The sequence below is a fragment of the Vulpes lagopus genome, chromosome 6 (genome assembly GCF_018345385.1).
Source record: "Vulpes lagopus strain Blue_001 chromosome 6, ASM1834538v1, whole genome shotgun sequence".
Taxonomy (NCBI): domain Eukaryota; kingdom Metazoa; phylum Chordata; class Mammalia; order Carnivora; family Canidae; genus Vulpes; species Vulpes lagopus.
Genome location: NC_054829.1, coordinates 121,080,508 through 121,199,581, shown reverse-complemented (window position 1 = coordinate 121,199,581; position 119,074 = coordinate 121,080,508). Strand labels below are relative to the sequence as shown.

Sequence of the window (119,074 nt, the reverse complement as noted above, 5' to 3'; positions counted from 1 at the left end):
TTTAAGTAAAAAGTAACTTTTTTTTTTTCCAAAACAAAAAAAAATGAGAATAGCCTTGTTTTGTATGTTTGAAAATCTTTAGTGCCTGGCTTAATAAAAGACAGCTGGATTTACATGGCTGCTTTTGTCCCTGCTGTGCTGTGCCACACCACGTGTAGCTGCTGGAAAACTCCACTTGCACTGAGAGAATGAGTGGAACATATCGCTTCTTAGTATTAAGTTTTTATCTCCCGGTGTCTCAGAAGAGGTCTTGGTGACCTCTCTACTTGACATCTATACCCATATAGCACTTTGGGAATTCATTTGGAGGCTTACCAGACCCGGGTCTGACTCTGGGCAAGAATAGGCGGTAGGGGTACATCTGTCCTGCGCATAATGTCTTGCTCTATTTTCTTTCACCTTGCTTTTTTTTTCACTTTGTACATCCTGGGGATACTTCGGTGGTAGCATTTAAAATATTCCTGATTTCTTTTTATAGCTCGTTTGATAGTTGCTAATATTGTTTTATCATAACTCTGTAGGACCAGCAGTCTTGAAACTATAAAACATGAGATGAGTTACTTTTCTGAACTTGAGGTTCTATTTTTTCATTTCTTTCTTTTCCTAAGATTTTATTTATTTACTCATGAGAGACACAGAGAGAGAGAGGCAGAGACACAGGCAGAGGGAGAAGCAGGCTCCATGCAGGGAGCCCGATGTGGGACTCATCCTGGGACCCCAGGATCAGGCCCTGGGCCAAAGGTAGACGCTCAACCACTGAGCCACCCAGATGTCCCTCTAGTGTTTTTATACTTTTATTACTACTTGTCACTAGTACAAAACCATATATTTAGACCAGGATTCCAGAGAAGGAATTTTGTTTATATTTTGATTACCTCATGTAAAACCAGCTGGTAAGTCCTACTGGTACCATGTTTGGTGCTACCTTCCTTTCTATAGCAGCTTATTCCACTCTTAACTGGCTTTTCAGCCAAATCTCTCTCCATTTTACATGCTGCTGCCAGATTAATCTTTCTGAAACAATTGCATTAATCATTATTCCTAGGCTTAAAAGATTTAAAGTTGTCTCATTGCATGAACTTCAAAATCCTTTGTGAAATCCATTGCAAATTCAAGAAGTGACTGATGTTTTATCCGCAAAAATACGAATAATTAAAGGCTTTAGTCTCCTTTAAGGGAATTTGAAATATTAACAAGCACACAGGGAAAAATTTAAGGAGGGGGAGGGGAATACTTGAGTCACACTCCAGGCAAGATTTTTTAAGGTGCCAAGAGAGGTCAAAGGAACATCTCTGGTTACAGGGAGCATACACATCTCAGAAAGAAAAAGCAAGTGTTCTCCTCTCCGGGGAGATTTTCTCTTCCTTCCTTTCTTGCCTCCCTTTCCCCTCCAATCCCACTTTTGACTCTATAGTTGACAATGTTTATAGCATATTGCTTTATGATATGCTCAAGCGTATTTCTGACATATATTCATTCATAGAAGACAGCAAAAGTGAAAGTACTTAGAAATGTAGCTTTTCCCCCCCTAAACCTTAAGAGCTATGAATCAGCTCTTTTCAATACACTGAGCTAAAAACGTTTAGCTGCATTGCATTTTATTTACTGATTTAGGGAATAAAAAAAGTTCTGGTGATTTGTATGTTGATATTGAAAGTATAGAGTCTCAGGGCCTTTGAGTTATTCACTCAGATTTCCTTAGAAATCAGCATGGTTAGTTATCTCTTAGTTCAGGTCTAGGGTCATCTCAGCAATCCTTTTCCTGGCCACTCTATTTCTCACACTTCATATCCCATTTTCTTCCTTCACTTTTTTTTTCCTCTCAGCTTTTATCAATATATTTTCTTTATTTCTTATTTGTTGCCTGCCCTTCCCATGGGAACATCAGGTCCCTGAAGGCAGGAATTTTTAGCTGTTTTGTTCACTGTTTTATCCCTGGCATCGAGAACAGTACGTGGCACAGAGTAGAAAGTCTATATTTGCTGGATGAGTGCATGAAAAGACAACACAACTGCAAATAAGCCTCCAAACCATCTTTATTAAAGACTATCAATATAAAAATAGCTTCAGTTATATAGAATATAGAAATACAACTCTACAAAATTAAATTATATTCACACAGTTTAGGTAATAGATAAAAGTTTTAGTAACATTTAATAATATATTTTAAAATATCCAAAGAATACATCCTTGTTCTCAAAAGTGTTTAGTACTGAATAACTTTTCTCTGCTTTTTTTCCCAACATTTTGTACAGTAGCAGGTATGATTTAGCTGACTCCTTGGTTTTTAACCAATGGATATCATCTAATAATAATAAGTGGTGGTGGTGGTGGTAGTAGCTAGCACTTTTATAGCACGTGACATGTGCCAGGCACTATTTAGAAGGAACTTACACAGACAACAAATAATTATTCACAATATTATTTTCAAGAATGTTCAAAGCAGACAAATCTAGTAAATTGGTTTCATAACTTTTACCATTTGTATCAGAAATATAAAAAAGTAGGCACCACAAATTTACTATCTTGTGATGTGCATCATCATTAACAGTTCCTTGGCACAAATAAGAAACTATCCCTTGCTAAATAAAGTTCTCTAATCTAACAAAGAAACAAAAGAATGCTAAAGAAAGGGGAAGGAGGGAGAAGGAAGGAAGGTGTAGAATCTAAAATGTAGTTTTGGGGGGCTAAAAGATATATGATGGTGATTAAACAGTACTTGGTATTTCCAAAAATGATAGTTCTACAATCTTTTGCATTAATAATCTGGTAGAAGGGAACATCTGCAGAATGTTAATAATGTTTCTATATCAGCTAAAGCATACTCTCTGGGGTATCTGCACCATCACTTTGTCCCCTTTTATTTAATAAAGTAGCAGATAGGCACTCTTTGGCCAATAACCAGATTGATCTTTCAGATGTGTATCTGAATATATTTGGAAAAATGGGCAGCTAGGTTTAGTTTAGTTACAGTGCTTACTTTGGTATCCATTTAGAGATGACAACCACGATATTTGGTTTTATTTGTTAGAAAATGCAATGTTTCAAAAAAATGCAATGTCTCTGCAACAGGGTATATATATCTATAATATAGCAAATGATTTTTCTCTTATTAAGTAGTCTATTTTGTCTTTTTATTTTAGTTATTGATCGGTGATCTCAAGATGCTTTGACACCAGGAAAGCAGTTCAAAAGACCAAAATTTCATTAAACAAAACAGAAAAGCCCTTATAATGAAACCCCAGGTTTTAGTTCAGTCTTTTGAAACTCTGAGATGATTAACAGCTACATTTATTAATAAGTCTTTGTATTGAAAATAGCTCCTGGTGTTTTGGGGGACACATTAAGAAATTTTAGGTATTTAATAAATACTTTTAAACAAACTGCCTTATTACCCACCTATGTACACAGAGCTAAGGCAGTGGTTGAGTCTATCTACCATCCTGACCAATACTGTGATCTTAAGGGGAGGATATTTCCAGCCATTTTGTACATTTCAAGAACCCAAGTTTCTTGCCCTGAATTAAATGCTAAAGTTAAGGCCCACAAGCCACTAATAGGACAAAAGATCTGGATGAAAATCTCTTAAGCTGATTATACAGAGAGAACAGTGTTTCTTCTAAGCCACCCACTGTGTTTTACACTTGGTTCTAACACGGAGGCCCATGTTCCAGGTGTTCAAGGAAGGGGCAATAGAGACTGACTTTAGACGTGTTGGCAGAATTTCCCTTCCAGAGCTTAAGTCCTGAAGAAGAAAAAAACCCAATATTGTAGTCTTGGGGGCATATGAGACTTCAGGAGGATCCACTGGGTAAAGTGTTAATTAACAATGCAGTATTTGTTAGGTTTTTCCTTGTTTTCTCAATCCACCAAATTCCCACTGCCAAAGAAAATTCTTATCTCATTAGTTTTCTTTCTCTACTAAAGGTCGGTCAAGTAAACTATTGTTCATTAAGGTACCTCGCTTTGGGAAAACCCAACATATAACTAACTATATTTATAAGGCAGACATTAGTATTTAACAGAAGAAGTCATCATAGGATTTCTTTAATCCAACTTTTTCAGTGTTTTTAACATGATTAGATTTTTTAAAAAGATTACATATAGCTGTCCTGAAATTCACAAACTGTATAAAATGTGTGTGCATACCTGAAAAAAACTAAGTTTATGTACAAATAGTTCAAAAACTATATTCTAGTCAAAATAGAGCTGACTGGAAAGAGTAAAGAAAATCAAATAAATAGAAAAATAAGTTAAATTTTCATTCCTCAGTTCTACCGCATGGTGAGGTATCTATTAAAATCTATTAAACTAAAGAAAAGAATTTGATCTAATAGGGAATCAGTACTTGGACATTACAAATGTAGGTACTGAGCAGTAGGCAAGAAGAAAACTGCTTTGTTACTTAAGAGGGACTTTAGAAGTTTCAAATACAATCATCTCATTTGTAATGAAAATTCTGAACTCAGAGAGGTAAAAACACTTGCTTATTGTCAGAGCACTAATTAATTCAGGACTCTGGTCACACCCTCCAGATTTTGTGATTCTTTTACCAGATATCATTATCTTGACAACTAATATGTCCTCTATTAATTTTATATAACACACTTCACATTATTTCAAACTAGTCAATAAATTAACATTATATACTAGAATGGAAATAAGTTAACAATCCCTTCTTCATATTTTGATCAAGTATCTTTTCAAAAGTCTCACAATACTATATAAGATTTAGTGCATCAAATCCAAGAGCATATCATCTCAATATTTAACAGCATTATGTTCAAAACTGAACAGGTAAAAGAAGCTATCCTTATCTTCTTGTGTATGGGTTTCAGCAATTCTAACATCGTTCTCTGTTATATGCATAGTTGCTGTGCATCAAGAAAACACAGCTACAAGGTTAATCCAAAGAACAATTTAAAAGCCATTTCTATGGCAATTTCTGTGACTGAATCATGAAAACAGACATAAAGTTCTTGAAGTTTGGGATGAAGAAAAAGTCTCCTGTAAAGGAAAAGAACACACTCATTTCAGAAATTCAAAAAACAAAAATCAAAGGGAAAAAACTCCAACCTTTCAATTTATTTTATTTTATTTTATTTTATTTTATTTTATTTTATTTATTTATTTTATTTTATTTATTTTCTTTCTGACAGAATTCATAGTGAATTAAAATAGTGAATTGAAATATCTCTGTATATCTATAAATACATATATATTTGAGCATATTACATATTTCTTCTGGTGGATATAAGACCGTTGATGCAATGATTATGACTTTATATTTGTGTTTGCCACATAATCTAAATCTATAGTAGGGGGAAATACAGCTAGATTTATTTTTAAATAAATAAAATATGCCATAAGTCAATCATTTTTATTTTTCCAGAGTGTAAAAAGCCTATTTGATCAATATATATTACCCTTCAGTTTTAAAATATTAAATCTAGTCATTATTGTTATAATAAATCCAACTGTATTATCATCATTGAGTATAATTATTAAACATTGCCATTTACTTTCTAAATGTTAATTATTATTAAAACATTAAGTATATGATTGCTTTTTTTGTATAGTATTGAATTGGAAATACCACTGAAAGTTTGATTTTTTAAAGTTAAAATTTTTATATATTTAGTGAACACTAGTATATATAAATCAAACAATTTAAATAAGATATTTTGCCTGACTTCCTTAAATCTCTCTATTCTATATAGATCTGCATCATCATAATTCAATACCTCTTGATTCTTTCTAGTTCAACTGTTAAGGCTCCGCTATATACCTGCATGTATGCCTAACTTTATCTCTATTTTTTTCTGTGTCCACACCACGGACCCTTTGCTGCTCCTAACTCCATTTCCCAATAGCACAGCTCTGATCACACTACACAAACTTGAGCTTATGCTGATGCTCCTCCCACGCTTGGTTGGTGACACATCACATTCACAAGGAGCTTACTAAAAATAGAGTCCTACTATACTAGATTTTGTTAGTAGGCCTGGGGTGGGCCATAGGCATCTCTGATTTTAACAAGTGACTCAGGCGATTCTAAATCTCATGGACCAGCACACAGGATTACTGCTTTGGTAACATTTGTCTTACAGTTTGGTACTGTATGGTAGGTGTCTGCATAACATTGGTCTCACCTAACTCTGTGTCCCTTCCTCCATCAATTCTTTACCCCAACTCAAAGAACTTTCAGTGCCTCAACATTTCACTCAAAATTAAATTCCTTAGTCAGAAATTGAAGGCTCTCTGCAGTGGTCCTAACTTACCTTTCGAGCCTGATCTTTCATTTTATCTTGTATATGTCACTCCCTTATCATGTTGGCAAATCGGTCTACTCAAGTGCTATATGCCTTATGATTCCCCTTATTTCGGTCTTTGTTCATCCCATCCTTTTTCTAGAATGTTTTATCCAAATCTAATTCATTTCAAACTAGATCAAATGAAATCTATAAGCCTTTCTTTGTAATCCCAGTGTAGATTTTTGCCCCTTCCTATAGGATTTGGTTGTATCAACTAACTTATTCTATCTACAAAAAAAAAAAAATCTCTGTATATCTATAAATCATATATATTTGAGCATATTACATATTTCTTCTGGTGGATATAAGACCGTTGATGCAATGATTATGACTTTATATTTGTGTTTGCCATACCACCCTCTCTCATCACATTTTCCCAAGCATAACTCCATTTACTAAAGTGTTACATATTTATCAAGTGACTCTGTGCCAGGTGCTGTTGCAGGTACCAGTGGTGGACAAGACATATACAGTTCCTGACCTCAGAAAGCTAATGTTGTAGTGAAGGGGAGAAAGACCATAAACAAGAAAAGAAACAATAACCGAGTAGCCGCTTTAATGCGGGAAAGAGATCATGGATTCTCTTTTTGAGGCTAGTACTGATCTGAATATCAAGAAGCCAGATATATGAAGGTTAAGAGGTAGAACATTTCACACAGAAGGAATTGCAGGAACAAGAATCATTGGATGTCAACGTGGCTTGCACAGTGGATGAAGAAGGAACGATAGAAGGTGGAAAGAGGTGGGGCAAGGACTAGGTCAGTCAGGGTCTCATAGTTGGTGGGTAGGGTGGGGGGGCGAAGGAAGAGGTGAAGAAAGGAAACAGGGAGGAAAAGAAAGAAGTAGGGACAGAAGGAAGGGAACAGCAGTAAAATTGTGGAGTCAGTATTACTACTATAATTTTATAAGGTAACCAAATCAGCTTTTTATTTTAATAGAAAAAGCCTTGGCAGTCAGAGAAAGACAAATACCATATGATTTCACTCATATGTAGACATTAAGAAACAAAGAAAAATAGACAAACCAAAAACTAGACTCTTAAATACAGAGAATAAACTGGTGGTTATCAGAGGGGAGGTAGGTAGGGGGATTGATGAAAGATGAGATGAGGATTAAGGATTACACTTATCAAGAGGAGCACTGAGTAATACACAGAACTGTTGAATCATCATATTGTATACCTGAGACTAATATAACACTATGTTAATTATACTCGAGTTTAAAAATAAAAGAAGAAAAAGTGAGAAGACTTAAGAGGAATTTAAAGGAGATACTTAAACAAAATTCTAAAATGTATTAAATTATTATAGTAGTTAGAGGGACACCTGGCTGGCTCAGTTCGAAGAGCATGCAACTCGTGATCTCAATGTCATGAGTTCAAGCGCCACACTGGGTGTAGAGATTACTTAAATAAGTAAATAAATAAAAACCTTAAAAACATATACTATAGTTAAATTAGCAATTCTATGCCTGTATCTTAAAATGTTTATCTCTTTTACAACCTTTCTTTCACTTTTCTAACATTTTACTTCACTTTCAAATACTTTTTTCCCGACTTACCCTACTACCCAGTAAGCCATAACTGGTGGTGCTTTTCTCTGATCTGTCCACTTTTCAGGTGAGCATTCAAACAACACACCATGTTCTCTTACAGGGTTAAGAGAAGATATAGAATTTGTAGAACCTGAATGATCTCCACCATGTAGTGCTTTCTTTTTCTGTAAATTAATATGTATTATTAGTATTAGCTGGTATTAATAATGTTATTTTAAAAATATAATAATGTTACTTTAAAATGTTTTCACATACAGATTTGAATAGGCTGATCCTAATACTTAAGTGCCTAGAATGACACCCTTCTTATCTGTGGGAAATTTTCTGGTTTATTATTTTATTTTATTTTATTATTATTTTTTAAGATTTTATTATTATTTTTTAAAGATTTTATTTATTTATTAGAGACACACAAAGAGAGAGAGAGAGAGAGAGAGAGAGAGAGAGAGAGAGGCAGAGACACAGGCAGAGGAAGAAGCAGGCTCCATGCAGGGAGCCTGTCGTGGGACTCCAGGATCACGCCCTAGGCTGAAGGCGGCGCTAAACCGCTAAGCCACCGGGGCTGCCCAAAATGTCTGGTTTAAATACCATCTCCTAAAAGAGACTTATTGGAGTATCCTTTAAATCTCCCAGAAAACATTTTGTCCACAGCTCCATATTATTAGTATTTACATTAATTATATTAGCAGTTTATAGGTCTATATTCCCCAGTAGATTATATGCTTTTTTCCAAGGCAGAGACAATATGATTTTCATCTTTGTATGTTTGAAGCAGCAGGGCCTAGTACATGGTAGGCCCTTAATAAGTAGATTACTAGGGGGGATCCCTGGGTGGCTCAGCAGTTTGGCACCTGCCCAGGGGTGATCCTGGAGTCCTGCAGATCCCACATCAGGCTCCCTGCATGGAACCTGCTTCTTTCTCTGCCTGTATCTCTGCCTCTCTCTTTGTGTTTCTCATGAATAAATAAATAAAATCTTAAAAAAATAAACAAATAAATAGGCTACTAAATTAATAGATGATTTTTTAATAAAACTAAAACACATATACTTAAAATAGTATTGTCTCCCCCTTTCAAGCATACCCTCTAAATTTCCCATTGATTAAATTATTAGCAAAACAATGACTCATTTGGAATAAAAAGACTTTTTGTAAGGATCAGGCTAAAACAGTGGAGTGATCCTTGATTCTTCTCTTTGTCTCAAAATCCTTATCTAACCCATCAACAAATCCTTTTGGCTCACCCTCCAAAATATATCCAGAAACCAGAAGCCAGTAATCATTTCTTGCTTTGAGAATTTCCATAGCCTCCTAACTGGCCCCTCCTCCACTCTCGCTACACTACAGAGCTTGTTCTTCACACAGTAGTAGCCTGAATGATCCTTTAAAAAATGTAGGATCATGACCTTCCTCTGCTCAGAATTGTCCAAGATCTTCCCATCTCCTTCAGAACAAACCCCAAAGTCTGTAAATCTATCAGGCCATGTGCAACCTGGCTCTGCTAACCTTTGCCATCTCGACTCCTAGCACTCTCTTTCTTGTCAGCTCCAGCATTCTCAGTCACTCCTACTTCGGTGGCTTTGCACTTGCATTTGCTTTCCTATCTGGAAGCCCTACCTGCAGATTGCCACTTAACTTGCTTCCTCAATTCATTTAGGTCTCTGTTCAAATATTATCCTTACTTGAAACTTTTCCTACCTAACATATCATACTGCTTGCCAATTAATTAGTCCTCTCCATTAGAATATAATAGGCAGTTAGTTAGACAAGATCTGAAGGCAAAGGTGGTGATAAATAGGTGACACGATAGAAGCCTGAGGGCACAACATCCTGACTGTGGCTTTTAACATCCAGGCCTAAATTAAGGCTTCCAACTACCCTGGGCTGACTGACCGACCAACAGCCAGTGGAGAAGTGTGCTGTCTTCTTAGACCACTGCCCCATGGAAACCAATAGCTTCGTTATAATATATTTACATTGTGATTTCAACCCCTTCCCCTCCATGGAGAAAGATGGCCACGACAGTTCTGGCCAAAACCCTGTAGGGTCAGTAGTTGGGAGTAGTCTACTCCCAACTCGTAGGAGTCCCTTAGATGATTGGAAACCACATTGGTAGGAGACCGTCCTAGCTATGACCCGTAACCTATGCAAACATAAAAAGGAAAGATCTCCCTATCCCTGATGCGACTGCCATCTCTGGGCCTGCCTGCTCTTTCACCTTCAAAGTGTACTGTCCCCTTTTTAAACTGCTTTCTGGGACGCCTGAGTGGCTCAGTGATTGAGCGTCTGCCTTCGACTCAGGGAATGATCTCGGAGTCCCGGGATCAAGTCCTGCATTGGGCTCCCAGCAAGGAGCCTGCTTCTCCCTCTGCCTACCAGTCTCTGCCCCTCTCTCTGTGTCTCTCATGAATTAATAAATAAAAATCTTAAAAAAAAAAAAAAAACCCTGCTTTATGCTTGCTACTTCTGGCTTTCTTTAGTTAAGCATGGATCCTCACAGAAGTCCTTTCGGGGAACTCAGAACTCAGACCTCCATTCACACAATGCAGACTCTCCCATTGGTAATAGCTTCGTGAAGAAAGGGACTTTGTTCACTGCTATATCCCCACCACCAGAGTAGTGTCTGGTGCATAGTGGATACCTAAATAGTTCAACAACATGAGAAAGGCTAATTTATATTACTATTACTGAATAAGTTAATGAAAGATTCCCTTATAGAATCTATTAGTTATCTTGAAAGGAAAGGAGAAGCATAAGACCACAAAGCACATAGAGATATATATATGGTTAGACATAACATAACATAACATTTTGCTGGATATCGATTTCTGAGAGCGCAAAGAAGAAATCCTATAAGGGGCACCTGGGTGGCTCAGTCGGTTAAGCATTGGACTTTTTTTTTTTTTTTTTTTAAGATTTTATTCATTTATTCATGAGAGACACAGAGAGGCAGAGACAGAGGCAGAAGGAGAAGCAGGCTCCATGCAGGGAGCCCGACGCGGGGCTCCATCCTGGGACTCCAGGATCATACCCTGGGCCGAAGGCAGGCGCCACACTGCTGGGCCACCCAGGGATCCCTGCGTCTGACTCTTGATTTCAGCTCAGGTCAGAATCTCAAGGTGGTGAGACTGAGCACTGTGTCGGCCCCATGCTGAGCATGGAGCCTGCTTGGGATTCTCACTCTCCCTCCCCCTCTGTCCTTACCCTAGCTTGTACATGGCTGTGCTTGCACAATTCAAAAAATCCTACAAGAGTCAGAATTTTATTGTGAATGAGTTCTAAGACAACATACTTCAGCCCACTTACTTTATAGCTGAGCAAATGGGAAGAGTTGAGGCTCAGTCCAGGATACCTTATTCCCCACCCAATGTTCTTCTACCTTTAAACCCAAGTTCTTCACAATTTTAGCATTCTTAACACATATATGGCTTATACATTACAATCATTTTCAGAAGGGTGCTTTGTTTTTTGTTTTTGGCTATGTGATGTTTGACCACTGACAAGTAAACTTCTGTTTGTTTATCCTTTTCAAAAAATCAACACATACTTTTCCCTACCATTAAGATAATCTAATTGATTTTTAAAGTATATACAACATTACTACTTATCCAGAGGTACAATATTAAATGAAACTTCATCCTGGATTAAAAAGCAAGCAAACAAGAAATGAACCCAGAGGCTAAAATATTTGCAACAGTATTGTGTCTATTGCTGTACCTTACCCTATTATGTTACAAAATACCTTATACTACTTGTCTAATAATTTAAAGAATTATCAGACTTAACAACTAGTAGGTACTACTGTCTAAGTAATGGCTGACTCACAGATATAAAAAATGGAGGCTAATTTACATTATCAACTACCATATTCTATTCTGCTGTAGAAAAACATAGGCTCACCATTTTCTGGAAAAGCAATCCAGGACATCAAACTCAGTATTATGAAACAAAGCTTTTAAGTTAAATATTGTTAGTATAATACTTTTGGCAGTCATTATGTACTCTAGTCAGACTGCTAAAAAAAAAAAAGTAAATAAAAGTTGTTAGTGTTGGACATATTGATTAAAGAGCTTTTAGAGTATTTAGGGATCTGAAACAAAATTGACAGAACTATATTTATACCTCTTCTACCAATGTCTGTTGGAAAATTGCACGGATGGAGAGACAACACTGATGGAAATTCTTTATTAGTTGAGGGTGGATAGAGCCACTTAGCTGTGCCACCTCTTCGTGGGTTGGAGTAATAAAGATCCCTTGCACAGTTTCTAAGGCAACATAGTGGAAAAGTGTGTTCTCAGGACCAGATGTTAATCTTGAAAAGAACAAAAAAGAAAAAAGATATTTAAGTAAACTTAAAAATATTGCTTCATTTTGAATGTTGTATGCTCCAAGCTTTTTATCTTCAATGTAATGTTAGAAGTGTAATTGGGGCAGGGCAACTGGGACAAATACTTAAGTCCCATTTTTTTCTTAACTAAAGTACAGGCTAGGGTTATTATCAATTCCTTAATGGAGACAAATATTACATGGTGTGTGAGGATAGATACACACCAATTGCAAACAACTTAATCGTTCTTTTGCTAAACATAAACAGCCCAAACTGGCTAAAGCCCTCTTTTTCCATGGTTGGTAATAAATAACTCAGCCTCTGTCTGGCCCAGATACCCACAAGTCATAAATAAGGAATCAGCCTAGAGTTGACCACATATAAGAACACCTTCCAACAAAATAAACACATTTAAATTAGTAGCATAAAAGTCAAACTGATGATCCTGAAGAAAAATAAAATTACCACCAACTGCAAAGCTGGGTTAATATTCTGGAATACTATGGCAATTACTTGTAGTATTCTACTATTCATCATTACAGTCTTCCTTCCTTTCCGTGTTCTCTTCCTGTTTTCATTTCTCCATTCTTTTTCTCCATCCTTTCTTCCCCTATTTAGATCTCAGATAGGCCAGCAGAATCTATAAATACTGCTTATTTCTACTAGTGGTAAGAAGAGCTAAAGAACAACAACAACAACAACAACAACAACAAAATACTAATAATAGTTATATACTATGTGCCAGGATAGGTGCTGTAAAATACATTAGTCTTAATTCTCATAATGATCCTGTGAGATGTTAAATAGGTAGTAACCCTCATTTTAACCATGAGGATAGCAATCTTCAGAGATTTCAGATTAACTTGCTTGACTGAGATCACTTAGCTAAACAGCTGAGTTTAGCTATCTTTGAAGCATACTCCACTAAATCTTGCTTTTTTCCTCTCTGTTGATGTCTTCTGACTGGCAATTCAAGAAAATGTACAGAACAGAAATGATTATTTAGAAAGAGCTATTAATAAGATTCCTTTTTTAAGGGAGGTTTAGAATTAACATTTTTGTTGTCTTTCTTAACTTTCTCTCAAAAAAGCAAACAAAAACCAAAAACCAAAATCTCCCACAACACAGTGAACAAATTTAGCTCTTGCAAATCACAAAGTCACTCAGAGTATATCTCAGTGATATCTCAGTGTATACACCAAAAGTTTAAAAATCATCAAACAAGCAATTCCCCCATGGGAATACAATATTTCTAAAAGCACATGTTAAGTGAGATTTATTCCTTGGAAAGGTCGTTCTGGCAGCAGAAAATAGATTCAGGGTAGGCTGGGAGTTGGAGACTATTGTAGTAAAACCAGGTTAGAGAATGGAAGCCTGATCCACAGTAGAAACAGTAAGGGCTAAATGGATTAAATAATTAGGAAAATGCAAAATAGATAGGACTTGGTTACTAAATGAACTGTTTTGTGGGTATTATTATTTTTAATATGTTATACATTCTTATTTTTACAAAAATATATACATACATATTAGGATAGTATATTATATACTGGTTTATGTCATACTTTTAAAATTAACTATACAGTATCAGCATCTTTCCATGCCAATAAAGAGAATAAACATTCATCTGTAGATTGTTTTAAATAGCTATGATTTACATCACATAGGAATCTATATTTAAGCTAATGAACTTGGAAAACATTTCCTTTTACTAAAGATAAGGCCAAAATAACACATACACTAAAAAAGTAAGATGTGGGGTTAATAAAATTTCAAAGCAGTACTTTTCGTTAAATGGAAGACTAGGGTTTTGGAAGGGTGCTTCAAAGCTCCACAAAAGGTTTGATTTAGATTTGTTTAAAAATGTTTTTAACTATTAAAAAAATTAATCATGATATTTGAGGCATTAAATACCATATTTAACACACGAGATACAGATAAGTTACCTTGTTTTTGCCCTAACTTCAGAAAAAAAGCTGTTTGTGACAACTCTGTGACATGTATATTTGAACTTACTACAAAATGTTTCAATGATTAAGATGGTAACAGTAGCAAATATTTTTTGTGTGATTTCTACTCACATGTCTGCTTATTCAAATTAAAGTGTGCAATTGAGTTTGTTACATACTAATTGATCCCACACATGATATAATTCAACATTAGTAGGCAAAGGTCAGACAAATCTAAGTTGCTGAACATGCTCCTCTCACTCAGTAACTTTTGCTTCAGAATTCCCTATTTTCCCTAAGTTTAAGGTTTTATTTCTTTTCTAAAATGAGAGACTCTGAGAGATATGCACTGAGAAAGTTTATTAGGAAGACCTTTGGGGAACAACACAGAAAGTGGGGGGAAGTGTGAAGGAAGCAGGATGGAGCAAAGGAGAAGCTGAACCACAATGCAGTCAAAACAAAGGTCTCAGCAGACACCACTTGGAACTTAGAAGCTTGGATGGTCTTTTAGAGTTGTCTTGAATTTAGGGAAGGGGTCAAGTCTTTGTATTCACTTACCTATTAGTCACTAGATGTGGGCTATTCCCAGGGAGATACAGTAATCTTGGCCGAGTCAATAAACTCCCAAACAGAGCAAAGCCAGAGAGGGACTTGGCTGTGAGTAGTTAACAGCCATTACCCCCAAATACTGGGAAGGAGTACCCTGGGCTATGGAATATGTGGGCAGCAGACCACAGAATCCACCAAAGTCTAAAAATAGTAAATACTATAATTTAAAAATCAGACATACAAAAGGGAGGTTACCTGTGGAAAAGAGATAAAGGGGGACTTTCACATTTTGAAACATTACTCTGTTTTTTAATCTCTTGTAATAGGACATGTTCCCTATATGGTACTGAGAAACATTAGTAAATTAGCATAGACACTACCTTTAATTATGTAAGATGTACCATAATTACATTTTTGAATGAAATCAAAAATATATTGGATTTTACTTTCTTTAAAATTTCCTCAAAGGCATGAAGTTTAAGTGAAAAAAAGGATATTATAAGGAAGTTTCTTACTTCATTGTGTTATATATTTCCAGGTCTTTTTCTGAAAGGTCCTTTTTCAAGTTCCCTAAATGAAATGGATTTGGAAGAATAGCTTTCTTTTTAGTGACCTGAAAAAATACAGTTAAGTATATTAGGTTGTATCTAAGAATGGAATCAAACGATAAATAGTGTAAAAACTGAAAATCTAAGAGAACTACTTAATATTTTTCAATGTTTCCTTTAAATATCTTTGATGCTAACTTGTACCTCTTTGCTTATCCTTTGCTAACAGTGATCTCAGGCTATGTATTAGGACATGATAGTTCTTCCTGAAACCTACCAGAGCCATTATCAAGTTTTGTTACATTTTATTTGTACATGTACTTGTCTCCCTCTCTAGACTTTGTACTTCTCAAAGGCATGGGCTGTGTCTTATCTATCTTTGTATCTCCTCATGGCCCTTGGCATATAGTAGGTGTTTAATCAAATTTGCTGAATGGCTCAATTGTAATTCAATTTTTCTTAGGAGCTATTCATGGCTCTTTAAATCTCTTACTTCCTAAATTATGTTTCCTACTAATTTCACTGACAATGAATACAGTAAGAATGTATTTCCTAAATACATCCACTTAGGGCTCTAAGAATGCTGTATTGTTCGGAATTAGAAGATGGAATCTATGGCTATTTATGCCATGACACTCAGAATCTCATATTTTATTTGTGCCCTTTCTCAGATTCCTCTTTTTTCATGCCTTGTCTGGCACCACCTCCATCAACCCAACTGACAGTTTCAAAAGTGTTTTGAAAGAGAAGCATCATTAGAAAGGGTATAAGATCCCTCACAGTGATTACTTTGGTCATCATTTGGATACATTATGATATTTTCATGGAGAAAAAACATGGAAAAAATGATAAAAACAAATAAACCTGAAAACTGAACATTCTCTTTGCTTTATAATCACATATTAAATTCTTGACTATGGAGATCAGACCTTCACAGATGCAGATAAAAATAAACAAAAACAAAAACAAAAAACTATAAAAAACCGATAGAGTAACACATACATACACAAATATTTACATAAAAAAACCCAAATATTTACATATATATTCTTATATATACATATATATATATATATATATATATATATAAGTTTCTGATTTTCTTTTTGTTTCTGCTGAATATTTTTTTGGTTATTTAGTCAGATCAGCCCTCTAAAATCCCCCATGACTAGGATGTTCTCTATTAACATTGTGAATGCAGAAGAAAGATGAACATAGAAAGCAGGGTAAGGAATTTCCCTACTTGGTAAGTAGTGTCAAAGAGCTGTCCTGGATGCTCCTATTTTATTACTTGATATAAAACAAGTTATAAATAAACAAGTAATTTTCTTTTTGGTTCTAAATCACTGGTCTGCCAACAGTAACCACAACCACTAGTTCAAATGAAGAATGATTTGCCATTAAAATTTTTCTTGCATTTATAAAATAAGAACTGGGAAGACAGCTTAGCTCCCAGAATTTACACACTTGAATGAACACCAACCTTAAGTAAGGCTCCACTTTCTTCTGAACCATCAGAACCCTGAGATTCTCTTTGTTTCCATAATGCATCCGGGGTAGTGTGGGGGCTCAGGCCAACACCTTCTCCCCCTTCGCAACCATTGTCAGATCCTCCACTACTACGGGAAGGACTAGGCTTGCGTGTCCTTAAGGAATAGTCACCAAAAAGAATTCTTCTGCATGTTGGAGAGGTAACTACCTTGGAAGTACCTGGTAGTTTACTGAGGATAGGTGAGGTTGTCAAACTATCTAATTTTTCATGTGATCCAGTAAGGAACCAGTCAGCGCAAGACAAGCAGGGGCTTGGAGAAGATGTTAGCTGTTCATTTATGCGACAATCTATTCCTTCCAGCTGGTGAAGAGTTGTTTTGACCTGATCCACATATATACAGTCTGGTCCAGGATTCCCAATAGCTTTGGATGCACAGCCTCCAGCTTGTAATAGTACACATAACATATAATGCTTCTATAAGAAAAAAAAATTAATATAGGTTTAGCTACATGAAAATGTTTATATGTAGCATGCGTGTATAAATTTATGAATACTAAAAACATATGGCATAATCATATAATTACCAAAAACTCCTCCCTCCCTTTGTTTCTTAGTTATTCTCAACGCTTCTTGATCATCCTTGAAAACAAATATTCATTTATATTGCCTTCTCCTGGTACACCATCAACTACTACTTTCTGGCACATGACACAAGGTAGCTTTCAAAGAATCACAATTATTGGAAGTCCTTTTATTTACAATTACGTTTATTCTGATTCTATATCCTCTTCAGGTCTCTATTTCCCAAGACAAACTAGAGGGCAAAAATGAGAATAAAAGATCTTAACCTGATAAAATCTTATTCTGGATTTCATTAATATTCTCCATATTCAATATTCTCCAATACTTCCAGTATTAAATGGATGTCAAAGAAAAGGAATAAGGGACATACAGCATTTTCTTCAAATTCGGCATCTGACATGCTCATAATTTTAAATTATTATGGTTGCTTTCGTATATATTTATAGTAAGTAGCCAAAAAAAAAAAAAAACCAACCCCCACACACACACACACACACACACACACACACAGAAACCAAAGTAAACTTACTAAGCCAACAATTAGCAAAAAATATCTGCCTTCAGGTTCCTGAAAGACTTCAGTGTTTGAGTCTGTAGAAGGTTGGAGGTGATGTTGAGGAAACACTTCTCTCCATATAACCAACTGACCAATTCTTTGTTTTGCTGCTAAAGGCAGTAGGCAGTAGTGGCGACAGTATATAACAATATCAATAAGGTCCTCCTTAGGCAAATGACTGCATATCAAATATCCCTTGAATTTAACCACAAAGAACAAAAATCAACCAGTGATATACAGCAATAATGCCATAATATATCTAAGAGTTTCATAGGTACTTCACTTGGCTTAAAATATTCCAGTTTCAAATGGAATAAAGGTATAGTGAAAATAAATTTATTTTCCCTGAGATCAATTAGAGATCTATGATTTATGTTAAGTTTACAATAGGTAGACTTTAGCACAAAGGAAGATCACCTGAGTAGTATAAGCCTGAGTGGCCAAATTAGAACTGAATTCTGAGGATGGAAAGTGGAAAAGAGAAGCAAAAGGTAAGGTGAAGATAGACTTACTTTTCACTGTGTACCATTCTGTACTGTCTGATTCTTTTTTAGATATGTTTTAAATTGTGTTTAAAATTTTTCTGGAAATATGGAAATACTTAAATTCATTTGATGCTTAATTTGCTGTACATGGAAGTCAACCAAGTATTAGATTTATGAAAAAGATACATAGTTATATCTGAAGTTAAGAAAAAAAGTACAATGTTGCAAAAAGAAATCAAGAAAGTATTGCTCTTTTCTCTTACACACCTGATTTCCTTGAATATTGTATCTCCTTTGCATATCTGCAAATGCTTTAGAATGTAGTAAAATCAGAAATATTTATTTTATTTGTCAATATGTAGGTGCCAGTTTTGTTTCTTTTCTAAGACCTTAATTTTATGGTAATCACGTTCAAGGGAAAAGGGATAAATGTAATTTTCATGTTTGTAGAAGTTTGAGAAAATTCACTTTTGGTCTGTTCATATAGCAGTTGGACATTTATAAAAATTTCAAACTTCAACTTACCTTGTAAAATAGAGAAGATCCTAAAATTGTATACAGCCGTCTCATGTCATAGTAATCCTCAGACTAGGGGAGAAAAACCACAGTGGATTTTATATTCTTTGTTTTTTTATTAGTTAAGCTATAATGGTTAAAATGGCAATTATATTGTTTAGTAACTGAACTTCTCATAGTGCCTTTTTTAGAAATGAATATACTAGGGTATTAGGGTGAAAGAAAATGTGCATGTATTTTTGACTGAAAACAATTTCATCTTTTATTCTTCTAAGATACTGTTGGTTAGTGATACCTAAGAACAGAACATAAGATTAGTTACTGTAAGAGGGATTAAAACAAGTCTATCAAGATAAAAAAGGTTCTACGATACATCATCTAAAATATGCCATATTACCAAATAATATTTTTGAAAGTACAATTTGATACAGCCTATTTGAGAGCAACTGATTACTATATACAAAAAAATTAAATACTCGTACCCTTTGAGTAATTTCAGTTCTAAAAATCTATAGATGTGCTCAAACAGGAGAATCAAGATTTTTGTATAAAAAGTTAGTAGCAGAGCTATTTATAATATGCAAAAGTGGAGATAAAATCAAGTTCAACAATGGAGAATGGTTAATAAAATTAGGTATGTTCATACCATAGACTATCACAGGTCTGCTAAAAAAATAAGGTTGATCTATATGAGCATGCACAAAAGGTTTTGTTTTTTTTTTTTAAAGATTTATTTATTTATTCATTCAGAGAGAGTGAGAGAGAGGCAGAGACACAGGCAGAGGGAGAAGCAGGCTCCATGCAGGAAGCCTGATGTGGGACTTGATCCCGGGTCTCCAGGATCACACCCCCGGCTGCAGGCGGCGCCAAACCACTGCACCACCGGGGCTGCCCCACAAAAGGATAAACTGCTGAGCAAAGAATGCAAGCTACAGAACAAAATATTCACTATGATCTAATTAAAAAAATAACACCCTCAATGATACATGTGTAGAGATGTGTGCTTGTCTGTATGTATAACTATGTTCCTGCGGTGTACAGAAAAAAGCCTGGAAGAATAGGTTTCAAACTGTAAGAAAACTGTAAGAATAGATACAATTAGGGATAGGACTGGGGGAGAAGGATGAGGAGGGAGAACATTTGTTTTCAATAACCATGCTTGCATTTTATCCAATATGCATGTATTACTTTAATAATCTAAAAAAAAAGTCAATGAAACCTAAAGGAACTAAAAGACTAGAAATAACCCAAGTATCTTTCAGTTGGGGAATGGATAAACAGTGTGACACATTCATAAAATGGAATACTACTCAGCAATAAAAGGACTGAACTACAGATGCATAATAGCATGAGTGAATCTCAAATGCATTATGTTAAGCGAACTAAATCAGACCCCCAAAATTACCTATTATCAAATTCAATTTATATGACATTCCAGAAAAGGTAAATATCCCATGAAGACAAAAAACAAATTAGTAATTGTCAAAGGCTGGAGGTAGGGAGAGGGGTTGACTATAAAGGGGCACAGAAGAATTTACTAAATATAAATTATACCTTAAATCTTAAATCTAATTTCACAAAAAGTCTAGAATAGATCCTTATTTTCATTTTTTTAAAGGTAGAATTAAAAAAAAATAAAGGTAGAATTCAATGTGAATTGTTCTGCCAGTTTAAAAAGAGATTTTATTATTTGAGAGATGGAGGTACAGAAAGCGAGGGAGAGAATCCTCAAGCAGACTCTCCGTTGAGTGCGGAGCCTAAAGCAAGGCTCGATCCTAGGATGTTCGGATTGTGACCTGAGCCGAAACTAGAGTTGGTCACTTAACCAACTGAGCCATCCAGGTGCCCCTGGTCTGCCAGTTTTGACAAATGGATATAGCTGTGTTATGTGTCACCAAAATCAAAATACATGACAATTCCATGAACACATCTGCCAAATTTTTTGCTAGGTATATTCCCTTGCATAAACATATTGTAATTTGTCTATTTACCCACTGATGGACACTTGAGTTACCTGAATTGTTTCGTTTTTGGCTATTACAAATGAAGTTGTTATGGACATTCCTGTGCAGGTCTTATATTGATACAGATTTTCATTTCTCTTGGGTAATGAGAAGAACAGAATGGCTGAATCATTTGGTAGGTGTATATATAGGTTATTAAGAAACTGCCAAACTGTTTTCCAAAGTAGATCTATGGGGATTCCTTGGATACAACATCAAAACACAATCTATAAAGAAAGAAAAATTGCAACCAGCCATTTCTCTTTGGAGTCTTGGTTCCTTTTAATGAGAAGTATTATTTATACACCATAGCCTGGGTGCTAAGGGCAGTCATCACTCCTCGGATGATCACTATTTCTAGATATTTTACTGGACAGAGTTAGGAAATGTATATATATTTTTAAAGATAAACTAGATCGATATTTCCAATTTTAATACATATCTATAGGGTTTTTACTTCAATATTACAATTCAATTCTTTACTTTCATATTACATGTGTGTACTTTTCTCAAAGCCCAGTTTATAAGGACTCTAAATGCAATTAATCATTATGTGTACATTAAATAACAAATATTTTTAACTGAGTAAAACATTTTAAGGCAAGCAAAATAGATTTTGTTCATGTGAAAATACAGACACAAAGCTATGTATCTCAAAATTATTACATGCCCACTTGAAAAATATTTAGAATAATGGCTGATTTACAAAGTATGAAATCACCATTGAGCCTTTCCTAAAATCCACTGTTTCTCTTACCAGTTCTGCAAAATCTGCAGCCTCCAAGTCACTCAATGCTGTGTCTAGCTCCATCTATGTGAAAAAAAAAGTAACACAAAACATTTAACTCATATTATTTAGTGATGGCCTCATAAAAGTGCTTAATAATTAGCTGAAGAATTGAATAAGTATCTTTCTCCTTTGTGATAGTTAAGAAATTTCCCAAAATAGAACATGTTGTTTTTAAGTTTCAGAATTACAGAAAAAAGTTTATGTAACATATAGTTACTTTTCAATTAAATTTCAATTATTGCAAAATAAGCTTCACTCTGTATTCAATGCAAAGTAAGTATGAGGTTAAAAATTGCTTTCTAGTTTTGAGTTAGAAAAATTTTGAGCTTACTAAAATTCTTAGAGGAAAATAATCAATTTTAATACTCTCAATCTATTTTGAGGATTTTCCCTCCCCTCTATTAACTATATATTTCTTAACAGATTCTTTGAAAATATCAACATTCTTTCTTGTGTCTTTCCTACATTCTATATAAAAGGACTGTTAATCTTTATTTATGGATTAAAACATGAAGGCAAGAGTTCCCCTGGAATCTGGCACAGTTTAGCTTCCCTACAGAGTTATTAGAAAAATCTTACTTAGGATTTAGCTTTCGTTTCTATGGAAATTGCCTGAACTCTTTCATGTATTTGTTCCTCCACGAAGCATTCACAATTTAAAAACAGAATAAATTTAATCTGTAGTTTAATCCGTAATGCATATACGTAAATTGAAAACTACTGACAATTAAAGCTTGTCGTATATATGCGATCTGTAGAAAAGAATCCTTTTTTTTCTTTTCCTTTTTCTTTTAAACGCCAAGGCACTCTCTGCAGGACTATTTCACAAACTGTGTCTTACTAACATGACAAAAGCTTTGGAAACATTAGTCATGCCTTTCAATGCTTTTCACACACTATGACTTATTACTCATTTGTGACCTACATTTTTCTGCATCTAGCAAATATTTCATGTACTCCTTTTTGGGGCTACAGTTCTCTTGTGAAAAACTAAAGGACAAAAAGAAAATTACCCACTCGTGGATTTTGATCTCACAAATACTAATGTTTAGTGGGTTTCTATTCTCACTACTGAACTCTATAGGCTAATATATAATGTTACTGTAATTGTTTCTTCACATTCCTTAAAATGACAGGCAGAATATCTTTTCTCTTAATTATTCTGTTATACCGTAGGAAAAATGACATTAAGAAAAAGAATATCTGACAAAAGCAACACACTATATAATTATGATTTCTTAAAAGTATTATAAGTTTGGAAGCTGCTTAAATTGTAAAGTAAGATGAAAGACCTAATTTTTATTTAGAAAGAAATATTTATCTTCGTCAGTTCACTGTACTGGATCTTCATTACCAATGGCTTCTTTTAACTCTGATCCACTATCCTGAAAATAACAAAAAGTCTAAAAAAGAGAGAAGATAAAAAATTACAAGGCAACTGATTCTGATTTTTATTTATGACACCCAAGATTACCTTGATTTCCTGTGGAAGTGTGAGCCATCGAACTCCAGGGAGACTGTCTAAAAGCACTGCACTGGAAGCATCATATTGTTGTGCGCTTGGACAGGCACTGGATTGTAGTTTAGCAGGCTGAAGTGCTCTTTGAAAGAACAAGTTGAAAAAATGATCCAAACGAGGAACATTCTCAACCTGGCAAAAGGCACTGAAGAAACAAGAGCTGTAAGTCATAACAACATGTGAAAATGGTAGTTCTCTTGGGCATGTTCCTAAGGAAACTGGATCTTTCCCAACTACATAGGCTCTCTTCCTGACACCTTTTCCTTATGAAGAATTACTGCTCTAATGTTACTGATGGAATGTGTTAAGAAATTCATTCCTGTCAGTATTTTTTACCCAAAAACCTACTTTCAAATGCATTGTATAGATGGTATTATGGAAGAATCACAGGGCTAACACAAGTGGTATATCTATGACAGAATGGGCTGAAGTACCTTTTTTGTAAAAAAAAAAAAAGAAGAAAAAAGAAGGAAGAGGAAGGAGAGGAAGAAAGCTGCTTTTACTTTATTTCTTTATTTAAATTCCCAATATCTTTCAGGCAAGATCAAATAATAGATATTGAGCTTTGTAATAGGACATATCTGGCTTTGAATCTTACCACTGCTTTTACCAGTGGTAAAAAAATCGCAGAAAAATCATCTAACCTTTCTCTGAACTTTTGTTTCCAACTCTAAAAATGGGGATAATACAACCTGACTCACATGTGAAGTACATAATAAATACTTCTTACTTACTGAATACAGTAAGCACTTAATTAGCCTAAGTTATTTCTCCATTTTTCACTAATGAAGGCAACACTATTGAAGAACTCAAGGAGAGAGAAAGAGACAGAGGTAAAGAAGAGACAGACTGAACACTTGGTTTTAGCCATGCAAAAATAATATAGCATTGCCTGCAGCCATTCATTGGAATAGCCCACTTCAAAACACAGTAACTAGCATATATACCATTAATACATCAGAATAATAATCATGGATTCATTCAACAAATTGCTTGAGTGCCAACTATGTTCTAGGCACTATTCTCACTGTTGGAGGTATAATAGTAAAAATGTCAAAACAAAAGATAAGGTCTCTGCTTCTGTGGAGCTCACATTCTAATGGAGAAAGACAACAAGTGAACAAACAGTAAAAACATGAACTTGTACAAAGAGCCATGCAGAGAATACGATCATGTGAATGGGTGGTGTGACTGGTTGGCTAATTTAGATAAAAAGTTGGGGAAGAGTCTTTGAGAATGGGCATTTAAGCTGAGATCCCAGTGTCAAGACCCAGTGAGAGGAAAAAGCACAAAAGCCCTAAGTTGGGAACAAGCTTGGGCAGGGTACCAGCAGAACAGCACAGAGGGGTGGGTGTGGTTTGAGATCCAAAATCAGACAGGCATGTAGGAGACAGATTATAATGTACAAAGATCACTTTAACTTCATTTGGAAACTAAGGTGGCAAGAAAACCAGTTAGGAGACTGCTGTAGAAGTAAGAGATGGTGGTGACTGGACAAGGTAACAGTGAAGATGGAGAGAGATGAATGGATTTGAGATGTGTTTTAGAGACAGACTGTTTAGAATTTGCTGAAAGTTTGGCTGGGAATAGTGAAGGAAACATCTTTAATCTGATCATAAACTAAACTTTGTTGAATATATAGTTTCTGTGCCTCACAGAAACTAACCAGTTTACAACTTAAAAAAATAATTAAGTCTTTGGACTTTTTAGTCATCATAATTTTTCACAGTGTGCCTTTAATATCTTTCATAATTAGAAAAACTTATTAGAAATTGCTACAAAATGACAACTAACAACATGTTGGATCCACACTGCTTCTTGGTCTTAAGAACTCAATGGATCTTCACCTTTACTATCTTAGTTTGCCTTTCAAATTCTCACTAGACTAAGAAACTAAAATTTGCTGCCAATTTGGTGATACTTCCAGGTATATGGAAACTAAATTTCAAAATGAAATTCACAGAAATTAAGAGTCCCTCTGCCCCCAAGCTAGTTCATTGGAATTTGCAGAACAGCCTGAACTGAGTGTCTTAAAGTATGTAATTCATTGCAGGAATTTAATTTTTAATTATCTCTGATTTTATGAAAACAAAAAGCTTTAATTAAGGCAAAACATAGCAAGGTTTGCTCACCCAGTGTAAATTTAAGGAGATAGTTTACAACTGTATCCTTACTCTTCATTGGTTAAAATTTCCTTATTAATAAAAGGTAAAAGCACTGTTTGTGGTTGCCTGGCCTTTTGTAGATCACACATTTAGAAAATGCTAATTAGTAACTGGGTTTGAGAGGGACGTGTCTCCTAAGAGGCTCTCAGAGGAGAATTCTACAAACTAGACAATCCCAAAGGCACAGCCACAGAAAATTGTTTCAGGCTGCTTTGAGACTAGTGACAACAAAAAAGATCCGCAACAGACAGAGAGCTGACACCACCATGGTTTGGAAAAACATAAACAGCTTTTGGATTTTTATATTGATAGATTCCTAAGGCTTTGAAAGAAAAGGTATCATTTTAGCTCTCTGAAGTACTGGAACTTAGAAAAACCCCACAAACAGAAAAATCTATTTTTCATCTGTAATTTTATGGGTTCAAATGTTGAAGTTACCTCAAATTGCCTCCTTCAGATCAAGAAAGATGCATCATATTGTACTGCAAGGTTAAAAAAGCAAGAAGCAGGAAAATATGCATAATATGAGCCCACATATATTAAAAAAGAGTATGCACACCGTATTCATATTGTATAGAAAATAGGTGAAATGATACACATGAAACTAGTCAATACCTTCTTTACTGTGTCATTTATTTTAATAGTGCATTTTTTTTTACCAAAAATTTTTTTTAACTAAGAAGAAATCACATTTTAGGATAGTGAATTTGACAATGCTCTTATAAAATCAGAAGAAAACACAAACAACTTACTTAAAATCTTCTTACTCTTTTCTGTATCTGTTCTGAAATGCTCTTTCTTACATTTGCTACTACGGAAATACATCAAATCAGAATATAATTGTTGTTCATCACTATTCACATTATTTCACTACACTAACATGAGACCAGAAATGATAAAGCATGGATCATGCCTCAAAATGTAAAATAAAGCCAGTAATAAAGGATGAAAAAATCAGAGGAAGAAGGAAAAAAACAAATACCTAACTTGCCAACCAAGAAAAAGTATTAAGTACAAAAGGAATTTAGAATCATATACTTAAAACTTGAGATTCATTTTTTAATAAGCATTGATATCTTCATTATTTTTTATATTATTTTTATTAACTTTAAATTTCAGTATAGTTAGCATACAGTGTTATGTTAGTTTCAAGCGTATAATATAGTAATTCAACAATTCCATACAATCAATGCTCATCACATCAAGTGTACTCCTTGATCCCCATCACCTATTTCCCCTACCTCCTCACCTACTCCCCTCCCCTCTGGTAACCATCAGTTTGTTCTCTGTGACTAAATGTTTTTTTTAAATACAAACCAACAAAAAACTTGAGATTCAACTCACAGAATTACTTACCTATCTAAAGAACCATACATAAATTTTAAGGTTTGGGCAACATCTTCTATCATATTCCTTAGCTGAGGAAGAGGAACTCTAAAAAAAGCAAAAATGCATTTGTTAAAAGAAGCAGAACATCTTTACATTTTATGTGTAAAGAATGTGAAAAGTCTGTGTGTCAACTACTATTAGTAAAGCTGTGTAAAAAGGTTGTTTACTGCTTTAGCAGTTGAAGACTCCAATGTCTAGATATGGAGTTCTAGCATCGGTCAAGTAGGGACTTTTATACCACCACCTAAACAGAAGTTATTTAAGCCTCTTTATGGTTTAGGTTCCTCATGTCTAGAGTGGTGCAATATTCACTAAGCCCCTCTCAGGTTCCTTTTGAGAATTACATAAAATTAATGCATATAAAGTAGTGCAGTACCTGGGCCCACAGAAAAAAATGCTAAATTCTTGACATTTTTCAGTATTACCCAGATCTCAAGTGAACCTCCAACTTCTTTGACAATACACTTCTAAGTGAAATAGAGAAAGGAAAGAAATAAATGGACATTGTTTTCAATGGAGCCTGATAAAAATTCTACAGAGTAGGTCTTATTATGCCTATTATATAATGGGTAAGTGAAGGTCTAAAAAATTAAGTAACTTGTGCAAGGACACAAAGGGAGTAGAACCTCCTGTGGGCAACCATCTTCTTAGCTCTGAAGTTATCCTCTTCTACTATCTCACAAGGATTTCCAGGTTGGGTTCCCATTATTCACTGTAGCCATCAAAGGAAGACAATCCCTACTCCAAAAACACATGTCCCTGGGTTATACTCCCAATCTGGTTTTTCTGTGGTGTAGCAGTCTTCTCATTTTGCTTGTAAAAGGCATAGTGGCAAAGAGGGGGATGCACAGACGTGGTATTAAGACAAATGAGAAAAAAAATCCCAGGGCGGCCACTTCAATCACAAACCACATGCACAGGATTGGAGGTACAAAGACCTGTCAACTGACAGTGAGGAGGTGCTTGCACATGATCTCTTAACACTCTATTTCTCAGTTTGAATGAATTAGGAGAAAAATTCCTATCTTTCATGGTTATGTGAAACAAGATGGAATGAGGAAAAAAGTTTGTACAGAGTAGAATAAAGGAGATCTTCAAATTTATTCCAATTTATAAGCCAAGTTCTCCAGGATAGGAATAACTAATATTTAAGGACACCTTCTATGCGCACCACCCAGTAATAAAGATTGGAAAATTGGCTAGAGTATCCCCTATGTGGCACAACTTTGATCTGGAGCACAGCTGTGATAGCCTGTTTTTAGCTTCAGAGTAAAGCACCTCCTGGAAACTGTCTCTATCTGCATAATTAATTCAGCTGGTAGCATCAGAATTCAGAATGTGGCTGAGCAGCCTCTCTGCTCAGTTCCTTAGCTGGGCCTTTCTTTTCCCTGTCTACATTATGTTTTAGCTCACCACTGCATTAACTGTTTTCTTTCTTCTACCTTTTGGGCAACTATAAAAGTGGAAAGACAAATGTTTTACCCCAGTATTACAACCTAAAGTAACTTATAATGGGTGTTCTCCAATTCTTGTAAACCCATATTTCAAAACAACTCAAGTTTTTCATAATCCAACTCACTGGCATAAGGCAGTACCCTAGCAGGGTTCATAAGTCTCTTTTTAGACAGAAAAATACAAATTAGTTGGTTAAAGAGAGGCACCATGTAGTAATATGTCATAGCATCATTATTCTTCACATTAAACATTTGAACCACACAGGAAATACTTGGAGAAATGAAAATGAAAATACAATGGTCCAAAATCTTGGGAATGCAGTAAAAGCTGTTTAACCAACCTTAAGACAGATCCTGAGCCAGAATCACCCAGCTAAGTTGCTCATGAATTCCTGACTCACAAAAATACTTATGAGATAATAAACATCTACAAAAGTCCTTAAGTTTGATGTAAATTGTTATCCAGGAATAGATAACTAATACACTGCTATATAATGAAAGAAATCTGGTTAACAATGTTAATAATAGAAAATATTCATATTCATGTTCAGATTGGCTGTATAATGCATTTTTTGAGGTCTACTTTATTCTTTTTCTTGGGAAACTTAAAGTAACACCAAAAGAAAAGTTATCTAAATTGGTATTCTCTAAAATTGTGTCATCTACATACTATAGTATTTATTTTGATATTTGATTATTATTTGGTAGACGATATATGATGATTCTATGGAACAAAAGGTTAACACTAAAATGTGTTTATAGCTTAACAGAAGTTGCCAAAATTTTTTTTAAAGCAAGGAAGAGGGGATCCCTGGGTGGCTTGGTGGTTTGGCGCCTGCCTTTGGCCCAGGGCGCGATGGTGGAGTCCCGGGACCAAGTTCCGCGATGGGCTCCCTTTATGGAGCCTGCTTCTCCCTCTGCCTGTGTCTCTGCCTCTCTCTCTCTCTATGTCTATCATGAATAAATAAATAAAATATTTAAAAAATAATAATAAAGCAAGCAAGAGTATAAATTCCAAGTTTTAAAATACCATTGAATAGGGATATAAGACTAGTCTAACATTAGTTAAATCCTTCTCCTTGGGGCTGTTCTCCATATTCTTATTCCATTTCTCCTCAGCTTTTAGTGTCTTGTGACATCAGGGAAGTAACGTAGTAGAAAGAATTCAGACTCTCCTTCAATTACCAATTCTGTTTCTTGCCAGTAATGTGACCTTTGGCAAGTTATTTAATCTTCTCTTGGTTTTACTTTCCTTATTTATAAAATGGGGCCAGAGATCATAAAGTACATCTGGAGCTGATTTTAAAGATTAAATGAGATTAATGAATGTAAAGTACCCAATGCAGTCCTTGGGTTCATGGTCTGCTCATCATAAATGCCAACCCAGTTCTTACCTTGAACTATAAAAATAAGATATATTTCAAAATACATGCAAAAAGTTAAAAAGGAGAACATGATAATTAAGACAAAACATTAGAGAAGTTACTCTATTTTTTTAAAATATTTTTTTATTTACTTGAGAGAGAAAGAAAGAGTGAGCACAGAGAAGGAGAGAGAAGCAGACCCCCTGAGCAGAAAGCTTGATGCGGGGTTCGATCCCACGTCCCTGGGATCATGACCTGAGTCAAAGGCAGATGCTTGACTGACTGAACCATCTATGCACCCTGAGAAATCACTTTAAAGTTAAATATTTGTTATAGCTGACCCCTGAATAGTGCAGGGGATGGGGTCCCAACACCCCAGGCAGTTGAAAATCTAAGTATAACTTTTTAACTCCTCCCAAACTTAAGTACTAATAGCCTACTGTTGACTGGATGCCTTATTGACAACATAAATAGTTGATTACCACATATGTTGTATGTCATATGTATTATATACTGTATTCTTACAATAAAGCAAGCTAGAGAAAACATTATTAAGAAAATTATAAGAGAAATGCCATAAGTTTGTATCATCTGTTTAAGATGAATCATCTATTTGCTAGTTCCTATGTCAATACTGTCTTATATAATATAAAAAACTGTAGATGTTACATGTATTACTAACTCTAGATGTCCAAAATGAAAAGATATTAAAAATAAATTCATATTTATTTACATACAATTCGTGCATTGATAATGAAGCAGGAGCAATATGATTACTTTATGGTAGCCTAGTGTAATTGACAGTGTTGCTTCATGACAGCCTAACCCATACACTAGAGAACGAATCATTATAACATTTTTAGGGTATACCATATTATATTCATAATACAGTACTGGAAATGCTTACATTTTTTAAAAAAAGTCACTTACCTATGATGATACATTGATATGCAGTTTTCCCCCATTATAAGAGAGGCATACTATTTGGTCATGTAATTTTTTGAAAACAAAATTATAAAACAGTAAGAAAACTAACACATTATTAATTTTATATTAAATATCAATCACCCTAAGGATAGATTATTCCCTTCCACCAGAGTCTTATACATGGTGGTCTACAGGATGTCTACTTAGATGATGATGATGATGATGATGACACAGTTCTTGCTGTACAATTATTAGATTTTCAAATGAAGACACATATATGTATAACAGATACGTTTATTAGCTATATGTATGATGATTACTTGTTATTCATTAAGTGAAAGTGGGTCATCATAAAGATCTTCATTCTCATCATCTTCATATGGAGTAGGCTGAGGAGGAGGAGGGGTTGGTCTTGTGGTTTCAGGAGTGGAAGAGGCAAGATGTGGAGGTGAAAGGGTAGGCAGGATGGGGCAGGCACACTCAGTGTAACTTTACAGAAATATGTGGTAATTTCTCTGCTTTTTCATTTCTCTGAAAACATCCCTGTATGATATCAAGCCTTCTTAAACCATTTGCTTTATTATCCATGCCCATATCATAGAAGGGTCCACGTCATAAAAGAAGTCAAAAGCAGTCCTGAAAAATCAGAACCCTTCTGCCAGATTGTCTAGTATCCATTTGTTTTCTGGCACTGCTTCTTTTATGTCTTCTCCCTCAGCATCTAGCACTGGTTCAGAAGTACTCATTTCCATCCATCAAGTCATCTTTTATTCATCCCTCTGGTGTGGGATCCCTCTATTAGCTATTGAATTTCTCTAAGATCTCTATCTTGAAACCCTTCACCTCCCCTGGCCTGCCCCCCTTTTGGCCATATCCACAATCTCTTTCATGATTTCCTTGACTGGCTCTGTCAGAAATCCTGTGAAGTCATGCACAGTATCTTCTCCAGCAGGAATTTATTGTTTCGGGCTTGATGGCTTTCATGGCCTTTTCCACAACAACAATGGCATCTTCAATGGTGTAATCCTTCCAGACTTTCATGATGTTCTCTCCATTGAGGTTCTCTTCCATAGCATTGATAATCCTTTCCATAGAGTACCATGTGTAAGGAGCCCTAGAGGCTGAATTGGAGATGTTGTGTTTGGGGGGCAAGTATATTAACATCTTTGGTGTTGAACTCATGGGGTTCTGGGTGGCCAGGGTCATTGTCCAATATCAAAAGAATTTTCAAAGGCAAAGTATTTCCTGACTTTAGGGACAAAGTTTCAATGGAACCACTCCAGAAAAAGGGTTCTCACTGTCCAGGTTTTCTTGCTATACAACCAAAAGACTGGCAGCAGGTGTTTATCTTTTTCCTTCAAGGTTTAGGAACTTTACAGATAAGGGCAGTCCTGATTTAACTGTATTTGCACAAAACAGCAGTTAGCCTATTCCTTCCCGCCTTATATCTTGGTGCTCACTTTTCTTCTTTACTAATGTCCTATGCAACCAACATTTTTCCCCCAGAATAGGACACTTTTGTTGGTATTAAAAACCTTGAGGCAGATATCCTTTCTCTTACTGGTTTTCTTTTCTTTTCTTTTTTTTTTTTAAAGAATTTTTAAAAATTTATTTATTCATGAGAGACACACACACAGAGAGGCAGAGACACAGTAGGACACAGGCAGAGAGAGAAGCAGGCTCCATGCAGAGAGCCCGACGTGGGACTCGATACCATGTCTCCAGGATCACACCCCGGGCTTCAGGCGGCGCCAAACCGCTGCGCCACCGGGGCTGCCCTCTTACTGGTTTTCTTAATGGCATCTGGGAACTCATCTGTTGTCTCTTATCAGCAGAACCTGCTTCTCCTGCTGTCTTGACATTTTTTAAACTAAACCTCCTTGTAAAATTGTCAAGCTGTCCTTTGCTGGCATTAAATTCTTCCACTTTGGATTCTTCACCTTATTTTTGCCTTAAGTTGTCATATAATGACTATTTTTTCTCAAATCATATTAGAGTCTATAGGTATGCTTTTCTTATAGCAATCCTATGCCTACATAAAAGCTGCATCTTCAAAACAAGATAAAAAGATATATCACAAAAAGTGCAGTGTTTTGCACCTGCTGGCATAACTACAATGACAGCTTCATGAATTTCCTTTTCTTTTTCACAATGGCCCACATGCTGGATTTATTTATCTTGAAATGGGGGGCAACTGCAGTTGCAGACCTCAATCTACAGTATATATCAAGTAATTTGACTTCGTGTAATGTCATAACTTTTCTCTGCTTCTTGGAAGCACTTCTAGCATTACTACTAGCACTTCATATGAGTCTCATGGTGTTATTCAAGGTTTACAGTATTGCACTAACACTAAACACAATGAAAAATATGCAAGAACTGTGAGAAATCACTTTTTTTACTGTAATATACAATATACTGGAAAGACCAACTGGTCACATGGAGATGATCAGTGTCACAGAGAGTTGCAAGCAGATAATCATAAGACTTGAGCTCACTGTAAGAGCAATAGGAAGTGGCTGCGAAATTATTACAGCAGTATGCAATATAGTTAATTTTATGCGATTATGATTTAATACTGCATCTTTACATTTGTTCACATTTCTCTCAACTGTGAACTGCTCCATCTAAGTGTTTGTATGAGTAAGTTTTGATAAATGTTAACTTTTAATAATAAGACTTATGTATATTGTATGGTAGTAATGATAATAAAAAGACTAGTATCTACATATATTTTATGCATTCATGATATTATACCTTTTTCACAATTTTTTCAATATTACTAGGCTACACAGTTCATCTTTAAGTTTTTTCATACTGTTACAAATCTCCAAAAAAATCTTTCAATATATTTATTGAAAAAACCCCACATATAAGTGGATCAATGCAATTCGAACCCATATTGTTCAAGGGTCAAATGTATTTTGCCAAACGTGCTGAATATCAGGGCCAAATACCTTTCTGCTTGACCTTTAGTTCTCCAAAATTCCCAACAGTAAAAAACTGTTAAAATCCACATAAAATCCAAATCACAATCTTGTCAAAAGTTTGAGCAGAGGAGGTCTTCTCTCAGCCACCTCTCTCTACTGGCCAAATCTCAGAAGGAAATGTATTAAAAGCCCTGCCTTACTAATTGTTCCCACCACTTTTCTGTTTTTAATGAATTAATTATTTTGAGAGAGAATGAGAGCAAGCAAGTAGAAGAAATGGCAAAGGAAGAGAAAATTTCAAGCAGGCTCCATGCTCAGCACACAACCTGATGCATGGCCTGATCCCAGGACCATGAATTCATGACCTGAGCCGAAATCAAGAGTTGGACACTTAACCAACTGAGCCACCTTAGTGCCCCCTCTCTGTATTCTTAATTCTAAATTAACATGGTAGCTACTGCACTGGTGCAACAAATCTTTAAACGGTAAAACTGTTTGAAGGAGTTTGTTTTTGACAAAAATGGCATAATTTTAATAAACAGACTTTGTTAGCAGTATTTTAGAAATGATTTTAAGGTTAAAAAAAAAAAAGATCTCAACTTACTCTTCAGCAGGCAGGCCAATTAACAACAACTTGTCAGATTCTTTCCAATAAGCCACATGGATTTGTCTCCCATTTAAAAGAAGGGATGAGCTAAGAAAAAATAGAGTGAAAGTAAAGTTAGAATATCTTTAAATGTCATAAAATTATAAACAGTCACTCATAAAAGATTACACATGGTTTGATTTAAGAACTGCATGCTTAATGAAGCAAATTTCTTGGCATATACCTAACTGCCACACAGAAAAGACAAGTAATTATATAACAACAAAAATATACCCTGAAATATTTTTTTAAAACCTACAAAAAGCTCTAGGTCAAACAAAAGTAGACCTATTACAGTAATAAGTACTGAAATTCTTTCACTAACATTAAGTGATTGTATGCTATTTTTCCTCAAAAGAAAGTTTCCAATAGTAGGCCAATTTTTTTTTTTTTTTTTTTTAAGACACTATTAAAAATGTATTTCAACTTTTTACAGTAGAATAAATGTCTTGATGACTGTAGAATGAGGCGTTGGTAGCATCCAGAACCACAACATGGATGTCTTCCTGACAGGATGGCTAGATCTAGTGAAAGTTAAAGGTGATTCCTATGTCTAAATGCATGTTAAAATCTCATCACTGCTTATTGATGCATCATTAGGATTTTGGTAACCTGAGGACATATTTATCCACAAAATAAAAAGATTTTATTTATTTATTAATAAGGGACACACACACAGAGAGAAAGAGAGAGAGAGAGAGAGAGAGACAGGCAGAGGGAGAAGCAGGCTCCATGCAGGGAGCCCGACGTGGGACTCGATCTCGGGACTCCAGGATCACATCCTGGGCCGAAGGCAGGTGCTAAACCGCTGAGCCACTCAGGGATCCTAGTATGCCAATTTAACAAATATTTTCTCACTGCTTATTTATGAACATGATTTATTAAGAGAAACTACAAAGAAAGGAAGACATGGTCTCGGCTCACAAGGTAATAATTCAATACAGGACACAGATAAATAAACAAGTAACTAAAATATAAGTCAGATTTAAACACGTTCTCAAGGGAACTTTTTTTAAAAAAAGTTTTATTTATTTATTCATGAGAGATACAGAGAGAGTGAGAAAGACACAGAGACATAGGCAGAGGGAGAAAGAAGCAGGCTCTCCTGCAAGGAGCCCGATGAGGAACTCGATCCCGGATCCTGGAATCATGCCTCGAGCCGAAGGCAGAGGCTCAAGCGCTGAGCCACCCAGGCATCTCTCTCAAGGAAACTTTTAGAATAATGTATATATTCATTGTGATGATGGTTTCAGGGTCTATACATCTCTGTCAAAACTCATCAGATTGTATATTTTACATATATGCAATTTACTGTACTTTAATCAAGTTGGAAAACAAATTAAATATGTTCTTTAAAGAGATATAATAATGAACTATGAAAACATAGAGAGCATAATGATTCCATCCTGTAGTGTGGGTAGGTGGTGGGAAGAAAAGAAAATAAACACATATTCAGTGTTTTATTTCTTTAAATGAGAATACATGTATTAGGTTTTATTTGTTGAGTCCTTAGGATATAATGTACTTTTTATACTGCAATGGATCAGTGTGTAGATTTTATTTTATTTTATTTTTTTTTAATTCTTTATTTATTTATGATAGTCACAGAAAGAGAGAGAGAGAGGCAGAGACACAGGCGGAGGGAGAAGCAGGCTCCATGCACCGGGAGCCTGATGTGGGATTCGATCCCGGGTCTCCAGGATCGCTCCCTGGGCCAAAGGCAGGCGCCAAACCGCTGCGCCACCCAGGGATCCCAGTGTGTAGATTTTAAACATGAATTGCTAAATAGACTTTTTTCAAAAGGAATATTACTTTTGCCTTAATAAAGCTTAAATATATATATGCTTTTTGACAAATATTAGATTCTTTGTATAGTCATACATTAATATCACTATAGATTTAAAATAGTGTGTACAATAAGACACACATATTGCTAAGGAGTCATTTTCATATTTATTGTTTCAAAAAAACTTTTCTACCTATTTTTACTGTTTCCCACATGTTTAATCAATATCTTATCATTAATAACAAGACCTAAATATCAAATAGCATCTACCCTTTAAAGTAAAAAGAAATAAATCAAATCCACATGGAGAAACTTAAAACAAATTTTATTTCCAAAAAGATTAAAATGGAGGCCTGCACCTTGAAAACATTATACTGAGAAGCATCACAAGTAACCACATATTATGATTTTATTCACATGAAATGTCCAGTACAGGTTTTTTTTTGCATGGCATGAAAATATTCTAAAATTGACTCTCATGCTGGTTGCACATATCTGCAAATATACAATCACCAAATCATGCACTTTAAATGGGCAAACTGTAAGATAAATGAACTATATCTCAATAAAAGGAGGTCAGTAACATGTTTTTTTCCCACATCATTAATTTATATGATTTCCTTTAATGCTAAAATGTATTATTTTTTACTATTATTGTTATTTTTATTATAGTCAAATGCATACTATTTGCTAGACATTATGATTCTTTCAATCTAATCCTCTACAGGCATTACCATCACTATTTTTTTTAGTTGTTAGATTTTTATTTAAATTCCAGTTACTTAACATACACTGTAATATTAGTGTCAGGTGTACAATATAGGGATTCAATACTTCCATATATTGCCCAGAGCTCATGATAACATGTGCACTGCTTGATCCCCATCTCCTAGTTAGCCCACCCCCTCCCTACTATGTCCCTCCTGGTAACCAGCAGTTTGTTCTCTGTAGTTAAGAGTTTGTTTCTTTGCTTTTCTCTCTCGTTTTATCTTCCCTTTGCTTGTTTGTTTCTTAAATTTCACAAGTGAGTGAAGTCACTTGGTATTTGTCTTTCTCTGACTTATTTTGCTTAGCATAATACTCTCTAGCTCCATCCATGTCATTGCAAAGATAAAGACTACACTAAAAAAGAGAAATACAGGCCAATATCTCTGATAAGTATAGATGCAAAAATTCTCAATAAACTACTAGAAAACCAAATCCAACAATACACTTAAAAAAAGCATTCACCACGATTAAGTGGTGGATTTATTCCTGGGTTGTCAGGGTGGTTCAATATTTGCAAATCAATCAATGTGATTGATACATGACATTAATAAAAGGAAGGATAAGAACCATATCATTTCAGTAGATGCAGAAAAAGCATTTGACAAAGTATTATATTCACTCATGATAAAAATCCTCAACAAAGTAGGTTTAGGGGGACTATACCTCAATATCATAAAGGCCATATATAAGAAAAAACCCAGCTAATTATCATCCTCAAAGGGGAAAACAGAGCTTTTATTCTACTACCAGGAACAAGACAGGGATGTCCACTCTCACCACTGTTATTTAACATAGTACTGGAAGTCCAAGCCTCAGCGATTACACAACAAAAAGAAATAAACGGCATCCAAATCAACAAGGAGGAAGTAAAACTTTCACTATTTGCAGATGATATCATACTCCGTATTGAAAACCCAAAAAATTCCACCAAAAAACTGCTTCAACTGATATACTAATTCAGTGTATCAGCAGAATACAAAATCAACATACAGAAATATGTTGCATTTCTCTACACCAATAATGAAGCAGCAGCAGAAGAAATTAAGGAATCAATCCCATTTACAATTGCACCAAAACCCATAAGATACCTAGGAATAAAACTAACCAAAGATGTAAAAGACCTGTACTATGAAAACAAAAAAAGCAACTGAAGACATCACAAAGAAATGGGAAGACATTTCATGCTCATGGATGGAAAGAACAAATATTGTTAAAATGTCTATACTACAATTGATACATTTCATGCAATCCCTATCAAAATACCACAGCATTTTTCACAGAGCTAGAACTATCAATCCTAAAATTTTTATGAACCACAAAAGATCCTAAATAATGAAAACAGTCTTGAAAAAGAAAAGCAAAGCAGGAGGCATCACAATTATGGACTTCAAGTTATATTACAAAGCTGTAGTGATCAAAACAGTTTGGTACTGCCAAAAAAACAGACATATAGATCAGTGGAACAGAACAGAAAATGCAGAAATGAACCCGCACCTATATGGTCAGTTAATCTTTAACAAAGAGGAAAGAATATCCATAGGGAAAAAGATAGTGTCTTCAACAAATGTTATTGGGAAAACTGGTCAGCTACATGCAAAAGAATGAAACTGGACCACTTCCTTACACCATTCACAAAAATAGACTCAAACTGGATTAAAGACCTAAATGTGAGGGGCACCTGGATGGCTCAGTGGTTGAGTGACTTTGGCTCAGGTCATGATCCTGGGGTCCTGGGATTCAGTCCTGCATCAGGGTCCCCGCGGGGAGCCTGCTTCTCCCTTGGCCTATGTCTCTGCCCCTCTCTCTATGTTTCTCATGAATAAATAAATAAAATCTTCAAAAAAAAAAAGACCTAAATGTGAGACCTGAAATCATAAAAGTAGGGAAAAATATAAGTAATAACTCCCTTGACACCAGTTGTAGAAATATTTTTCTAGAGAGGTCTCCTTAGCAAGGGAAACAAAAGTAAAAATAAACTATTGGGAGGGATATCATCAAAATAAAAAGCTGCAAAGGAAACCATCAATAAAACTAAAAGGCAACCTATGGAAGAATGGGAGAAGATATTTGCAAATGATATATCTGAAAAAGGATTACTATCCAAAATCTATAAGGAACTTATAAAATTGAATGCCCCCAAAATGAATAATCCAATTAAAAAATGGGCAAAAGACATGAATAGACATTTTCCCAAAGAAGACATCCAGATGGGCAACAGACACATGAAAAGATGCTCAACATCAATTACCATCAGAGAAATCCAAATCAATACTACAACGAGGTATCCCCTCACCCCTGTCAGAATGGTTAAAATCAACAATAGAAGAAACAATAGGTGCTTGGTGGAGAAAAGGGAAACTTCTTGCACTGTTGGAAATGCAAACTGGTGCAGATACACTGGGAAACAGTATGGAAGTTCCACAAAAAGTTAAAAATAGAACTACTCTATGATCCAGCAATTATACTACTAGGTATTTACCCAAAGAATACAAAACCACAAATTCAAAAATGATACATATACCGTGATGTTTATAGCAGCATTATCTACAATAGCTAAATTATGAAAAGTTCCCAATGTCCATTGACTGATGTATGGATAGAAAAGATGTGTGTGTGGGGTGTGTGTATATAAATGGAATATTACTCAGCCATAAAAAATAAAAATCTTGCCATTTGCAATGATGTAGATGGAGCTAAATAAGTTAGAGAAAAAAAGTATCATAAGATTTCACTCAACATGTTTTTTTGAATGCAAATTTAGACACTAAATGTAGCCTCAGTTACTAAAGTCTTAAAAATGAGCCCTATGATTAAATATAACTTTTATTTAGGTATACAAGGAAATTCCTTCTACTGTATTGCAGATCTTATCTTTTAAAATCACAGAAGTGTCATTTTTATCAGAAGACGGTAAAAGTTAAAGCCTTAAAAAATCCAACTTTATATTTTATGTATTATGGGGCTCTTAAAATCTGAGATAATGTTTTTTGTAAAGCCTAAAATTGTTGAGTTAAGAAAGAAAAATGGGTTGTAATCCCTAGATTTTATTTAGAAAAAAAAAACAACTCAAAAGTTTTGAGCACTCTCTTCCCATAACTTAAATGTGGCATTTCAAAGTCAGGGCTTAACAAATCAATGTGGAATGGGATATGTGGCTCTATAACTGACTATATGGTGTATTCTGTTTTTCCAAAGGTTATTTCACAGAAGTCTTGCTTTTTTATCATTGAGTGAACTTGCACAGGTAACATTGCATTCTGACTCCTTTTCTTAAAGTGTTTATGTTTTCTATCTCTTTCTGTCATAGTTGTAAACAGACTATTTTGAACTACAAGAAAAATTCAGTGTTCAGTCATTTTTACCAATCAAAAAAGTACTGCCTAGCAAGTTAATAATCAAGAGAAAAATATGTAAAAGCCTAGACTCAACATAATGCCATGCTTAAGAGATACCACCTTCATGAATAAATTCTAAACTATAGGTCATTTGTCCAACTCTGCTATGTAGTGTGCCAAAACACCCCATCTACAGCTGTATGGAGAACCTATACCTCTATATAGGTGACTGGTAGAAATAACTTGGGTGAGAAACAAAATACCTGCAGATACCACATTTGCTGTATAGTTATCTATACGATAGATATAAGTATATTTGTATAATAGACACTTATCTTAGTATTTTGTCAGAACCAAGGTACAGAACTTGCAAGAAATAGAATTAAAGTTAAATTAAAATCAATTCTTACCTAGTAACTTGTGTCCCAGTTACATTTTCCAACATGTCACAGAGTGTAAGAAATATTCCTCTCACACTTTTAAGTTTCTGAGATGCATCAGATACTGGACAATGATAAAGAATTTCCTGCTATTAAATGAAAACAAACACAAATGATCAACCCCCCATACTTTTCAACCATTATTTTGGTAATGGAAAGTTCAGATTTTACTATTAAGAACAAAAAAATGAATCCTTTCAACTTCAGAGGTAGTTTAATCCAAACAAACACAAAGAGGGAACTATGTCTGGAATTTTAACACATTACCCAGTATTTAAAACACTATGTCTGAAAGTAAGTTACAGATTGTCAAAACTGGTTATAATACTAAAACATATACTGAGTAGGACCATGATTAGTTAGAATAATTCAAGTAATTTCACTGTTTTAAACTTTAATCTACTTTACAATAAGCTCTCATAATAATATTTTTCATTATACAAATTTTCGTATCTCCTCTGGTAGCATATCTACACAGATGCCACGTGTAACTATGAGAGTCTTTAAATTTAATTACTTTCCTTATTGACATTTAAAAGATGATCTTCATCATCTTTGGTGAAATCATCATTAAATCTTTACTTAAACCCAAGACAATACTACAGTTAAATTTACAAACTAAGTATATAAAATTATAGTAGCACAGGTAGAAAGTAGTATTATGATGTTATAATATCTGTCTTATATTTAAAAGTGTTTGCCCACCACAAATTAATCTGAGTTCAAACTTTTAAAGAAAGCACATTATAAATTATGGAAAAGGGATCCCTGGGTGGTGCAGCGGTTTAGCGCCTGCCTTTGGCTCAGGGCGCGATCCTGGAGACCCGGGATCAAATCCCACGTTGGGCTCCTGGTGCATGGAGCCTGCTTCTCCCTCTGCCTGTGTCTCTGCCTCTCTCTCTCTCTCTCTCTGTGTGTGTGTGTGTGTGACTATCATAAATAAATAAAAAATTTTTAAAAATTATGGAAAAAAATAGATCTAGAAGATAATTTTAAAAAACTTAATATTTTTTTTTTATTTTTAAGAAGAGCATGTTCCCAGTAAACAGTTTCACAAAACAAAATATATTTCAAAATCAGGATGTGCATTGTGCTAGAACTTCTATACGAAAGGATGAATCAGTCTGTATCTCACTTTTTTGTTATGACTTAAAACAACATGCTGTTTTTCTCACAAGGCAAATTAAAAGCTGGCAATATAAAAATTTCTAAATAGAAACCATAGAGAATTCGGAGTAGCTCCCAGTAATGCTATTCAATATTTACTATCCCTAAATATTAATACAGCTACTATGGAAAGCCCAAACTCCTAAAATACATTTTTTCCTTGGTTCTCTCTCTAAAGCATTTTCTACATCTTGTTTTGGTCTCTCTTTACAAGAAATAATTATGTGACTTAGTGTCCATGTCTTGGCAACTTTTACATTAGGACAAATATAAATGATAAACTGGACACACCTTTTTAAATACTTATTAAGCACATTCAGTACATGCAAATTGCTATAGAATATGTTGGTCAAATACACTCTGCCTAACACTCAAATTTTCTTGCAATATTTCTAAGGTAAAAACAGTTATAAAAATTTTATCTTTAGAAATTAAGCCAAACATCAGTTAAGATCTTCAGTCATGCTTACTTAACATATTTAAACCTTGACTAGTAACTACACATTGCATTTAGCCAAATATTAAACACCACTTTAAACAAATAACCATATAGTAGTCTTTGATTAGGTTCTTGAAATTTCCAAATCTTATAACTCTTTTTTCTACCTCTGCAGCAACCAGCCCAGAAAGCCTCACTATTAAGGACCTGGCATACTCTACAGTTCCTAATCAATTTAATTAGCTGTATTTTTAGGTACTTGTTAGTAGCATGCATTTGCAGCAGCTCCCACTCTGTACAGTAAGAATAAAAAGCCTCTCCTAATTATAGTGTTGATAGAGGGCTGTCAGCAGACAGAGACCTGTTCATTTGAGAAACATCTACACATTTTCCCATGGAAAGAAAGGCAAAGATGACAAAAGGCCTCAGCGGTATTCTGCTTCAAGATGACCTATTAAGTTTCAGGGTGCTACCATCCCAGAATTTTGTTGTGTGTTTTACAGAATAAATAGTTAATTTTCTCACTTGTTTTAAAAGTATAAAAGACAGTTAATACATGCAAGAACTCAGAATAATTAATTTTAGGTCCCTATATTTTCAGAACACAGAAAATTACAAAAAATACATGTAAGTAAATCCCTTCTTTTCCATTTCAGTTACTGATGAAATTTTGTTATACGAAGATGCAACACAAGGAAATGCACGCCTTGGATAAAACGGCTTTGGCAATGAGAATAGAGCCTGCAAGGACTTCAGGAGCAAAGAAATGTAAATTAGTAAAAACTTCTTAGATCTCACTTCTGTTTGAAGCATTATGGTAAACTAAATGCTTTGAGAGACCCTCATGCTGTAAAACAAATAGAGTCATGGCTAGAACATAACTTGTTGAACTGCCGGATATGTAAGAAGTAGAGAGGCTTCTAAGGACATCTTCTCCATACCCTTTCAATCCCCTTCCCTGGAACTGCTTTGCAAGCTGCAAAGCAAGCAAACTGCAATCCCATCCCTCACCTGGGACTGGTGGGCAGAAGGACAGAGGCAGGGATGTCTTGAGGGTTGATGCCTACAATAGTGTCAACCAGGACACTGAGTATTGGGCTAACCTAGGACCACTATGTTAAACCCGGACTCTTACAGAGGCCTGAAGTACCCTAGGCCAGTGGCAGAAACAGAGGAAGCAAATTCTCTCTGGAGGAATTCTTTCCCACTTTCCAATCACAGGACTCCCAGAGATAAAATCGAGCAGTAAGTCTAGTCGGTGATCATCAAGGACACAAGAAGGCAAACCACCACACATCAGAGTCCTCTTAGGACTTACAGATAGAAGAATGGGCAGATACAGAATAGAAAAGAACACAGAATATGTATGAAATACTTAGAGAAATAAAGTATAGAATCACTAAGACAAGCAAGCAACAAGAGACTAGGCAATATGGAATATGACCAGGAATATGGCAGATTTGAAATGTAGATTAAAGACTTTTCAGGAACTCCTAAAAATGAGATTTTTAAAATAGAAAACACAATAGAGAGATTAAAAACAGTTTGAACATAGCAGAAGCAAGAAATCAAAGAAAATAAGATTCCTTATAGAGGAACGACTGATGGTGGACTTAACCACAATTACTTAAGTCAGAAGACAAAGGAATACTATCTTCAAAGAGATTAGAGAAAATAACTTTCCACCTAAATAAGCAATGCCATGTGTCAACTTCATCTTCTTCCTCACTACATAGAAAATCTACATTTTCTTGCCTCCTTGCATTGAGAGAAGTTCATATAACTAGTTCTAGGCACTAGAACATGGGCAGAAGTGGTTTAAGCTAGGACTCTGAAGAACTGTCTCATGGGATATTAGATGCTTTTTCTCTTTTCTCCGTGGTGAACTAGATGCAAATAATCCAATGGAGGACTCTGAAGCCTTTGGAAATTATGGAACCGCTAGATGAAGGGCTCCAACCACTGAGCCACATGAGCAGGAACATTTATATTGAAATGAGAAATAAACTCCTATTATGTTAAGCCACTGAGACATCAGGGTTGTTAGAGCAATTGGCCTATTCTGACTAATGCAATGTAGAATTACAAAGCACCTTTCAAGAAGAGGTGAAAAAAAATACTATCGGATAAGTAACAACAAAAAGAATTCACCATCAAGAGACTTTCACTATAAAGAAATGCCTAAAATATGTCTTAAGAAGAAGAAAAATGATCAAATAAGGAAAGTCTGAAATGGAAGAAAGAATAGTGAGTAAAGAAAATGGAAGAATGTATGTAAATTTAAAGGTTTATTTGTTTGAAGTATAATGCATAAACCGTGCATTTTATAATGTATTACTTACATGTTTTATAACGTATATAAAATAATAATAAATAGTAGTAGGACTAGTATAATTATCCCCAATTTCTGAAATTAAAGAATAACAGCATGGGGCATCTGGGTGGCTCAGTCGGTTAAGCATCTGACTCTTGATTTCAGCTCAGGTCATGATCTCAGGGTCCTGAGACTGAGTTCCACATTGGGCTCTGAGCTGGGTGTAGAGCCTGCTTAAGATTCTCTCTCCCTCTCCATCTGCCCACTTCCTTAATCCCTGCTCGTGCGCGTACACACTCTCTCTCTAAATAAAAATAAATCTTTTTAAAAAATGATAGCACTAAAATGCTGAGGAAAATAGCATGTATGTGAAGAGTGGATAGTTGGAAATAAGGTGTACTAAGGGCCTTGAATTATTTTGAAAAAGAGTTAAGGTAGTGTATAGAATCTGCTAAGACAAATATAAGATTTTAAGAGCAATCACCAAAAAAACAGAGCATAGAGCAACCAATGATAGAGAAGGAAAATATTATGGAATAAGTAGCTCAAAAAGAATTTAAAGAAGACGGTAGAAACAAATTCCAATATTTCAGTATAATCTGTATAAATGGATTCAATTAGGCTTGTCAGAAGACTGCTATGTGTAAGAGACATATCAAAATCATAAAGACAAAGAATAACTGAAAAAAGTAATTATTCACTTGAAAGACTATAAAAGAGTCTTATTCTCTTCCTTTGCACTTTTGAGAAAGCACTCACCTCTTCCTTTGATGTTTCTGAGTCGAACTGCAGTGTGAGATACATAACGATGTGAGGAGTGTTTAGGATATTTTGCTGGATACCTTCAACTTCTTCTCCCCATAGAAGTTTGACTAAATCACTTGTGTTGGACTGTGCCTTTTTCTGTCTTGGTTGAGTTGTTTCCTTTTTCACAGCATATGCATTTTCAAATGTCAGTTTTACCTTAACAAAACAATGTGTTAATTTTTCAACAAGAGAAGGTCAGCTGCAGTTTTCACAAAGAAGGGTCTGTACATGCACAGACATTTAGGCATGCTGAATACAGCTAAAAATCATCCTAGAATATGAGCTCTTTGATGGCTAGGAATATGTATTCTATTTACATTTGTATTCCCAGCTCCTAGCCTAGTTTTTGGCATATATTATTATTACAGAATTTGGCACATATTATATTTGGCACATATTATATTAATTGAGTAAATTTATAATTCTCTGTACAAAAATTTATTTATTTAATCACTGTATTCTAAGTTACTGACAACAAAGAAATGCCATGGAAAAACAAAAATTCATAAGATCATATAATTTCAAAAGGAGGAACACTGTATTATGAATGCTGATAGCTCATCTGGGAAGGGTAAAGGAAGAGATTCAGGATTAAGAGGAACTGCATACAACCAGATTAGCTTTTTTTCCAAGTGAGGTGATATCCAAATATTTTTCTCTTAGGCATTCCTTGTAGTCCTTTAAAATAAAGACCGAGGAGGAAAAAAACCTACCAACATACTGGATCTGGGACGATGAGCCTGAGAAAATTACCTATCAGTTTTACCAAGATAGTTTTATTTTCACAGCCTGGTGTCATCAGAGAAGATTGGTAAGAATCTAGAATGTGGCCATGTTCTAGTTGTTGAAAGGTAGCTTCCATTTCTCAATTACTTTTCCTTGATTTTTTTTTTTTTTATTTTTTATTTATGATAGTCACACACAGAGAGAGAGAGAGAGAGAGAGGCAGAGACACAGGCAGAGGGAGAAGCAGGCTCCATGCACCGGGAACCTGACGTGGGATTCGATCCCGGGGCTCCAGGATCGCGCCCTGGGCCAAAGGCAGGCGCTAAACCGCTGCGCCACCCAGGGATCCCTCAATTACTTTTCCTTGAAAAAGGAAATTGTGTCTAGATGCCAGTTGGCCAAAAATAACTTGTTCATTTTAAAGAAGCATCGATGTGTGTCTTGACTAAAAGAAGTTTTCACTAGATACAGCTAATTTCATGTAGTAAGAACACTATCATAAGTTATATAACCACAAAGTAGTCCTGATGTTTAAAATCTTGTCAAAATACAGATGAGTAAAACAGGATATTCTAACTGTAATAATCCATAAGTTTCAAATTTAAACATTAAAGTATAATGACTCTTTTAAAATTAAATTTTAAGTCAAAAGATAAATTCATGTTTGATCAAGAAAAAAATCTACTCAATATATTTGTTACATCATCACACTGTATTTTAAAAAAATCATGTACAACCTAAATATATATAATTTTTATTTGTCAATCATACCTCAATAAAGCTGGGGATGGGAAATGTCTAGCCAGTATTTAAAAGCAGATAAACTATACACATTAAATTCCATTTTAGACAAAAATCTTTAAAAGTTATCAAGATAGGGGCACCTAGGTGGCTTAGCGTCTGATTCTTGATTTCAGCTCAGGTCATGATCTCAGGGTCTTGGGATCAAGGCCCACATCGGGCATAGAGGGGAGTCTGCTTGTCTTCCTGTCCCTCTGCCCTTACCCCTGCTCACTGTCTGTCTCTCAATCTCTCTAATAAATAAATAAATCTTTAAAAAAATGATTATCAAGATAGTAATAATCTCTAATTTTTAATCATTTATTACAAGAGATGCCATTTTTAAGGTGAACTTTATTTAGTTATTTATTTTTTAAGTTCAATTTGCTGACATATAACACCCAGTGCTCATCCCGTCAAGTGCTCCTCTCAGTGCCTGTCACCTCATCCTCCCCACCAGTCTCCCTTTCCATTACCCCTTGTTTCCCAGAGTTAGCAGTCTTTCATGTTCCATCACCCTCACTGATATTTTCCACTCATTTTCTCTCCTTTCCCCCTTTATTCCCTTTCACTATTTTTTACATTCCCCAAATGAATGAGACCATATAATATTTGTCCTTCTCTGATTGACTTACTTGACTCAGCATAATACCCTCCAGTTCCATCCATGTCGAAGTAAATGGTGGGTATTTGTCATTTCTAATGGCTGAGGAATATTCCATTGTATACACAGACCATATCTTGTTTATCCACTCATCTTTCGATGGACACCGAGGCTCCTTCCACAGTTTGGCTATTGTGGCCATTGCTGATAGAAACATCGGGGTGCAGGTGTCCCGACGTTTCATTGCATCTGAATCTTTGGGGTAAATCCCCAGCAGTGCAATTGCTGGGTTGTAGGGTAGATCTATTTTTAACTCTTTGAGGAACCTCCAGACAGTTTTCCAGAGTGGCTGCACCAGCTCACATTCCCACCAAGAGTGCAAGAGGGTCCCCCTTTCTCCACATCCTATCCAACATTTGTTGTTTCCTGTCGTGTTAATTTTTCACCATTCTCACTGGTGTGAGGTGGTATCTCATTGTGGTTTTGATTTGTATTTCCCTGATGGCAAGGGATGCGGAGCATTTTCTCATGTGCTTGTTGGCCATGTGTATGTCTTCTTTGGTGAAATTTCTGTTCATGTCTTTTGCCCATTTCATGATTGGATTGTTTCTTTTAAGGCCAACTGTATTTATTTATTTATGTATTTATGTATATATGTATGTATGTATGTATGTATGTATGTATTTATATTTGTTTGTTTTATTGGAGTTCAATTTGCCAACATATAGCATAACACCCAGTGCTCATCCCATCAAGTGTCCCCCTCAGTGCCCGTCACCCAGTTATCTCCACCCCCCTCCACCCCCCGCCCACCTCCCCTTCCACCACCCCTTGCTCACTTCCCAGAGTTAGGAGTCTCTCATGTTCTGTCTCCCTCCCTGACATTTCCCACTCATTTTCTCTTCTGTCCCCTTTATTTCCTTTCACTATTTTTTATATGCCCCAAATGAATGAGACCATATGTTTGTCCTTCTCTGATTGACTTTAAATATGATAAATACTAATACAGCCACTCTTTTTAAAAATGAGCTTTATATATTTATATTTTTATAAAAGATATTAAGCATATTATTTTTAAAAATTTATCATAATCCTACCAGCCCATTCAACTGTTAGTAATATACTATAAAACAAATTTGTCCTGATGAATAAAACCTTCCAAAAGACAAAAATCTAAATACTGTTTTTTGTTGTTGACAAGGAGTGACTATTTATGATTATATTCAATTTTGCTTCTCTATAGCTGTCTGTGGCATCTGAAGGGCACTAAATTATCTGTCTACCTAAAGTGAATTAAGCTAAATAAACATCTTTTCTAAAATAAGTCTCAGATTTATTTTATTAACAAGTAGAAAAGAGACACGAGGCCTAAATTCATCATATGTATATATTCAGAGTAAAGATAAACTAGGTCAAGATCAGCAGTAATCTGTATAGAAAATAGGAGGAGAGAAATTCTTCATAAAATTTTCCTGAGGCCTTTACAAAACATGTAATATTCCAAATGGAAAAGATCAGCCTTTACTAAATTTTTTATGTTTGCTATAAACCTATTGAAAAATGAGCCCTCAATACTACAGTGTATCAAAAAAGGCTGAGTAGAAATTTGGGAGGAAAATAATAAGCAAACTAAACAATAATATAAAAAAATTAGAGATCCTATATGGGAACAATCAAGCATTATCTGATGAAACTTAATATATAGTTAAGGTCAGAGACAGCTGAAGAGACACTGTTTTAGAAATGATCTTACAAAAATGAAAAAGAATATTTTGGTGTGAGTTTTGACCTAAATAAGAACAAGTAAGCATTAGCCTAAAGACTACATTCTCAGAGTTGTATCTATTCTAGTAAGTAATGCTCAAAATGTGTATACATAAATAGAAATATAAACATAACCACAAACATAAAATCCTTGAACAAGGATCTCATGAAGTGGGCAGCCCCGGTGGCGCAGCGGTTTAGCGCCGCCTGCAGCCCAGGGCGTGATCCTGGAGACCCTGGATCGAGCCCCACGTCGGGCTCTCTGTATGGTGCCTGCTTCTCCCTCTGCTTGTGTCTCTGCCTCTCTCTCTCTCTGTCTCTATGAATAAATAAGTAAAATATTAAAAAAAAAAAAAAAAAAAAGGATCTCATGAAGTGAATGGCTTGGTGGTCGAGGGCCTTTTTACCTGGAGAATGAGGATTTAAGGATGTCCAAATAAAATACACAGGAGCCTTGGTGGTGTTCCTTGAAAATGTGAGAAATCTAAGAATTTTAGGAAATCCTGAACCCAGAGCTTATGACAGGTTAGATGTCCTCAGCATTAGTCTTTGGTGAGGAGGTATGTATGAGTGGAGAGGATGGGGAGAAATCTGACAAAGCGAGCATAAGATGAGTTGCATCCTAAGGAAGTTAGGTGTCACAGAGGCAGGTTGGGTCTGTTGGAGTATCTGTGAGAGCTTTGCATACCAGTGGTAAACAAGGCAAAAGGTGGTCTTCAGAGAAAGAAATGTGCCTCACAACAGGGAAAGCATCTTCCAGCTGAGATTCTTGTGGGTAGAGAGGTCAAAAGATCAGCTGTGACTCACCAAAAATGACAAAGGGAAATGAGCTGGTAAACTCAAAATAAAAATTCACTAATTTTACTTTGGGCAGCAGTGACAACCTAAAATTTAAGACTAGTTTGTTATGCTTAGTGAAAAATGACATACTTGAAAATGAACTAATGTTATACTTGGCAAACAACTGCACTTCTTTTTTGTGGTATAAGGACGCTTTCTCCTCACCATGTTAAAAACTCAAACAAATACACTCACCACAGACCCATCCATTAAAATTCTTTTAAGAACTATTTTAGCCACCATTCTTCAGATTTAAGTAAAGTCAGCTCCATAATGCAAAGATAATTACACTTCAGCAAGACATTTTGAAAAGTTTACATGTTAAGTAGCTTTAAATGTCAGGATATCTGGTTGCTTTGATAAAATAATAATGGATGAGACAAATAACTAAATCAAGAGTTATGCGCTATTTTTTTTTTTTTTTTTAGTTATGCGCTATTTTTAAAAAGGGGTTGATATACATAAATATTAAGGAATATATTTTACAGAAAATTTTATTAAGAAACATCTAGAGTGGAGTGCCAGGGTGGCTCAGTTGGTGGAGTGTCCAAATTGATTTTGGCTCAGGTCATGATCTCAGGGTCATGAGACTGAGCCCCAAGTTAGGCTCCACACTTAGCATGGAGTCAGCTTGGTGTTCTCTGTCTCCTCCTTCCTTTGCCCCTCCCCCAGCTCATGCTCTCTCTCTCTCTAAATAAATAAATAAAATCTTAAAAAAACCCAAATAAATAATCTAATATAAAATAGTTTACATGAAACTTCTTATAAAAGGATTTTCTAGGATGCAGTTGAGTGTCTGCCTTCGGCTTAGGGCATGATCCCGAGATCTGGGATGGAGTCCTGCATCAGGCTCCCTGCAAGGAGCCTGCTTCTCCCTCTGCCTATGTCTCTGCCTCTCTCTCTGTCTCTCATGAATAAATAAATAAAATCTTTTAAAAAAAAAAGGGGGTGGGGGTTTCTGTTGTTCTCCGAGGACATTAACCTGTGACATGTTTCATCATTCCTCATTGCCTGTCTCCCTCAAAATTTTTTTTTTGTGTGTGCAATTTGCCCATCCTTTCTTCCTTTCCTTCCAGTTCAGGAAATGATGTGCCTTTCCCTGGATCAAAAGACATGCCCCCCATAACTCATCACTTCCAAAATCTTGTTTCTTTAATTATCCCCTCTCTACTTCTATCTTCAACCCTTCCATTTAACAAGCAATGTCTCTTCAGCCTCTGTCAAACAAACAAGCAAATTCTTTCTTTCCTACCATGCCATCCTCTTCACAGATGGGAACCAGAAAGGTTGTTAGAATCTGAAGCAGCTCCAAGAGTAGACCAGTCTCAACTCTGCCCCATGGTTCTCATGGGGTCTCTCTTACAGCATCTATATGCTATTTGCCTGTCTGATTCTTTCTCCTTTGTCTGGCAGATGCTTTGAATATTTCTCAATCAAAATTCTGAAGAAATTGAGTCAGACTCAACAAATGATCTCTCCTTGATCCTCTTCTCTTTTGGGCAATCTCACTGTGTTATTCAAGATGAAACCTGGAAGGGATCTTGGACTTTTCTTTATCTTGTAGGAAGTATTGTCCTTTTTGCCTCACATTATTTTAAATCTAATCTACTCCTTCCTCATATCCACAACAATGCTCTGCTTAGGCCTTTATCACCTCTCTTCTGGACTGCTGTGAAGGTGGTCACCTGGTTTCCCAACCTCTAGTCCCATTCAGGGTGAAATATTCCTAAAAGGCAAATCTGATCAAGCCAGTCCTCCACTTTAAAATATCAACACAGATGGTACTTCTGGGTTCTGAGAATAGAGATTTATAAATTTATTTATTTTTATTTTTTTCCAGTCTATTTCCTAGTATTTCCACAGCATATATATCACTTTTGTGGAACAAGGCAATAATAAAAATTAAAACATTCCACCCAACCACCATCTCCTTTAAAAAGACTTTTCCTGGGACGCCTGGGTAGCTCAGCACTTGAGCATCTTTTGGCTCAGGGTGTGATCCCAGGGTCCTGGGATCCAGTCCCGCAACAGGCTCCCTGCAGGGAGAGTTTCTCCCTCTGCTTATGTCTCTGCCTCTCTCTTTGTGTTTCTCATGAATAAATAAATAAAATCTTAAAAAAAAAAAAAAAAAAGAATTCTCCCCTTCTCCTGGACCTAAAAAGTACTTGAGAGGTAAGAGTCCAAGACTAATGTTCTACAGGCTGATCTCCTATAAAAGGAGTTGTCTTCCTCCAAAGCTCCAGGAAAACAAGCTATGGCCCAGTGCTTAATACAATCAATCCTGGTCAACTGCAAAATTTGAACCCAGGCTCCCTGATCAAGCCGGGAATGGGTGGCATACACTATAATATTTATAATTATGTGCTTGTTAAATAAATGAGTGCATAGAGCTGCAGCAATAAAGGTCACAAAGTTAGTAATTAGAAGGGCACTTGCATCTTTGTTCTTGTCACTTTAGATATAAAACCTTTTTCTCAAACTCACAACTTCTTATTTAAAAAATTTCAAACCTACAGAAAAGTTGTTAAGAACATAATAATTGCCCACGCTTTATTTCTCACCCAGTTTCACCAATTGTTAACATTTTGTCACATTTGCGTTTCTCCTTTTCTCTTATTCCCCTCTCCTTCCCTCCTCACCCCCACTTTCTGTATTCAAAAAAAAAATTTGGCTGAATCACTTCAGAATTATCTGCAGACAATTTAATGCTTCATTGCTGAATACCTGAGCACATATCTCCTAAGGATAGGGGCTTTCTCCTACCAACCAAATACAATTATCACACTTAGGAATTCAAATATTAAATATAATACTGTTCTCAAAGTCTGTGCCCAAATTTCCCATATTGTCCCAATATTGCTGTTCCCCACTGCAATCCAGGATCAATTAAGGATTAGCTAGCTACTGTATTTAGAAGGATGTTACTTTAGTCTCCCTTAGTCTAGAACAATTCTCTAGCCTTTTTTTTCTTTCAGGACAGATAATATTTTTGGAGAATCTAAGACAACTATTTTTGCAGAATGTTAAAACTTGGCTTTATTTTTTTTTTTTAAGATTTAATTTCTTTATTCATGAGAGACACACAGAGAGAGAGACAGAGACACAGGCAGAGGGAGAAGCAGGTACCCTATAAGGAGCCCAGTGTGGGACTCGATCCCGGACCCCAGGATTATGCCTTGAGCCAAAGGCAGACGTTCAACCGCTGAGCCACCCAGGCATCCCAAAACTTGGCTTTAAAAGAAATTATTTGGGCTTTTTGTACCTCACCTAGTAAGTAAGCTTCACCTCTGGATTTCATTCTGGTATTCTGAATTTATTTATAACAGACTCATTTAAAAATCAAGCACAGAACTGCAGAGTTGGAACTGGGCTCAGATACATTTGCTCAAATCTCCTCTGATTATAGCTGAGAAAACTGAAATCCAGAACAGTCTAGCAACTTGCTCAGAGCCAGGTTTAAATGGAGCTCTGACCTCATTCTACCACATTACCGCATGCAGATGTAGCTCCCGAGGACATGCTCTGTCAGATGACAAGAAGCTTTCAGACCATTTTTATACACCGAGTAGAAGTCTGAAATATTGCCATTAGATATTTCCAAATTTAAATGTTAAAAAGTCTCATACAGTAGTCTTTATAAATAAGCATTCCTCTTCTCTGACTGCTTGAATAACTGTTTCAGACGCCAAAGAGAGAAAGCAGGTAAAGCAACTTTTTCTGGGACCTCAATTAGTCTGGCCCTCAGTTCTGGCCCAGCAGGGACGGGGACCCACCCAGGTTGTGTGAAAAATAGGAAAGATCATGCGCTGGAGTCAGTTTCAGCTCCCTGAGTCATTAATTCTGCAACCTTGGAGAAATCATTACATCTCTCTTAGATTCTTTTTCTTCACATATAAAACAGAAATACAATTATTGGTACCTTACAGACTGTTATGAAGAATAAATGAGATTACTAAGAGAAATGATACTAGCAAAACACCCATGTACTGCTTGGTATGTACAAACACTAGTTCCCTTTCCAATTCTACTCCCACCTTCCCTGAACCTCCTAGTTTACATGGGTAGTAGGGACAGGCTTATACTTTACCTCCCTTCCAACACTAACGATTTAAGAAAAACATAGTTTACTAATTAAACATTATCTCTGGCTAAAGGAATTTTAACTATGTTCTAAATCATTATTAAGGAAACATTATGCTAAACGCTGGTACTTACTTTTGAGTATGACACAGCTATAATACCAATTCTGCTAGTAAAAAATATGCATATATGTTTATACTCAAGGGGTTAAACTAGAATAAAATATTCCAAAATATTAATCATGAATATTCTCAGATGGTGGGATTTTTTTTGTTAAAGATTTTATTTATTTATTCATGAGAGATAGAGAGAGAGAGAGAGAGGCAGAGACACAAGCAGAGGGAGAAGCAGGCTCCATGCAGGGAGTCGATCCTGGGTCTCTAGGATCATGCCCTGGGCTGAAGGTGGTGCTAAACTGCTGAGCCACCCAGGATGCCCAGATGGTGGGATTTTAAAAGATTTTGTCTCTTACTTCTTCACATTTTCCAATTTTTACAATAAGCATGTATTACCTTTATAATAAGAAAAAAGCTTATTTTCTAAAATAATAAAAAGATTTTAATAATACACATCTTATGATGGGATTATATTCTCCAATTATATACTGTCAAAATCACTGTGAACTTACATCAGGAAGGCAAGAATGTGCCAGAGTGCTGGAGTATAACATATTCTCTGAATATGATAAATTCAAGCAATTCAAAACTGTTTTTCTTCCATTTTCAAAACAAACTGCTGTTTTTTTCATTTAGGCACAGGGTGTACATATTGGCACGTAAGAGCTGTGTGTGTGTGTGTGTGTGTGTGTGTGTGTGTGTAAATACAGAACCACACTTAATGCAGCGAGATGCTCATGCCATAAAAGGCAAACTGGGCAAACAGCAGATACACGACTCCTATTTCATACTTAACGAGGACATGCAAATAGTGGGTGGAATTCTACCAAAATATTTAAATCATTATTTCTTCCTTTTTTTTTTTTTAACTTCTGAGTGTGCTTAGCTGAACTTGTGCATGTTAGTTAAACATCAGTAAAATGTGACTTCACTGTAAACATAATTTGGGAAGACAGAAGAGACACGGTTGAACTCTGGCAACAGTGGCAGGCACCTGCAACTGATGGAGGTGAGAAAGCAAAGGCCCTGACCTGGGGCTCATGTGCAGCCAGTTTACTGAGGGGAAGCTGAGTTAGTTGTTACAATACTGTAATTCTTCCTTAGTGATTGCTAAGTAGCTGCTGTCTGAGCCTCATCAGGTGCGCTAGTACCCTGGCTCACCCTGGGACCTCTCCACATCTGGGACAACAGTGTACCCTATTTCAGCACGATGGCTGCTATCTGCCTGATTGTTAATATTTCAAACACCACCCCATCTCTAGTGGCATATCTCTATCCATTCCTAGGCACTGCAGGTCACTGGCTATACCATGGTTATTCTAGCACCTTCATTTTGCACTTCCAAAGGTAGCTACTTGGATAGAGCATCCATGTGTGTCTTTGGGGCGTGTATGTTTGTGTGTGTGTGTGTGTGTGTGTGTGTGCATGCACGCACGCATGTGTGTTTTAAGAGAAAGAAGAGAAAAAAAAAGAGAAAGAAGAAAACATAAGGGAAATGTTATTTCTTAGAAAAAAATAATTTCATCATGGGTCCTATCATTTCAGAATCTCAAATCAGATGCAGAAAGATTTTGATTTATCCGGGATTCTGTTCTTTTTCCTGATCAATCCAGAAAGTGCTTCATCCTCTCACAGTCTGATGGAATATCTAACCTATCTAAAGCATATCATCCTCCCTATCCCTCAAAAGACAGAAAACTAATTCCTGATACTAACAGGAGCAGAGCATTCATAAAAAGAAAGTACAGCATTTTCAAAATACATCTAATGACCTAAAAATGTCATCATCTATGATACGAAATGTCAATGCTTAGACTATCAAAATAACTATTATAAAAGAGATTTCTTTTTACCTACAAGGAATGAAAAATAATTCACTAGCTCAATAAAAGCTCAGGAATAAGGCTAAACTAGATATCAGGAAAAAAAAATCAAGAAAATAGTATAACTAGTTTTTAAAATAAACAAAGCCATGTTAAAAAAACTTCACAGGAATAGTGATTTTAATAAATCAGAGAAAAGAAAATTCCATGACTGTTTAAAATGACTCCTCTAAGAACTGGATTTTCAACATGTATAGTAGTTATAATAGCAGGTTGGTCATGATATATTTTCTTATTATTGTCATTATTCCTGCTTTACATAGGAGTTTTATTTGTAGATATTTCTTTATCTATTTAGAATAATCTCCAAAAGCTAAAAATGTTAACAAGAGCTAAAATTTTTTACATAGTCAAGCATGTAAGTGTAACTCACCTTATACATGATAATTTTCAGAATCTTAAAAAAGAAAACAGTACAAGTTGTCCTTATTTTCTGTAATCCATCATAAAATACAAAAACCGTTCATACCTGCATAGGTCCAGGAATGCAAGACAGAACTCTCTCTATGTTCTCAGAGGTCACATCAACATCGTTCACAGCAACAAGGACATCACCTGAAAACAGAATAACAAAGGTTGTTGTATGAATATCCAAACATTAAAAACTAACTTAAACTTAGAACATTTTTTTAAAAAGCATCTATTCCAACCTCTTCAAAGTACTATGGAATTCATTAGGTATTATTATATAGCTGATAGCAGCAGAGCTAAGCTCCCATTCCACTCTTTTCTTATATTATAATGCAGCCCAATGTTATGCCATCACTAAAGACAACCTATGGATACTTAAAGAGATGAATATTCTCATTTTGGATACAATTGGGAGGATTATGTCAACTCAAAGGACAAATACAAAATTTGTAGCATAAACCAAGTACTTACACAGTAAAAAATTTTGGCTGAAACTGTAATTAAATCCATGTGGTACATCATAACTCAACATGCTGCAGCATTCACTGTTATTATTGATCTGTGTCTATACATAGCTCTTTGTTTCAAAGGCCCCAACCATAACAAAATTCACAGCATGTTTTGGTAAAAGCTTCTTTTCCACGGCTTTTCTGTAAATGTGTATGTTTATCAAACTTTCATAAAATAAAGATCAGTGTTAAAATGGAAATTTACTTTTATAACACAGAGGTAATATCAATATATCAGTGAGTTTTTTATTAATAGAAATATATATACACCAAGGTTATTTTCTATCATTCCTAAATATATCATTAGGAAATGGACCAAATAATTAATATTCACCTAACAGATATTTATTGAGCACCTACTGTATACCATGCACTGTTCTAGGCACTACAGATGGAGAAATGAATAGACAAAAATCTCTACTGTCACAGAGCTTCATACTCTGGGGAAGACGGATAATAGACATGTATACAGATAATAGTGTTAGTAGACAATTCTCCATCAGTCCCTCATGTTTTGTACATCTTGTAAGGCAAGGCACTGAAAGTTCTTGTTCTGGATTATTATTTCAAGAATGTTTGTGTAGTGAACAGCCTTGAACAATAGAGCTAGTGTTGTGGGGAGTAATCATCTGAAAACATGTCTAACAAAGCTCTAAAAGCAGGAGACATACATGTATTGTCATAACAGATATGAAAATTAGAGTGAGTGTAGTATACATATTTTTAAGTGTTTAGTAGAAAATTTTCTCTTTCTGTAACAGAAATATTATATCCACTTCTCATTCTCTCAGATATTTGTTTTCCTCAAGTTTTTCTCAGCATCTCTGTGACTCAGAAGTGGCAGGCTTCCTGGACATCGTATCACTGCACTGGGCAGCAAAGTTCTTTCTTAACAAGCACACAAAAGTCATTAGTATGCCCTGCCAAAGGCTGAAAGGAAATGAACTGCGTGAATTGGTTTGAACTATTAGATAAGAAATGCTCTGCAAATTACTGATGGAAAATTTTATCAAGATACATTCAAAAGTTAAATAAAATAGAAAGAGGTGAAATCAGTTTATCACAGTGCTTAAATCAATTCCTCAATGTAAAATTAATCATTTGAGAAAATCCAACAATTTCTCAGCATCTACTTATATCAAATGCATACTGAAAGGCACCAAGGGCTATGATAATATATATGCCAAAGTTTGTTTACTGCTCTACTTATACTATATACAAAATGAATATATAGTTTAAGAAATTATTATTATTCTTTAAAGACTTTCAGAGAAAGAGTACACACATGCATGCATGAGCAGGGAACCCAATGAGGGGGTGAGGGACTCAATCCCAGGGCCCTGGGATCATGACCTAAGCTGAAGGCAAATGCTTAACCAAATGGCACTCTAAGGTACTCCAAGAAACTATTTTTAAAACGAAACTATTACACATAAATCTAGAAAAAAGACATATGTAAAATGTTGCCTTTGGGTGTATAGGCTCTTTTTTTCTAAACTATCTACGTTAAATAAATATTACTATTATAAAAAAATTAAAGCTCATTATTTTACCAAAAAAAAACCCACTGTGGTAGGCAGATGAATGGTCCCCTAAAATTGTCCACATCCTAATCACTGAAATCTGTGAATGTTACCTTACATGGCAAAAGGGACTTGGCAGATGTAATTAAGTTAAGGATATTATCTAGGTGGCCCAACGTAATCGCAGGGTATTTATAAGGAAGGAGCCAGGAGGGTCAGAGTCAGAGAGAAGCTTGAAAATGCTATGCTGCTGGCTTTGAAGATACAGGAAGGGACAAGATAAGGAATTCAGGTGGTCTCTGAAAAGTTAGCCAAGGAAAGAGATTTCTAGCCTAGAAAATCCATGAGGAATGCAACTCTGTGGATACTTTGATTTTAGTGCAAGAGGACCTATTTTAGATTTCTAACTTCCAGAACTGCAAGATGATAAATTTGTGTTGTTTTAAACCACTAAGTTTGTGGTAATTTGTCACAGCATCAATAGAAAATGAATACACCTGTGTAACAATACAAAGCAGTCTTGGTTAAGACCCAAATAGGAATTAGGAACCATGAAAGATAAAGAATAGATGTGGATATACAAAGTTCAAAGAGGTCACCGGAGAAAAAAATAAATTAATCTTGTTAAAAGGAGAATTTATGCACAGAAGAACTGGGAAATATGTATGTGCCAGTGTGGTGGAATCAGGCTGTGAATTTAAACTGGTCTTTTAAATTAAGCTGAATTTGATTTAGGGGAAAGAAAATCTAGCTTTTGAAACATAGTTACCATATTGCTATTTTATACATTCAAGTCAATGCATTTACTGTCCGAAAAATTCTTAAATTTTGGGAGAATTACCTTTATTATATATACATATATATATATATTTTTTAAAACACTTTTTTAAAAAAGATTTTATTTATTTATTCATGAGAGACACAGAGAGAGAGAGAGAGAGAGAGAGAGAGAGAGAGAGAGGCAGAGACACAGGCAGAGGGAGAAGCAGGCTCCATGCACGAAGCCTGACGTGGGACTCGATCCCAGGTCTCCAGGATCAGGCCCTGGGCCGAAGGCAGCGCTAAACCACTGAGCCACCTGGGCTGCCCTTATATATTTTTAAAGCTCTAATATCAATTCCTCATTTATAACATGCAGGCATAATCAGAAAATTAAGGTCCGTCCTAATTTCTCATTCTAGAAATCCTTGAATAATGGTGGTTCATATACTAGAACTATCATTCAAAATATTTAAGTAAAATATCACATTCCCTGATGATGCTGGATAAGAAACTGATGCAAGGGAATCCCTGGGTGGCACAGCAGTTTAGTGCCTGCCTTTGGCCCAGGGCGCAATCCTGGAGACCCAGGATCTAATCCCACGTCGGGCTCCCGGTGCATGGAGCCTGCTTCTCCCTCTGCCTATGTCTCTGCCTCTCTCTCTCTCTCTCACTGTGTGACTATCACAAATAAATAAATAAAAATTAAAAAAAAAAAGAAACTGGTGCAAGGTTTTTATTTCTCATTAAAATAGAAAACAAAACTACAGAAATTTGGAAAAATTATTGATGACCCTAGCACTATAGCCATAGTCATTTTCATAAATTATTTTTAGTCTTTACCTATATTGACACAAATGATGTATAAAGGATGTCACCCTTTTAAATCTCTCAATTAATAAGAGTTTTTATGTTGGTACATAGTATTTAGATTATAATTTTAATAGTCAAATAATGCATACTTATTAAATTATAATTCAAATAACCATACTCCAGTTTGACATTTTCATGCTTTTTATTGTTTATTATTACTAAAAAATGCTTAAATAAATGTTTTCATGCACATAGTTTGCCTTCTTTTACATCTAGGGTCAGCAAACTTTTCCTGTAAAGGGCCAGATAAGTAAATATTTCAGGCTCTGAAGGCCATATGGCTTTTGTTGCAGCAACTATTCTACTCTGCAACTATAGCTCAAAAGCAGCAATAGACAACAAACACATGAATGTGGCTGTGTTCCAATACAATTTTATTTATCAACACTAACATTTGAATTTCATGTAATTTTCATATGTAATAAAGTATTCTTCTTTTGATTTTTTTTATTTTAATCACTGAAAAGGTAAAAACCATTCTCAGTTTGCAGACTACAAAGATGAGTGCTTGGCCTGATCTGACATATAGGGCATGGTTCAGAGATCTGTTTCAGATTATTTCTTTTGGATAAGTGTATCAAATGGATTAAATGGGTTAAGTGGTACATTGTTGTAGCTTAATCCTTATTTCCAATTACATTTTGAAAGGATTAAATAATTTCTTTTCTTTTTGGCTTCAAAGAGAAATCCTTTGGCACTTTCCCCACTCATTCAAGTGAGCACCACAGCAAGTGAAAGAGTTTCTGAAAATGGAAATCAGAACTTGTAGGTCCCAGCTTTATCAACTGATTGCCCTCTGTTCTTGGTTAAATCATATAATCCCTCTGGTACTCATCTGTAAAAGGAAGTAACTGCACCAGATGCTCTCTAGGAAGGCCTAAAAACTCCAATTCTACCTTTCCAATGAAGTCACTGCTTTTTTCATTCCTTTTCTACTGGGTCAAGTACCACAGGCAAAATGTGGGAAAGAAATGATGTGAAGGAGAAGAGACAAATACGGCAGAGATACTTTAAAAAAACTGAAACACTGGGGTGGCTCAGGTGGCTCTGTCGGTTAAGCGTGCAATTCTTGGTTTTGGCTCAGTTATGATCTTGGAGTTGTAAGGTCGAGTCCCAAGCTGAGATCCATGCTCAGCTCAGAGTCTGCTTGAGACTGTGTCCATTTCTGTCAGCCCCTCTCTTATCTTGCTCTCACTCTCTAAAATAGATAAATAAATAAATCTTTTTTTAAAGGGGGAAAAAGAAAATTGAAATGTTTCAAGTTTTACAGAAGGTGAAAATGAAAATATGTATCAAATAACAACATGTAAAATATCAGAGAATAAAAACCATTCATTAGGTGCTCACAAAAAAACCGAACCTATCTTTTTAAAAAAGCACTGCAAATGTTTAACTGGAAACAAGCGGAATGTCCATCAACAGTGAAATGTAAAAATGAACATACAATGGAATATCACATATCAAAAGCCTGGATATTTCCCAAGATTATAAAATAAAGAAAATAAACACAAGAGAATATACCCTATATTTTTCTATTAAATGAAGTTTAAGAAGAGGTAAAATTAAAAAAAGAAGAGGAGGAGGAGGAAAAACCAACTCTGTTGATAGAAAACTTGACTTTCAGAAGGGAGGAGGTATTAACTGGGAGGAGGCACTATGGAACCTTCTGGGTACTGGAAATGTTCTTTGGGTGGTAGTTACACAGGCATATACATATGTCAAAATTCATTCAATGTATACTTAAGATTTGTCCATGTTATGAATGTTATACCTCAAAAAGATTTCTAAAAAGTAAAAAAACTTCAAAAAATTTAAAGGAGAAATAGCACAAGTGTGTCATACAAAACAAAGTTATTCAGTGATCACAGGTGAGAACCTAAGAAGTTACACAAAAAGCACTTAAAATAAAACTTTTACTGTTGGGGATCCGTGGGTGGTGCAGCGGTTTGGTGCCTGCCTTTGGCCCAGGGCACGATCCTGGAGACCCGGGATCGAATCCCACATCGGGCTCCCGGTGCATGGAGCCTGCTTCTCCCTCTGCCTGTGTCTCTGCCTCTCTCTCTCTCTGTGTGTGTGTGACTATCATAAATAAATAAAAAAAATTAAAAAAAAAACTTTTACTGTTAAACTAATGTGTTTAGAACATTAATGTGTGATTTCTTTAACCCTATCCTTTCCAATCCTTAAAAAACACCTACTTAAACTAGCAAAACTGGGTCATCTTGATGAAAAAAAAATCACCAAGGTGATACATAATTTCTAGGATGCAGGTAAAAAGAGGATTTGCTTTGGTTTAGGGATACAGACTGGCTACTCGTAGTCAAGGAGCAATCAACTGTCAAACTTTTTTTTTTTTTTAAGATTTATTTATTTGAAAGAGAGAGAGCACCTGCATTCATGTGCATGGGGGTGGGAAGGAGCAGGGAGGGGCAGAGGGAGAAAGAATCTCAAGCAGGCTCCACACCCAGCATGGAGCCCAACACGGGGCTTGAACTCACAACCCTGAGATCATGACCTGAGCCAAAATCAAAAGTCAGATATTTAACTGACTGAGCCACCCTAGTGCCCCTCAGCAGTCAAACTTTAAGAAAAACTCAGAAATAAAAAATAAGGAGTTAAGTCAGCAGAAAGAACTGCAAAAATGGCACCAGAAAATGCAGCGAACCCCCCAGAATCCCAGTAAAAGAAGAATCAGAATAGAATATGAGTTCTACTGTCATGAAAGGGAAAGAATGAAAATAGTCACCAGTCTCACTGTGTTGGCCAACACACTTTAGTCAAAGGAGGGTCATTCTCCAGCTAAGACAATGGCAGAAGTCACCCCAGCATACTGCATTACCAGGACAAAGTTTTCAAGATCTTCCTGCATATGGGGTTACCTCACAGTTCAACCACAGAATTCAGTGTGAAATCAAACTATGAAAGAAACAAATGAGAGAATTCCATCCTGGGATTATCAAAGTCACCATGACATTATAATTGTCCATTATTTATTCCCAAAGTATGTGACTTTAAAAATATACAACATAACCATAAAATTAAATATCTGAAAAAAGAAAAAACATTTATAATGTCTCCACACAAACCCAACTCTTACTAGCATTTTGCTGCATTTATATTTACTTCTAATCATTTTCCCATATTTTTCTACATAGTATGTGCATTTATTCAATAACTGTTTTTGAGGGCTTATTTATCAACCAAACCTTTTGCTATGCATCAAGGATGTAATAATCATTTTATTCTGACAATTTTTTTACATATTGGTAAATCATAAATTCTTCCATTATGAAACTGAAATGATGAACTTCATTTTTTTTGCCTTTTTATTGCTACTCAATACACATGCAGAAAAGTGCACAAACTGTAGTAGTACAACAGTAAATTACCAAAAATGCACATATTTATGTAACTACATTCAGGCCAAGAAGTATACTCTGAGCATCATGTGTATCTTTAAATTATTTTAAATATAATCAACAGGACTATATAGTAGTCTCTCCCTCTCTGTAGTTCATTCTCTTTCCTCCCACACAGATGGTATGAGAAGACGGAAGTGTCATTTCTAGAGGATTCAGCAGACTGGAGTGAGGATCAGGGGAAAGTAAACATGGAATAGGACGTTCACTGATCATAACCACCTCTCCACTAGGGTTCAAGAGAAATGGGCAAAAAGAATTTTAGAGATTTGTCTACAAATCAGTCCAATTAGGTCCTGAACAGAGGCCCCAGATAAATATAGGCGTTTCCCATCTTGTGGTATCCTAAAATTATGGTGGTTGGCAACAACCAGGCAAGATTTCATAAGCATGAATTCTGGCATCCTCTGAAAGAACAAAGAATAAACCTTAGAGACATTTTACAAAAGAGGAAGTTGAGCACCTGAGAGAACATAAGCATGCATTAGCTATCTGTCACAGCATAACAAATGACCCCAAAACTTAGGCATTTATTTATTTATTCATTTATTTATTTATTTATTTATTTATTTATTTTTAAGATTTATTTATTTATGATAGACATAGAGAGAGAGTGAGGCAGAGACACAGGCGGAGGGAGAAGCAGGCTCCATGCCGGGAGCCCGACATGGGACTCGATCCCGGGACTCCAGGATCGCGCCCTGGGCCAAAGGCAGGCGCCAAACCGCTGAGCCACCCAGGGATCCCCCAAAACTTAGGCATTTAAAACAACCACTACCACCTATTATCCTTCTTGGTTCTGGGGCTGACTGGGCTTAGCAGAGGTTCTCACTCAGGGTTCCTCATGTAGTTGCAGTCAGATGGTGGTTGGGGTTGGAATTATCTGGAAGGCTTCTTTACTCATGTGTGGTAACTGATGCTGCAGGGCGGCTGAGACCTCAGTTGGGATGATTAGCTGGAATACTACTCATGGCCTCTTCATGTGGACCACCCTTGCTCACACAATGGCAACTGGACTCCAAGAATACTAAGCAGAAGCTGCATCACCTCTTATGATTCCACTTCTGAAATCACATAGTACTAGTTAAGCTGTAGTCCAGGCCCACAGGGTAGGGAGGGGAGGACCCAAAAACTTAACTCTCCATGGAAGGAGTATCAACATGACGTTGTAAGAAAGGAATAGGGAGATCTTGTTTCAACCATTTGGAACACCCACTGCATAGATGTCCTTCCTTTGTGATTTTGCCCTTGTAAACCCCTATCATTGCACTTATCATACTATGTGAAACTGTCTACCTACTTCTTTTTTTTTTTTTTAAGATTTTATTTATTTGACAGAGACAAAGAGAGCAAGCACCTGCAGGGGGAGCAGCAGAGGGAGGGGAAAAAGCAGGCTCCCCACAGAGCAGAGAGCCCCTCGTGGAGCTCTATCCCAGGACTCTGAGATCATGACCTGAGCCGAAGGCAGATGCTTAACTGACTGAGCCATCCAGGCCCCAGTCTGCCTCTTTCTGACCCATCTCTTCCATCACAGTATGAGCTTCTTAAGAAGTGTAAGTGGATCCTTAGAGTAATCTTTGTATTCCTGACACTTAGCAAATGTTCAAAAGTTTCATTGAATCAATGAACAAATGCAATTTAGACTAAGAAATATTTTTAAATGTTTCTAAAGTAGCTATAAAAGTTTATCTAAATTTTTTTTAAGATTTTATTTATTTATTCATGAGAGACACAGAGAGGGAGAGGCAGAGACAGGCAGAGAGAGAAGCAGGCTTCCCTCAGGGAGCCCAATGGGGGACTCGATCCCGGGACCCCGGGATCATGCCCTGGGCCCAAGGCAGACACTCAACTGCTGAGCCACCCAGGTGTCCCAGTTTATCTAAATCTTATAGGCTGAGTTAACTTAAAAGACCATGAGTTTTTAAATCTGTTAATAACTTAAGTTTCATTAACAATATATTTTCACATTTGACTAATACAGCTTTACCTAAGTAATAAAGTTGCTATGACTCAAGCATTATATCCAACGCTGAAAATGTATTAGCAATACAAAATGCTCACCTTAATATATATTCAGAATGACTTTTGGATTTTTTTCCCCTTAAAACTGATGAAATGTTTTATGACAAGCACCCTTAAAAGGAAATTTATGTATAACATCACTGTTGCTAAATATGCCAAATGAAACAGCTTAAAACCACTCCAAGAACTTAGTGTACTCAAGTGCAAACATACAATTTAAAAGTATTTTTATTCATAAATTACATATTTTTATATCATGCTGTTGAATATAGGTCATTCAAATCTAAATTATCATTGTAAAATTAGCTTATTTTCTTTCTCTTGTCAGCAAATATAACCAAGATGAAATATAATTATATAATTCAAAACTCAAAAATTAGTTAAGCTATTCCTTGGCTTAAACGAGGCACACGCATATTCAACTCACCAAAATCCTTATTTAAGAACACCATAGCCTTCCTTGAAGTACACCATGCTTAACAATTTCTCTATTGTCCCAAATATCACCAAGCAGTCCTTAATCTGTTGAGACTTTGGATAGAATTCTGTTTTGATCATGTCTCACAAAACATCATTAATCATGAATCTCTGCACACAAGAACTGATATTTACCAGCAACACTTACCAATTAATATCTGACCACTCTTCATAGCAGATCCTCCTGGTAGCAGGCCATGGACCACAAGTCTCTCTCCACTGCCCTGTTTCCCACTTTTTTTCCAGCTCCACTTGGTCTGATGAATAATCCCAACCAGTACTTCCAGAAGCTTGAGCTGCTCTCTGGCTTTGGTTACAGTTAACTTTTTGGGGTTTACATAAATATTCACATCTTTATACCGCTGTTGGACAACAACTCCTGTTTTCGGGTTGGACTGATGCTTTAGAATGGACACTGGCTCATTGTCATTGCTATTTTTTTTATTATAGCGCTTGGGTAAAAGACTTTTACTTTTTAAAATTTTGGTAAACCGCTTCAGCTTAGGTTCATACTTTTTTCCTTCTTTGTAATCTTCTTCAATTATAATTTCATTTTCACTGAACCGGACATGGTTCACAGTAGGAGTCTCAGGAAGGAGGCTTTCTTCTTCATCTTCACTCAATTCCAAATAAAATAATTCTCCATTTTTCTGCACATTGTCCAGCCATTCAGGTTCAACATCACTATAAAAAAGAGAAAAGATATTCTGAATAGCAGCCAAACATAAGAAAAATAGTTATGTCTTTTGGGCATGGGCACGCAGGGAGGTGGGAGGAGGTGAAAATTCTTTGATTCTTTCAAAGTCTCACTATTTCTGATTTACTGTAAGCATCAACATTATTTCCTAGGACACCTTTTAAGAGTCTTGAAGAAATGGGGTTGGAGGAGAGGGAATCAAAAAGCATAGTAAGGGTAGCCCTGGTGGCTTAGCGGTTTAGTGCCGCCCTCAGCCCAGGGTATGATCCTGGAGACCTGGGATCGAGTCCCACGTCAGGCTCCCTGCATGGAGCCTGCTTCTCCCTCTGCCTGTGTCTCTGCCTCTCTCTCTCTCTGTGTCTGTCATGAATAAGTAAATAAAATCTTTAAAAAAAAAAAGGCATAGTGATAGAAAAGAAAAAAAAAAGAGATGGCCTCCTTCTAGAACCTAAGATTTTTTTTCATTTTAATTCAGCCCTTGTAAGGTTATTCCTCACTTTACACCATTTCACTGGACAATAATTTACATTAATAGTTGACTGTTCAATTATATCCAGATATAAGCCATTTGGAAATTGGACATAAAAACATCCTGTTTGCATAGAAATTATTTAGTATGTTTATGTTAAAATGAAAACTAAAGCCTACTGTTTTTAATAAATTTGTTTATACGATAAATTTTCAAAACATTCACCTCACCATAAACTAAAATCTTTGCTAAAAACTAGTTTATAATCACAGTTGATAAAGATCGCTTCTACAGCTTAAAATTTCCATTAAACTTGTTTTTGTTTTTTTTTGTTTTTTTTTTTTAATTTTTATTTATTTATGATAGTCACACAGAGAGAGAGAGAGAGAGGCAGAGACACAGGCAGAGGGAGAAGCAGGCTCCATGCACCGGGAGCCCGACGTGGGACTCGATCCCGGGTCTCCAGGATCGCGCCCTGGGCCAAAGGCAGGCGCCAAACCGCTGCGCCACCCAGGGATCCCTAAACTTGTTTTTGTATAAATAATTGTAGTAAGAAAAATAAACCGCATATTACATAATTTGTCATGTGATTGTTAAAAAAACTTTTAACTGAAGTAGGCCATTGATAAAAACAAAAGTACTTCTATTAAAATGGCTGAAACAGCATTACAAAACAAAATGCTATCTTAAGGTAGCAATCCTAAATACAAACTCAACCCTGCCTGTTCAATGTGACACTACCTTTCAAACTGCTATTTTTAAAATAAAACTGGTTACAGTGGAAAATAAAGTATGTAAAGAGAGTAATTTCAGAAACACCAGCTGTAATATTCTGATGTAAAAGGGTATAATTTGTGTTCTAATCATTCCATCAAATAGAAAGACATTTCTGTTTTCTGCACTATTTATTAGCAACTCTTATTCTTTTAACTTAAAAGTCAATTATTTCTCTAGGAGCACCTGGGTGACTCAGTTGGTTAAGCGTCCACCACTTGAATTTGGCTCAGGTCTTGATCTCAGGGTTGTGAGATCCAACCCTGTGCTGGACTCTGTCCAGTTGTTGGGCTTTTTGCATTGGGATGGAGCCTCCCTAAGATGCTCTCTCTCCCTCTCCTCTGCTCCTCCCCTCTACCACCCAAACCTGTGCACACTCTATCACTCTCTAAAAAAAAGTCAACTTCACTCTAAAAGTTGTGAAAATTACTTTTAAAAAATGTATTACTCTATTACTCAACTCTGAAACTAACCACTGATCTCATCTGTGGTTGGCAATTTTCAACTATATATTAATGGTTTAAAAAAAGGCATATCCAGGGCAGCCTCGGTGGCGCAGCGGTTTAGTGCCGCCTGCAGCCCGGGGTTTGATCCAGGGGACCCTGGATAGAGTCCCACATCGGGCTCCCTGCGTGGAGCCTGCTTCTTTCTCCCTCTGCCTGTGCCTCTGCCTCTCTCTCTCTCTCTCTCTGTGTCTCTATGAATGGATAAATAAAATCTTTCTTTTTTTTTAAAGGCATATCCAGCCCCATATATAAAACTAACATTTCCTTGGCACTTATTGGTTCCTAATTGTGGCATTATTTTAGCACCATTTAGCATCAGGTTTTAACCATTTATCAGATGTTTCAACCATATCTATCTGTACCCACAGAAATTAGTATTTACTCTGAAGAATCTAAATATTTCCAATCTAGATAACTATGTACCATGATTTAAAATGGTACAATGTACATATCATGATTACATATAATTACATATGAAGAGATGTATCAGTTTAAACACTGAATGAGGGATCCCTGGGTGGCGCAGCGGTTTGGCGCCTGCCTTTGGCCCAGGGCCCGATCCTGGAGACCCGGGATCGAATCCCACGTCGGGCTCCCGGTACATGGAGCCTGCTTCTCCCTCTGCCTGTGTCTCTGCCTCTCTCTCTCTCTGTGACTTTCATAAATAAATAAAAATTAAAAAAAAACCAAAACAAAAACAAAAACAAAAACAAAAAAACACTGAATGAAATTATTTGCTTTATAATCTCACTCTTTTAATCTTTAAAATTTGAATGGGAAACCATTTTTTGGCTATGACTTAAAGATATTTGCAGCTGGCAGGGAGCAGGCACAGGGCATTCAATCATGGAGCAAATGAACAGTGCAGGGCACTTGGAAAGGACTAGAATTGTAATGATTAAAAAACATCAGTTCCTTCCCCTGTCTAGTGGAGAAGAGAAAGTGAGAAAGAATTCACAACAATACATATGGTAAATGAAAGACAGAGGTCATCGAGTTTAGCCTGGGATTGAGGATCAGGGCAGGGAGAATTTCTGGTAGAGGAGACACAGAAGTAAGTTTTAAAAGAGTAGGTGGTTGGTGATGGGGATATGGGGAGCTGAAAGAGAAAAGACAACTCCAAGCAGAAGGAACAGCATAAGCAGAGGCCTTGAAGGACTGTCTCCATGCCCATGTGGACAACTAAAGCTAGTCTGGAACATACCTCAACATCATAAAAGCCACATATAAAAAACCCACAGCTACTGTCATCCTCAAAGGGGAAAAACTGAGAGCTTTCCTCTATAATCAGGAACAAGACAGGGATGTCCATTCTCACCACTGTTACTTAACATAGTACAGGAAGTCCAAGCCTCAGCAATCAGACAACAAAAAGAAATAAAAATTAACATCCAAATCAACAAGGAAGAAGTAAAACCTTCAATATTTGCAGATGACATCATACTCTGTAGAGAAAATCCAAAAAACTCAACCAAAAAACTGCTACAACTGATACACCAATTCAATAAAGTTGCAGAATACAAAATCAACATACAGAAATCTGTTGCATTTCTCTAAAATAATGAAGCAGCAGAAGGAGAAGTTAAGGAATCAATCCCATTTATAATTATACCCAAAATCATAAGATATCTACAAATAAACCTAACCAAAGAGGTAAAAGATCTGTATTCTGAAAACTATAAAACATGTATGAAAGAAATTAAAGATGACACAAAGAAATGGAAAAATATTCCATGCTCATGGATTGGAAGAACAAATATTGTTAAAATGTCTACTACCACCCAAAACAATCTACACATTTAATGTAATCCTTATCAAATTACCACCAGCATTTTTCACAGAGTTAGAATAATCAATCCTAAAATTTATATGGAAAAAAAATAAATAAAATAAAATAAAATTTGTATGGAACGACAAAAGACCCTGAATAGCCAAAGCAATCTTGAAAAAGAAAAACAAGGGCACCTGCGTGGCTCAGTGGTTGAGTGTCTGCCTTTGGCTCAGGTCAGGATCCAGGATAGAGTCCTGCATCAGGCTCCTCACGGAGAGCCTGCTTCTCCCTCTGCCTATATCTCTGCCTCTCGCTCATGAATAAATAAAAAAAATCGTAAAAAGAAAAAAAAAAGGAAAGCTGGAGACATCACAATTCCAGACTTCAAGTTATATTACAAGCTGTAGTAATCAGTATGGTACTAGCACAAAAACAGACACGTAGGTAAATGGAATAGAATAGAAAACCCAGAAATTGATTCACAATTATAAAGCCAACTAATCTTTGACAAAGCAGAAAAGATATCCAGTAGAAAAAAATAATAGTTTCTTCAACAAATGGTGCTGGGAAAACTAGACAGGAACATGAAGAAAAATGAAACTGGACCACTTTCTTATACCATACACAAAAATAATGTCAAAATGAATGAAAGACATAAATGTGAGACCTGAAACCTTAAAAATCCTAGAAGAGAACACAGGTAGTAACTTCTCTTAACATTGGCTATAGTAACTTTTTCTAGGTAGGGTCCCTGAGCTCAGCAAGAGAAACAAAAGCAAAATGAACTATTGGGACTACATCAAAATAAAAAGCTTCTGCACAGTAAAGGAAACCATCAACAAAACTAAAAGGCAACCTATGGAATAGGAGAAGATACTTGCAAATGATGTATCTGATAAAGGATTAGTATCCAAAATATATTTAGAACTTATCAGGGCAGCCCGGGTGGCTCAGCGGTTCAGCGCCGTCTTCAGCCCAAGGCATGATCCTGGAGACCCAGGATCAAGTCCCATGTCAGGCTCCCTGCACGGAGCCTGCTTCTCCCTCTGCCTGTGTCTCTGCCTCTCTCTCTCTCTGTGTGTCTCTCATGAATAAATAAATAAAATCTTAAAAAAAAAAGAACTTATCAAACTCGACACCCAAAAAACTAATAATCCAGTTAAGAAATGGGCAGAAGACATGAATAGACATTTCATCAAAGATAACATACAGATGGCCAACAGACACATGAAAAGATGGTCAACATCACTCATCATCAGTGAAATACAAATCAAAACTACAATGAAATACTACCGCACAACTGTCAAAATGGTTAAAATTAACAACACAGGAAACAAAGATGTTAGCAAGATGCAGAGAAAGGGAAAACCTCTTACACTGCTGATGGGAACAGAAGCTGGGTAAGCCACTGTGGAAAAATATGGAGGTTCCTCAAAAGTTAAAAATAAGAGCTACCAAAACTAGAAAGAACCCATCAAAAAGAAGAATTAAAGACCAACATCTCTGCAAAAATTCTCACCAAGATACTAGCCATTAGGATCCAACAGTATATTATGAGGACTATTCACCACAACCAAGTGGGATTTATCCCCGGGATGCAAGGGTGGTTCAACATTCGTAAAACAATCAATGTGATAGATCACATCAATAACAGAAAAGACAAGAATCATATGATCCTCTCATCAGATGCAGAGAAAGCATTTGAAAAAATACAAAACCCATTCCTGATTAAAACTCTTCAAACTGTAGGGATAGAGTGAACATTTCTCAATATCATAAAAGCCATTTATTAAAAGCCCACAGCAAATATCATTCTCAATGGGGAAAAACTGAGAGCCTTTCCCATAAGATCAGGAACACGACAGGGGTGTCCACTCTCACCACTGCCATTCAAGATAGTACCAGAAGTCCTAGTAATCAGACAACAAAAAGAAATAAAAGGCATTTAAATTGACAAAGAAGTCAAACTCTCTCTCTTCACAGATGACATGATACTGTATACAGAAAACCCCAAAGACTCCACCCCAAGATTGCTAGAACTCATACAACAATTCAGCAATGTGGCAGGATACAAAATCAATGCACAGAAATCAGTGGCATTTCTATCCACTAACAATGAAACTGAAAAAAGAGAAATTAAGGAATCAATTCTATTTACAATTGCATCCAAAACCATAAGATACCTAGGAATAAACCTAACCAAAGAGTTAAAGGATCTATATTGTAAAAGTTACAGAACACTTATAAAAGAAATCGAGGAAGATGTAAAGAGATGGAAAAACATCCCATGCTCATGGACTGAAAGAAAAAATATTGTGAAAATGCTTGTGCTACCCAGAGCAATTTACACATTCAATGCAATCCCTATCAAAATACCATGGACTTTCTTCATAGAATTGGAACAAATAATCCTAAGATTTGTATGGAACCAGAAAAGACCCCAAAGCCAGGGGAATGTTGAAAAAGAAAACCAAAGCTGGGAGCATCACAATGCTTAACTTCAAGCTGTATTACAAAGCTATGATCATCAAGACAGTACTGGCACAAAACAGACACATAAATCAATAGAATGGAATAGAGAACCCAGAAATGGGCCCTCAACTCTATGGTCAACTTATCTTTGACAAAGCAGGAAAGAATATCCAATGGAAAAAGACAGCTTCTTTAATTAATGGTGTTGGGAATATTGGACAGCCACAGGCAGAACAAAACTGGACCATTCTCTTATACCACGCACAAAGATAAACTCAAAATGGTCGAAAGATATAAATGTGAGACAAGAATCCATCAAAATCCTGGAGGAGAACACAGGCAACAACCTTTTTGACCCTGACCATAGCAACTTCTTGCAAGACACATCTATGAAGGCAAGGGAAACAAAAGCAAAAATGAACTATTGAGACTTCAAGATAAAAAGCTTCTGCACAGCAAAAGAAACAATCAACAAAACTAAAAAACAACCCTACAGAATGGGAGAAGATATTTGCAAATGATATCAGATAAAGGGCTAGTATCCAAGATCTATAAAGAACTTATCAAACTCAACACCCAAGAAACAAATGATCCAGTCATGAAATGGGCAGAAGACATGAACAGATACTTCCCAAAGAAGACCTACACACAGCCAACAAACACATGAAAAAATGTTCCGTATCACTTACCATCAGGTAAATACAAATCAAAACCACAACAAGATGCCACTTTACACCGGTGAGAATGGCTAAAATTAACAAGACAGGAAACAACAAATACTGGCAAGGATGTGGAGCAAGGGGAACCCTCTTGCACTGTTGGTGGGAATGCAAGCTGGTACAGCCACCCTGGAAAACTGTGTGGAGGTTCCTCAAGAAGTTAAAAATAGAACTACTCTATGACCCAGCAATTGCACTACTGGGTATTTACCCCAAAGATACAGATATAGTGAAACAAAGGGGCACCTGTACCCCAATGTTCATAGCAGCAGTGTCCACAATAGCCAAACTGTGGAAGGAGCTACGATGGTTTTTGACAGATGAATGGATAAAGAAGATGTGGTCTCTATATACAATGGACTATTACTCAGCCATCAGAAAGGACGAATAACTACCATTTGCTTTAATGTGGAACTGGAGGGTATTATGCTGAGTGAAACAGGTCAATCAGAGAAGGACAATCATCATATGGTTTCACTCATATGAGGAATATAAGAAATAGTGAAAGGGACTTATGGGAAAGGAGGGAAACTGAGTGGGAAAAAAATGAGAGAGGGAGACAAACCATAAGAGACTCCTAACTCTGGGAAACAAAGGGTTGCAGAAGGGGAGGAGAATGGGGGCATGTGGTGACTAGGTGATGGGCACTAAAGAATGAACACTGGGTATTATACTATATGCTGGCAAATTGAGTTTAAATAAAGTATTTTTAAAAAAACAGAACTACCTTATGATTCAGCAATTGCACTATTAGGTATTTACCCAAAGGATACAAAAATACTGATTTAAAGGGATACATGCACCCTGATGTTCATAGCAGCATTATTTACAATAGCCAATATATGGAAGCAGCCCAGAGTCCATTAAATGATGAATGGTTAAAGAGGTGGTACGTGTGTGTGTATTATACATATGTGTATATAGCAGAATATTATTCAGCCATAAAAAAAGAATGAAATCTTACCATTTGCAATGATGTGGATGGAGCTACAGAGTATTATGCTAAGTGAAATAAGTCAGTCAGAGAAAGGCAAATACCATATGGTTTCACTCAGAGGTCTAGTTTAATAAGCAAAAGAGATGACCATAGAAGAAAAAAAAAAGAAAAAGGGAGAGCCAAAGCATAAAACAGACTCTTAACTACAGAGAACAAACCAACATGTTGGAAGAGAGGCGGGTGGGGGATGGGCTAATGGGTGATGGGCATTAAGGAGGGCATTTGTTGTGATGAGCACTGGGTGTTGTATGTAAGTGATAAATCACTAAGCTCTACTCCTGAAACTAATTACACTGTATATTAACTAACTGGATTTGTAATAAATCTTGTAAACATAGAAAGGAGATAAGAGAAACAGGAATAAAGATGGAAATGAAGGTATGAGACTTCTGAAAGAAGGCAACATCTATAGCAAAAGGAAAATGAACTGAGAAGTAAAAAAACCTGGGTCCAAATTCTGTTCTATTGACATTTTTACTTTTCTTTCTATTTTTTTTATTAGAGACCCAGAGAGAGAGAGAGAGAGAGAGAGAGAGAGAGACGGAGAGAAAGGGAGGCAGAGACACAGGCAGAGGGAGAAGCAGGCTCCCTGTGGGGAGCCGGACGTGGGACTGGATCCCAGGGCTCCAGGATCACGCCCTGGGCCTAACGCAGTACCAAACCGCTAAGCCACCGGGGCTGCCCTTTTTTTTTTTAAAGATTTATTTTTACTTTTCTAAGTTTTAGTTTTTCTTTTTTAGAAAACAGACTATAGGTACCTCGCATGGCTGTTATCAACAGTAAATAAGAATATGTGCTTGCCATGATAAATGTCAAATACATGTTGGTTCCTTTCCTCTTCCACAACAGGGTAAAAAATGTAGAGAAACTTAACAACTTTATTAGATACAGCACTCATACTTCTGTATTCTTCCAACCCCTGTCAATAAACGAAGATGTCTCCAATGACTTCTATTTGCTAAGTTCCAGGCTAAGTGCTGTTGGCATAAGAAACAAACTAGATGTGGCTTCTATGGCTCCCATAATTCAGTATTCCTGAAAGATTCCTTATTCCTACTCCAGATGATTAATTCCTATTTAGATTAAGCATCAAGTGCATAAATGATTAAAGTGTTAAAAAGTTTAACAGAGTTGTAAAGATTGCACTCTCAAGTTAGTTCTACTAGAAGGGGATGTATTAAAAACCCAACCTCCCAACCTTTCATTACAACTATTATTAATAACACATTAAAGAAATTAATATTATATGTTGATACTCCTGCTCCAGGAGATGGAGCTTAATCTTTCTTCCCCTTTAATGTGAACTAGATTTAGTGATGCGCTCTCAAAGAACAGAGTATGGGAAGTGAGAAATAGTAACTTCACAGTGAAGAAACCTTGCAGACATTACCTTAACAAGTGATCCAGGTTATGAAAAACAAGGAACAACTAAGAAACTGTCAGAAACCACAGGAAACTAGGGAAACTTAATGACTAAATGCAATATGATATCCTGGATTAGATCCTGGAACAGAAAAAGGACTTAAGTAGATAAATGATAAAATTCATATAAAGCCTGGAGTTTATTTAATAGTGGTGTACTAATGTTAATTTCCTAGTTCTGGCAAACATACCATAGTTGTGTAAGATGTTAACATGGGAAACTGGGTGGAGGATATATGGGAACTCTCTGTACCATGTTTGTAACGTTTCTATAAATCTAAACTTATTCCAAAAGAAAAATGTTTATTTTTATTTTTATTTTATTTTTATTTTTTAATTTTTATTTATTTATGATAGTCACAGAGAGAGAGAAAGAGAGGCAGAGACACAGGCGGAGGAAGAAGCAGGCTCCATGCACCGGGAGCCTGATGTGGGATTCAATCCGGGGTCTCCAGGATCGCGCCCTGGGCCAAAGGCAGGCGCCAAACCGCTGCGCCACACAGGGATCCCGAAAAATGTTTATTTTTAAAAAGGAATTAACTCTAGGGGCACCTCGGTGGCTCAGTGATTGTCTGCCTTTGGCTCAGGATGTGATCCCGGGGGCCTGGAATGAAGTCCTGCATCAGGCTTCCCCCAGGGAGCCTGCTTCTCCCTCTGCCTATGTCTCTGCCTATGTCTCTCATGAATAAATTAAAAAAAAAAAAAAAAAAACTTAAAGAAAAAAAGGAATTAACTCTAGCAGCTTTAATTCGGATTTTTAAATACAGATTTTTATAAGTATTCTTTAATCTCTTTTCTGAGATCCTGCGGTACAAACTGCAAAGCTGTCATTGTGTAAATGTCTTTTGATGAGGTTATTTTGTTTATTCTACTTTTCTCTGTATATTTTATTGTCTACTTGCAAAGTTTGAGGACACTTTTAATTGGTTTTCAAGGCTCTAACTGCTGTAGTAAACATGAGCAGAGTCCTTCCCAAAGAAAGATTTGCTAATTCGCAAATAACCAAATTCACTTACATAAACGGTGACACGACTATATTAAAGAAAATAAAATTCAGATAATGCTAATAAGTTTCTCAATCCATATTCAAGAATTATACACTGATAATGTTTTTTCTTCTAAATTACTGAATCTCTCAGGTCTTTTTTGTTTTTTTTTTTAAAGATTTTATACATTTATTCATGAGAGACAGAGAGAGAGAGAGAGAGAGAGAGAAAGAGAAAGAGACACAGGCAGAGAGAGAAGCAGGCTCCATGCAGGGAGGCCGATGCAAGACTCCAGGATCAGGTCCTGGGCCAAAGGCGGCGCTAAACCACTGAGCAACCCAGGCTGCCCTCTCAGGTCTTTATTTACATTGTCAGCACGTTTTAGCAATTGAAATGGTATTAGTATTTTCTTGGTATCTAAAAGAAAAGTTCTAAATAGCCAGACCTACTGGTTCATTTCTTTAAGAAAAACAGACTTTTGCTACTAATCCAAACCTGTTACAGTGTATTTTTTTTCCTTTTTAGTGAGCAAAAGTACCAAAGTGACCAAAACACATAGTTACATGGTGCTAATATGTACAGCCTGACAATTCTAAGAGAAAAACCACACACAATAAAAGTATCATAACAAAAAAAAAAAAAAAGTATCATAACAGATGAATATGGATCCTATCCGATATTTGCTCAGCACTGGTCTGTCCAATGTTTTTCTATGTTTGCTTTTCTGTGCTCTACCAGCAATATCTAATTTTCATCCTCGAAGTCGTTTGATTGGTCAAAGTCTATGCTAGATGTTATAGCAGCTTGAGGGGAGGGGTGGGGATGGGCTGGTGTTCTTTCTAGCCTAGCCACAGTCACCACTGGAACAAATATGAAGCATGTTAGAGAAAAGGAAGGGATCAATCAGTAAACTACTGGGTACTCATTGCAGGAAATAAATATTTACATCTGGAACACATCTCCATTGGAATTATGTTAATAATGACCCCACTGCCAGGACCACATTCCTTACCTCCAACCCCTTCAGCTAAATGGAGCATGTTTACATATCACTAGGTTAGGGATAAGATTTGACCCTGGCAGAACTGAAATCATAGACCAGAAAAACATTGTGTGATAGGGCATTTTTGTACTTTTAAAGGTGTCAGATGGACACAGGGCTCATCACCTAGCTAAAATGCAAGTGCTCAAAAAAAAAATAAAATAAAATAAAATAAAATGCAAGTGCTCAAGAAGAAGTACAAAAACTGCTATAGGAGAGTTGAATTTGAAGAAATTAAGTCTAAGAAGGATCAAAAAAGGTTGCAGGAGAAGGTAGCACTTAAGTGGGACGTTGAATGATTTTCACAAGACAGAAAGAAGGGGCATTTCAGAGAGAAAAAAGTACGTACAAATATAGGTGTGAAAGTGCACAAGAGGTATGAGAATGGGTGTGTATTTCAGTGTAGTAATGTTATGCACTGAATGTTTGTGTCCCCCTAAAATATGAATGTTGAAACCCTACTGCTCAGTGTGATGGTATTAGGAGATGGGACCTTTGGGAAGTAATTAGGATTAGATGAGGCCACGAGGATGGAGCCCTCATGAATGGAATTAGTGCCCTCATAAGGGTCACGAGAAAGTTTGCTTGTTCGTCCTGCTCTCTGCCATGTGAAGATACAAAGAGAGACCAGCAAGCTGTAACCTGGAGGAGGGTTTTCACAAGAACCTGACCATGCTAGTACAGTGATCTTGGACTACCAGCCTTCAGAAATAAATTTCTGTTGTTTATAAGCTACTCAGTCTATGCAATTTTTTTTTTAAATTTATTTATGATAGTCACACACACAGAGAGAGAGAGAGAGAGGCAGAGACACAGGCAGAGGGAGAAGCAGGCTCCATGCACCGGGAGCCCGACGTGGGATTCGATCCCGGGTCTCCAGGATCGCGCCCCGGGCCAAAGGCAGGCGCCAAACCGCTGCGCCACCCAGGGATCCCAGTCTATGCAATTTTTAAATTTTTTTATGTATATATTTATTTTGAGAAAGATAGTGTGGGCGGGGGGGTGGGGAGAGAATCTTAAGCAGACTCTACACCCAGTCCAGAGCCCAATGTGGGGCTTGATCTCACAACCCTGAGATCATGACCTGAGCCAAAATCAAGAGTCAGACACTTAATTGACTGACCCACCTAGATGTCCTATGCTATTTTTAAAATAGCAGCCTGAGGTAAGACAAGTAGGAATAAAGAAGATTTTAAAGAAGTAAGATTATCAAAGATGAGATCAGAAAGACTAGGGGCAGATCTAAAACAGCTTGAAAATCATCCTAAGGAATTTGGAATTTATTTGTGAGGCCACTGAGCTTTTGAGTACTATAGAAAAATGATTTAGTGTGTGCGTGTATGTGTGTGTGTGTGTGTGTGTGTGTGTGCGCGCGCGTATTTAGAACAGTTTTACGTTCACAGTAAAATTGAGCTGACGGTAGAGATTTCCAATATACTCCCTTTTTCCCACATACATAGCCTCCTCCATTATCAACATCCCCCACCAGAGTGATTCATTTGTTATGCTGGATAAACCTATAGTCATATATTATAATTAACCCAAATCTATAGTTTAAATTATAGTTAACTCTTGGTGGTATAGGTTTAAGTATGAGTTTAGGTAAATGCATAATGACATGTATCATCCACCATTATATTTTCACATAGAGTAGTTTCACTCCCTAACAGAGTTATCTTATTACTTAAACTTTAAAATAAAAGAATTAATGAAGACCCATAAAACTTCTCAATCAATACCAGGAAGATAGTTTTCATGTTAAAGAAAAGCCATAGGATCCCTGGGTGGCTCAGTGGGTTAGCACCTGCCTTTGGCCCAGGGCATGATCCTGGAGACCCAGGATCGAGTCCCATGTCAGGTTCCCTGCATGGAGCCTGCTTCTCCCTCTGCCTATGTCTCTGCCTCTCTCTCTGTGTCTCATGAATAAATAAATAAAATCTTAAGGAAAAGCCATGTAGGGGATCCCTGGGTGGCTCAGCGGTTTAGTGCCTGCCTTTGGCCCAGGGCACGATCCTGGGGTCCTGGAATCGAGTCCCACGTCAGGCTCCTGGCATGGAGCCTGCTTCTCCCTCTGCCTGTGTCTCTGCCTCTCTCTCTCTCTCTGTCTCTCTCTATGTCTATCATGAATAAATAAATAAATAAATCTTTTAAAAAAAGCCATGTATTTGATGAGAAATATATAGGAGCCTTCCTCCTTCTTTCCCATATATTTCAAATTGTTCAGAAAATATAATTTTGAATTAAGAAAAAAAGAAAAGCATGTCTTTACTAGGTCATCTACACAAAGATTTCATAGAAATGCTTGCACATTCAGCCTTTAGTTTTCTCTTTAACTACACTGCCCCTTAAAATATGTAGTATTCTCATCCTGAAGATATAGAGGAAGTTATGAAACCTCTAACAAAGATGAGAAAACTTGTTATAAGAGACATCTCATAAAATGATAATTTATAACCAAAAACTCTTCTAATTCTGAACCCCTCAGGGAAAGCAAAATAAACCTGTAAAAGGATATTTGCCTTCCTCTGAGAGAATCTACTACTGTTTGTATATATCAAATCACCACATTGTATACCTTAATATATACAATACAATATACACAATTTTTGTCAGTTATACTTCCATAAAGCTGGGGAGAAAATGAAAATCAGGTTGGATTAACCCTCTTCCAAATCAAATATATGTCACCTCTACCATCAATCTCCTCTTTGCCCTGTCAATTCCTCATCATCAACTGTTCACAATTTTCCTGTTCCTAGGATTTAAGCAAACCTTCTCTCAGTTAATGAAAGTCAGAGTTAAGTAAACACTCTCATTCCCATTTTAACATGTGAAACCTGATGCTTTTAGAATTCATGTGACACATTAAGGTCATATGACTAGTGGTGGGGATTAAGAGTAGGGGTCACAGTTTGGCTGACCCCTACTCTCAATCAATACTCATTACACTGAACCAGGATGATTATTTGAGGCAACTTTTTTTTTTTTTTTTAAGATTTTATTTATTTATTCTTGAGAGGCAGAGACACAGGCAGAGGGAGAAGCAGGCTCCATGAAGGGAGCCCGACGCGGGACTCGATCCCGGGTCTCCAGGATCACACCCTGGGCTGAAGGTGGCGCTAAACCGTTGAGCCACCCGGGCTGCCCTTGAGGCAACATTTTAAAGAAATTTCATTATAATTGAAGTGGTTGAATTATTTGCACAATACAATCATCAGTGATCAAGCCTGACATATGATTAGATATATTTTATAACTTAGCCTTCTCTTCCTGATCATAGGGATGACCCGGTTAAGGACATGGATATTTGCTTCATTTTATTTAGTTTCACTGGTATTATTTATGTATGTGTTTAACTCTGTTTTTTTAACTTATTTATTAATGAGAGATACAGAGAGAGGGGGGAGGCAGAGACACACAGGCAGAGGGAGAAGCAGGGTCCTTGCAGGGAGCCCAATGTGGGACTTGATCCCGGGACTCCAGGATCACACCCTGGGCTGAAGGCAGCGCTAAACCGCTGAGCCACCGGAGCTGCCCTTTAACTCTATTTTTGATCCAAACTGCCACTATATATCTTTCTGTAGTAGGTTCTCTAAGAGAAAAATGATTTAGAACTGTGTCCTAGAAAGCAAACTGTATGAAAAAAGACTGGAATTAAAAGATGAGGCATCTAGATCAGTCAGAAGGCTACCCCTCTCTTATTTGGGAGAGGCAAGTGCTTTAAGTCAGGCAGTGCCTCTGAAAAAACAAAGGAGGGGTGGATATCAGAAAAGGAAGTCAACAAGACTGGAGACTTAACTAGATCTAAAGACATGAGCAAGGAGAGAGTGATGTCAGTAAGGCAGGCAATGCTAGAGGAGAAACAGGGAAGATAATGAATTATCTTCAAACATGCTGACTTGGGAGCAGAAAGAAAGAGTAGCAAAGAATTGCCATTTTTCATCATAAACTTAGTTTTATATACTGTTTGAATTTTTAATCTATTTAATTTGATAAAAGAGAAATTCAAAGAAAAAAGTCAGGGTTCAGCACAGGAGAAGAAAAAAGGAATTATCCTAAATTGGATGTTAATACAGTATATGGCATCACGGACTTCAAAACATTTTGATTCTTCAAGTATATCATTCCCATGTTAAAACCCAAGAGAAGGATAAATTTTGGTACATTCATACAATGAAATTGTTTTTAAAAAGTTTTATTTATTTATTTATGAGAGACACAGAGAGAGAGGCAGACACATAGGCAGAGGGAGAAGCAGGTTCCCTGCAAGGAGCCCAATGTGGGACTCAATCCCAGGACCCTGGGATCACGGCCGGAGCCAAAGGTAGACGCTCAACCGCTGAAAAACCCAGGTGTCCCTCCTCTCATATTCTTAATCAAACTTATTAAACCTAGTATTTCACTAGAATGTACTCTAATTTTACCTCAAAAATGGTCACCTTAATGACAATTACATGCAGAAGCTGGTTTTTAGTTACAAAGCATGTATGAAATAAAAAATTATGCAGATAATTAACTAAAACATGGAAAGTTCAGAGTATTTTATATGAATCAATGAGTAGTATTACTTCCTTAATAACCTCTGTGTAAGCAATGAAAACCAATGGGCAATTCCTATCTCTTAGCTTTGATGAGAAAGATCAAGTTTACATTCGTGTGCCTTTGATTAAGAAGTGATCTTATCCCGGGGCTCCTGGGTGGCTCAGTCAATTAAGAGTCAACACTTGGTTTTGCCTCAGGTCATGATATCAGGGTCCTGAGATCAAGCTCCAAGTCAGGTCCCACACTCAGCGAGGAACCTGTTTGAGATTTTCCCTCTGCCTGTCCCCCTGCTCAAGTGCATACTCTCTCTAAATAAATAAAATCTTTTTTATTTTCTTTTAAAAAAGTAATCTTGTCCAAACTGGGAAGACCACTTCTGCAGTTGTGACTCTGCAGGTTAGAGAGGTAAATAGGAATAGAATAGAATGTGGTGAAATAAGCATATCAATTCTCATGTCCTACACATCAAGAAGGGCCAAAAACAAAACCTGAATTCTTGACAGGAATTGAAACATAGACCAGCAAAACATTTTGCAACAGAGATTCACTGTACTTTTACTATTAGAAGAATAAAGACACTGGAACATCCCAAGTAATGAGCGAATGACTCATGTGGAAAGCTTAATGCCCTTCAAAAATATATACATGTAAAAAAAATATATATATACATGTATATAACATATATAAATATTTATACATGTACATAAAATACATATTTACATGTACTTTTAATCTTAAAATGTTTTGAGATAACAAGTTTTCCTAAAACAAGGTCCTCAGATTGCTCACTTCCTAGGAAACAGGGCTAGCTCATTTACCTTCATCCCATTAAAATCAGGACACGCCACTGGCAATCCGGCCTCCTAAATTCCTACACTGAAACACTGAGCTGTGTGGCCGCGGGAAAATTACAGATTCCCTTCCAGCTCAAAGTGTGTGACTCTAAGATGTAGAAAGAAACCAAGAGCTTGATGATTCTCACAAGGTCTAGGATTCCCACAGCAAGACCAAGTAAGGCTTCCTGTAACCCATTCTTTCCATCCAGTGCCTCAACCATCATAACGTTGTAATTATTTTTTAAATGACCACAAATTACACAAAATACTTGATATCCTCCTCAAGAATATAATCGGTCCTGGGGGCAGCCTGGGTGGCTCAGCATTTTAGCGCCTGCCTTCGGCCCAGGGCATGACCCTGGAGACCCCAGATCGAGTCCCACGTCGGGCTCCCTGAATGGAGCCTGCTTCTCCCTCTGCCTGTGTTTCTGCCTCTCTCTCTGTGTGTCTCTCATGAATAAATAAATAAAGAAAACCATAGCTGGGGGCATCACAATGCCAGATTTCAGGTGTACTACAAAGCTGTGGTCATCAAGACAGTGTGGTACTGGCACAAAAACAGACACATAGATCAATGGAACAGAATAGAGAACCCAGAAGTGGACCCTGAACTTTATGGTTAACTAATATTCGACAAAGGAGGAAAGACTATCCATTGGAAGAAAGACAGTCTCTTCAATAAATGGTGCTGGGAAAATTGGGCATCCACATGCAGAAGAATGAAACTGGACCATTCTCTTACACCAGACACAAAGATAAACTCAAAATGGATGAACTGAAAATGGATGAAAAATCTAAATGTGAGACAAGATTCCATCAAAATCCGAGAGGAGAACACAGGCAACACACTTTTTGAACTTGGCCATAGTAACTTCTTGCAAGATACATCCATGAAGGCAAGAGAAACAAAAGCAAAAATGAACTATTGGGACTTCATCAAGATAAGAAGCTTTTGCACAGCAAAAGAAACAGGCAACAAAACTCAAAGACAACCTACAGAGTGGGAGAAGATATTTGCAAATGACATATCAGATAAAGGGCTAGTTTCCAAAATCTATAAAGAACTTATTAAACTCAACACCAAAGAAACAAACAATCCAATCATGAAATGGGCAAAAGACATGAAGAGAAATCTCACAGAGGAAGACATAGACATGGCCAACATGCACATGAGAAAATGCTCTGCATCACTTGCTATCAGGGAAATACAAATCAAAACCACAATGAGATCCCACCTCACACCAGTGAGAATGGGGACAAGTAACAAGGCAGGAAACCACAAATGTTGGAGAGGATGTGGAGAGAAGGGAACCCTCTTGCATTGTTGGTGGGAATGTGAACTGGTGCAGCCACTCTGGAAAACTGTGTGGAGGTTCCTCAAAGAGTTAAAAATAGACCTGCCCTGCGACCCAGCAATTGCACTGCTGGGGATTTACCCCAAAGATTCAGATGCAAGGAAACGCCGGGACACCTGCACCCCGATGTTTATAGCGGCAATATCCACAACAGCCAAACTGTGGAAGGAGCCTCGGTGTCCATCGAAAGATGAATGGATAAAGAAGATGTGGTCTATGTATACAATGGAATATTACTCAGCCGTTAGAAACGACAAATACCCACCATTTGCTTCGATGTGGAGGGGCCTGGAGGGTATTATGCTGAGTGAAATAAGTCAATTGGAGAAGGACAAACATATGGTCTCATTCATTCGGGGAATATAAAAAATAGTGAAAGGGAATAAAGGGGAAAGGAGAGAAAGTGAGTGGGAAATACCAGAAAGGGAGACAGAACATGAGAGACTCCTAATTCTGGGAAATGAACTAGGGGTGGTGGAAGGGGAGGAGGCCGGGCGGTGAGGGTGACTGGGTGACAGGCACTGAGAGGGGCACTTGATGGGATGAGCACTGGGTGTTATGCTATATGTTGGCAAATTGAATTCCAATAAAATTTAAAAATTAAAAATAAATAAATATATATATATATATAATTGGTCCTACCTGAAAAGCTAGAGCACACTAAGCAGTCATTGGTGACTGCTTCTCCCTTACCCTGCTAAAGATAATGGTAATTTTTTTTTTACATATTCCTACGGGAAAGTAATTACCAAGTGACTTTTACTCCTGAAAACATATTAGCTACTTGTAATCATTGCTCCTAAATAACGCACTTAAAGTGTCATCCTAAAACTGACTCCTGTGGGCAGTCCATTATGGGATTGGTTGACGTTTTGGCACCTACACCTTTTCACCGTTACTCATTCATTTCAAACCACCACTAATTTACTTTTCAAAAAGAAGGAAGGAAGGAAGGAAGGAAGGAAGGAAGGAAGGAAGGAAAGGAAAGAAGAAAGAAAGAAAGAAAGAAAGAAAGAAAGAAAGAAAGAAAGAGAAAGAAAGAAAGAAAGAGAAAGAAAGAAAGAAAGAAAGAAAGAAAGAAAAGAAAAAAAAAAAGTCTTAATCCATAGCAGTAAGGAATAGATTCCCTCAAAAGTGAAGCAGCATTGGGTCCTACCAATCAGAGGAACCTCTGCATTATTATTAAGGATTTAAAAAGTGGAAAAGAACACTCCTTTTTGTATTAAATAAAAAAAAACACATTATGACACGCAGCAGAAAACAAGAAAACCATGAGAACGTATGGGAAAATAATACAGCAGAAATACCCCCAAGATTTTGAGAAGTTGTCCTTGATGTGAAGACTAAGGGAGGAGGGGAGGGGGGGTATTTTCTTTTTTCTTTTCTTTCTTTCTTTTTTTTTTTTTACAATAATCTATCCATTTTTATAACAGATGGGAAAAGAATCTATAGGACTTAAATAGTTGATTAGTAAAACCTGTAGGGTATCCCTGCACCAAAAATCACAAAGATCTTGGGGATCCCTGGGTGGCGCAGCGGTTTGGCGCCTGCCTTCAGCCCAGGGCCTGATCCTGGAGACCCGGGATCGAATCCCACGTCGGGCTCCCGGAGCATGGAGCCTGCTTCTCCCTCTCTGCCATTCTCTCTCTCTCTCTGTGACTATCATAAATAAATAAAAATAATAAAAAAAAAAAAGACCCTAACGCCAGGGAAGACACGACGATAAGCACCGTTTTGTGAACCTCGGAACCCTCACGAGGGGAGCCTCCTCGGCGGACGATCCAAAGGCCGGCGGGTCACCGCGGCTCACCATACCGCCCCAGAATCCCCCTTGACAGAACCTCCAACAATCCCAACCGCGCTAAGCCTCCGGCGGTTGCCCCCCCCCCCCCCCCACGCGAACGCTCCGCGGCCCCACAGGATGCACCGGACTGTCCCTCTTCGAGCCCCTTACACGTAATCGCTACTCGCTGAGGAGTAGGAACCCGAGGAGCTGACCCGGTCTTCACGATCGCAATCCTCATCTTCTTGGGAAGACGGGTCTTCAGGGAACTCATCCGGGCTGCGACGCGAGCCACACGAAACCGGAGACGCCATCCTCAGGCGTGCAAGAGCTGCAAGCCGCGCGATTCAAACCTCGCAGGGGCGGCTCGCCGCGACCGACATGTTGTCTCCGCGAGGCGGGCGGGCGGCGGGGCGGGCGGGGAGGGGCCACGTGACCGCCCACCCTCGGCTGCAATTGGTGGCCGCTCGGGTTGCCAGGGCGACGAGGAAGCTTTCCTGGAGCGCGCGAGAACTACCGAAAGGGGCCAGCGAGGTGAAATTTCCAGGGGGGCGTCTCAGTCGGAAGAATTTAAGGGGTTGAAGCTTCACCGCGAAGGGTCTCCTAAGGCACTCTTGGAGCTGCATAATGTAGTAACAGCGGAGACCCACTGGGGTGGTGGTGGTGGTGGTTTCCCCCTTTTTTCTTACAGTTTGCACCTTACCCTGTGTTTCTATGCGCAACAGGTGCCCAAAGCCTTAGAGGCACTCAGCCTGGGGTTTTCTTGAGGTAAAGGTAAAATCTACAGGACTGAGGCAGCCCCGATGGCTCAGCGGCTTAGCGCCGCCTTCAGCCCAGGATGTGACCCTGGAGACCCTGGTTCGAGTCCCGCGTCGGGCTCCCTGCATGGGGCCTGCTTCTCGCTCTGTTTCTCTCCGCGTCTCCAATAAATAAATAAGAAATTAAAAAAAAAAAAAAAGGTTAACTCCTCTCTCCCTTTCCTCTGGGCCTCGGCCTCTTGTGCTGGGAAAGGGATGCTTTTGAGCAACGCCCTCTAGATGTTCACGTAAACGCGCTCCATTGTTTCTTTGCTTTTCATACTGTTTTGGCAACTGCAAACATTTTTTATAGTTTTCCCAAGCAGACATTCTAGAGTGCTTCAAATGGGTGGCAGTTGTGAAATCACCTGCAGGTTCGTTTTGCAGCGCGAACTTATGATTTGACAAAGTGTCCTCATCCCCGAGTTGGAAATGTACACTGATCGATTTTATCGGTGATTTACGAATACCTACATCAAGTATTTTTTTCCCTAAGTACAAAATGATTTGAGAGTCGGCCATTTCTCAAAGTACTTGTTCTATCCATACACTATGCTCAGTATTCACATACTGTGAAACAAATATCCTTATCCTAAAAGAAACTGAAGCATTAGTCATCTTCATGGTCAATCGACGACAAGGCAACAAAGAAAAATTGAACCTAAGTCATTAACTGCTAGATTATGTTTCCTCCTCGGGATTCAGGAATTCAACTATTATAGGCCTATTCTAAGAAAATAAAGGACGCAAAAAAATTCTGAAATTTGTGAAAGTGGAAGGAGGAAACAATCTAAATGTTCAACAGGGAAAAGTTAAATAATGACATGAAATATGAATATTATGCTAATACACATGTTTTCAAAGAGTTACACAGGGGGGATATACTCATGGTATAGTAAGTAAAAAAATGATATAATTATGATCTCAATGAATAGGTGCTGGAGATTCAACTTAAACTACATGGGTATTTTATGACATATAGTGGTAAGTATCATGAAACATGCAGAGTTCTAAGGAATACCCAAGGGAAAACAGACTGGGGTGTAGAGGGCCACAGCAAATTTCTTAGAGGAAGTCTAAACTTCTCTTGTTATTATGGAGTACCGCATTTCAAAAAGGGTAGTGGGAAATGAGTCCTGCCATGGCCCAAAGTGGTTATATACATGGAGAATTCTAAAGAACCTGAGCCATAGCAGGCTAATAGTATTTAAACTTTCAAGATGCAATTTAGTTCCATTTGTCTCATTAAACCATGTACATTTGAATATCCTAAGTTTTTTTGTTGTATAATTTCTAAATGTGCTTTTCTAAATATACCAGCTATTGAATATTCTTTTGCACTTTAATTCAAATTAATTTTTTAAAAAGATTTTTATTTATCCATGAAAGACACACAGAGGGAGAGGCGGAGACACAGGCAGAGGGAGAAGCAGGCTCCATTCAGGGAGCCCAATGTGGGACTCCATCCCAGGACTCTAGGATCATGACCTGGGCTGAAGGCGGTGCTAAACTGCTGAGCCACCCAGGGATCCTCTCAAATTTATAAATTTTTTTAAAAAGTTTTATTTAGGGATCCCTGGGTGGCGCAGTGGTTTGGCGCTTGCCTTTGGCCCAGGGCGCGATCCTGGAGACGGGGGATCGAATCCCACATTGGGCTCCCGGTGCATGGAGCCTGCTTCTCCCTCTGCCTATGTCTCTGCCTCCCTCTCTCTCTCTCTCTGTAACTATCATAAATAAATAAAAATTTTTAAAAAAGTTTTATTTATTTATTCATGAGAGACACACAGAGAGAGACAGAGACACAGGCTCCCTGTAGGGAGCCCGTGGGTGTCCATCCCAGGTCTCCAGGAGCAGGCCCTGGGCTGAAGGCACTAAACCGCTGAGCCACCCGGGCTGCCCTACAAAGTGGTTTTTATCTTATATAAGAGGTATAGAGCACAAGAGCTTATACCTGTTTATGTAAAATTATAATTTAAAAAAGTTGGGACACCTGGGTGGCTCAATGGTTGAGCGTCTGCCTTTCGCCCAGGGCGTGATCCTGGGGACCCAGGATCGAGTCCCACGTCGGGCTCCCTGCATGGAGCCTGCTTCTCCCTCTGCCTGTGTCTCTGCCTCTCTCTCTGTGTCTCTCATGAATAAATGAATAAAATCTTTAAAAAAAAAAAATAAAAATAAAAAAGTTTAAGTCATCCCTGGAAATTCATAACAGGGTTTTTTTCCCCCCTTAAAAAAGGTCTATATATCACTCAGATTGGAGAACTAGTTCATAAAGGGATAATGGGGGCAAAGGAGGTTCTTGCAGTGGCAAGAGAAGATGGCATCTAAGGCACAGATGGAGGGATACGACCTTGCTGATGTGACTTCCTTAAAACTGGTTCCTAAAGGAGGGCACAAGTGTGGATGATGCTGATTTGCCAGTTTTAGACAGGAAGCTGAGACACTCTCTATATAATGGTGTTTATTTTCTCAGGTAAATAGAAGTCAACCTTGCCAGCTGAAAAAGATAAAGGAAGTAATGGGGTTAGAAGTTTGAAGAGAATGGATCCAGGAAGGAAGGGAAACAAGTATTTTTATCAGCACTGAGACCCTCAAAAAATGTTTTAAAATCAGAGAAACAACATTATTTTTAAAAGTTGGAATCATTATATGTTTCACATTAAAACATACATACTTATTCTCACCACAATATCAAATGTTAAAAATTACTTAAGATTCCATTCCAAAATTAAAAATGCTTGCGGTACCTGGCTGGCTCAGTTGGGAAAACATGTGACTTTTGATCCCGGGGTTGTGAGTTAGAGCCCCACATCGGGTGTAGCGATTACATAAGTAAATAAACTTTTAAAAAATGCTTTAGGCAGCTATCTAATAAGTTGCACTTATTTTAAAAGCATCTTATTGGAAGTTTAAAAAAAGGACATTTAAATTTTTAACACAAAAACATATTCATATAAATGACACTCTGTAAATTAAGAAACAAAACAGGTGAACATAGAAGAAGGGAAGGAAAAATAAAATAAGATAAAAACAGAGAAGGAGGAAAATCATAAGAGACTCTTAATAATAGGAAACAAACTGAGGGTTGCTGGAGGGAAGGGGGGGAGATGGGTTAGTTGGAATTGAGTGATGGGCATTGATGAGGGAGGGCACTTGATGTCATGAGCACTGAGTGTTATATGGAGCTGATGAATCACTAAATTCTGCCTCTGAAGCTAATGATGAATCGCTGAATTCTGCCTTTGATGCTAATAACACACTATGCATTAACTAAATTGAATTTAAATAAAAATTTTAAAAAATAACAGTTTTTTCCTCTATAAACATCTAATAATTTCATACCTTGCTCATAAACCTTCAATGCCACCCCATCAGAGAATAAAGTCCAAACTGCGTAGTCTCTTAAAAAAAAAAAAAATCCAATTCTACAAACAATTGAGCACCAATGAGGAATTAGATGCCTTATTTCCTGCATTAATCAAGTTAATCAAAAGTGCCCAACCTGTCAGATCAAAAGATCCCCTGGGGTTCTTGTTAAACTGAGAGATTTTAAGGCCTTCCCCACTTCAACAGGATCAGAATCTCCAGGGAAGCTGGCCTGGAAATCTCAATTTTAAATAAGTGCCGCTGCCCCTCAGTGATCCCTAAAGTTAAGGTAAACTTGGGAAACACTCCCCTAAGCCTTCCCTCACTTCTAATATACCTGCGGGCCCACTGACCATTTACCCAACAGGCTAAATCCCTTCCCATCTTCTTACTTTGAACCTGGCAGGCAGACCTTTCCCTGCTCCAGAACCTACCATCTACATAATCTTGAGCAAATCAACCTCTCCAAGCTGCGTTTCTTTATCTATGGATTCAGATAGTGGTACATACTTCATAGGACTGTCTGAAGTCCAATACGTTAATGCATGTAAAATACCTAGCACATAAACTATCAATAAAACTTAAAAGCTATCTTACAAATCATTTACTTACATAGTTCTTTTATTGCGGAATGCTACTTATCCAAAATACTACATTTTCCTTCAAGATTCAGTTCTATGAGTACCCTTTTAAAGAAGACTCCTACACCCTTTTCCTATCTCAGTGACAATTCCTCTTTCCACCTTCCCCTCCTAATATATATAATAAAATTCTGTTACAAGTATCAGTCTGCTTAGTATCTAAATTATTTAGGAATGTGTCTATCTTTGCTACCAAATGACAGATTCCTGGATGATATGACTGGATCTTTTTTGTTGTTGTTTTTCAATCTTTCATCTTACACAAGGTTGAATAAGAACAGGAAGTGCCACATTAAAGTATCTTTTTTTTTTATTAAAGATTTTATATATTCATGAGAGACAGAGAGAGAGAGAGAGAGAGGCAGAGACACAGGCAGAGGGAGGACCAGACTCCATGCAGGGAGCCTGATGTGGGACTCGATCCCAGGTCTTCAGGATCACAGCCTGGGCTGAAGGCAGCGCTAAACCACTGAGCCACCCAGGCTGCCCTAAAGTATCTTTTAAGAAATATTCTTCCCACTAGATATGTCTCTGAGTTATGTTAATTTTGTTGGCTAGTCTATTTCCATATGTTAGTTTAATAGACAAAAGGTTACTACTTTGCTTGATCTTCCACAAAAGAAGAGATAATAGCAATCACTTTATATTCTTATTTAAATTTTCAGGGTGTATATTAACTAATCATATTTCTAAGTTTATATATCATATTTGTACTAAATCAATATCTAACGGCCTTAGATATATTGGAGGGGATGAAGAACAGAAAAAACTAACATGCCATTTTCAGGGCCTTTTAAAAAATACTTTGTTTCATAATAGCAATTTCAGGAAGACTTAAAAGAGACTGGAGTATATTCTCAATTTCTCTTTTCCACAACACAGATGGCCAGCCATCTACTGAGCACTAAAATATGTTTAGTTTAAAATATATATGAAATAAAGTCCTTATCTTTCATAGATTACCATCTCAATTGGGCAAACAATACAATTCTGACATAAAATACACCATACACCAGATAAGAACATAATTAAATATTTAGTATCTTTAGCGGGTTTAACAGCTCTCTGCCTAGTAGTAATGGAAACTAGCAATGAGAAGTAAACAGGGCCACATGAGGTCATGTCCATTAAAAACTTTTAAACTGAAAGGAAAAATGCAATGCTTAGCATTGTTAGAAGCTAGTTTGTATCATCTTAATTGTGAATAGTGAAATAGTTCATGAGCTATGTGGTAATACTGACAACCCCAACCATTTTAAAAATCATGAATAAATAACTTGATAGACCACCAAAATAGCATTTTAAAAACTGAGGCTTCACAATGTGAGATTTTTAAGATTTGGGATTGAGTCATCTAAGATAATATTTCAGCAATCCTGTGTTTATAGAATTGCATTATGATCTAAAATTCTAATTTTTCTATGTAAAAATTGAATTACCTGTAAAAATGTATGGAACTTGTTCCATAGAGATCATGCATTCTCTATTTGAATAATAATGAAATACAGATGAGAATACAGAGGTAAGTAAAAGTAACTGAAGTAGATGGCATGAAGCTCAAGCCCAAAACCCTTCATTTATTCCTACTTAACCTCATTTTATACTTTCATTTACAAACTATAAAAAATTTGGTGAAACATACTACTGCCTTAGATCAGTAGCTGCCAACCAGAAGGAAGAGAAGCCTCCTTAAAACAGGAATACAACTGCTGCAGAAATTGTTGATGGCTGACAATCTGCCAATGAAGAGGAAAGTAGGAAGCAAAAAGACACAAGAATTACATTAAAAAAAAATCATAGCTTATAAATGAAGTGCCAAGTGCCCCTAAAAGCACCTAAAAAAAAAGAAAACTACTGCATTGCCGAACCCTACAGTAATTTGATAATATGTGAAAATGCTTGATAATTCCTGAGTGCCATGCATTTTCTAGCCAGAGAAGCCACATTCTCATCGTGATCTGGCACTAATAACTGAGTGAATGTGGATGAAATCAGTTTCATCATCTGAAGACAGAAATAATAATCCCTGCCTACTGTACAGGGTTGCTAAGAACCATATGAGAGGGATCCCTGGGTGGCGCAGCGGTTTGGCGCCTGCCTTTGGCCCGGGGCGCGATCCTGGAGACCCGGGATCGAATCCCACGTCGGGCTCCCGGTGCATGGAGCCCGCTTCTCCCTCTGCCTATGTCTCTGCTTCTCTCTCTCTCTCACTGTGTGCCTATCATAAATAAATAAAATTTAAAAAAAAAATTAAAAAAAAAAAAAAAAGAACCATATGAGATAAGCCTTGGAATCTAATGCCTACACCTAAAGAAATAGACGGTGTGTGTGCTATATGCTATATTTAAATTTTTTATTTCATTAGTTTTTTTAGTTTTTACTTTTTGTATTTAAAGGATATTTTATTCATCAGGAATATTATCTAATTGGGACACCTTTGTCCCTGATACGTCTGGATATTTGAGGTATTTTAAATATGCATATTTTTGCTGTTGGCAAAAGTCTGAAGTTTAGGTCATCAAACATTTTCAGAAACTTCTAGCTCATTTTTTTTTTTTTTTTTTTTTTTTTTTGCTGGCTTAGATGTCAGACCACACTGCCACTCTGTCTGGGACCAGTTCCCTATATTAGCCATTAGGCTTTGGGCAAAAGTCACTTAGCTGACTTTTCTGAGTCTTTAGAAATAGCTATCATTCTGTGTTTCATTTTAATTTTTTAGGATAGTTTTTGACAGAACTTTTATAGAACACTTACATATCTGAAATTCACACCACCACCCTGTGAGGTGGGTATTATCCCTTTGTATTACAGAAAGAACAGGAAAATAAAGACAAGTTAAAAATCTTGCAAGTCACACTACTAGTATGCAACAGAAACAGGACTCCAAGGGAACGAATAAACTCCAATAGCCTTTTGCATAGATTTTTTTTTAAAGTCTTTGCAAAATACTAATGAGCCCTAATATAATGATTTGGGTACTTCTTATAATCAAGATGACACAAATATGTGTTAACTTACTTAAGTAAAAGTAACTGAGAAACAATATTGAAGCACTTCCTTGACTCCCAACAACTTATATGTAACTTCTAACCAAAAAGTGGGACAGCTTTTTTGCTCCAGCAATTGTTATTTTAGTCTTAACCATATTTTGTATCTGACACCTCATGCCGAGAAAAGTTTGCAACTTTGCTTCAATTTTGGTTTGGCTGAAGTATCTTTTTCAAAAGCACAGCAATTTAATGCTTTACAGTTTTAAAACCATATTTGCAACAGAAAACACACAAGTAATTAAATAAAACTTATCCTTTAAAATAAGATATAAAATAAAACAGACTAGTTTGTTATTTTTTCTTGTCTATGAACTTTCTACGGCTCAAGGCTATTGGTCTCTTTAATGCAATTGCCAAAATGTTGCGGATATCTTACAAGGGATGTTTTAAAGGAAAAACATAAACATTTTGTAAAACTGATATAAAAAAAATAGGCCATGCTCTGGACTAGTCAATGCTAGCTATAGTAAGTAGATGAACATGGTTTACAAGTTATCTGGTTTCTCTAATTTCTATTACATTATATCTAAATTTATAAATACAAGTAAAAGACATTTGAGGAAAGGAACTTATGTGAAAATATAGTTAATTAAATGAAAGAGAAATCTCTATAGATGTCTCGATTTTTAAATATGTTTGAAAACATTAAATAATAAATAACCATTAATAAAAATGACACACTGCCAAAACAAAAAGACTTTCATGCAATGTTGAAAACAAAGCACTGTTAGCCATGATACTGACAAACACATTTATAGTTTCAGATTCCATTGGTTCTTATAGCATGTGGGAGCAGTTATTTGTAATTCAGATAGAGTAGTTTTTCATATACTGAGCAGGTTTATTCCAGAAACACTCCACTACTTACTTCTGAAATAATCATTTCAGTCTTGATGACTAGAGTTTAAACATATTCTTTCGCCCTGGTTCATTCAGACACATTTGTGCTTCGGATCTGAAACCCTGCAGTGCTAATCAGCTTGGAATTTTTTGGCACCTGACATTTAAAATATGAAATTCTGTTGCAGCAGGGTCTTAAGCTTACAACCCCTCCCAGCTTCATCAAAGTAATGCTGTGAATGAGTTTCTAGTTAATATTCTTTGGGGGGTTATTTCTGGACTGTAATTTTATCAAATGCAGGGGGATCTGTCTTTGGGAAGTTAGCAGAATCCCCTTTTAGCTACTTGTTTGACAATATTTTATCGTATATGGCAGGGGCTCTCTTGGGGGGAGAGGGAAAGGAAACCAACTGCGGAATATTGTAGGTTTCAGAAGACAGCTTTGAAATCGAAGAGACCCACTTTCTTCCTTGCACAGTGTCTTTCTACTTTACTCACACTTCCAACAAAACAGGGTTTCTATGGCTCATATGGTTTTGTACAAAGACTTAAAAGGGTCACTTGAAACGTTTACAGATGAGAGAACTCACATAAACCTCCCCCCGACAGATATTTACTAAGGGCCACTTACTCTTTCTCACCACAAATGTATTCAATAGATACTTTTGATATATTTCTAAAAGTGTTCCCCATATCATCATGTCTTAAGAAGGCCAAGGCTTTTCTGGACTTAAAGCAGTATTTACTGCCTGACATCTCATCCCTCCTCTCTTAACCTTAAAACAGAAAGAGAATTAGAGATCCATATAGATCCTTAGTTCTTTATTTCCTGTAAACTTGTCATAGTCACCATGAACACTTAATATTCTTTGGCTTATTTGGCATAAAGTATAAGGTTGGGGGACGCCTGGGTGGCTCAGCGGTTAAGCGTCTGTCTTCAGCCCGGGGCGTGATCCTGGAGACCCGGGTTCAAGTCCCACGTCGGGCTCCCTGCATGGAGCCTGCATCTCCCTCTGCCTGTGTCTCTGCCTCTCTCTCTCTCTCTCTCTCTCTCTGTCTTTCATGAATAAATAAATAAAATCTTAAAATAGAAAAAGTATAAAGATGGACGAAGGTATCTAGGCAGTAAATTAATCACTACCAGTTTACGGAAAGTTGGGGTTCTCGTCCTTCTTGGAGGAGCTCTTCAATTTCTTTTGTGTAGTTATGCGTGTAGACGCACGCGCGTGTGCCTTGGTGTGTGCGCGTGTGTGTTTGTGTTAGAAATTAGATTTGTTAAGGGATCCCTGGGTGGCTCAGCGGTTCAGCGCCTGCCCTGGGCCCAGGGCGTGATCCTGGAGTTCCCAGGATCGAGTCCCGCGTGGGGATCCCTGCATGGAGCCTCCCTCTTTGTGCGTCTCATAAATAAATAAAATCTTAAAAAAAAAAAAAAAAGACGAATTTAAATTTGTTAAAAAGTGGCTCATTCTAAGTCCAAAAACAACCAAAGCCCAAACAAAACTCTCAGGTCTTTTTTCTTCTCTTCTCTTCTCTTCTCTTCTCTTCTCTTCTCTTCTCTTCTCTTCTCTTCTTCTTTCTTTTCTTTTCTTTTCTTTTCTTTTCTTTTCTTTTCTTTCTTTTCTTTTCTTTCTTCTTTCTTTCTTCTTTCCCTGAAGAAAGTCTAGAGGTGTTGTAAAGAAGAGCTTTGCTGAAACGTTTGGAGCTTCTTAGCAAGCGGAGTTTTCTGGCCCGAGCCCCAGCGGCGACACCGGGGCGGCCGGAGCATCCGAGGCTGGAAAGGGCGGGGTGCAGGTCCCGACGCCCTCCCGCGGAGGAGCCCGAGTAGGACTCTGCACGCGGGGACCCCGCCCGTCGCCCCCTCGCACTGACCTGTGGAAGAGGACGCGCTGCACCGAGTCCAGGTCCTCCAGGCTCCGGGGCGCAGGTGTGGGCAGGCTGGACCGGCCCGCCCGAAACATGCCGCGCGAGGCTGGCGGGGCGCTCGCGGGGGTGGCGGGCACAGCGGGGCCGCGGCTGGGGGCCCGCAGCGGGAAGAAAGGGCCGCCAGCGGGGGGCGCCCGGAAACCTGCGCCGAGCACGGGCCGCCGTGTGCAGCGACGCCCGCCCGAGCCGCGCGGCTCTCGGGGCCCCGGGGCGCCAGGCCCCGTGCAGGTGGGCGCAGCGCCGGCCGCCGCCCCGCGGGGCTCCGCGAGCGCACAGGCGCCCCCTGCACGTCCAGGCTCGCGCGCCCCGCAGACTCGTCCCCACCGCGCGGCGCGGGCCTCGGGCGGGCGGTCCCCGGCTGCGCTCTCTCGCCGCCTAGTGCTCCTCGCGGTCCCTGCCCGGGACACCCGCGCAGGCCCCGCCCCCAGCAGGGAAGCTGCCACCTGCAGCGGGGGGGGGGGGGGGGGGGGGGGCCGAGCCGGGGGAGGAGGCGCGCGGCAGCCCCCGCGCGGAGGCGGGGACGCGAGCGGGACCCCAGGCCAGCGGGCTCTGGGTGGTGGCGGGGATGGACGCCGTCAGTCCTGCTAGACACACCTGGTCACCTGTGGCGCGCCAGGCTGCGCTCTAGCCTCCAGAGATGACAGCATGAATCAAAGGTGGTGGCCAGGGGATCCCTGGGGGGCTCAGCGGCTTGGCACCTGCCTTGGGCCCAGGGCGTGACCCTGGAGACCCGTCCCGCCTCCGGCTGCTTCTCCCTCTGCCTGTGTCTCTGCCTCCCACTCTCTCTCTCTGGGTCTCTCATGAATAAGTAAATAAAATCTTTAAAAGAAAAAAAAAAAAGTCTCATGCGGACTTTGTATTCTCTTTTTGGGATCTATGGGGTTTAAAAGTAGATTTCACCGGAGAAGACAGCATAGGCGGTGACCTTGGGTATGGTGACTTTTAAACGCAGCACCAAAAAAAAAAAAAAAAATTGATAAATTGGACTTCGTTAATATTAAAACCTCTGCAAAAGGTGCTGTCAAGATAGTCAGACAAGCTATGGACTGAATGGAGACATTTGCAGGGACGCTAAGGGGGGCTCAGCGGTTGCACATCTGCTTCCAGCCTAGGGCCTAACCCTGGAGACCCCTGATCGAGTCCCCCCCGTATGGGGCTCCCTGCAGGGAGCCTGCTTCTCCCTCTGCCTGTGTCTCTGCCTCTCTCTCTCTCTCTGTGTGTCTCTCATGAATAAATAAATAAAATCTTTTTTTAAAAAGAGAAATATTTGCAAAGGGCATATCAGAAACAGATTTGTTATCCAATATACACAAAGAACTCTTAACATACAGCAAGAAAAGGAACAACTTGATTTAAAAATGGCAAAAGACCTGACACACACCTCACCAAACAAGATATACAGATAGCAAAGAAGCATGTGAAAGGATGCTCCACATCACAGGTGTGAAAAGATGCTCCACATCATAGGTGGAGCCACATCATAGGTAGCTCCACATCATCCACTAGAAAATTGCAAATTAAGGCAACAATGAGATACCACTACAGGCCTATAGAATGGCTAAAATCCAAAACACTAGCAACAGCAGGGTGGTGAGGACGTGCAGCAACAGGAACACTCATTCACTGGTGGTAGGGATACACAATGGTACAGCCACTTTGGAAGACAATTTGGAAGTTTCTTACAAAATAAGATCTGTTTTTCCAGTATAATCCAGCAATCACACCCTCCAGCATTTAATTTACATGAATTGAAAACGTATGCTTACACAAAGACCTGCGATGGATGTTTATAGCAGCTTTATTCATAACTGCCAAACCTGAGAGTTACCCAAAATGTCCCTCAGTCGGTGAATGGGTAAACTGATTTAACTAGAGAATAGCATATCGTTCAGTGGTAAACAGAAATGAGCTATCAAGCCATGAAAAGACAACAGAATCCTGAATACATGTTACTAAGGCAAAAAAGCCATTTTGAAAAGGCAACATACCATATGACTCCAGCTGTATCACATTCTGGAAAAGTAAAAAAAAAAAAGCCATTTTGAAAAAGCAACATACTATATGACTCCAGCTGTATGACATCCTGGAGAAAGTAAAAAGATCAGGGATGTTAACAGCAGTTTTATTCATAATTGCTCCAAACCAAGAATCAGTGATTACCCAGGGGGCTGAGGCGGTGAGGGGGGGAGGGCTAATACAGAACTTGGAGGATTTTTAGGGCAGTGAGACTCTTTTGTCTGATGCTATAAATGGTGGATGAATGGAGAAGAGACTGGAAAACATTTTAGTTAGAAGATACTACTGATTATAGATTACAGATTAAATATAAGTAGTAATAGATTGATTTAAAAATGTATGGCTATTAGCTGGGACTTGGTTATTCATTGTAGGATTTCCAAATGCCATTACATGTAGAATTTTTCTCTTGGGTTGGTTTCTTAAATCCTGGCTGCCAGGATTTTGGGAATTGAGTGGGTAGAGAATGGAGATCTCATTTCTTAATATATATATAGACTTTCTTTTTTTTTTAAAAAAAGATTTTATTTATTTATTCATTAGAGACACACAGAAGCAGAGACATTGGCAGAGGGAAAAGCAGGCTCCATGCAGGGAGCCCAATGTGGGACTCGATCCTGGGACTCCAGGATCACTCCCTGAGCTGAAGGCAGATGCTCAACCGCTACTTCCACTTAATTCTTCTGTCTTCAGTAAATTCTTCTGTCTTGCTTCACCTTCAGTCTACACTTCACCTCGTCTGAAAATGTTCATGTCTTTTGATTCAGAAATTAATCTCAAAGAAATGATAAAAAATAAAATCATGATGTTCATTATAGTATGTTATCACAACAAATATATAAAAGGTGTAAATGTCCAAAATTAGTGTAATACTTACATAGCTTAAAGTATACTCATACGATGAACTGATATGTATTTATTAAAATGAAATTTAAATAGAATGCTTAATGGCATGATAAAATATTTATGATTTGAATGTCAGTGAATATTCAGGAGACAAAAGTGTACATTCAGACTTGTTAACTACGTAAAATTTAGGAGAAATTGATTGGATGGATATTCACCAAATCTTAAAAATGATTGCATCTGGAGGCAGAGCTGTGAGTGATTTTTATTTTCTCCTTTATGTTTTTCTGTATTTTTCAAAAATTTAAACAATAAATATATATTACTCTTAGAATCAGGATGTGTTCACATATAAATATGAAGAAGAATGATTTGAAGAAAATTTGGCAACTGAATTCTAAGGTGAAAATTTCCGGTGATCTACTTTAGATTTCTGTTCTCAGATATACATAAGTGATTTTGCAAAATATTTTACAACTTAAGGATACATGGATAACCTGCTTTTTCAAAAGGCCCCTTATGAATCTTTTCATATAGGGAATAGTTACTGTGTAACTATTTTGGATAATTACTAAATTATGTTTTTAGTGATTTATCTTTTGCTTTTAACTATCAGATAACTTTTCCTTAACTTCAAATTTTGTGAGAAATGTGTGGTGTTATAGATCCCTATTCAGTTACATTTTCATGATAAATCTGAGTTTCTGTATGTCATACTGTCTTAAAGTGAGGTATATCTATAGCTATTTGTTTACCCTTAAAAGCAAAGAGCTTTCTCTGGCTGATGGAGAAGAGGAAGTTAGAGAGCTCCGCAGAAGAAGAACTGTAGAAGACATTGCTGGTTTAGAGATGGCAGGGGTGGGGGACACTATTTGAGAAGGAATGTGGGGTGCCTCTAGAAGCAGAAAGTGTCCCTGACTGACTACCAGCAAGGAAATGGGGACCTCAGTCCTACAACTACAAAGAACTAAACTCTGTCAAATAACCTGAATGAACTTGGAACAGGGATTTTCCCCAGACCCTTCAGATAAGGTCTTAATGAAGATTAAACTCTGATTTTGCCTTTGTGAGACCATAGGCAGGTATTCAAGCCCTCATGGGCTTCTGACCTATATATAGCATGCGGAGCTAATAAACGCATGTTGTTTAAGGATACTAAGTTTGTGGTCATTTTTTTTTTAAAGATTTTATTTCTTTATTCATGAGACAGAGAGAGAGAAGCAGAGACATAGACAGAGGGATAAGCTCACTCCCTGTGAGGAGCCTGATGTGGGACTTGATCCCAGGACTCTGGGATCACAACCTGAGCCAAAGGCAGACACTCAACTGCTTAGCCACCCAGGTGCCCCCATGGTCATTTTTAATGTTTGCATAATAGAAAACTAATGCAGAACATTTTCAAGGTTGGTTATGGGAAATTGTCTATGGAACCAGTGGGTCCTGTGGGTGGCAATATTTCTGGCAGTGGTTGGCAGCTCTGATGCAGGCATGGTTTCCACGACACTACACTCTCCTGGCTTTAGTCTTATGTATCAGCTGGTTCCTCTGCCTTCTCACAAACTCCAAAGGTTGATGTGCTCCCCTCAAGACACATAATAACTGCCTTCAAATATCTGAAGGGCCATCATGTGGAACAGAGATTGTTTTATCCAGTACAGCTTCTGAAGTTAGAATTAGGACAAGTAGACCTTTTTTTTTTTTTAAATATGAAGGTGGATTTATATTTAATACATACTGCAAGTTGGAATCTTTGGTAAGCTAACTCTGAGATGGAGATTCGCACGTAGAAAGTTTACTAGGAAGTGCCGTTGGGATCAACAAGTGTGGAGAGAGTGAAGGGAGCAGGACTGGGCAGAGTAAGAAAGCTGGATGCAGTGCAGACTCAAAAAGGCCGCAGCCAATCCTACGGGCTTGAGATGGGATGATCCTGCAGAATTGTTCTGAGTTAGGCAAGAGGCGACAGGCTTTTGCATCTTCTTATCATTTCAGAAAAGAGTTATGATGGTGGGCAAAGTGACTGTATTCAGCTGAACACCTCCTCTTTTTTTTTTTTTTTTTTTTTAAGAAAGAGAGGAAAGGGGGAGGGAGAGGGAGGGAGTCTTAAGCAGGCTCCATGCCCAGCACAGAGGCTGATGCAGAGCTCATTCTTACGATCCTGAGATCATGACCTGAGCCAGAATCTAGAGTAGGATACTCACCTGATGAGCCACCTAGGTACCCCAGCTGAGGACAGTTTCTGGAGAGGACTCAGCTGAGAGCCTCACCTGTCAACATTCCCAGCACGGTGGGGAATGAATGCCTCCCTCCTAAAAGGGGCAGAGAGGGTGCAGAGAGAGGACTGTGGTGGTGCCTCACAACATCAAACACAATGTCTAGACTCACTAGGGTGACAGGGCTCTCTGTCACTGGAAGAGTTTATCAACAGAGGTTGCAGGACCCTAGCAAGGAAGTGCACAGTGGAATCTGATATTGAACAGAAAATGAAGTGGAGCGTGAGTACTTGGCAGAGTTTCTGAATCCCTTTTTCTATTCTAGTATTTCTGGTTGTTTCAGTTGTCCATGCCAACACGGCCTCACTCTTGCAGCTTTGAGGTGATAATCATTTGTATACTCTCTCACTTAGGAAAAAGACATACTATGGGTAAAAGCATGAACCTCCCAGGACAATACATACATAAGGATGTCTAGATTTTTTAAATTATAGAAATTTCTTGATCTCCACCCAGAGAGATTAGCTTTCATCAGCTTTTACAGTTGGCAGAACAGGCTTCTCTACTTCCATTTACACCTCATCATTTAGGAGGGGTCTTTTATCTTAAAGATAGATTGAAATTATTTTCACTTATCAGGACAGTTTTATTTGTTGAGTAGATGTTCCTTTAGGAAGAACTTGAGAATCTACTATTGTACTAGAAAGTGGAACAAAAGATAGACTTCAAAAGACCTAGGCCACAAAAGATTCCAGAAGGATGGGTCCCCTGGCAGGGAAAGGATGGAAAAAGTGGAAGCTGGATAGGAATAAGGAGGAGAAATAGGGCTTCTTGGTACACACCAGTCTATGTACTATAGATAGTAAAAAAAAAGTTTTGTACCCTTTGGACTCTATGTGTGTCCATGATTGAATTATAAGATGGTGTTCTTTCTGCTAATGGTCTGTACCTGTTTGTATGCTCCACCAGACTTTGAGGGTGCAGGATGGCAAAGTTAAAACAATTAAGCATTTCTGACTTTTTCTCATTTATTTAACAAATATTTATTTATTTACTTACTTACTCATGAGAGACACAGAGAGAGGCAGAGACATAGGCAGAAGGAGAAGCAGGGTTCCTGTGGGGAGCCTGAGGAGGGACTCCATCCAGGACCCCGGGATCACAACCTGAGCCAAAGGTAGACCCTCAACTACTGAGCCACCCAAGTGCTCCTATTTAACAAATATATAATGAGTACTCCTAAATGAATATTACTGTGTTGTCATTTAGAAATGCTTTGGAAATGCTTTATCACCTAGTTCTTCTTCCATTTTTCAAACTAATGGATGCATCTTGTTTGATGCTCAGGCTCCCAGAGGCCCAGGGATCCCAGCCACTTTTCATGAATTTGCTGTCAGCTCAGACCCACCATGCTGTGCCCTATCTCAGGCTGTTCCCACGGTTCTCCTACTGGAACTTAGTAAGACCATCTATACCTCTATTATAGATATGCCATTGATACATATTTGCCATTCCCCAGACCACTGATCCCACATTTAGGCTTTTTTATCCTAAACATTTAATAAATATGTGGAGATTGGGGATCCCCAGGGTGGCTCAGTGGTTTGGCGCCTGCCTTTGGCCCAGGGCGTGATCCTGGGGTCCTGGGATCAAGTCCCACGTCAGGCTTCTTGCATGGAGCCTGCTCCTCCCTCTGCCTGTGTCCCTGCCTCTCTCTCTCTCTCTCTCTCTCTCTCTCTGTCTCTCATGAATAAATGAGTAAAATCTTTTAAAAAATAATAAATATGAGGAGAATGATAGAATGATAGGCAGGTGGATAAAGTGTTATTTGCCTAGATCCAAATCCTTTCATCATGCAAATCCTTAGAATACAATAGGTGAGAGCTGCTCCTTCTTTCTCCTACTCCTCTCCCAGGGGCCTGGCATATACCTCCCTCTTCAGGAGCTGGGCATCAATTGAGTAGCATAAAAACTGCTAGTGACACCCCTAACTTCTTGAGTTGGAAGACACAACTCAGTCTTAGAATACAGGCGTGTGTTTCAAACATGCTTTGGGTTCTGTGTGTTTGTGTGAGCTGCTGACTTTAATGTTATTTAATAATGGGCTGGACCATCCTTCACTCTACCTTTAAGGGCTTCACACAGGTAAGAGTGAGGTGAACCTAAGAATGTTCAAGAACCTGTGAGGGAGGGAGAATAGACAGGGAAGTGCTGCCGAGCCCCTGTGAAGTACCTCTGAGTCAGTCACGGTCCACATATAAATAATGATGTTGTTAAGTGGTAAAAATAAAGATGATGTGTCCACATAATGGAGGATTAAGGAAATGAAATGAAACCTAAAGGGAAATGAGGCAATGGCTGCACAGAAAGTCAGTGGTTATCACATCTGGCTTGTGTTTATTTTGGAGGCACATTTATGAATGAAGACACACAAAAACAATACACTGAGTTGAGGAGAGAGAATCTGGGGAGGTGAGGGTGGGGCAGAGTAGCAAAGGGGAGGGTGCATGGAGAGGAGAGGGCTGTGCAGCTATTACCGATTCAGACTCTCCTTGCCCTCTGTGTGCAGGCATCAGCTTATAAACCAACGGGCATTCTTTGACGATTCATATTTATTTTCTCATTCTCTCATTGCTTCTTCACTTATTAGCTGCCATTGCTCTGTAAAGATGAGCTCCCTCCACCAGCTTTTCAAAGGATTACTGTGGCCTCCTGGATATCTAAAAAAAAATATTTAATGTCCTATAATCTATTCCATAATTACTCTTTTTGATCCTCAACTTTGTCTAGCCCTTGATCCTCCTCTGAACGCCTTCATCAGTTTTTCAGGCTCCCTTACTTTCTGACACAGTAAGACTTTCCAGACTCTCCTGTGCTTTTTCCGCCCCAAAGTTATAATCAGCCATTTATCAAAGAAGTCCTTTTTATTTTTTTTAAGTGGGTAATGACATTTGGACAGGAAGATCTGGGTGTTGGGAGACAATTCTCCATGGTTCTCTTATATTTCTATATGTCTTGTGAGTGATAGAGTAACTGCCCTTTGTTCTAGACTGTTTCTTCAAGGGTGTTTGTGTAGTGAACAGCCTTAGAGGATAAGCCTCCCACCAGAACAAAAGGCAATTTTGTTTATTGTCCCATATAATGAAGATAATGTCTTCCTCTGGAGTGAATCATAAAGAGTGGGAAGGCTGTTCTCATTCTACAAGGCAGCCTTTTTATTCTATAAGATTTGGATTCCTCAAGTTCAGGATCCTCTTGTAAAAGAAGCCATGGTATGTACAGACATCACCTGGCCCTTTTCATGTTGTCCCATGGGAATTGGGGCTGGGTCACCAGCACAAATGCTGATACTCTGGCGGTTGCTATTTCTTGTTGCTAACTCAGGAGCTCCTGTGCTCTGCTAGCATTTGTTACACTATGGCAGGCTAGCTTATCAGGCGTCAGCAAGATAAAGTCTCAGACCCTGTATGGTTCTTGACACTGGGGAATAGGTGTATTTGCTGCTGCTAGTATGTCATTGCTTCTATGCCCTTTCAAAGGGAGAACAAGGAATATATTTAAAAAAAACTAAGTTGATATACTAATACTTCCTATTCTGAAATAATACCACAAGGCTCTTCCTCTCCTTCCCCTAACCCATATTTACATTTTTCATCTTCCATAGAGAGAAACTCAGTTCCCAAAATATCAATATATTCACTCCTTTGTCCTCTTCTACAATTAGGATATAATATAAATTCAGATTAGAATTATTATGCCAACTAAAGCCAAAATCTTCTAAGCAGTTCTTTTTGTTTTTGGAGTATGTCAACTAAGGATACACTCAGATTACTATATTTTAAGATATTTTCATTTTATTATTTTATTTTTTTAGCGGGAGTGCAGAGTGAATCTTTTCTTTTTTTTCAGAGTGAATCTTAAGCAGGCTCCATACCCAGTGCAGAGCCCAATGTAGGTCTCCATCTCACAATCTTGATATCATGATCTGAGCCAAAATCAAGAGTCAGGTGCTTAACTGTCTGAGCCACCCAGGCACCCCTATTTTAAAGATAATTTACTTAATTCTGTTATTTCTTTCTGTGATTGTGTTATCAATTCAATATTTAGTTAGGTTCAGTTGTTTTTTTTTTTTAATTAAAACCTAACTTTAGAGTCACATAAATATTTAGCTGTATGGATGTTCAATAGTCTATTCAACTAGGCTGCTATGAATGGGCATTTAGATTGTTCCAAATATTTTACTATTACCAGTAATGCCACATTGAATAAACTCTTTTTTTGGAGAGGAGCTGTATCTTCAGAGTAATTCTGAGAGGTGAGAATGCTAGAGCAAAGAAAAAATGGATATATAGTTTTGGTAGACATTGCCAATCCCTGCTCAGTGGACTATATCCCATTTTGTACTACCACCTGTAAAATTTGCAAATGCCTGTTTCTTCATAGATTCAAGTGTGCAGTGAAAAGCTCCTGAATTTTTGTCAACACGAGAGGTAAAAAGTAACATCAGTATTGTGCATTTCTTTTATTATAGGTTAAAATTATGCATTTTTGAATATGTTTAAGGGTATTTATCTTTTTTTTCTTTTAGGTTTTCTCTCCCTCTTAACTTTTAAAAACTTACTTCCCTCATGGTTTTATTGAGGTAGAATTGATGGATAACAGAATTGCACACTAAAATATCCAATTTGTTGAGTTTTAGAATATATATATGTGTGTATAATGAATACACTAATTACCCCCAAAAGTTTCCTTTTCGCGACCTACCTCTTTTTCATCCCTCACTCCCATTCCTGGGCAAGCACTGACCTCCCTTCTATAACTTACAGATTCTTATTCTATCGGATTTCCCATTTATTTTGAGGTTCTTCCCCTCTGGCTAGTGGGGATGTAAGCTATTCCCAGTGCTATAAAAGCTCTGAGGAGGGGTACCTGGGTGGCTCAGTGGTTGAGTTCTGCCTTTGGCTCAGGTTGTGATCCTGAGGTCCTGGGATTGAGTCCCACATCAGGCTCCCCACAGGGAGCCTGCCCCTCCCTCTGCCTGTGTCTGTGCCTCTCTCTGTGTGTCTCTTGTGAACAAATAAATAAAATCTTAAAAAAAAAAAAAAAGCTCTGAGGATTGTTGCATCTGCTCCTTTCTGGAGGATTTTTCTCTGGCCTCCAGCGTTTCCCTCACATGCATGTTTTTTCCCAGTACTCCCCTGAAGACTCCAGAGGAATCCTCTTTAGATCCCTCTGTAGAGGAGTCCTCCGGCTACACAGCCCTCTCCTCTCCCAGCATCTTTCTCCTCTCTGGTACTCCTCCCCACCCTCACCTCCCCAAATCTAACTCTGTCTCCTCAGCTCCATGGAGTAGCTGGCCTTTGTTTGGCCTCCCTCTTCTTTTGTTGTGGCCTGGAAACTCTCTGCAGGCAGTAAGCTGGGGCCATCTGAGGCATGACTTCATTTGTTTTGCTTCTCTCAGGGATCATGCCTTGTGCTGCTTGTGGTCCAGTGTCTGAAAACCATTCTTTCTTATGTTTTGTCTGGGTTTTCCAGCTGTTTCATATGTGAGAGTAATCTAGTCTCTGCTGCTCCATTTTGGCCGTGGTCATAAGGTTCCCCTTATTTTTCATGAATTCTTTACATATTGGAGAGATCGGCCCTTTATATATGCTACCTGTTCAAATATTTTCTCCTAGTCCATCTTTTATCCTTTGACTTTGTTTATGGTGGTTTATTTTTCATAAAAAAGCCTTTTCTTTTCTGAATGCTGTCACATTTAGTTAACATTTTCTTTTGTTGTGTCTGGGCTTCAGATCACTTTATTTTATTTAAACTCAATTAATTAACATAGAGTGTATTATTAGTTTCGGAGGTGGAGTTCAGTGATTCAGCAGTTGTATGCAACATCCAGAGCTCAAAAGCCCTGTTTCCACATACACTCCTAGGGGTTCAGGCTTCAACATATGAATTTGAGGGGAGACACAGTTCAGCCCACAACAGGCCATATTAGGAATGGGTATAAAATTTTGTCAGGCTTTTTAGCATTAATGAAGATAATCATCACTTTTGCCCTTACTTATATTACTATAATAAATTATAACAATGGGCTTCTTAATATTGAATTATCTTTATATTACTAGAGTAAATCTCATATGAGCACAAGTATTATTTCTTTGATGTTTTGGATTCTGTTTGCTAGTATTTTATTAAGGATTTTTGCATTAAAATTCCTAAGTAATATTGGTCTGCAATATTTTTTGTCTTGTTTATCATGTGTACATATCAATGCTATACTTGCTTTGCAAAAGAATTGGGAAGATTTGTTTATTTCCTTATGTACTAGAATAATATATATGCCATTGGAATTATCTGATCTTTGATGCTTTCAGGAGAATTTGCCTATGAAATCATCTGCACCTGGTGTTTTCATGTGGGGTGGTTCCTTAATAACTTTTACAATTTTTTTTCTATATGACTTTTTAAAACTTTCTGTCTTTATCAGGACCAATTGGATAAATTGCATTTTCCTAGGAAATTATTCAGTTCATTTAGTTCACATTCATTTACAAAGTAATCTCTTATGACTTTAAAATTATCCTATTTTAATGATTATTTCCTTGTTATAATTTCTCATTTTGTGGAAGCCTAGTTACATTTATTGACATGTCTTAAGCATTTGGTTTCAACTCTGTCCTTTGAGAAATACCTATTCCTTGATTGTTGATATTATTTCATTCCTGAAATCAATAGCATAAAACAGACCCTAAGTTTAAAAATATCTGTGAATTTTAATGAGAAAATTACAATGTATTCCATCTTTACCAAAGATAACCAAACCACTTTTCATAGACTGAAAAAGTATATATCAATTAAATCATGTAAGTATAAGTAATACATAACAAATTGAAAGTAAATAAATTCAAATTGTGCATAAAATATTACATGATAACAATTTCTTGTGTTCTCAAAAGGAGAAAGAAATGATTTGATAGTGGGTGATAGAAGAGGGTGCAAAAAAGTCATTCCTGAAAGGTTCATTCTTCTTTCCACACGATCTTTATCAGTTTTACCTTAAGAAGGCTCATGATTATTTTGCACTTAAAATTAAAGTTACAGCAATTGAAAACATCTTCAGGGCAAAATAAAACATAAGATAGCTTTGAAACACATGGAAATAGCCAACAAACTGCAGAGTGCAGATCTGTTGGTAGAGATAGGCCTGCTTAGCAAAATATCAGATCATCCAGTCATGGAGCTCAATTCAAATATGCTCCATTTGAAATTTTCTTACCAGAAATGTATTGTGTAAATTAGTGACTATCTTTTACTTTTCTTTTCTTAAAGATTTATTTATTTATTTTAGAGAGAGAGAAAAAAAGTGCCTGCAAGCTGGAAGGAGGGAGAGAGGGAGAGAGAAAGAATCTCAAGCAGACTCCCTGCTGAGCAAGGAGCCGTCTCAGGGCTCAATTCTAAGACCCTGAGATCATGACCTGAGCTGAAATCAATAGCCAGTTGCTTAACTGACTGAGCTACACAGGCACCCCAGTGACTGTCTTTTTCTAAAACTGCAACATTAAAATATCACTTTTTCAAAAAAGATTTTATTTATTTATTTATTTATTTATTTATTTATTTATTTATGAGAGAGCAAGAGTGCACATGATTGAGAAGAGCAGAGGGAGAGGGTCAAGTAGACTCCACGCTAAGCTTGGAGCCCTACACTGGGCTCACTGCCCCAACTCAGAGATCATGACGTGAGCCAAAATCAAGAGCTGGACACAACCAAATGAGCCACAGGCACCCCCAAATAGTACTTCTTTATAGTGAATTTAGCTAGTATAGTTTGAAAATAGATATAACAAGAAAAAAAAAGAGAGCCTGAAAAGCAATATAACTTTTCAAGAGTTTTTTTTTTATTTAAAAAAAATTATTTATTCATGAGAGACACAGAGACAGAGGCAGAGACATAGGCAGAGAGAAGCAGACTCAATGCAGAGACCCTGATGTGGGACTCGATCCCAGGACTGCTGGGATCATGCCCTAGGCCAAAGGCAGACATTCAGCCGCTGAGCCACCCAGTGTCCCAACTTTTGATAAAAAGTCATTGAAATCAACAATCATACATGAATTGAATCTGTATTTCAATGTTATTGCTCTAATGGATAAGAAAAGCTAAAATTATCACATTTATCTTTATTCTGGTAGGGATATTAATGATTCATCCAACATATTGCTCCTTTAGACACAACATTTCTTAGTTTGGTAATCATGTCCTTTCAAGTTTTAACTTAGCACCTTGATTTATACTTTCAATTGTTCTTGTATAAAATTCCAAGCTGTTAATTCGTTTAAAAGATCTCACAATCTGATTCTCAGAAATCTTTCCAAATCTTTTATTTTCCTCCCTTCTCCAAGAACTTTGTGTTTTATGCTATGCTGACGTGCTTTTAGTTTTTAACATTTGACCTACTCAAATGTAAAAGCTGTTTCTTTACCTTAAGTAACCTTAACGCCTTTTGTTTTTCCTTTTATAGAGGAGACTCAGCTTAAATTTCACTTATTTGGGAAAGTATTCTCTGTCTCCTAGATCAGGTCAGTCATTAGGTTCCCTTGTTCTGGCTTCCACAGTACTCTGTATTTCCTTAATTACAATAGCTTGTGTTGTAACTGCTGGCTTCACTGTATGTCTTCTGAACTCTCAAGCTCCAAGCAGCAGGCATTGTTTATCTTCTTCATTCCTAACTCTTCAGCATATAACAAGCTCCCTGTAAGTATTTCTCGCATGGATGAGAGAATAAATAGATAAAACAAATTGCTGCAGTAAATAGGTTCTTTTAAAAGTATATCAAGCCTACCATTAAAAAATAGTTTTTTGATTGCAAAAAATTATTTATTTGTATCTGTATCTGTCGCCCTGCAATGAGAATGAAAAGAAATCTGAGGCATAGATACAGAGAAAGTAATGCCTCCCAGCTAAGACAAGTGACTTGTGAAAAAGCATGTCTACATTATAAACATTGCTAATTTAATCCTTTAGCTTCAACTGAGAATTGGCATAGAAAAATTTTGAAAATATTACACTTTATAATCTAAAACCTACCCAGTATCACTCCTATAGAGAAGGTATTTTACAGAAAAGAGAGATGATTATGCAGCAAATTGGAGATTGGGGAGAACTTTTTTCCATAATTGTTGATTTGTTTAAGGATTGACTATGAGTTTTAAATTAGATTCTTAACTTGTTCCTTTAGAAGAATGTAGACGTTTGAAGCGGTATTAATTACAACTTTATTTTAGAGAGTTAACAGTATTTTTAGCCTTAGTGATCTCGTTTTATTAACACTGCACTTACAGCTAGTCTGTGCTATTTGTAAAAATTATCTAATTTTAAATGGTGACAAATATTGGCGTGAAAGCACTCAAATGATTTTTACAAGATGACTTAAGAGCTATGCATAATCAGCCTAAATCTGTATCAAATTAAGAAAAAAAAAAAAAAAGTCTCTTCCCTTATTTTAAAAAGCAAAAGAGCTCCACCTGGTGTCGAAGAAAACTACTGAACAATTTTTATTTGATGATTTAGAAATTTTCATTTTCTATAAATTGTAATTCATAATGCTTTTCTCAGTATCCTATTCTATTTATAGGAGTGCTAAATATTGTTTCCAAATTATGCAGAATTAACTTTTTTTGTGGAAAAAAAACCCTAATGCATTTCTGATAAAAATGGGCCTTCCCTCTAATGTTTGATTTTTTATTTTTTAAAGATTTTATTTATTTATTCATGAGAAACACAAAAAGAGGCAAAGACACAAGGAGAGGGAGAACCAGGCTCCCTGTGGGGAGCCCCATGTGGGACTTGATCCCAGATCCCGAGTTCACACCCAGAGCCAAAGGCAGATGCTCAACCACTGAGCCACCCAAGTACCCCTTCCCTCTAAAGTGTTAAAGAGTTTTAGAAAAGTTTCTCTTCCGTGCATGTCCTTCACAGTACCTGTGGTGGAACAGTAGCAAAGCTCCTCATGGATGGAGGGCTCCAGCTGCTGTGCTTTGAGATCCATCCACCCCTTGGTTTGTCCTAGGCCATACTTCCTATTGGCTGCTCCAGCCAAGGACTGAATACAGTAATACTGAGGCCCACCTCATCCGGGAACACAGGTGTGACTCTTTTGTTGGCCCACCTTGTCTCCAGGACGTCTCAGATGTGTCCATTCAACCATCTCTCAATCTTATTCTTGCAGATTAGGCTTGCATACAGTCTGAGAGCTCTCCCACCTTTCCCCAGTTCCCTCCTTATTTCCTTGTACACAGGTATTTCCTTCTAATAAAATCCTTGTACTTTTCATTTATGCATTTTAAATAAAGATTGCATATAACTTAAGGGGTACAACATGATGATTTGATACATATATGCATGGTGACATGAATACCAGATTCTCAAGCTAATTAATATGTCACTTCCTCCTCCATTTGTGTGTGTGTATGATGAGTGCTGCTGAAATCTACTCTCTTAGCATATTTCCAGTGATCAATGCAGTATAATTAAGTATAATTATCTGCCCATATCTTAGATCTCTGGCTTATTCATCCTACACAACTACGACTTTTTACCCTTTGACCAATGTCTCCCTATTCCTTCAGACCCTGATAACCACTCTTCTACTGTCTGCTTCTATGAGCTCTACTTTAAAAAAATTATTGTTGAAGTATAATTGACATACGTTATATTAGTTTCAGGTATGCAACATATTGGTCAGACAATTCTATGATGAGTCAGCATTCAACATAGTAAGTATAGTCAGTCACCATCTGTCACCATACAATGCTATCACAATATTATAGACTATGTTTCCTCTACTATATTTATCTCTGTAACTTATCTATCTTATAACTGGAAGTTTGCACCTCTTAATCCCTTTTATCTATTTCACCAATCCTTCTACCCACCTCCCAACTAGCAACCACCAGTTCTCTGTATTTAAGAGTCTGGTTTTTTGTTTGTTCATTTGTTTTGTCTTTTATATTCCACATATACTTGAACTCATATAGTATTTGTCTTTTTTTGTCTTATTTCACTTAGCATAATACCCTCTAGGGCCATATGTGTTGTTTTTGCAAATGGCAATGTATTATTCTTTTTTGTGGCTGAGTCATATTCCTGTGTGTGTTTTGTGTGTGTGTGTGTGTGTGTGTGTGTGTAGCGCATCTTCTTTGTTCATCTATTGAAAGATACTTTGGTTGCTTCCAAATAGATAGTGCTGTAATAAACATAGGAGGGCATATATCTTCCCAAATTAGTGTTTCTGTTTCCTTTGGGTAAATATCCAGTAATGGAATTACTGGATCATATACTATTTCTATCTTTAATTTTTAAAAATAATAAATTAATTTATCTATGAGAGAGAGAGAGAGAGAGGAGAGAGAGAGAGAGAGAGAGAGAGAGAACAACCAGGGAGGGATAGAGAGGGAGGTAGAGGGAGAGAGAATCTCAAGCAGACTTCATGCTGAGTGGTGGGGCTAGATCAACATGGGGCTTGATCTCATGACCCAGAGATCATGACCTGAGCTGAAACTAAGAGTTGGACGTTTAATAAGCTAAGCCACCCAGGTACCCCTCTTTAATTTGGGGAGGAACTTTCATACTCTTTCTATAATGGTTGCACCAATTTACATTTCTACCAATAGAGAAAGAGCGTTCCCTTTTCTCTACATCCTGGCCAACTCCTGTTGTTTCTCATGTTGTTGATTTTAGCCATTCTGACAGATGTGAAGTGGTGTCTCACTGTGGTTTTGATTTGCATTTCCCTGATGCCAAGTGATGTTGAGCATCTTTTCATGTGTCTATTGGCCATCTGTATGTCTGCTTTGGACAAATGTCTATTCAGGGGGCACCTGGATGGCTCATAATGGTTAAGCATCTGCCTTCAGCTCAGGTCATGAGCCCAGTATCCTGGGATCAAGATCCTCGTCAGGCTCTCAGCTCAGTGAGGAGTCTGTTTCTCCTCCCCACTGCTCGTGCTCTCTCTTTTGCTCTCTCTCTCTCAAATAAATAAATAAATAAATAAATAAATAAATAAATAAATATTTTAAAAAATGTCTATTCAGGTCTCTGCCCATTTTTAAATCAGATTATTTGGGGTTTTTTGGTGTTGAATTATGTAAATTCTGTATATATTTTAGATGTTAACCCCTTATTGGATATATGATTTGCAAATATTTTTTCCCATTTAGTAGGTTGTCTTTTGGTTTTGTTGATGGTTTCTTTTGCTGTGCAGAAGCTTTTTATTTTGGTGTAGTCCCAATAGTTAATTTTTGCTTTTGTTTCTATTGCCTAAGGAGACATATCTAGAATATATTGTTTAAGGTCGATGTCTAAGAAATTACTGCCTATGTTTTCTTTTAGGATTTTGTGGTTTCACATATCACATTTAAGCCTTTGACCCATTTTGAGGTGTGTGTGTGTGTGTGTGTGTGTGTGTGTATGGTATAAGAAAACAGTCTAGTTTCATTGTTTTGCATGTAGTTGTCTATTTTCCCGGCACCGTTTATTGAAGAGACTGTCTTTCCCAATTGTTTACCAAGTCCTGTCTCCTTTATTGTGGATTAATTGACCATATACCTGTGGGTTTATTTCTAGACTGTTCTATTGATCTATGTGTCTGCATTTGTGCCAGTATCATACTCTTTTGATTGTTATTACAGCTTTGTGGTATAGCTTGAAATCTGGGGTTGTGATACCTCCAGCTTTCTTCTTTCTCAATATTGCTTTGGCTATTTGAGGTCTTTTGTACTTCTATACAAATTTTAGGATTATTTGTTTTTGTTCTGTGAAAAATGCTATTGGTATTTTTATTTATTTATTTATTTATTTATTTATTTATTTATTTATTTATTTATGATAGGAACACAGTGAGAGAGAGAGGCAGAGACACAGGCAGAGGGAGAAGCAGGCTCCATGCACCGGGAGCCTGACGTGGGATTCGATCCCGGGTCTCCAGGATCGCGCCCCGGGCCAAAGGCAGGCGCCAAACCGCTGCGCCACCCAGGGATCCCACTATTGGTATTTGATAGGGATTGCATTGAATCTGTATATTTCTTTGGGTAGTATGGTCATTTAAACAATATTAATTTTTTGAATCCATGAGCATAATATATCATTCCACTTTTTTGTAGTATCTTCAGTTACTTTCATCAATGTCAATCCTTTCATGTTAAATCCTGTCTTGGTACTTGCTTCTTAGAGATCCTAGCTACTATGATACCACTCCTGGAAGTTTTATGGAAAATGTGGAAGTGGAGACATGTCTACTAATATCTAATATTACTTCTAATATTAATAATATTATTTATTATGGAATATTCTAGTGTCTGGGTTGCCTAAATTTTGGTTCTTATGTATTAAATTAGATTTTGACATCTTAAACTCAGGTCTGAGTCTCCCCCTGCTTGGCTAACTAGTGTATGTGTGGAAAAGGGCATGTGTCTTTTGAGCCGGCTAGGCTTTGAAGCTCCATGGCCACATGATGGATTTCTAAGTTAGCCAACAATCTTATTGTTTGTATCAGTCAAAAGGGCATTTGGGCAAGAATGAGTATGAATCCAGACAAATCCAATACTTCCTCTAGAAAAATGCCTTCAAGGATTTTTTTTTAAATGTACAGAGGGAAGGACTTGAACATCATTTTTGTACCCACATGATCAATTATATTCAGTATTGCATTTCAATATTAAGTGCTGGCAATGATTCAAAAGCAGATTCAGATGTATTTGACTTTATCATTGAAATGGGGCATACACTACTGAAATATTCTAGGGAATAATCAATGTTACAGAGTGAAAAACACTTTGCAGTTCTTGACAGAAAGGCACTTGAGCACCAGTAACTTACAACTCCTGGAAACTGCCCAGGGGTCTTGTGTCATGGCTATGTTCTTGGTTTACTTTCGACTCTCTGATAATAAGTATTACTGATAGTAAGTATAGTGATAATATCACTAAAAGGTAATACAACTCTAGGAAAATAAAACTTCACGCTACTTTGTAGTGTGGTATAATGGAAAGAACCATAGCCTGAGAGATAGAGTATCTGCATTCGAGTTGGCTTTGCTACATGATGACTCTTAAGACCTTGGGTGAGCCACTTACCTTCTTTTGACCTCTGTTTCCTTATCTTTAAGATGGTGGTACAAATCTTTAACTCACACAGTCATTAGACTTGAAATAATTCTCACAGAAATATTTGATAAACTAAAGCACCACACTAAAGTTATATTATTGCTTAATTGTATTTCTTTTTAAAAAATATTTTATTTTTTAAGTAATATCTACATTCAACATGGGGCTCAAACTCACAACCGAGAGATCAAGAGTTCACATCTCTAGTGACTGAGCCAGCCAGGAACCCCTATTTCATTGTATTTTAATGGGATTATCTTTTAAAAAAATATTTTATTTATTTATTTGAAACAGAGACAGATAGAGTGAGAGAGAGAGAGAGAACGAGCAGAGGAAGAGGGAGAGGCAGGCTCCCCACTAAGCAGGGAGCCCAACATGGGGCTCAATCCCAGGACCCCAGGGTCATGACCCTAGCCAAAGACAGATACTTAACTGACTGAGCCACTCAGGCACCCCAATTTCTAATGAAATTATATGCTTAAGAAGTCATGTAGGTATTCTGACCTTTTACGGGAGGTATGGATTTGGGGAATAATTACATGTATATTGCTGTTTTAAGAATGATTCCTAATGACTTTAGTTTGGAGTTAGTTAGAAAGACATTACAAGAAGGTCGGGGTATGTGTCTCAGGTGTGTCAGCTGCCCCATATCCGAAAAAATCTGAATAGCTCTGATTTCTATCACTCTTGTGTATACATTATAATAATATCTATTATCTACTCAAGACAACATTTAACTAAATGTCTTGCTACTCCATTTTTTTATGAAATTTAAAGCATTATACACATTCAGATTAAATTGCTTATGAGTTTGCTTTTTAAGTAGTTATGAAAATAACATTTACATATTCAATTTATCTTATCAAAACTGATATTCTAACAAGAAACACTAGGGGGCATTCATTGCTCTGTTCAAAGACATTTGTATACTTTAGTTTTATACTTTCAATGCAATTTGTTCATATGGTTGAGAAATAAAATATGAAAAATTTCATATTCTAAAATATTCAGCATAGGGAAAATTCATAGTAATTACTATCAGGGCAATTTAAGAATAATATATGTTAGAAAATGTAAAAATGTTAGTTAACAGATTTGTGTTTTAACATAGTTTAGATTTATATAAAATTAGCAAATCTAGGGGTTTACAAAAAAGTCAGTGTATCACTGAATACTAAACAAACAAATGTGAAAATAAAAAATAGATAGGTGGGCAACAGGGCACAAGGATACCTGATATATACTGAGGTTATAATGGAAACAAATCCTTAAATAACTTTTAAAGTGACAATCTCTATTGAAATCTATCAACAAATAATACAAAATATCAAGTTTCCAGATTTTCTAGCATAGAAAAACAAATTTAACATAACATTAGATTTACCTTTATTTGAAATGCACATGGACTTTGAAAATATAAAAATAAATTATGGCATAGAAGTAACATTAATGAGTTAAGTGAATTGTATGCATTCCTAAATTGCCATTTTATTATAAAGTATCACTGAAGTTGCTCCACTTTTATTTCCATTCTAAATCTTTATTATTATACTTTTCTATTCTTTGACACCTTATGCCATTAACTTGTTCATTTATGAGTACAACTATTTGGCACATTCTATATTCACAAGTATTGTGCTGGGTATTATAATTCTCAAAATAGTGTGTGTATGCCACAGCAAAATGTGATCAATATTTTGAGACTAAGTACAAATCCTCAAAAACTTTTGCTATGAGATAACTTTAAAAAGCAGTAATTTCTTTTAGCCTTAATTTCTTTTGGACTGGTCATATGGCTAAATATTTATTTTCTTGATTTTAGACCACAATATGTAAAGTCATACTAAATTTTATATACAGGTAACTTTATAAAACTATATGGCTTAACAAAAATCCAAGGAAACAAAATTTTCACAGCACTATTATCTATAATTTTTATATTTATATGTGAAAGATTTTAAAATTCAAGTATCATAAACATGAATTTTTTTTTTAGTTTCAGAGGTAGAGTTTAGTGATTCATCAGTTGCATATAACACCTAGTGCTCATCATTCAAGTGCCCTCCTTAATGCCTATCACCCAATTACCTCATTCCCCCACCAACCTCCCCTCCAGCTCAAATGAAATCAGAGAGGGAGACAAATGATAAATACGAATCTTAACAAGTTTCACTCTTGCCTTTAGAAATTCATTTTTCAGATCAAAGAAGGGTCAAAGAAAGTTAAATACATTGAAATAATATGTAGAAAGTCCTTTTAAAAGTAAAAAGTGCTGGGGCACCTGGGTTGCACAGTCAGTTAAGCATCTGACTCTTGGTTTTGGCTCAGGTCATGATCTCAGGGTCCTGAGATCATGTGTTGCATCATTGGGCTCCACATGCTCTGTGCAGAGTCTGCTTCAGATTCTCTCCCTCTCCCTCTACCCAATCCTGTTTGCAGAAATACACCCTCTCTACAATAAATAAATATTAAGAAAGGTATAAAGTACTGTTTATTACTGCAAAAAGTTGTTACTTTGGGGTTTGAATTCTGATTTTGATATTTATCAGCTCAGTGTTTTTATCTGTAAAAAATAGGGATGACAACTCATTTTATGACTTCTTCCCTCCCTTTTTGCTTCACTACTTTCCTAAGAAATGACAATCTAGTTGATTGATAGTTTCTAGGTAGGTCAGAAGGCTGAAGAGCAAGGGAAAGATGAAGAGCAAAGGAAAATTATGTCAAATAAGGGAAAAGTATAGAGACTTATAGAATTGTAGAAAAATGGAAGTTTCAATTGTCTTGTAACACTACCAACCTAAAAGATGAGAAAAAAATGATGAAGGAATATTTCCATCTTGTAAGTCACTAATCTTATAATATCTTGGTTTTCAAATTTCTCTGTGTGGGTTATCTGTTTTATGGATTATTTCAACATGCTTTGGAACTACCACTGATTTCTTCTAATAAGCACCATTTCTG

General features: G+C 37.1%; 1 protein-coding gene across 3 annotated transcripts; it reads right to left on the bottom strand.

Annotated features, from left to right (window-relative positions):
- Window positions 1-2,031: 2,031 nt before the first annotated feature.
- INTU (inturned planar cell polarity protein) lies at window positions 2,032-86,655 on the bottom strand. 3 transcript variants are annotated; one of them, XM_041757712.1, is made up of 16 exons: window positions 86,442-86,655; window positions 66,048-66,583; window positions 56,376-56,461; window positions 45,066-45,269; window positions 40,357-40,475; window positions 34,016-34,105; window positions 26,704-26,781; window positions 23,138-23,327; window positions 21,631-21,684; window positions 18,880-18,942; window positions 17,843-18,064; window positions 16,723-17,205; window positions 15,207-15,304; window positions 11,989-12,178; window positions 7,875-8,032; window positions 2,032-5,007 (listed from the first exon to the last, which is right to left on the bottom strand). In XM_041757712.1, exons 1-16 carry the CDS (start codon window positions 86,582-86,584, stop codon window positions 4,896-4,898), a joined length of 2,826 nt encoding a protein of 941 aa, XP_041613646.1. In that variant the 5' UTR covers window positions 86,585-86,655; the 3' UTR covers window positions 2,032-4,895. The 3 variants fall into 3 exon arrangements, with proteins under 3 accessions (XP_041613646.1, XP_041613647.1, XP_041613648.1); XM_041757713.1 differs by lacking the exon at window positions 45,066-45,269; XM_041757714.1 differs by lacking the exons at window positions 7,875-8,032; window positions 11,989-12,178; window positions 15,207-15,304.
- Between the last annotated feature and the right edge of the window lie 32,419 nt (window positions 86,656-119,074).

Bases quoted from the DNA above. Each gene is read 5' to 3' on its own strand.
- INTU (XM_041757712.1), bottom strand. From the start codon at position 86,584: ATGGCGTCTCCGGTTTCGTGTGGCTCGCGTCGCAGCCCGGATGAGTTC. The intron at 23,328-26,703 runs GTAAGTAATTCT...TTGTTTCTTCAG, and splicing joins ATGTATGGTTCTTTAGATAG to TGCCTTTTGCCAGGTTGAGA. The intron at 21,685-23,137 runs GTAATCTTGGGT...TTTTTCACATAG, and splicing joins CACTTCCACAGGAAATCAAG to ATGGAGCTAGACACAGCATT.